This window comes from Bufo gargarizans, chromosome 8 (genome assembly GCF_014858855.1).
Source record: "Bufo gargarizans isolate SCDJY-AF-19 chromosome 8, ASM1485885v1, whole genome shotgun sequence".
Lineage (NCBI taxonomy): Eukaryota > Metazoa > Chordata > Amphibia > Anura > Bufonidae > Bufo > Bufo gargarizans.
In genome coordinates, this window is record NC_058087.1 from 144948695 (window position 1) to 145073699 (window position 125005).

At 44.8% G+C, this 125005-nt stretch overlaps 2 protein-coding genes across 3 annotated transcripts; one reads left to right on the plus strand and one right to left on the minus strand.

The window, feature by feature from the left end:
• Positions 1 to 479: 479 nt before the first annotated feature.
• PDXDC1 (pyridoxal dependent decarboxylase domain containing 1) lies at positions 480 to 68906 on the plus strand. The gene is made up of 23 exons (XM_044302793.1): positions 480 to 612; positions 24737 to 24810; positions 25665 to 25733; positions 34298 to 34378; positions 36488 to 36637; positions 37989 to 38178; positions 39715 to 39783; positions 41111 to 41189; positions 45380 to 45464; positions 49219 to 49267; positions 51151 to 51252; positions 52069 to 52194; positions 56349 to 56399; positions 57076 to 57139; positions 57602 to 57657; positions 57801 to 57906; positions 60615 to 60786; positions 61735 to 61853; positions 62585 to 62706; positions 64005 to 64097; positions 64187 to 64283; positions 65601 to 65702; positions 66626 to 68906. Exons 1-23 carry the CDS (start codon positions 586 to 588, stop codon positions 66850 to 66852), a joined length of 2310 nt encoding a protein of 769 aa, XP_044158728.1. The 5' UTR covers positions 480 to 585; the 3' UTR covers positions 66853 to 68906.
• A 7908-nt stretch (positions 68907 to 76814) lies between these two features.
• NTAN1 (N-terminal asparagine amidase) lies at positions 76815 to 101397 on the minus strand. Of its 2 annotated transcripts, none has more exons than XM_044303802.1 (10): positions 101268 to 101397; positions 99985 to 100087; positions 89990 to 90055; positions 87904 to 88009; positions 87617 to 87690; positions 85364 to 85417; positions 83386 to 83439; positions 83008 to 83102; positions 81339 to 81452; positions 76815 to 78443 (listed from the first exon to the last, which is right to left on the minus strand). In XM_044303802.1, the coding sequence occupies exons 1-10, from the start codon at positions 101346 to 101348 to the stop codon at positions 78273 to 78275; spliced, it is 918 nt and encodes a 305-aa protein (XP_044159737.1). In that variant the 5' UTR covers positions 101349 to 101397; the 3' UTR covers positions 76815 to 78272. The 2 variants fall into 2 exon arrangements, with proteins under 2 accessions (XP_044159737.1, XP_044159736.1); XM_044303801.1 differs by having other exon boundaries at positions 76817 to 78443; positions 83008 to 83105.
• Positions 101398 to 125005: the final 23608 nt, after the last annotated feature.

Consider the following 125005-nt stretch of genomic DNA (forward strand, 5'->3'; position numbering starts at 1 on the left):
AATGTATAGATAGAAAAATACACAGATATGAGAGAGAGAGAGAGATAGTTATGAGATAGATAGGAGAGAGAGATAGGAGATAGATAGATAGATAGACAGATAGAGAGATAGATAGTAGATATGTTTGATAGATAGATAGGTAGTAGATAATAGATAGATAGATAGATAGATAGATAGATAGATAGTAGATAAGAGATAGATAGATAGATAGATAGATAGGAGATAGATGTCGCCTCTCTCTCAGCACAGTTGTCACCAGCAATTCATCTGACAGAAGCCTCAGCCTCTGGACATTAAGCAGTTAAGTGACGTCCTCCACCCTGTCCCTGACGTTCTTGCTTTCAGGTGACAGCTGGAGTACGGCGGCTGACAGGGGCCACACTTCCTGCATTCGCCCGTCCTGCGTGCTCGTGTGCTCCCAGTAGTAGGCGCTGTGAACGCGCATTAGTGCTGCTTGGTAACGTCAGCGCTGCCAGCGTGGAGACCCAGGGCAGAGCGGAGCAGGAAAGGGAAGGCGGAAGTGCTGACAGGAGGACACTGCTCTGAGGAGGAATACAGCGACCTAGGCGGAGAGGAGAAGCCGACATGGAGAGACACGGAGCCTTCCCTCAGGTATGTGTATACATGTGTGTATGTGTGTGTGTACATGTACATGTGTGTGTGTGCGGCTGACACTGACAGACCCCGGTGGTCATTGCTGCCGAATCTGAAGCCATTTCTTAGTGTGTGGAATATTAGTGACGTGGGGATGAGTCAGGAGAATCCCCATTCCCTGTCTGACCCAGAGTTGTCAGCTTGATACCAGTCTGCAATCACAGACTACAGGCTGCCATAAAACAGCAGCCTGGATTCTGCTCAGGAGGCTGTGGGTTCTTCCATCTGTAAGGGGGCGTCTGACCACACTGGCCTCCTGGGGAGCTTGACACGTAAAGGGGGTGTCGGGTCAGAAAACCACGGCTGCTTCTATTCTAAGAACAGCGACACCACACAGTGGATTGGATTTATAAAAACTGATGTAAAGTAGAACTGGCTTAGTTTAGCCCATAGCAACCAATCAGATTCCTCCTTTTATTTTCCAAAGGAGATGTTAAAAATGAAAGGTGGAATCGGATTGGTTGCTATGGGCAACTAAGCCAGTTCTACTTTAGTCTATTTTCACACTAGCGTTTTGGTTTCCGTTTGTGAGATCCGTTCAGCGCTCTCACAAGCGGTCCAAAACGGATCAGTTTTGCCCTTAATGCATTCTGAATGGAAAAGGATCCGCTCAGAATGCATCAGTTCAGTCTCCATTCCGCTTTGGAGGTTGGACACCAAAACGCTGCTTGCAGCGTCCGTCCGTCTGACGAAACTGAGCCAAACAGGTCCGTCCTGACACACAATGAAAGTCAACAATTGGCACCAAACGCGAGTGTGAAAGTCGCCTAACACCAGTTTTGATAAATCTCCCCATAATCTTCAAATAAAAGTATTCCATGATGAAACAGAATCTGCCTCCATCCCCACACAGAACCGGGAGCACACAACTGATCAGGACAAAGCAGCAGCGTAAGAACCGGTAAACAGAACCCAAAAAGAGGGAATATGAGTCAGGAATAAAGCAATATAGACCACAGCTGCACCCAAGACCCCCAGCGCCGTTTCCTTCACCCCCCCCCCCCCCTACGGTGTCACTATTCTTAGCTTTTTTTGTTGTTGCATGTATACAACGCCATGTAGTATTGAGCCTTGCGTGTATAGGTATTCCAAGAACAGCGCCACACCTGTCCATAGGTTGTATGTGGTATTGCAGCCCAGTGCTCTTCACTGTAATGGAGCTTAGCTGCAATATTAGGCAGGACCCATGGACGGTGTGGCACTGTTTCTGGAAGAAAGCCTCCCTGCTTTTTGAACTACTGGACAACTCGTTTAAAGGGGTTGTCCAGGATTTGTGTAATGATTGTCTTATCCTAAGTCATCATTGTCAGTTCGGTGGGGGTCCGAGACCTGCCACCCCCTCTGATCAGCTGTTTGTAGAGGCCGTTGCTCTCCAGTTAGCTCTGCAGCTGCCTCACAGGTCACCAAGCACATGCTGTACATTGTACAGCGCCTGCGCTTGATATTTCGGCTCTGCCCCATTCACTTGAATAGGACCAAGCTGCGCCAACAGCACTCCAGACAAAAAAATAAATAAACAGGAGCCGTTGGCTCCCAAACGGAAAAATTTAGGGGCCAAATTGAAAAAAAAAAAAAATAATAATAATATATATATATATTTTTTTTTTTAAAAAGACTTGGAGAAGATGAGACGCAGGTCACAGTAATGAGCCAGCACTACATATTAGGGGTGTCACAATAACAAAATTTTGATTCCGTTTTGAAACCATAAAAAAGTATTGCGATACTTGATACCATTCGATACCACACAAAAAACACCATTCCACATTTTATGGAACGTCCGGCCCATAATAGAACAGTCCTATCCTATTTTTATTTTTGGGGGGACAAGGTGACACGGTTATTTTTTTTTTTTCTTTTACAATGTTTACCACATAGGAGATATTTTAATAGTTTAGACTTTTTGGACGTGGCGATATGTAATATGTTTATAAGTAAAATTGGGAAAGGGGGCGATTTATACTTAAAGGGGTTATCCCATCATAATGATCACTGTTAAATCTGTTAATGATTTGACAGTGATAATTTTTGTAAATATACTTGATTAACAAATTCCCACCGTTTAGGATAAAATTAATCCCCACTTACCTTATTGTTGTGACTCAGTCTCCCCTGGTTACGGCCACCGCTCTTCTCCAAATTCCCGATGGCTGCGCTTGCGCGGAAGACTCCTTCTTTTCTCCTGGCCGGTCCGCTCACTGTCCTGAACGCTCACGCTGCCACTCATGCGCGACGGTGACTTCTTCCCGGCCAGAATAGTACAGAGCTGCGAACGCGCACGCCGGCTCTGTACTATACTGGCCAGAAATAAGTCACCATGGTGGATGCGTGGCGGCGTGCGCGTTCAGTCCAGCGTGCGGCCCGGCCGGGAGAAGACTTCAATCAGGAGGAAGAGCGCCCCCAACCAGAATCCAGGAAGTGAACGGCGCGGTGGCAGCAGGTAAGTATAAAAAGTAAAAGTGGGATAACCCCTTTAATATTTTGGCGTTTGTTTTTTTATTTATTTATTTTTTTTTGCTTTTTTTTATTTATTTATTTATTTACTAACTGTTAGCCCCCTTGTGCAGCAATGTTTTTAATACTGGGATTGAAAGGGGGGGGGGGGGCGCACTGCGCCACTAATGATGTTAACTAATCCATTAATTCAAATACGGGAAGCGGGTACTGGCTGCAGAATCACATAGCCGGCACCCGACCTCTATAAGAGATGGCTGCGATCTGCGGCGGTTAATCACAGCTCCCTGTCATAGAGGTCGGGTGGCGGCTATGTGATTCTGCAGCCAGTACCCACTTCCCGTATTTGAATTAATGGGTTAACATCATTGGTGGCCCCTCCCCTCCTCTTCCCTTCTGTCTTTTCATTGGTGGCAGCGGCGGCACAGGGGGGAGGGAGAGACTGCTTCCTTCTCCCCTGTGCTGCTGAGCGAACGCCTGCGCTGTGGCAAGGAATAATTGGCTCCCATGCCCCGCAGCAATATTCAGCTACAGCGCGGCAGACCTGTCGCAAATGGCAACAAGGTTAAAAAGTCTTGTTGCCATCTGCGAATTTTAATGCGCATTGGGGACCATTTTGGTCGCCATCTGGAGCGCTGGCCTATGTCATGTGACCGATGAACATGACGTCACTGTCACGGTCCCTCAGGTGACTGATGTCAGGAAATCATGGAGACTGTTAGATTCCTCCACGCTCAGCCAAACAGCCTCCTTGATTTCTCTTGATTCAGTGTTGATAGGGTTAATGACCACTTCCCTTTTCTCATCTGTTGCTCAGTGGTCATCACTTCTACCCTTTATAGTCTCACCCCACCCTTCTGACTATGCGGTTGATAGCTTCATTTGGGTTTGGCTGAGCTGGTGAGAGATCCTCTCTGGTGTTCCTGCTCGTCTATACAGAAGTTAGGGTACTTTCACACTAGCGTTTTTCTTTTCCAGCATTGAGTTCCGTCCTAAAGGCTCAATACCAGAAAAAAACGGATCAGTTTTATCCCCATGCATTCTGAATGGAGAGCAATCTGTTCAGGATATCTTCAGTTCAGTCAAAATGACTGAACTGAAGACATCCTGATGCATCCTGAACAGATCAGGAAAAAGATAAAACCCCAGCATGCTGCAGTTTGATCCCAGGCCCAAAACACTGAACACTTGCCTGAATGCCGGCATTTTTTCCTGTAGGCATGTACTAGTGCCTGTCCTTTCGGTCTGCGCATGCGCAGACTTAAAAAAAAAATGTAAAAAAAATAAATGCCGGATCTGTCACCGGAAAGACAGATCTGGCATTTCAATGTATTTGTTATACGGATCGAATGCCATCAGTTTCCATACGTTTTGCCGGATCTGGCAGGCAGTTCCCGCAATGGAACTGCTTGCCGGATCACTCTGCTGCAAGTGTGAAAGTAGCCTTAAAGGGGTTCTGCAGTTTGTTTAAACTGATGATCTATCTTCTGGATACTACTGCTGGTAAGAGCTCTGGTCATATGAAGGGAGTCTGTTTTTGTTGGGGAAAGACGGGTCATTTCGTGAATATTTGTCCGTACATTCAGCATCAAGGTGTAAACAAAAACAAAAAAAACGCTTAATCCCCAAATTACTATTGGTGGTGTGGGTGGGGAGCAAGAAAATGTACTTTTGTCATTTACTGGTAGTACCCGATTTCTCCTGTCTGCTGAGGTGGCGCTAGAGTCCAAAACTGTGGAAGTTGAGGTATTTATCTACAGTGGGGCTGGGGTTAGCCTGATTGATGGACAGTTTGTTCGTATTCATGGGTTGACTACTAGTGCACTAGAGAGAAGCATTTCCGTCTTTGCAATTGATTCTGCACCTCTTACCCAAAAATGCAGGTGGTAAATTACATCCATTTAGGAGTGGGTGATTTTCATCAGAATCTGTCTTGTGTTATGTGTTTGGAGGGTCTGCCTGCTCCGATGGTTTTGGGCTTGCCATGGTTAAGCAAACATAACCCTACCATCGACTGGCAAGCAAGACAGATTCTCGATTGGAGTGTTTTTTGCATGGACAACTGTCTTAATGTCTAGTCAGCTGATCTATGTGAGTAATTTGGATGACATCTAGCGATGGGTGGGTGTTACCTGCAGTCTCTGGATTTTACTGGTTGAGCAGTATAGTGGGCGTATCTAATATGGTTATTTATATGCAGTGATTTTAATTGTTATACATGCTTGATAAAGGCTAGTCATAGCCGAAACGTCGCTGTTAATTTTATGCCTTGTCGTGAGGCGCTCGTTTGAATAAAGAGGATTTCGTGGATATGCTGCTGTGGCCTCCTACCTTTTCTAACTGTCTTAATGCGTCTTTCTCTGTGTTCTCCACTAAAGCTGTACCCTCGTTCATTTCCGAATTTTCTGATGTGTTTTCTGAGAGTGGTAACCAGGAGTTACCCCCGCATCGGGAGTATGATTGTCCCGTCAATCTTATTACTGGAGCTAAACTGCCCAAATCTCTGTTGTATAATCTTTCGGAGCCTGAAAGAAAGTCTATGTGAGAGTATATTACCAAGAGCTTGGCGAAGGGTCATATCAGACCATCCAAATCCCCAGTGGCTGCTGGGTTGTTCTTTGTATAAAAAATAAAAAAAAAGATGATACCCTTAGGCCTCTTTCACACGGGCGTCATGTTTTTTGCCCGGATAAGAGGCGGGTGCGTTGCGGGAAAATGCGCGATTTTTCTGCGCGAGTGCAAAACATTGTCATGCGTTTTGCACTTGCGTGAGAAAAATCGCGCATGTTTGGTACCCAGACCCGAACTTCTTCACAGAAGTTCGGGCTTGGGATTGATGTTCTGAAGATTGTATTATTTTCCCTTATAACATGGTTATAAGGGAAAATAATAGCATTCTGACTACAGAATGCTTTGTATAATAGTGCTGGAAGGGTTAAAAATAATAAAAAAGTTAACTCACCTTCTCCTCTTGTTCGCGCAGATGCCACTCTGTTCTTTAGCTGTGGACTGAATGACCTGAGGTGACGTCAGATCACATGCTCCAATCACATGGTCCATCACCATGGTGATGGAGCATGTGATCTGACGTCATCAAAGGTCCTTTAGCCCACAGATAAAGAACAGACCGGCATCTGCGCTAACAAGAGGAGAAGGTGAGTTAACTTTTTTATTATTTTTAACCCCTCCAGCACTATTATACAAAGCATTCTGTATTCAGAATGCTATTATTTTCCCTTATAACCATGTTATAAGGGAAAATAATACAGTGAATAGACTGTCACCTAGAACCCATGCGTGAAAATCGCACCGCATCCGCACTTGCTTGCGGATGCATGCGATTTTCACGCAACCCCATTCATTTCTATAGGGCCTGCGTTACGTGAAAAACGCACAAAGAGGAGCATGCTGCGATTTTCACGCAACGCACAAGTGATGCGTGAAAATCACCGCTCGTGTGCACAGTCTCATAGAAATGAATGGGTCAGGATTCAGTGCGGGTGCAATGCGTTCACCGCACGCATCGCACCCGCACGGAAAACTCGCCCGTGTGAAAGGGGCCTTAGACCATGTCTGGACTTCCGTGAGCTCAACCGTATTTCTGTCCGTTATCCTTACCCCCTTCCTTTGATTCCGGATTTAGTCAGATTGTCGGTGCCAAGATGTTCTCTAAATTGGGTCTGAGGGGACATATAATCTGGTAAGGGTCAGGGAGGCGGATGAATGGAAGACCACATTTAATACCACTGAGGGTCATTTTGAAAACCTGGTCATGCCCTTTGGGTTAAACAACGCTCCAGCGGTTTTTCAACACTTTATCAATGACATCTTTCATCATCTGATGGGGAGATTTCTTGTTGTATATCTGGATGACATACTAATTTATTCTCCAGACATGGAGACTCATAAGGATCACGTGAGACAGGTGTTACAGATCCTAAGAGAGAATAAATTGTATGCGAAGATGGAAAAATGTGTTTTTGCTGTTAAGGAAGTGCAATTTCTGGGTTAGCTGCTCTCACCCTCACGTTTTCGTATGGATCCCAAGAAAGTCTGTGGGGTGTTGTACTGGAATCGAAAATCTGAAAGCGATTATGCGTTTTTTGGGATTCACAAACTACTACCATAAATTAATCTTGAACTATTCAACTGTGGTTAAACCTTTAACAGACATGACTTGGGAGGGGGTCGATTTCTCTGTTTGCTCTGAGGCGGCATTACAAGCCTTTTCTGCTGTGAAGGAATATTTTACTTCAGCCCCTATTCTGGTGCAACCGGACGTGTCTCAGCCATTCATTGTAGAGGTTGACGCATCCGAGGTAGGGGTGGGAGCAGTTTTGTCGCAAGGTCCTTCACCTAGTAAATGGCGCCCATGTGCCTTTTTTCTCTAAAAAAAAACTTTCGACTGCTCAAAGAAATTATGATGTGGTGTCATTGGGAATTGCTGGCCATTGAGTTGGCTTTTGAAGAATGGCGACATTGGTTGGAAGGAGCCATTCATCCTATTACGTTAATTACTGATCACAAAAATCTGGCTTAGGCCTCTTTCACGCTACCGTGTGGCTATTTCAGTGTTTTGCGGTCTGTTTTTCACGGATCCGTTGTTCCGTTTTTTGTTTCTGTTGTGTTTCCGTTCCGTTTTTTCCATATGGCATATACAGTAATTACATATAAAAAATTGGGCTGGGCATAACATTTTCAATAGATGGTTCCGCAAAAACGGAACTGATACGGAAGGCATACGGATGCAGTTTTTTTCGTGGACCAATTGACTTGAATGGAGCCACGGAACGTGGTTTGCGGGCAATAATAGGACATGTTCTATCTTTCAACGGAACGGAAAAACGGAATGCATACGGAGTACATTCCGTTTTTTTGCGGAACCATTGAAATGAATGGTTCCGGTTACTGAACGCAAGAACCGTCCCGCAAAATGGAAAAAAAACGGTAGTGTGAAAGAGGCCTTACCTTGAGTCGGCTAAACCACTGAATCCAAGTCAGGCCAGATGGTCGCTGTTTTTCAACAGATTTAACTTCATTGTTACCTACCGCCCTGGGGTTAAGAACGTCAAGGCGGATGCTTTGTTGCGCAGCTTTTCCTGGGGGGATTCTAAAGATCCTAGCCTTATTTTGTCTGAAGGGGTAGTCATATCTGCCCTATATCCTGATCTTGAGGCTAAGGTGTTGGGAGGCCCAAGAGGATGCACCAGACTCTTCTTCTTCTTCAGGGAAATTGTTTGTTCCTTCAGACTTGCGTCATAAGTAGGGATCGACCGATTATCGGATTTGTCGATATTATCGGCCGATATTCAGGATTTTGACCGCTATCGGCATTTATTGTGCCGATATTCCGATAGCGTATGGGGAACACAGATCGCACTGCTGACAGCGCTCTGTGTTCCCCTTAGCAGCACAGAGGAGAAGGAGCAGTGTCTCCTCCCCCTGTGCTGCTGCTGCTGCCGCCAATGAAAGGACAGGGAACAAGAGGAGGGGAGGAGCTATGGCCACTGCGCCACCACTAAAGCTTAATCTCTCATTTATTCATATACAGGAGGCGGGAGCTGGCTGCGCAGAATCACATAGCCGTCTCCCGGCCTCTATGAGCGGTAGCTGCGATCTGCGGTAGTTAACTCCTCAGGTGCCGAGGATCGCAGCTACTGCTCATAGAGGTCGGGAGCCGGCTATGTGATCCTGCAGCTCCCGCCTCCTGTATATGAATAAATGAGAGATTAAGCTTCATTGGTGGCGCAGTGCGCCCCCCCAAGCCCCCCAGTATTAGACATTGGTGGCGATTGCGCCCCCCCAGTATTAAGCATTGGTGGCGCAAATAAAAAGCATTGATGGCGCAAATAAAAATAAAAACACCAAAATATTAAGTATAAATGAAAAAGAAAGATTTACAAAAAAAAAATACACATTAACAATAAACATTAATTTTCAGCAGATTTGTGGGAATTTTTTATTTATTTTTTCAAAAATGAAAATTCCCAGAATATCGGTATAAATTATCGGCTATCGGCCTGAAAGTTCACAAATTATCGGTATCGGCCCTAAAAAATCAATATCGGTCAATCCCTAGTCATAAGGTATTTGAGGAACATCACTGTACTGTCTTGGCTGGACACCCTGGGAGTAGATCCACTGTCGATCTCATCTCGCACAGATTTTGGTGGCCGGGGCTGCGTAAGTGTGTTAAGAACTATGTGTGAGCCTGTTGTACCTGTGCTCGTGCTAAGGTGACACATACACTGCCTTCTGGATCTCTTCTCCGTTACACATCCCGTCCAGACCTTAGACGCATTTGCCCATGGTCTTTATCACGGATTTACCGAATTCTTCTGAAAAAAACGTGATCCTGGTGGTAGTTGACCCGTTTAGCAAAATGGCGCATTTTATAGCATTGCATGATCTACCTAATGCCAAGACTCTTGCACAGGTGTTTGTCGATAACATTGTGAAACTACATGGCATTCCCTCTGATGTGTCTGATCGGGGGACTCGGCTTGTTTCCAGATTCTGGAAGGCTTAATGTACTCGACTGGGGGTACAATTGTCCTTTTTCTTCGGCTTTTCATCCTCAGTTAAACAGACAGACGGAGCACACCAATCAGAATCTGGAGACTTACTTGAGATGTTTTGTTTCGGAGAACCAGGAGCAGTGGTCTTCATTCTTGTCGTTAGCTGAGTTTGCCATTAATAACCATAGACAGGAGTACATTGATAAGTCACTGTTTTTTGGGGCATATGGATTCCAACCACAGTTTGGCACATTTTCTGGTTCTCAAACTTCCGGTATTCCTGAGAAGGAACGATTTTCCTCTTTTGTCTTCAATTTGGCGGAAAATTCAAAATAACCTGAAACAGATAGGCAACAGGTATAAGCGTGTGGCTGACAGGAGACGTATGAGTGGTCCGGACCTGAAAGTGGGTGATTCTGTGTGGCTGTCAGAATAAACATTAAAGGGAGTCCGTCACCTCCATATGGCCATATACAGTGCTTACATGGCTCTGTAGCACACCTACACAGGATTGTAACACGGTACCTTTGTGCTTTTCTTTAGACTTGCACCAGCAGGAAAAACGAAGTTTAATTCATATGCAAATGAGCACAAGTGCCCAGGGGCGGCATTCAGTGTGTAGGTGCCCAGGCTGCTCTGCCTTCTTCTCACTTTACTCCTCCCCAGCCTCTTCCTTTGCCCGCCCTCCAAGTCTCTTGCCTCATCGATAGGTCCGGACTTGAGGGCGGGCAAAGGAGGAGGCTGGGGGGGAGTAAAGTGAAAAGAAGGCAGAGCAGCCTGGGCACCTAACACTGAACGCCGCCCCTGGGCACTTGCGAGTGCTCATTTGCATATGAATTAAACTTCGTTTTTCCTGCTGGTGCAAGTCTAAAGACAAAGACAAAGGTACCGTTACAATCCTGTATAGGTGTGCTACAGAGCCATGTAAGCACTGTATATGGCCATATGGAGGTGACAGACTCCCTTTAAGCTTAAGGTACCTTCTTGGAAGTTAGGCCCAACATTTATTGGTCCATATAAGATCACTGCCATTGTTAACTATTAGCCTTCCGTCTTGAACTTCCTCAGGCTTTGAAAATTCATAATGTATTTTATAAGTCATTGTTGAAGAAATGTGTCAAACCTGTTGAGCCGTCCTCCTTGCCTCCCGCTCCTGTCATGGTGGACGGTAATTTAGAATTTCAAATCAGCAGGATTGTGAACTCCCGAGTTCTCCATAGATCCCTCCAGTATCTTGTCCACTGTAAGGGTTACGGACCAGAGGAGAGGATGTGGTTTCCATCGTCCGATCAGACTGATACCGATCAGATATTGATGACCTAACAAATTTTTTTACAAGAAAAGTAAAATTAAAGGGGTTCTCTGGCTATTTCACCTAAGCAGTAGTTTGCACTAACCTGCAGAAGAAAGATCTTTGACATAGTACAGGGTGGCATATAAAAAAGTAGCCCTTCTCCAGCAATAGTATGACGAGAAGAATGAGCAAGCGGATACGTTATTAGAATACTATCCAGACTCTGAAGACAACGTTTGTTGGTTTTGTTCCTGAGTACACTCACGATTTGCTTTTCCAGGGAGAACACCATCTTTTTGACACAATAGGCCACTTTTACCAAACTGAATAGTAAATCAGTCTTAGTTGCCCATAGCAACCAATTAGACCTCAGCTGTCCGTTCCTACAGGGCTCTGAAAAAATGAAAGCTGAGCTCTGATTGGTTGCTATGAGCAACTAAGACTGATTTACTATTAGGCAGGTTGACTGGGAGATATTGGAGGCGGGCTACTTTTTCGCGGGCCACCTTGTATATACTTGGTTCACTGTGGGGGGCATTAATATATACTTAGTTCACTGTGGGGGGCATTTATATATACTGAGGGCACTGTGGGGGGCTCATTATATATACTGGGGGCATATATATACACACTCTGGGGGCACTGTGGCGGTATTAATATATACTGAGGGAACTGTGGGGGGGCATTTATATATTCTGTGGGGACTGGGAGCCTAAAGAGGCCCTGGAAAAGAAATGAAAGAGGCCCCATGTTGTAGTTGAGTCCAAATTGACAGAAGGTGGGCAACATAAGTAGAAAGAGACAACAGAAGTAGGTGGGACCAGCAATACTGTAGTGCGATGCCATAGCGTAGCAGAAAATACAGCCCTATCATCAGGACGGTGATGCAGTTGAATTCAGGAGGGCACCTGAGGATGCTGGTCAGATGGATAAGTACCTGATGTACCTAGCATTATTAATGGTGAGAGCATCAGGGCGTCATGCACCTAGTCAGTGGTCGTGAGGAGGGCTTGGGTGTCCCCCTGGGCATCGCCCCGTGGGGAAATTTCCCTGTAGGGTGTATGGCCAGTCTGCCCCTGGTGGGGGGGCATATTATACATACTAAGGGAACTGTGGGGGGGCATATTATATATACTGAGGGAACTGTAAGGGCATATTATATATACTGAGGGAACTGTAAGGGGGGCATATTATATATACTGAGGGAACTGTAAGGGGGGCATATTATATAAACTCAGGGCACTGTGGGGGGCGTATTATATATACCCAGTGGTGCACCTAGCCTTTCTGCTGCCTGAGGCAAAAACTGAAATGGCTACCCCGCCCCATGCCAATTTCTTAACCTAACCCCTTTGCCACAATGAAAGCGCTCATTGCCCATGGCCCTTCTGATTCCCCTCTCTTGCCCCTTCCTGGTGCTGCCTGAGGCGATCGCCTCCCCTGGCCTCATTGGTGGTGCACCCCTGTATGTACTGAGGGAACTGTGGGGGGCATATTATATATACTAAGGGCACTGTGGGGGTTGGCTTAAAAAATAGTGAAGGGGATGCAGCATTACACCGATTTCTGGGACCCCCAACAAATCATAAAGTGATGGCATCTCCTATGGACATGTCATCGCTATAAGGATAGGAAAACCTCTAATCCAAATATCTGTGAACATTTACCCTGTAATTAGCTCCAGGACAGGGGTGAACCAGTACGGCCGGCCTAACGTCCCTGCACCTGCTGGTCTGGAAACGCCCAAGCTATTGATTGTAATGTTCAGTAATGCTAAACCTGCTCACCTCCCAGCTTCCCATTGTTTGATATAGTCGCCTTCTTCTTCTCTGTTCTACGTGGAGAGCGGTGACATTTCATGTGGAGTAATATGACCTGGTGTTGAAGATGAGCAGCCACAGGAGCTGTGCTGGATCCATTTTCAAGCCGATACTTGGAGAATCGTGATGGACCCTGTTGAGTTTACTGGGGTCTGTCAGGGTTCTGTTACTTGCAGTCAAAAATACTTCAGGGCCAGATAATTACTGGCTCACCTTTATGACAACCAAATGTCTATGTAGTCCAGCAAGCCACTAAGATAAGGAACAGTCTGCATGGCGGGGGATTTTTTATTTTTTTTTGGGGGGGGGGGTTGTCTAATTTCTATTTTTTTTGCCCGAAAAAGTAGCACTTGCCTTTTTAATCCTCCACCGATCCAGCACGCGTGTTACGGCACACATCCCTGTCTTGTAGTCAGAATTGTCAGGATCTCCATGTCCCCTCTGTATGCTGGATGATGTTGAACTGGGATGGGACATGTAAAAGGGGATATTAATTATAGATTTTTGGGTAATCTCAATAATTAATCATAAATAGGCGTGAGTTGTTTATTGATGACTCCGCCTATTTATACCTTAAATGGATTCTGTCACCTCTTTTTACCCTATAGAGATGCGGACATGCACGGCTAGTTTGCCGCTAGAATATCCGCATCTCTGTAGGGTAAAAAGAGGTGACAGAATCCATTTAAAAGAAACTAACTCTGTTGCACTTACACTTTTTCCCTGAACTACGTGCGTTCTACTACTACTGCAGCGGCGACTACTACAATAAATGTCTATACGCTGTACTTTGCATAATAAAAGGAATTTATTAAAACAATTACACATCTACAGTCTATTATTGCTATAATTATATATATATCAATGGACATATAAATATATATACTTATAATCGCACACAGTAATACATTAACAACACAATACTAACAGCACTATAATAATACGCCTAAATACTCTAGCACATAATACAATATAATTCACAATTCCACCCCAAACTCTACCTAAAAATACACTTAAACTCACACACACGTTATATCAGCAGCAGCCCACCCAACCTGGCTATGTACTGACCCTACGCATAAAGGGGTATTATGGCTTACGATTGCCAGGGCAGCTGAACGAAGCCAATAAGAATCGTTCATAGTTCGTACGGAAAGAGTTTTCTAGTATTGTTGACGTAGCCTTAGGGGAGGTCATTAACAGCAGATCGATGGGGGTCCGATTCCCAGCATCCCCCGCATATCAGCTGCTTTCAGCACTAGGCACTGGTACTACACCGCTTCATACACTGCAGTAACCAGTCCCGGCCACTACTCAGCTTGCCAAGCTGTGACTGGTTTCTGAAAACAGCTGATCGGCGGGGGTGCCGGGAGGTGGACCTCCCCCCTGACCTGATTATTGATTGCCTATCCTATCGATAAGTAAGTCCTACAAAACCCCTTCAAATATAATATACCCTGTGCATGCTACTTGCTGGCGTTGTACTTAAAGGGGTTCTGCAGCTCTTCCTCTGACCCCCGCCAATCAGATGCTCATGATTTATCCAGAAAATCTACACAAACAATTGACGTGCAGCGAATTTCAAAATAAGGTCAATTTCAACGTGGAAACTTTCCGCACCGCGTACATGACATTTTGAAAATCTAATTTTGCCGGGTACTGTAATACACTTCGGATTTTCAACGCGAAAGTCAGCACGGAAAATCCGTGTATAAGGGCTCATGCACACTGCCGTTGCCCTGCAAAGCCCGTATTGTGGCCCGCAAACAGCGGGTTCGCAATATACAAGCATCGGCTGTGTGTGCAATGCATCGCGGATGCAGAGTTGAATTGGTCTCTCCGCCTGCGCCAGCGGAACGGACAACGCACATGAGCCCTAATAGCCTCCTTCTAGTCCTTTCCTAATGTGCCAGTTCAGTCTGCCATGCTGACGGATCTCTTGTACGGACCTTCTGACAGATGATTGATCTGCTGCATACCGGACGATACTTGCCTCAGGTGTACTGCAGGAATGTGAGCCGCAGAGGTACAGCTGTGCCCGTGATGCCCGTCACTGCTGTGCAATGCTTCATGTACATATGGTAATTCTTTCCTTTAGCACTCATGCCAACATCAGTAACATAAGCGGGGAATACACCTTGGCAGTGAGACTACATTTTCACAGTTACACTTGGACAGCATCCAAGTGCCAGCCCCAGCATAGCGGGCATACCATTCCTCACCAGTCACACTGTTAGGCCCCTTTCACACGAGCAAGTACTTTTCCCGGCTGTAAACATTATCGGCACATTGTAGAGCCGAATAAAACAGATCGACCACTTCCTCTTCCTTCTTCAGACCGGCTATGCTCCCTGCTCTGCGGTTCCTATAATCTGCCTTTACCTGAATTATTCATCTTTTCCTCGTCTGTATGTAGGTCACTGCATTTTCCGCTTTTTACAATACCTATGCGGCAGTTTTGTGCAGAGGTATTGTAAGGATAAGCTTGTGGGTGTAGCAGAGCTGAGTGTGTACTTGGCAACCCATTGTGATGTGTGTCTTAGGCCTCATGACTGTATGTGTTTTACGGTCCACGAATAGTGGATCTGCAAAATTCGGATTTTTGCAGAACAGACGGTTGCGGAAAGCACACAGATCATCCACGTGCCTTTTGCATCTGTATGTCCGTTTACCACAGACCCGTTGAAGTCAGTTGGTCTGCAAAAAAAGATGGTAAGTTTAGTTGCACAGGATGGTAATAATCTGGGCACAATGTAGGCGCCTGCCCTGCCGCTCCCAAATGGTGAGGAAGTCATAAAAATCCCTGTGTAACAAACTAACAAAGTTGTGAAAAGGGATCTTGCGACTTTTTTGTGCCAAAAACTGGTGTAGTGATCTTTGTAAATGACCCCCCACTGTGTACATGAGTTAAGGAAAATCTCATTACCTTTGCAGGTACTATATTTTCTGCACATAATCTGTACTATGTGTACATACCCTTCACACAGGTCTATATTCACAAACAGAATTTCCTTACTGTTTTTGTGTGGATTTCTCTGAGTTTCTGCACCCAAATCTGCTAGTGTTATTTGCGGATTTATGCAGTTTTTCATTGCAAAGGGTGAAATGCACATGGATTCCTGGGAAAACCGCAGCATAGTACAATACCAGCAAAATGTATGAGACATTTTTTTCTGTGCACTACTTTTTTGCGGTGCAGAGGCACGGACAGAAAACCCACGAAAACGCTCTGTACTGCTTCCGATCTGTGCCTCCGTTCCGCACCACACCTCACCATATCTTCCAGATTGCGGACCCATTATCTGCGGATCCATGATATGGTGCACAGTATGGGCACAGACCTGCTATGGCCATGTGCATAAGGCCTTACTGCACAAGCACAGGGCAGAGGAGTTTGACTACAGCATCGTGCACCCTGCTGATCCATCCAGCATCAGTGGGGCTGGGGAAATGGCAGTCCAGCGCTCGGCTGTTTCTTAAAAGACTCGTCTGAAGGCAGTGTGAAGATTATATGTGCAAATACTACGCCTGGCTTTATAAATAGTGTGGTAAAGTGTATGGGAAAAGTCTTGGAAGGGGTGTATATCTCACCCAGATTCCTCAACTGGGTGAGGTAAGTAAAATCCAGAAAAGCTAAAGTGGTTTCAGATAGGTGTAGATTGCTGAGACAGGTTTATTTAAAAGTTCAAGGGCTGGATTTTATTTGGACTGGGAAGGTAGGTTTGGTAGTGGGACCTCCCCAGTCCAGGGCAGATTTTCCCCTAGCCTGAGGGATCCCCAGGTGTAGCCAGCTGGGATCGTTAGGGGAAAATAAAAACACATCCCAGGCTGTCAGTCTGGGAGACTTATGCCTGGAAGTCTAGGAAGCTGGCTGGCTGGCTGGCTTGCTGGCTAGAGACGCCGGAGTCTCTGTGTGTGACCTGCGCTCAATAGGTGAGCTAGAAACTAATCTGTATTAGTGAGAGCCCAGATGGGCAGGAGATTATTTTGTTTGGCTTTTTGTTTTGTGGTGCTGGAACTTCACCGTCACTAGTGAACTATAACTGGGTTTGCCTATAAACTTCTGGAGTGTCATAAAATAAAGCATCAATTTGGACTTTAATCCTGTTGCCTGCAATCGAATCTGTCACCGCCGCCCTGCTTGAGAGAGCAACCCCTTACAATAGCATTAGTCACAGGGCTCTGACAACGCCGGCAAGTGGTGCTGACCGGCACGTGGAAGTGTCTGATTACTGTGTCGGCACCTCCTGATGATGCTGCCTACATCTTCTGCATGTTTGGGTGCTACAGAGACAAAAATCCAAACAGTCGCTGCATCTCTCATTATATAATCTTGGAATTCTCCCACTTTCAGTGTGGATGGATAACCTAAAGAACTGTGGGGAAGCGTTAGTCCTATAGATATGAGGGAAGCGTTTTCCTACAGGTTCATGGGCGGTGGGGTGGGTTTGGACACTGAAGAGGTCAGTGTGGGTGCATTTCTGCTTGCGTATTACAGATGGAAGTCCTATCCTGACTCGCGGTCTGATCACCTAAACCAGGGATCAGCAACCTTCGGCACTCCGGCTGCTGTGAGACTACAACTCCTAGCATGCGCTCTTACTCATCTGTTGTACCTCCCTTAGGCTACTTTCAAACTAGCGTTCGGGTGTCCGCTTGTGAGCTCCGTTTGAAGGGGCTCACAAGGGGCCCCGAACGCATCCGTCCAGCACTAATGCATTCTGAGTGGACGCGGATCCGCTCAGAATGCATCAGTCTGGCAGCGTTCAGCCTCCGCTCCGCTCAGCAGGCGGACACCTGAACGCTGCTTGCAGCGTTCGGGTGTCCGCCTGGCCGTGCGGAGGCGTGCGGATCCATCCAGACTTACAATGTAAGTCAATGGGGACGGATCCGTTTGAAGATGACACAATATGGCTCAATCTTCAAACTGATCCGTCCCCCATTGACTTTACATTGAAAGTCTGGACGGATCCGTCTGAGGCTACTTTCACACTTAGAAATTTTTTAACAATATAATGCAGACGGATCCATACTGAACGGAGTCACCGTCTGCATTATATGAGCGGATCCGTCTGAGACCGATCCGCTCTGAACGCAAGTGTGAAAGTAGCCTAAGAAGTGAAAAGAGGATTCTGAGAGTAGTAGTTTCAGTGGCAGAGTGCTGGAGGTTGCTGATTCCTCTAAACTATCTGCCCCCTCAAGACGCACAATACTGTATTTACAGTCCTCTATGTGCTCCTCGCTCCTGATATTGATGATATGTCCTTAGGATAGGCTATCGATATCTGATCAGTGAGGGTCCGACACCCAGCATCACCACCAATCAGCTGTTCAGCGCTGGAACAAGCACTGTGAATGGAACAGGAAGCACAGCTCCCAGAGTGTAGTGGTCATGCTGGGTTACTGCAGTCTTTCTCCCATTCACTTCAATGGTAACTGAGCTGCAGTAACCCAGCACGGCCACTACACTTTGAATGGAGCTGTGCTTCCTGTTCCATTCAAGAGGTAGTTTCTGCATCGGAGGTTGCAAGGAACAGTTGATTGTGGGGGTTACGGGCGTCAGACCCTCACTGATCAGATATTGAGGGCCTATAATGAGGATAAGTCAAAAGTATCAGTAGCCTGGAAAACTCCTTTAATATCAGCTACTATATGAATTGTTTATTGGAGATCTGAGGTAATCTGAATCCACCTCCTGTCTTTTCAGAGGCTCAGGCTTTACACTGCAGCTCTTCTTGTTGCCTATCGGCTGTTGTGTGTAACCTCAGGTTCACCATTCAGTGCATTGTTTATAGCAGGCATGCTGAACCTGCGGCCCTCCAGCTGTTGTAAAACTACAACTCCCACAATGCCCTGCTATAGGCTTATAGCTGTAGGCTGTTCGGGCATGCTGGGAGTTGTAGTTTTGCAGCAGCGGGAGGGCCGCAGGTTGAGCATGCCTGGTTTATAGCCATGAGATTGTAGAAACCTGTTCTAGCAGTGGTAGCTTTCATGTAAGGCACAAAGCGGTGATTGCTGTACTGGGAGCACAGAGGGCAGAGTACATCACGATTACATGAGATCTTATCCCTTCCCTTAGCTCAGTGTCAAAGCAAGGCGATTAAAGGCTTCATAATATATTGGTATATACCGGTGCATAAAACCGTAATTGTCGGCGAATTCTGTAATATTCACGTGTGCGTATACTTCAGGTATTGTAGAATCAGATGGCGGATAAATGGCGACTACTTCCTAGATCCTCTGTTTACTGAGGGCGTACGGCTCCGCTAAGAAGAGAATATTGTTTGTTAGCCACCTCATAAGGATGTTATTTCCTTGTCCAGCTCCTTGTGAAAGACCGAATAGTGTCAAAGGGAAGGCCTTAAAGCAATAGGGAAAGATGTTTTCATGCCACGTTTTATTACTTCCAGCAGGGATCCAGACACTAGATCCCTTCCCAAAACGGATGTGAATATATATTTTTTTTAATTGAAACGTGATTTCACAAGAATCTCTGCAGAAAAAATGTAGCGTAGTACAGTACCAACAAAATGAATGGGATCACACAAATCTCATGCGCACTTAGCTTTTTTTCCATGCAGAAATTTACCTGGTGTGGGGATTTAGTGTTTTTTGTTTTGTTTGTGTGTGTGTGCAGGTTGCACCCTTTTCAATGCAAGGCGAGATCTGGGGAAAATCCACATCGGATCTGCCCCAAAAAACGCAATTAACACATGCAGTTTTTGGTGCGGAAATCCGGAGCGAGTTTTCTGCTTTGAAACCTGCACCCGTGTGCTGGTAGCCTATGGGTCAGTGAAAAACGCTGATGCAACACGGATGGCATCCGTGTTCTGTCAGTGATTTTTTTTTTACGGACTAGTGGAAGGAGATGCTCTGGAAATGAATTTATAGCCTAGCTGTGCACGTGGAATACAGATGAGACGCGGAGGGTGGAAAATGGACACAAAGATCCTTCACAGACATCGTCAAGGATAAACCACTGACCGTTTTGTCATGGACGTGGGAAAGAGGCCTTAAAGGGGTTGTCTCACTTCAGCAAATAGCATTTATCATGTATAGACCGTTAAAACAAGGCACTTACTAATGTATTGTGATTCTCCATATTGCCTCCTTTGCTGGCTGGATTCATTTTCCATCACATTATATACTCTGCATTTCCATGGTTACGACCACCCTGCAATCCAGCAGCAGTGGTTGTGCTTGCACAATATAGGAAAAAGCGCAAACCTATATGCGCTCCCACAGTCCCAGCCACCAGAAACGCCAGTGCTTTTTCCTATAGTGTGCAAGCACGGCCACCGCTGATGGATTGAAGGGTGGTCGTAACCATGGAAAAATGAATCCAGCCAGCAAAGGAGGCAATATGGATAATGACAATACCTTAGTAAGTGTCTTGTATTAACTTTCTCTACGTAATAAATGCTATTTGATGAAGTGACACAACCCCTTTAAGCTGTAAGCAATATTCTAATATAGGTCCACTGATATTGTGGTAAATTAGCTAAGCGCCACCTTTGGAATAGTGCGTCTAATCATTTCATGAGCGCGGGTATATCGCAGGTATAGTACAATCTAAAATAAAGGGAATGATTGCCTGGTGTGCGCATCAAGATGTCATTTGTCATGTGCTTCTGGGGTCAAACGTCTCCCCAACCACAAGAGAAAGCCCAACGTTACATCACTCGCCCTGTAGACACTGGACCCATTATATAGCAGTGATGATGTCACTTGCAGAGGTTGTGCTATATTTTTTCCGGAAGAGTAAAAATACTCCTCTTACCATTTTTGAGGAGTATTTTTAGGCGAGTAGGAGTACGAAATTTGCAGTGATAGAAATAACTAATACGTAGGCCTACATAATGTTAAGGGCTTCTCCACATCTGCATTGTACGGGGCTCTGTCGCAGATTCTGTCAGACTGGACAAAAAAGCCTTACATGCAGGACTTTTGTGTATGGAAAACGGATAGAATCCTGAACAGAAACGGAATGGACTCCATAATAGTCAATGCAGTTCTGGTTGGGTCAGTTATGTGTCCGATCCAGCACTTATTATTTATTATTTTCTTTGTTCTGCTCCATCTAACGGAGCAGAGCAACAGAAATAGTGGTGGTGTGAACGTGCCCTAAGAGGTGGGTATTTATGCCCAGGTATTACTTGTTACGGCAGTTCAATATAGTGGATCTTCCCCATACTTAATCACAAGTCAGACTGGTCAGTCATAAAAGGGACGGCTTCCCTGACAGAGTAGGCCGCAACAGCCCTATGGTTATAGGTGGCATACAGATGCATGTAGGTCCATGGGAGCTACAGGCAGGGTCCCATTAGCACTGGGACCCTGTCCTTGTCCAAACCAGTGGATCCTATGACATGTCACACCGGAGTGAAGCAGCGCTTCACTTCCAGCCTATGTACTTCAGAAAGGCCTGAGAGCCACAGCAGGGCACAGGCCTTCCTGCCATTGACTGCCTCGCACAAACCCCACATGTACAGAACAGGGCAACTTCAGAACACCCTCAGAGCATACACATACTGGAGGCTGCAGTGCCACAGCTCCTTCTGTGCCCATACACCATGGATGAATACACACACTGTAGAGATGACATCTGGTGCCCCCCTACCCACAGCGCCTCTCACCGCAAGAGAAGAGGAGCTAACTTACTGGGCTCATCCTGAGCAGCAGCTGGTATCAGAGGACGAACACTGCTCTAGTTTCTGCGCATGGTGCTCCAGGTGTTGTAGAGTGTGGGCAGGACTGGCTGCCCCGTGCAGATGGTGTGCACATATGGATAGATCGCGCGCTGCAGCTTTACAGCGGTGTGCCGAATGGTCGGCAGCCCGCTCAAAGCAACCAATAACAAAGCCCCTTGCTGTGAGGAGCTTTGCTCTTGGTTTTGTCAGGCACACTGCCCTGAGCTGCTGAATGTAGGGAAAAATCTAAGGCGTATTGGTACACCATAGACTTTTTTTCAAGGAGTAAAATGGTCTGAACAGGCGTCTATGATGCTTGTACAGGCGTTATGGCGACCTCTGTTCACTTGTGCACTGGTAAACAGTCCGTGTATCAGGTGTAATGTGGATATGAAGTTTTATTCTGCCATATTCTGTTCCAAATAGTGCCCAGGAAGCGGCGTTTCAGCGTGGCGTGCACTCTGTAGTGAACTGCTTCACAGCCCTGAGTGACTGCTGTAGCATCCAACCAGAATACATCTACAGCCGTCACTGTGAGCAGAGGGGAGGGGCAGTGAAGCAGCTCAACACAGAGAGCACTTTACAGTGAAGCTCCGCCTCCTGGGCACATGCTGGAGCAGAGTTTGGCAGAATAAAAGTTCATATTCACACTTGCTTAGTGCTGTCAGCAGTTTAGCATGGTCAAAACTTCTGACAGAGTCCCTTTAACATAGTGGATTCTGTGTAGAATGGGAGGCCCTGCCCTGCTGCCACCTATGGAAAGTGGCCAACCTGAAATTGGACACCCCTCTCTACTGCCATATACATTAATAGAAAATGGTAGTGGGTGAAATCCAAAGCTAAATCTGTGAATGGCTCTTCATATTAATGTAGAGTCTGATCCTTGCTTTAAAGGGGTTGTCCCATGAAAAATATTCTACAGTTTTTAAACCAGCACCTGGATCTGAATACTTTTTGTAATGGCATGTAATTAAAAATTTACTGTAACCACTGAGCTATTCAATAAAATGTATCTGTATAGCGCCACCTGCTGTTTTTTTTATTTTCATTTCTTTGTCCAGCTCGCTGAGATGGCCGCACATGCTCATTTTCATCTTTTAACTGCCCCCTGAGCTGTGATAGGGAGAGCTGAGACACGCCCCCTGAGCTGTGATAGGGAGAGCTGAGTCACGCCCACTTAGATACAGCAGAAAAGACACTCCCCTTGAGTTGCCAGCTTGGTATATATCTAGCAAAGCAAGGAATGGGGATATCTTTTTTCATGTACTATATAATGTTTGATTTTCATTTTTTACAGTAGTCATTGGAGAACCCCTTTAAGGCCCCTTCACACGGCCCGATGCGGAGGAACTACTAGGGAACTAAATGTTTTTGCTTGATGTGAATGGAGAGGAGAGCTACATTCACATGCAGCAATCGCCTCTTTATGGGTGAAAGCAGACACTACTGCGATCACTTGTCCTCCTACAGAGGCTACTCCTACTCGTGGGCAGTAGATCCCTTTTTAGGCCCCATTTACACATCCGCAATTTCGTTCCGCATTTTGTAGAACGGAATTGTCGACCCATTCATATCTATTGTGCGGCCCCGCTTCGGAAATGCGGACCAGCACTTCCAGGTCCGCGTTTCCGATCCCGAAAAAATAGAACATGTCCTATTCTTGTCCGCAATTACGGACAAGAATAGGCATATTCTATAGGTGCCGGCGATGTGCGGTCCACAAAATGTGGAACGCACATTGCCGGTGTCCGTGTTTTGGGCATCTGCAAAACACGTTACAGACGTGTGAATGGACCCTTACACAGAACAATCTGCTGCCCAGAAACAGTGAATTTGGATACCACATCAGCCATGCTTTCACCCCATGAACAGCCTTGCTCGTTCATCAGGCGATCAGAGGCACCTGTACACAAGGCAATTATCAGGAACGAGCTGTCCTACGGACATTCATTCCCGTTGATCTGTCCACGTAAAGGGGCTTATGCATATTGCAGACGAGCCTTGTGCTGATGCCTGTATATTCACGGTCATACAATGTCTCTTCGGCTCTATATGCATGGGGATATTCTTCCCTAGAAGCCTCTATGGACAAAACTACACACACAGTCCGGTGGGACATACCGCAGTTTTTTTGTCTGTTGGATGTTTAAAGAAGTCGATCGATGAAAATTGGACATGCAGAGTTACAGTAGAGTTTCATGGACCTCCTCGGCAGCCATGTTCATGAGTAAGCCCACACACGGGGGAACCTTTCTGCCTTGGATTTGATGTAAATCTGTAGCATACCCGTATGTTATATGCAGACTTCGCTGAGGATTGACAATACCAAACAGTGTATCAGCCATTAGTGTAATGGGTGCAGGAACGCCTGGGGGAAGCGGAGACATTATTAGTATATTACATAAGTGATGAGAACGGATGTGATGCTATCAGTGATATACGACTACGTATACATTTATTTACTTGTTTTATTACTCCTCATGGACTATGGTCCACGTGCCGTGTGTATTATTAGGGAAAGCCCATTTAGTTTATCATGTACCATACATCAGACTTTTCTGGGAGTGCTCGGGTTCTGTTCTCATAATTTCCTAACACTGGACATTGTCCCCTCTGTAAGTAGCCAATCTGCTAGAAAAATTCCTGGGAATTGAGTTAGAGCCCTTATATAATGCTGGATTCAGGAGCGGCGCGGGTGTTTGTACTATTTCTCATTGAAGAAACTCTACTGTATATGGAGACTTATTTTTCGTGCAATGCTTCATAGGAAAAAAGTTGGCAAATTAGCTCATACCAACTAAACATGAGAGGCCCATCTGTGGACAGCACAGCTTTGGGGGTTTTGCGGCAGTCGCGCACGTCCACTTTTGCTCCATTCAACTCTATGGGACTTCTGTATAGCCAAGTACCTTGCTTTCTCCGGAACTCCCATTGAGGGCCAGCACACTCCATTCATATGGGAAATGGGGGCCCCAGCTTGTCCTCTATCCTGTGGATTGGAGATAAGTATGTTTTGTGGGACCTTCATGATCCTTCAGGAATGGCAAATCCTAGAAAATTGCTATCAGCACCAAATCTTTTCTATTGATGTCTGTGCTGTATCCCAATGTACACAATATTTCATATGCTTCCTACCCGAAATACAAGACATGCTGAATATAAGATTCTCTAGATCTCCTGTATTTATTGTAATATTAAAATATATATATATATATATATATATATATATATATATATATATAATTTTTTATTTTTATTTTTTTTACAAATTATCTTTTATCACTATTATCTATTATCCTTTTGTAGATGGTGGACCCAACGTTGGCAGAAATGGGGAAAAATCTTAATGAAGCAATGAAGATGCTGGAAGATGGACAGAAGTGGGTATAAATATCAGTGTTTTAAGGGTGGCAGCTTATATGACCCCTGAACTTGAACTCTGGGGGCAGGGCAGTGGCGGCTGTCAATACCTGATGTCTGGACTTATTAGGGGCATCATATGGAGGCTACATGACAAGTGTCCTTAAACCGCCCTGCAGGGCAGTAGAGTTCTTGTGGAGCTGTGTACTATACACAATGTACAGTAGACAGATGGAAGAGGGGTTGTGGGGTGAGCACCTCCAGGGCGCAGGTAGTCACCAGGCTAGTCTAAAATTTGTGAGTCAGCTGAGCCCAGCCTTTCTGAAGTACTACTGAACTAGTATATCGTACCAGACTGAGGAATCCCTCAACCTGATCCACAGGTTTCTCTTACATGACTTGCAGTTTCCGGGACCTATTTAACGAACCAAATTTCTTTGAAGTTATTTAGGTCAGGTAACTATTATAACATGAATTACTTGGGAAGTGACATGTAAAGCTGGCCATATAAATTAGATGTATGTCGGCCAAACCCATTGGCTTGACTATCTAAAGTTTATGGGAGCCTCTTGAATCTCAATATCAGATGTCGGGGGAGAGAAGGTTCATGATTTTAGATCTTTTTGTTCTTCAAACATAAGTAAGAGGTGCCTGGCAGTGGCTCTGTTCTATTATATTAAGAACACATGGACACTGGGTCAAGCTGAGCAGAGTATGGGTGTGGGGGTCAGGAGGGAGAGCTATTAGCTGAATAAGCATTCCCCTGCATACGGCCAAGACTTTTTAGGATAAGGTGTAAGGGTCGACCACATTGTGAATACTCGCCCCCTTTCTTGCTACTGGCCTTTAATGCATTTTATCATGTTACAAATAGGTCAACAGAAGACGAGAGAGATGCCAAGAAATACACAAGGAAAGATATACCAGGACCACTTCAAGGAAGGTGGGTAGTGACGTGCTTTACTGGCAGTGTTGGGTACAGTAGTGTCCTATTACTGTATTTGTATTGTAGATAAGACTTTTAATTGGCATGAGTTTTCTCTCGTCGTCATCAAACGTTTCACGACTTCCGTGTCGCATTCTACATCTGTTTCCCCTCCTTCCCAACAGCTATGCTTCCAATACCAGGTGGGCCTCTTTCAGATTTGCTTGCAACTGAAAGATTTTGGGGATTTGCCCGGTTTCTGGCATGAACATGAGGTTTTGGTCAGACAAAAACTGGTGCATTTGCCCTTTTGTTTTCAGGCCAAAACCTGGTATCTAGCCAAGCTGGATTCGGTGAACTCCGGCAGCTGTTCCTCTGACAGATACCCTTACCGTAGGTGTGAAACTAGCCTAACCCTATATAGGGCTGGTTTCACAAAAATATTGTGGCATGCAAATATCGTGCTCTATAGACATTAATATGCTGTACAGTTGCTGATCTTGGCTGACTAGTAAAAGCCAGAGCCAGCATTTGAGATAACGCACAGCGTGGCCCATCAAGCCGTAACAGAAAACCAGCATTGTGCTGACAGCTCTTACCACCTTAATAAACATCGAACATCTGTCCTGCTTTATCCTTTTGACAGATGTTGAGTGACATATTGGACTGAGCTGCCAAGAAACAGTCGCATTGCTAGGATTGTTAGATGGCCGACGCTACTAAACGGTGGTGTTGCTGATGCTTGGTTTCTCTGATCACATAGCCAATGTACTTAAAGGGGTTATTACATGGATTCAGAGAGCTCCCATATTGGTTGCAAAGCTATGTTTATTTCAAGCTGGAAACTAAGGGTACATGCACACGTTCAGGATTCATGTGCGGAGAATCCGCACTGAAATCCGCAGGTGTTCGCAGGCAAATCTGTGCAGTCAATCCGCATTAATTGATGCGGATTTGGTGCGGATTTTTCACATGCGGATTTCAGTAAGTGAGTGAAGAAAATCCGGTCAGGAAAAATAAAATAAATTGACATGCTGCGGATTTTAAAATCCGCGCAGAAAAAATCTGCATCATGTGCTTCGAGAATTTAAAATTCTCATAGAATACAATGTACATGACCTACGGTGCGGATTTTCCGCACGCAATCCTGATCGTGTGCATGTAGCCTCAGGGGCGTGTGTCCTTTCTGCTGCAGCTCTCTTCCTATCACAGCACAGGGGGCATGTCCTTTACCGAGGGTGGGGAGTCCTTTCTGCTGCAGTTCTCTCCCAGTAAGGCTGAGTTCACACTTCAATTATTTGGTCAGTTATTTCAATCAGTTGTTGTGAGCTAAAACCGGGTGTGGGTCAAAAACACAGAATAAGTGAAAATCAAATCCTTACACCTGATCTCTGAGTAGGCTTCACTACTGGTTTTGGCTCACAATAACTGATGGAAATAACTGACCAAATAACTGAAGTGTGAACTCAGCCTCACTATATCACAACTTCGAAAAGTAGATACGGCTGGTGGCAGTTATAGGATAGCACTGAGCATGTGCGTCCACCCCTGTAGCTGAGCGTGCACGTTATTATACACATTAAACATGGGGGGGGGGGGCAAAGTTATAGCGAAGAGAGTATCTCAAAATTGGAGCCTTTTTGTAACAGAAAGTAAATTACAAAAAAAGAGTGTTTCCTGCTGCATAATATTAAAATGACATTTAATGGTGGCACAACCCGTTGGATCTGCAGTGATCAGATCTGTCTCACATGTCTATTGTGGTTGCACCTGCAGCGCTAGACTACTCCCTTTTGTAATCTGCATGTATATTGGTTGACATGTAAGGGAGAGAGCGAGCAGGGGAATCTTTTGACATGCCATCTATGTGACCTGATTGGGACTGTGTAATTAAAAGTGTCCACCATGCCTGAGTTAGATTTTTGCTGAAGGGACTCAGGGAGAGCCAAGTAGAAGATATTTTAGTAAAGCACATGCATATTCCTTTTTTATAAATAGTATCTTTCCAGAAAGTGGAATTTCCATCAACCATGCCAAGGCTTTACATAAATTCATAAGAATTGCACCCTACCAAAATATCTAATCATCAGGTTCTGGTAAGAGGTTGCTGCAAGCTGCTATGTAACCATAATCTCATGTGACTGTTCAGACCCAGAGGACGAGTAAAACCAGCAACAAAATGTTTACTTACAAAAAGCACAAGAAAAAGAAAGTAATTGGCTGTATAAGCAGCTCCATTTGTCACATTCAAATAAACTAGTAGATAAAATATTTCATACACTGAATGGTGTTTAACATGAAGGCTGTATTCTCCTTCTCAACCATGTTTTGCTCTTAAAGACCTAAAATAAAGCAACTTTCCAAATGATCTTACATTTCCTACCAGGTCTGTATGTCACCATGGTAACAGACTACAAACAGACCCTGTGTAGTCTATGCCTGCACTCATACTTATTAATCATATCTGTCCTATACATTTTAGCCTGATTTTTTTATAGTTTCAGGGATTGAAGACACAACAGAAAGGAGAGAGATGGGGATTGGGGCTTATGTTGCAGAGGGGAGGAAATACTCAAAATCTACAGGTGGTTTACAACCTCAAATGCTTTACATATCACATGACAGTTAGGGCTCATGCCCACATTTAGGCCGCAAACAGTGGATCCACAATATATACGGGACACTGGTGGTTTGCGTTCCACATGGTACGGAGCGGAGGCACCGAGCAGGAGCCTATGGAAGTACTACAGAGCGCTTCCGTGGTATTTTGGTCCGTGCCTCTGCACAGCGAAAAAGTAGAATATGTTATATTTTTTTGCGGTGCAGGCTGGATTTTGCAGATCATGGACTCATTCAAGTGAATGGGTCTGCAAACAGCGACACACGGTATTTGCGGTCCTCAGCCCGGGCATGGGGCGCACGTGTTCGTGTACATGAGCCCTTACTCTTTAGAAGGTAACATCCGAAATGTCATTACATGTTTCAGATGCTCTACACCCATATCTTTTAATATTTCTTAGATTTTTTTTTTTCTTTTCTTCATGCATCAAGATCATGCATTGCTGCACCATCTAATATGCACATCTGGTAAAGAGTTCATCATAATAATTATTATGCATGAATGAGTCCAGTAATACACGCTGCATATATTAAAAGTAACTGGTACTTTCGCTTTCACTTTGTGCTGGTCATCTAATAACACTTGTTTATAAACTACTGAGAAGTCATAAACACTTATTTAAGCCACATCCTTCCTTATCAGTAAGATAGGAACTGAGCTGTAATGCATGTTTATAATGTCAGAGAGTAGAGATAAGGAGCCTGTCACCTCTCCAACTGACGGAAAAGACAGAAAATCCACAGACTGCTACTACAGTATCTCTGCTATGTACACAAAGGTGTACATAGCCTTTAAATAAGTGTTTCTGACCTCTTAGTAATTTAGAGATGAGGGTTATTAGATGACAGGCACAAAAAGAAAGTAGGATGCAAACAGCTAGAAAAATGGTTAACCCTTTGTGACAGAGACCAATAAAAAAATAAATAAATTTTAGCTCAAAATAAGTACAATGCAATAAGAATTGACACCCAAAGGTGTACATAGCCGTTAAGTCTGCTGTGTTTTCTATTCCTGGAAGAACACATAACATAAATGAAGGGATGTTGCAAAAAATGTTTTTTATTTTTTTTTTTTTTTTTTTTTTATGCTGCACTAAAAAAGCAGCACAGCCACAACGTGTTGCAGCACGCTTAGGTGGTTTTGCCATTTATTGTTAAAAATATCTTACTATAAATAATACTTCCTAAAGAATACTAAACTAATTGATGTCTTGGTTCAACTAGTCTTCATACTTTCACCATGGTGTATAACATGCATTGGTAACACAAACTCTTCTTATTCGTTAGTATCCTAACGCTGGGAAGTAGGTGTTAAAAGGAATGTCATATTACACATAGCACTGCTGTCATCCTATTGTGTTCTTGGCATCAGAGCCCTGCGCCAACTAAAGCCGTGTCATTTCTAATGGATCAGTGGTTTCCTATTGTTTGAAATATAATAAGTCAATATCAAAAAGTTTATTTTTTCCTCCTGTGGGTCTGATCCTTGTGTAATGTCTACAGAAAATGCTGACTGGTTGACTGATTTATCATCTATTGGGTAGATGTTCTTTATTGCATACTTTTTTTAATTTTATTTTGTCTCGTATTTAAATTAAAACTTGAGAACTGCATTGAGAAATCCTCCCCATGTGTCCCAGGAGCTTAGCCATGTTCTGCCTCCTCCTTCTCACTGTCCTGTGTCTGTAAGACAACTGGCTGGAGCAGGAGCTTCTACCCTCTGCCTTGTCTGTACCCACTAGATTTGATCACCGGGTTATAATGACTATATAATGCTGAGAGCAGCCCAAACAATTCAATGTACTAAACACACCAATAATTAGCACCAAACACATGTGTATATAAACATGAAAGAGTCTTTATTTAACATGTATAAAAATATACTTTGTAAAAACCGCAGCAAGGAAGGGGGAAACCTTCAGTGAGGTCTGTAGTAAGACAAAGACATAATTAAGCCATACCCCTTAGGGTACTTTCACACTAGCGTTTTTGTTTTCCGGTATTGAGTTCCGTCCTAGAGGCTCAATACCGGAAAAAAACTGATCAGTTTTATCCTAATGCACTCTGCATGGAGAGCAAACCGTTCCATATGCATCAGTTCAGCTCTTACGTTTTTTGGCCGGAGAAGATACCGCAGCATGCTCCAGTTTTCTCTCCGGCCAAAAATCCTGAACACTTGCCGGAATGCCAGATCCGGAAAAACTGATCCGTTCTTTCCGTCGGCGCATGCGCAGACCATTAAATCTTTGGAAAATATAAATATACCGGATTCGTTTTTCCGGATGACAACCAGAAAGACTGATCCGGTATTGCAATGCATTTGTGAGACGGATCCGCATCCGGATCCGTCTCACAAATGCATCCGTTTGCGTCCAACTTGCCGGATCTGCCTGTCGGAATCCTCTGCCGTGAGTGTGAAGGTACCCTTAACCAACTACCAGTCAAAGATGGGAAATTAACCGTAGGTTCCTTCAGGATTTCTACTAGACTGTCTCATGATTGTGCAGGTAAGGCCTCATGCACACAACGCAAACTGCAGATCCGCAAAATATGGATGCCAGCTGTGTGCCATCCGGATATTTTTGCGTACCCACCGACACCAGTGGGTCCAAGGACCGAATTTTGTGGACTAGAATAGGATATGTACTGTACAGGTCAAACTCGAAAAATTAGAATATCGTGCAAAGTTCATTTATTTCAGGAATGCAACTTAAAAGATGAAGCTAACATACGAGATAGACTCAATACATGCAACGTGGGATATTTAAAGCTTACAGCTTATGAAACCCCAAAGTCACAATTTTGAGGTACCCTTTGCTCAGGGGGTATGGATTAATTAGCTGACTAGAGTGAGACGCTTTGAGCCTAGAATATTGAACCTTTTCACAAAATTCTAATTTTAAGCTGCATTAATGCAATTCCTTTTTTTTTGCATTACTGAGATAAATGGACTTTTGCACGATATTCTAATTTTTCGAGTTTCACCTGTATTTTGCTGAACAGACATATGGATGTTGGCAGGACATGGATGACATCCTTGTGCTGTCCACAAAACAGATCCAATGGTGTGCATGAGGCCTAATGCAGACTAACAAACTGTGACGGAAACTATAGGCAAATTTGGAATTCAGCAGTCTAGGAAAAGCTGAGTGACAACCTCCGCAGAGATGTAATGGAGGCCAGAGTTAGTGCATACATTCTGTACACAGTATAGCCACAAATATAGTATCAGGAAAACCATAAGTATATACGTATGTAGTTTGGTGCCCAGCCTATTTCCACATGCTAGCCAGATTCCAAAGCTGCTGAAGGGCAAATCTGCCCAATTATGCAGCGAAGTGTGGAATTATCGGTGCGTAACTAGGCAGATTAGCGTTTCATCTGTATGTACTATGGACTGGTACTTTGTATGTACAGCAGCGGGCACCCATTCTGCCACTGATGTACGTGAGAGACGTCTCTGATTAGTGTGGGTGGCAATCTCTTCTACAAGCAATGAAGATAGGGAACTCGGTATAATCATTCCCCTAACAACACCAGTTGTATGTAGAATTCCAGCGAGGGAATGCAGTGCATGTGCCTTTAGGTAATTTATGGAATGTACCTTGAGAAAGATGATAGAGCAGGGGTCAGCAACCTTCGGTACTCCAGCTGTTGTGAAACTACAATTCCCAGCATGCTCCATTCATTTCTGTGAGTTCTGAGAAGAGCAGAGGAAGTATGCATGCTGGGAGTTGTAGTTTCACAACAGCTGGAGTGCCGGAGGTTGCCTACCCCTGTGATAGAGGGCAAAAGAAAAATCCTCTCTCCAGCTCTGTGATGCATGTCTGACAAAAGACTGAGAGACACAGGATGGGAGCTCACAGAGGAGGAAGAGTTACAAGATGAATGACATAATGAAATTACAACCATAGATAACTTCATAAAACAAGTATAATAACAGCTACTAGATGGCAGCAAAGTATGTAAAGTATAGTAGATAACAAATATAACACTGAATACAAGTAATATGAATTCTAAATGAGAGCCATTAGCTGGGACCACACAGCACTGTTTTGTACTATTAGTAACTAGGACAGGGATCAGCAACCTCTGGCACACCAGCTATTCTGAAATTGCAACTCCCAGAATCCCCCTTTCACTTCTATGGAAGTTACTAGAACATTCCATTAAGACTGCATGCTGGGAGTTGTAGTGTCACGGCAGCTGGCGTGCCAAAGGTTGCTGATCCCTGAACTAGGAGATTCTTCCCAAGATGGCCACACTCACTGTGTAGACCAAAATTATGGAGCCCTAAACCCAGCCCTCTCCTAAACTTCATGGCTCACATGCACTAACATCAGAGGGTGGAGAGAGAGGGTGTAGAAGACATGACGGCAGCCTAATAGAAGAATGCACTGCATTTCTATATTTCATAGTCTGCAACTGTGAAGTCTGACGAAACAAGAAGACAAATGAGAATAAATGAAGACGGTATCAGCAGCATCTCACATCATCGACTTTTATTTGGACTTCAAAGCAACAATACACATGGCAACGTTTCGGCTGATACACAGCCTTTGTCAAGCCTGTTCACATTGTGTTACATACATATATTTATAGTAAAAACAAGTGCGCCACCCCCATCCAGATTATCCAATTGCAGGCAATGGTACAGACTAGCCAATGAGAACATAGCAATTGATGTTTTGCTCTACATTTGGTGCACAGCAATTACAGACGACATGTGATGATAGGTGTGACCTATAGGACGATTGGTGGGCACTCGGGTGAGACATGTAGGTAAATTAGGCTAAAGAGTGGCTATTCAAATACGCATTCTCATTGGTCAGCCGGTACCATTGTCTGCAATTGGATAATCTGGATGGGGGTGGCGCACTTGTTTTTACTATAAATATATGTATGTAACACAATGTGAATAGGTTTGACAAAGGGTGTGTATCAGCCGAAACGTTGCCATGTGTATTGTTGCTTTGAAGTCCAAATAAAAGTCGATGATGTGAGATGCTGCTGATACCGTCTGCATTTATCTATATACTCCGGCCGTTGGATCCAAGGCCATTGGTGAGGCTGTTGCATCTATTTGGATACATCAACAAGGACCGAGTGGTGCTGCTTCTACACTTTGTTTATTATTATCCTCAGGATAGGTCATCCACATCTGATCGGTGGGGGTCTGACTCCTGGTCACCCTGCCAATCTACAGCTGTGACACTCAGCTGCAATAGCAAGCACAGCCACTATACAATGTATAGCGCTGTCCTTGGTAAGCTGTGAGGAGGCCAGAGTACCACAGCCTCTTCAAACAGCAGATCAGGGGGCTGCCAAGAATCTGACCCTGAGGATAGGCCATTAGTATCAAAACCTCGGACAGTCTCTTATCCTTATAGTAATTAGAGCTCCATTCATTTGATACAGATAAGCCCCCATATGGTGTAAAATAAAAAAAAAATGCAATCTTTTTCTCTGGTCCAGTCCTCTTGCCACTGCATGTTTAGAAATTGTGGCATTGATTTGCAGGCATATGGCACGTACTTCTGCAGCCAGTCACTATCCTCATGCAGCGTCAGGAAGACTGGACCAGTAGCACAAAGCATGGTGCTGGAGAAAATGCTAAGGATAGCATAATTTTATTGTACACTATTGGGGAGCTTGTCTGAGATTTTTAATTATCTTGGACAACCCTTTTAAATGAGAAATATTGCTTCTAGAATCTGCCACTAGGGGGAGCCTGCTACATATGGTGTATACATTATCCTTTATCCCAGAACAAGTATTTACACAACCTGTAATATCAGAAGGTGGAGGGTTCTACCTTTGTGGACCCCCAGCGATTCAGAGAATGGGGTTCCCAAGTCCCCCCTCCAAATGGTGTGGTAGTATTTATGTTGGTCGCCCATTCCAATCACCCCTGACACCTCTAGTAAATAACATGTCCTAATTTTTTTTTAATCCGATTTCAGTGGTCAGAACATGGTGAGCATTCTCCAGCTGGTGCAGACCCTTATGAATGAAGATGAAGAAGAGGAGTCGCAATCAATCCGGTAAGCATCATCATTATATCAGAAATGAGAATTATATGATCAAAAACTTTGGTTTAGCGGCCATCTTGGTTCCATGTCTATAACAGATTATTCGAGGCGTTACAGTATATAAATAACCAATAATGATGATAATTGACAGATATCACTTGGGTACTGGTCAGGACTCTATTAATATAGGTTTGTCAATATTTTTTTTTATTTTTTATTATAGAAAACCTGGCTGTATTTTTTTTTTGCAGTAATATCTAGTTAAAGGGGTTTTGAAAGTTTTTTTATTTTTATTGATGACCTATCCTCGGGATAGCTCATCAATAACAGATCAGCGGGGATCCGACACCTGCCATTCAGTTGGTTGTAGAGAAGGCGCACACCGTGCCAGTGCAGCCTTCCCTCCATTGTTCACCTGCTTGCCGTTACAAGAAGCCGGCCCGGTCACTTCAGTGGAACGGCTCTTTAGCTTGGGTGTAATTACACCTGCTCACCGCTGCTGATGTGACAGCTAGCAGGTAAACAATGAAGAGAAGGCATCGCTGGCACGACGAGTGCTTTCTTTTCAACCAGCTGATACTGATGACTTATCCTGAGGATAGACTATCAATGAAAATAACATGGACAACCCCTTTAAGGCCTAATGCACACAACCATATCCATTTTGCAGTCTGCAAACCGCAGATCCACAAAATACGGATACCAGATGTGTGGATGCCGCAATTTTCTCACTCTCCTTATTAGAACTGCCTATTCTTGTCTGCAAAATGGACAAGAGTAGGACATGTTGTAGAATTTGCCACACGGATGCAGACAGCACATGGATTTGCTGACCCATAGAAATGAATTGCTTAGCGTACAGTCCTCAAAAAATGCAAATCGGACATGGGCCAAAACTATGGTCGTGTGCATTGTGCATGAGACCTAAAGGGAATCTGTCGCCATGAAAATGCAGTGCAGTCTGCAAGCAGAAGGTTATAGTGTAGGAGGAGATGAGCAGACTGATATATAGTTTTGTGACAAAAGAGTCCGTAAAACAGTTTTTACGCCTAGGAGTCATGTGGGTGGTGCCATACTTATTGACGGCTAACTGGGGAAGGCTGTCAGTCACTGTGTAGGACCGCCCACATGACTCCTAAGCATTAAAAGGCATGAAACTATATATCAATCTGCTCAGCAACTTCTGCTTGATTACATGCTGCCTGCATTTTAATGGTGACAGGTTTCCTTTAACGTGTTAGTATTACATGGCGGCTATTCAAATAATTAGTTGTCATCCTTGGATGGTGGGGGTCCTTCCAAACTTTTGTTTCAGCTCATAGAGGTGTTTTTTTGCCATAGTAAACAGTCAGACTTTGGGGAAGTGAAACGGGCAACGTGATTGGTTGCCATGGGCAACTGCCCCACGTTTCATTTACACTAGTTTTGATAAATCTCCCCCAAAATGTTTGACAAATACTGACGAACAGTGTGCACAGACATCACTTTATCTTCACCTAGGATTTAAAGGGGTATACATTTATTGTATGTCTACGGGACACATCTGGGACCGGCGCCTATCTCCAAAATGGGGGTCTTCGCACCCCCTTCCCGCCCGTTGAAGCAACCACTACTAATGGAGAGGTCATCATCATGACCAAGCTTGCTTCTGGAGATATATGCAGGTCCTGGAAATATGAGCATATCAATGTTGTATCCTGTTCTGTGGCTGCTCGTCTGATTCCAGCACACACAGTGCTCTTCTTTTAGCATGTTCTGCCACCCGGGTGTTCAGATGGCATAGAAGTGCTTTGTGATCCCATCCATTATTCGATTTACGTGTCAGATTTACAGGGCTTATCCGCCACTCTGGTCCTCGTGGGCTTGGAATAGGTCATATAGTAATGATATATTTGCTGAAGCTCAGAAATGTCAGTCATCAGGGCTGAGTCAGTGACTCCTCTCCCCATCTCTTATCGCCTCTGCTATTATTGTATCAGCCAGGTTATAAAAGGAATGTCGCGCTTCAGGTTGGGGCCTTTGACTCACTGGCTTTGCTAGCTTTATACGCATGATGTAGTTTATAAGCTTGTTAACTATTCAGCTTTTAATATATGTGCCTGTGATTTAATATTTTTTTAGTAGGATTCAGAATGTCGGGGAACAGGGTCACATGGCGCTGCTGGGACATAGTCTGGCAGCCTACATCTCCGTACTGGACAAAGACAGACTCCGAAAATTGACCACAAGGATTCTTTCTGACACTACTGTCTGGCTTTGTAGACTGTTCAGGTACTGTTATTATTTAGGTGATTTATCTACATGATTAGTCCACTGACATATTAGACCATAAGGGGTCATGTACATGACCTTATGTATTTTGAGGTCCGCAAAACACTGATCCGCAAAAAAAAACGGATGACATCTATATTGCATCCGTTTTTTTGCAGATCCATTGTAACAATGCCTGTTCTTGTTCGGAAAACAGACAAGAATAGGACTTCCAGACATATAGAAACAGAATGCACACTGAGTAATTTCCATTTTTTTTTCTTTTGAGGTGACTGGTTCCGCATATGGACCTGTAAAAAAGGAACGGAAATACGTGTGCATGAGCCCTAAGTAATGATTTGAGCCTGACACACTGCTGTGCCTTTTAGTCATACCCCACATTTAGGCTAAGTCTCTGTTCACACTAGTGTCATAGCTTCCGTTTCTAATGGATGGCTATTATGCATTAGTTTGAAAACATACCTGGGAATCCCAACAGACCCTTCCATTGACTTGACTTTAATGGGCTCATTTGGGGTTCCAGTACTTTTGACAGCAAGAATAGTGCTGCACACTGTGCTATTCTTGCCCTAACACAAGTGTGCACAGACTAACGCACACAAATGTATTTTTGTATTTTAATTCCGTGTCCGTTACGTTTTTTTTTGGGGGGGGGGGGGGGGGGGTTTGCGGACCGTATACAGAACCATTAATTTCAATCGGTCCGCAAAAAAAACAGAAGGTACTCCATGTGCATTCAGTTTCCGTATTTCCGTTCTGCTAAAAAATAGAACGTGTCCTATTATTGTCCGCATTACGGACAAGGATAGGACTGTTCTATTAGGGGCCAGCTGTTCTCTTCCACAAAATACAGAATGCAAACGGATATCATCAGTATTTTTTGCGGATCCGTTTTTTGCGGACCGCAAAATACATACGGGCATGTGCAAGAGGCCTAATATAGTTATTTGACTTGATATGTTGTATAACGCTAGAGCTCCATGATCGTGAGCAAATCCTGAGTTATTGTGACCTCAAAGGGGATGTCCAGCATTTCAAAAGTATGGCTGCTCTCTTCCCAAAACAGCAACACACCTGTTCTCAGGATGATTGTGGTATTACAGCTCAACCCCATTCAGTTCAATAGAGTAGAGCTACAGTACTGGGTACAACCCGCGGACAGGTGTGGCACTGTTTCTCAAAGAAGGCAGCCATGGTTTCCTACTACTGGACAACTCCTAAGGAATCCAGAATGTGCATACCAGTCGAGGGATGACATGAACACATACATACAAAAGAAGTCAGATTGCCTTCGGTTGGTGTAGATAATTCATGGATCAGGTTGGAGGTATCCGGTTATATTGTTTTACAGGTTTGAAAATGGTTCTGCTTATTATCATGAGGATGATCGGGAGGGGTTGCTGAAAGTGTGCAGACTCGTCATCCACTCCCGCTATGATGACTACACTACAGAGGGATTCAATGTTCTCTATAACAAGCAGCCTGTTATCTACACAAGTGGGGCTGCAAGACCTGGGCTCGGCCAGTACCTCTGTAACCAGGTAAGTGGATAAGGTCACAGATGCTTAAAAGGGTCTGTCTCACTTCAACAAATGGCATTTATCCTGTAGAGAAAGTTAATACAAGGCACTTACTAATGTATTGTGATTGTCCATATTGCCTCCTTTGCTGGCTGGATTCATTTTTCCATCACATTATATGCTGCTCGTTTCCATGGCTACAACCACCTTGTAATCCAGCAGCGGTGGCTGTGCTTGCACACTATAGGATAAAGTGCTGGACTATGTGTACTCCCCTTGGTCCCAGCCCCCTGAGAGGCTAGAGCTATTTGCTATATTGTACAATAACGACCACCACTGCTGCATTGCAGGGTGGTTGAAACCATGGAAACGAGCAGTGTATAATGTGATGGAAAAATGAATCCAGCCAGCAAAGGAAGCAATATGGACAATCACAATACATTAGTGCCTTGTATTAACTTTCTCTACATAATAAATGCCATTTTCTGAAGTGAGACAACCCCTTTAAGTTAGATTGCCCATCCTTATCTGCAACTGCATTCACTGTTATGTAGGATTTCAAGCTGAAATATCCCAACATCCATCACTCGTTCAGGGTTTCTACAAAGCTTACCTGAATATTTGGGGGAAAGGGGGGGGATCTAGGCTGTAGCGGGTCAACTCGGCAGCTAGTAATTGACTGCAGTGGTCACATGCCCCTGTGTCAAGAAGTCCTCTCTGCACCAGAAAGCAGTGGAGAATCAAACCGCGTCAGTATAAGAGGGTGGGGGATCCGTGATGGGAGTATTGCTTTAAAAAAAAAAAAAATTTGAACAGCGCGCCGATCGGGTATAAACATAGGTGGTGGTTTATTAAGACTGAGGTGTTTTAGACACCGGTCTTAATAACCCCTATAATCCAGCGGTGGATCCACCTGAATTATTAAGAGGTGCCGGCCTCTACATAACTTCAGCGTATCCATATCCAGTCTAAATGTAAGCCGGCTTACTTTACTGTCTTACATTGAGACCATTTTCTAAGCCTAAAACAGGTGTAGAAAATTGTAAATGGGACGGGCCTGCCAGCCCCCATCCCCTTCCCTGCTCACACCACGTCCGTTTTTTTTTTAGACCTGGCGTGAATGGGGAAAACCCATTCTGGTAGGAAATCTGCTCCCCCAGAATGCAGTGAAGTATAGGATGCTGGCGGTTGGCAACTACCTCCTATGTGTACATTGTCCTTGATGACAGCATCATTGTAGGTTGGGCTAAACTAAACCAGAGATCAGCAACTTTTGGCACTCAAACTACAACTCCCAGCATGCAGACTTGCTCAGCTATTCTTGTAACTCCTACAGAAGTGAAAGGAGGATTCTGGGAGTTGTAGTTTTAGAACTGCTGAAGTGCCGGAGGTTACTGATCCCTGACCTAAATACAAACCATGCGCAGCATGTGTAAAGGGCTTCATATGACCTGTGAACACCGGTTGCTATAAATTTGGCATATTGTAGATGACACTAAGTGTCGCATATAAACCACTGGTTATTCAGTCACTAATGTATTTCTTGTCATTTTGCAGCTCGGCCTTCCGTTGTCCTGCTTGCGTCGTGTGCCTTGTAATACAATGTTTGGTTCCCAGCATCAAATGGTAATCGGTTCTTCTCAATATCGTTGCGCTCTCTTTTGATTGTAGTCCATGATATGTTTGTTAATCCCTTAGGTACTTTAACCTAGAGCAAGGATCAGCAACCTCCGGCACTCCAGATGTTCTGAAACTGCCAGAATGCTCCATCCACAACAGGAGCGCACGGAGTCATTGGTTGTTATTGATAGCAACCAATGACGCCATGCGCTCCTGCTGTCAGCAGGATGCCATGCTGGGATACCACGGACCGCTAACGTCCGTGTTCCACGGCCATGTGCATTCAGCCTTAGAAGAACAGCCGAGAATGTTTGCATGCTGGGAGTTGCAGTTTTAGAGCAGCTGAAGTGCAGAAGGTTGCGGATTCCTGACCTAGAGAATGGCACAAGGGGAACCGGTAAGAACACCGGGGAACCGGTAAGATGGGTGAATGACTACTTTTTCCGAGATGCAGGAATATATATACGGTTCACTCCATCTTTGGGCTATTCAGAGTGATTTAGACAGGAGCCACCATTGGAACAGTGGCAGATACTTGTGTAATGTGTCAGGAAAGTGTCCTGCGACCTTACAGTGCGGGTTAAAGTCCACGATACAGGCTTGCAGCCCAAGATCCTGAACAGCTGACCAAACCAAGCATAATGGGCAAACTGGATATTGCGTAACCTTTGCCATGATCAAGCTGCAGTATTCCACTATGCTTGGCCTTATGTCCAGTCTCTACACGGCAGAGATTTTACCTCCAGAGATTTACCGTCCAACAACATAGTGGGAGATTTACCCTCTCCCTTTACACCTGAAAAGTGGTGTTAAAAAGTCACAGGTGCGACTTTTAAAAAAATTGTCACATCTCCCCTTTTTTTGCCTTCCTCACCATTTTTCTTAAAGGGAGTGTGACAGGGTTGCAGTGACAAATGTATTCTTCCTTTACGCCTGTTTTCTGGTGTAAATGAAGACTGAAATCTACGGCAACTCTGAGCTGTCGTAGATTTGTAGTTAGGCGCATAGATTGCAGGGGGATGTGCCCAATTTATGACTAGGCGTACGTCTCGTCATAAATTAGGACCATCGTCCTGCAGTGCAGGGGATATCAAGACCGGCTCAGAAAGCGACAGTCTTTATAAATCTCTCCCATAATGTCCAAGGGGTAAATAATTGAATTGCCTATGATACTGTAGATTTAGGTATAGTTTGAAGTATATCTGTTCATATGTAAGAGTTGGTGGCAGTTTGGATATTGCCGCAAATATATCAAGTAAGGAATGGTTGTAATGTCTTTATAGGACTGTATATGTATAGTATCATTGATTTTCTTTTATGTCCGTTATTCCAGGATGTGGCCGCACTGGATCGTCAGTTGAAAGAGGACAAAGAATCTGGAAAGCTACCTCTCCTATTGGTGGCTAATGCCGGTGTGTTGACTTCAGTCTTCGTCCACCTTTTGTAACGATGTTGTGTTACTTGCTAATATTCAGTAAATAGATGCTACTACTTTAACCACTACAGGACCGCCGTACGCAGGATTGCGTCCTGCCGGCGGCCCTGCTCTTCTGGGTGGACGCATATACGCGTCCTCCCGCGAGAGCCGAGATTTCCTGTGAACGCGCGCACACAGGAACGGAAGGTAAGCGAGTGGATCTCCAGCCTGCCAGCGGCGATCGCTCGCTGGCAGGCTGGAGATCCGAATTTTTTAACCCCTAACAGGTATATTAGACGCTGTTTTCATAACAGCGTCTAATATACCTCCTACCTGGTCCTCTGGTGGTCCCTTTTGTTAGGATCGACCACCAGAGGACTCAGGTAGGTCATTACAGTCGCACCAAACCCCCCCCTACAATACCCCCCCCCCCCCCGTCACTTATTAACCCCTTATAAACCCCTGATCACCCATGATCACCCCATATAAACTCCCTGATCACCCCCCTGTCATTGATCACCGCCCTGTCATTGATCACCCCCCTGTCAGGCTCCGTTCAGACGTCCGTATGATTTTTACGGATCCACGGATACATGGATCGGATCCGCAAAACGCATACGGACGTCTAAATGGAGCCTTACAGGGGGGTGATCAATGACAGGCGGGTGATCACCCATATACCCTCCCTGATCATCCGCCTGTCATTGATCACCCCCCTGTAAGGCTCCATTCAGACGTCCGCATGTGTTTTGTGGATCCGATCCATGTATCCATGGATCCGTAAAAATCATGCGGACGTCTGAATGGAGCCTTACAGGGGGGTGATCAATGACAGGCGGGTGATCACCCATATACACTCCCTGATCACCCCCCTGTCATTGATCACCCCCCTGTCATTGATCACCCCCCTGTAAGGCTCCATTCAGACGTCCGCATGATTTTTACGGATCCATGGATACATGGATCGGATCCGCAAAACACATGCGGACGTCTGAATGGAGCCTTACAGGGGGGTGATCAATGACAGGCGGGTGATCACCCATATACACTCCCTGATCACCCCCCTGTCATTGATCACCCCCCTGTAAGGCTCCATTCAGACGTCCGCATGATTTTTACGGATCCATGGATACATGGATCGGATCCGCAAAACACATGCGGACGTCTGAATGGAGCCTTACAGGGGGTGATCAATGACAGGCGGGTGATCACCCATATACACTCCCTGATCACCCCCCCTGTCATTGATCACCCCCCTGTAAGGCTCCATTCAGACGTCCGCATGTGTTTTGTGGATCCGATCCATGTATCCATGGATCCGTAAAAATCATGCGGATGTCTGAATGGAGCCTTACAGGGGGGGTGATCAGTGACAGGGGGGTGATCACCCTGATTACCCCCTGTCATTGATAACCCCCCTGTAAGGCTCCATTCAGACGTCCGCATGTGTTTTGTGGATCCGATCCATGTATCCATGGATCCGTAAAAATCATGCGGATGTCTGAATGGAGCCTTACAGGGGGGGTGATCAGTGACAGGGGGGTGATCACCCTGATTACCCCCTGTCATTGATAACCCCCCTGTAAGGCTCCATTCAGACGTCCGCATGTGTTTTGTGGATCCGATCCATGTATCCATGGATCCGTAAAAAATCATGCGGATGTCTGAATGGAGCCTTACAGGGGGGGTGATCAGTGACAGGGGGGTGATCACCCTGATCACCCCCTGTCATTGATAACCCCCCTGTAAGGCTCCATTCAGACGTCCGCATGTGTTTTGCGGATCCGATCCATGGATCCGTAAAAATTATACGGACGTCTGAATGGAGCCTTACCAGGGGGGTGATCAATGACAGGGGGGTGATCCGGGAGTCTATATGGGTGATTACCCCCCTGTCATTGATCACCCCCCTGTCATTGATCACCCCCCCCTGTAAGGCTCCATTCAGACATTTTTTTTGGCACAAGTTAGCGGAAATTTTTTGTTTGTTTTTGTTTTTTCTTACTAAGTCTCATATTCCACTAACTTGTGTCAAAAAATAAAATCTCCCATGAACTCACCATACCCCTCACGGAATCCAAATGCGTAAACATTTTTAGACATTTATATTTCAGACTTCTTCTCACGCTTTAGGGCCCCTAAAAAGCCAGGGCAGTATAAATACCCCACATGTGACCCCATTTCGGAAAGAAGACACCCCAAGGTATTCGCTGAGGGGCATATTGAGTCCATGAAAGATTGAAATTTTTGTCCTAAGTTAGCGGAAAGTGAGACTTTGTGAGAAAAAAACCCCAAAAATCAATTTCCGCTAACTTATGCAAAAAATAAAAAATTTCTAGGAACTCGCCAGGCCCCTCATTGAATACCTTGGGGTGTCTTCTTTCCAAAGTGGGGTCACATGTGGGGTATTTATACTGCCCTGGCTTTTTAGGGGCCCGAAAGTGTGAGAAGAAGTCTGGGATCCAAATGTCTAAAAATGCCCTCCTAAAAGGAATTTGGGCCCCTTTGCGCATCTAGGCTGCAAAAAAGTGTCACACATCTGGTATCGCCGTACTCAGGAGAAGTTGGGGAATGTGTTTTGGGGTGTCATTTTACATATACCCATGCTGGGTGAGAAAAATATCTTGGTCAAATGCCAACTTTGTATAAAAAAATGGGAAAAGTTGTCTTTTGCCAAGATATTTCTCTCATCCAGCATGGGTATATGTAAAATGGCACCCCAAAACCCATTCCCCAACTTCTCCTGAGTACGGCGATACCAGATGTGTCACACTTTTTTGCTGCCAAGGTGGGCAAAGGGGCACGTATTCCAAAGTGCACCTTTCGGATTTTGCAGGCCATTTTTTACACATTTTGATTGCAAGGTACTTCTCACACATTTGGGCCCCTAAATTGCCAGGGCAGTATAACTACGCCACAAGTGACCCCATTTTGGAAAGAAGACACCCCAAGGTATTCCGTGAGGGGCATGGCGAGTTCCTCGAATTTTTTTATTTTTTGTCGCAAGTTAGTGGAATATGAGACTTTGTAAGAAAAAAAATAAAATCATCATCATTTTCCGCTAACTTGTGACAAAAAATAAAAAGTTCTATGAACTCACTATGCCCATCAGCGAATACCTTAGGGTGTCTACTTTCCGAAATGGGGTCATTTGTGGGGTTTTTCTACTGTCTGGGCATTGTAGAACCTCAGGAAACATGACAGGTGCTCAGAAAGTCAGAGCTGCTTCAAAAAGCGGAAATTCACATTTTTGTACCATAGTTTGTAAATGCTATAACTTTTACCCAAACCATTTTTTTTTTTTGCCCAAACATTTTTTTTTTTTATCACAGACATGTAGAACAATAAATTTGGCGAAAAATTTATATATGGATGTCGTTTTTTTTGCAAAATTTTACAGCTGAAAGTGAAAAATTGCATTTTTTTGCAAAAAAATCGTTACATTTTGATTAATAACAAAAAAAGTAAAAATGTCAGCAGCAATAAAATACCACCAAATGAAAGCTCCATTAGTGAGAAGAAAAGGAGGTAAAATTCATTTGGGTGGTAAGTTGCATGACCGAGCGATAAACGGTTAAAGTAGTGTAGTGCCGAAGTGTAAAAAGTGCTCTGGTCATGAAGGGGGTTTCACCTAGTGGGGCTGAAGTGGTTAATTAGGTAGCAATATGGTTGTCAAATAATGTAATCATACCTGTAAAAATGTAAGCAAATCCGCAACTTATGCAAGTTAGGCAGCTTGGATCCCTGCAGTCCGTTTTTGTGGCAGTGGTAAAGCCTCACGCGGGGACCTGGGTATCACTCAATCTTGCAGACCTTTGTGAATGGAAGAAGTAGTCATGCAGCGAATGTGCCTATTCTGTGGAATGCAATGTGCATTAGGTTTTCTGCAGCGATGACTGGAGTGACATGACATTAGCGCATGGAGTATCTCTTAAAGGGGTTATACCGCATTAGAAGAATATGACTGCATTCTTCCTTAAACACAGACACACTCGTCTGTGGGTTGTCTGGTTGTGTACCCCAGCTGATTGAAGTGAATTTGGCTGAGCTGCAATACCACACACAGCCCATGGACTGGTGTGTTGCTGTATATGGACGAAAGTGGCCATGTTTTCCTAAAGCTGTGCAATCTATTTAATCTTGAAATGAGTGTATAATTTCTACAGTTTTTCATCCCTTTTATAGGAACCCCTGGCGCAGGACACACAGACAAACTGGCAAGACTAAAGGAGCTGTGTCATCAGTATAATATTTGGCTACACGTGGAAGGGTATGTCACGTCCCTATTCTTCTATTCCATTTTATCCAGTGCCACTGGCTGAAAATACTTGATAACCATTTTGCTGCAAATCTTATTTGCTTCTAGCAGGCATAGATTTAATTTCCTGTAGCTGTTTTTTCAGTTTTATTTTGATGTGTAGGGTCAATTATTTTTAAGTGATTTTTTTATATACTATACTAAGAAAATATGTGTCCTCTTAGGGCACTGAGTTCCGTCATAGGGGCTCAATACCGGAAAAGAACTTAGCAGTTTCATCCCCGTGCATTCTGAATGGAGTGAAATCCGTTCAGGATGCATCAGGATATCATCAGTTCAGTCACTGAACTGCGTTTTGGACGGAGGAAATACAGCAGCATGCTGTGGTATTATCTCCGTCCAACATTCCGGATCAGTTGCAGGAATGCCGGATCCGGCATTAAAAATACGGATGACAAACGGAAAGCCAGATCCGTTCTTGCAATGCATTTGTGAGATGGATCGGGATCCGTCTCAAAATGCTGTCCGTTTGCATGCAGATTGCCTGATCCGGCAGGCAGTTCCGGCGACTGAACTGCTTGCCGGATCACTCTACCGCGAGTGTGAAAGTAGCCTTAGCGACTCTCTAACTGAATATTGCTAAGGAGGATGTTTCTTTAGCATTTACTGTATGATGAGGATGGAAAAACTGCTAGATGCAGAGGAAGGATTCTCAGCATGCCTCTTCTGTCCTTGTCCTAGCCGATGCCTCTCTAAATAATAAAGAACCTATTTTACAAAGTATTTTACTACCTTTATTACTAAGAGTGCCTTCCTGTTTGATTGATTGGTTGCCAGCACTGATCGTTGGCAACCCGCTCCTCTCTGTCTTCCCAGCAGAACCTAACTAACCAGGGACGTGCTGGGAAGTCAGAGAGGAAAGGTCAGTAAGTGTACTGTATTCCTGTGACTAGCAATTTACTGCCAGCTCTGATTGCTGGCAGCCTCATTCCTCTCTATCTTTCCAGTGCCTCCTTGGTTAGTTAGCAAGGCACTGGAAAGACATGGAGGAGCAGGGCTGCCAGCAATTAGTGCTGACAGCAGATCAAATAGGCCCACACTCTTAGTAATAAAGCTAGTAAAATAGGTCCGATGTATGTAGAGAGGCAGGGAGAGGAGAGGCAGGCTGAGAATCTTACCTCTGCATCTTAGGCCCCTTTCACACGGGGGCGAGATTTAAGCGCGAGTGCAATGCGTGAAGGGAACGCATTGCACCCGCACTGAATCAAGACCCATTCATTTCTATGGGGCTGTGCAGATGAGCGTTGGTTTTCACGCATCACTTGTGCGTTGCATGAAAATCACAGCATGTTCTACAGTCTGCGTTTTTCACATAGAAGTAAATGGGGCTGCGTGAAAATCGCAAGCATCCGCAAGCAAGTCTGCGTTTTTCACATAGAAGTAAATGGGGCTGCGTGAAAATCGCAAGCATCCGCAAGCAAGTGCGGATGTGGTGCGATTTTCACGCATGGTTGCTAGGAGACTATCGGGATGGGGACCCGATCATTAGTATTTTCCCTTAGAACATGGTTATAAGGGAAAATAATAGCATTCTTATTACAGAATGCATAGTACAATAGGGCTGGAGGGGTTAAAGAAAAAAATTAAATAATTTAACTCACCTTAATCCACTTGCTCGCGCAGCCCGGCTTCTCTTCTGTCTTCTTCTTTGAGGAAAAGGACCTTTTGATGAAGTCACTTCGCTCATCACATGGTCCATCACATAATCCATCACCATGGTAAAAGATCATGTGATGAGCGGAGTGATGTCATCAAAGGTCCTATTCCTCAAAGAAGAAGACAGAAGAGAAGCCGGGCTGCGCGAGCAAGTGGATTAAGGTGAATTTAATTAGAGATGAGCGAACTTCTGTTTTAAGTTCGGCGTCTAAAGTTCGGGGGCGGGTTAGCGGAGAATCCCGATCTGGAACCGGATATGGATTCCGACTTCCGTTGTGGTCCGTGGTAGCGGAATCAATAATGGCCGATTATTGATTCCGCTACCACGGACCACAACGGAAGTCGGAATCCATATCCGGTTCCAGATCGGGATTCTCCGCTAACCCGCCCCCGAACTTTAGACGCCGAACTTAAAACAGAAGTTCGCTCATCTCTAAATTTAATGATTTTATTTTTTTCTTTAACCCCTCCAGCCCTATTGTACTATGCATTCTGTATCAAGAATGCTATTATTTTCCCTTATAACCATGTTATAAGAGAAAATAATACAGTCTACACAACACCGAACCCAAACCCGAACTTCTGTGAAGAAGTTCGGGTTTGGGTACCAAACATGCCGATTTTTTTCTCACGCACGTGCAAAACGCATTACAATTTTTGCACTCGCGCGGAAAAATCACGCATTTTCCCGCAACTTATCCGGACCTTATCCGGACACGCTCATCTGCAAGGGGCCTTTATAGTTAGTCTTCTTGAGTGTTCAGTACATGCTGAAGACAGATGCGCCTTAGCAATGTTCATTTAAAGTTTTGCCAAGGAGACAGTTTACAAGCTGTTTTTTAATAAAGTATATTGCAAAATCACATAAAGTCATTGTTCCTACAGGTAAGAAAACTTAGGTTAAGACACTAATCACTGCAGTAGACAACCAGTCCCTAATAGCATATGATGGAGACTGCACAGATGCAAAACCCCTGGGACCCACATCTATCTCTTGCAGCCTCAGTGATTAGAGGCCTAGTCGCCCTTTGGTTCTCTCCAATAAATTCGGAAAATAGTCGAGCATGCTTACTTAGCTAATTTCTAAACTCCCTACTTTCACACTAGTGTTTTAGTTTTAGCCCCTATGACGGATCTCAATATCGGAAAGAAACGCTTCAGTGAACAAAACGGAATGATCCAAAATTCATTCCGTTCCGTTTAGTTGCGTTCCCATACCGGAGAGAAAACCGCAACATGTTGTAGTTTTCTTTCCATCCTGGGATGCGTAGCAAGACTGATCCAGCATGACCCCCAAAGCAAGTCAATGGGGACGGATCCGTTTTCTCTGACACAATCTGACAAAATGGAAAACGGATCTGTCCTCCATTGACTTTCAGTGGAGTTCATGTCTGATCCGTCTTGGCAATGTTAAAGATAACACAACCGGATCCGTTCATAACGGATACAGACAGTTGTATTATCAGTAACAAAAGCGTTTTTGCTAAACCCTGCCGGATCCAGTAAAATCGCTTGTGTGAAAGTAGCTTAAGAAGTGAATGGAGAGAGCATGCACTGCAGCTACATGATAGGACTGCAGTTCTTGAGATAGGTGCAGGTCCTAGAGGTTCTATCAGACATGTACAGTATATCTTGTGGATATGCACTAAATGACCTGATGGGAATACCCCTTTAAGTACCTTAGGGGCAACAGGTAGCAGGCTTACCTTGCTAAAATGGAGATTACCCGACAGCACAAAACTTCCCTCAAAACAGAGTCACAGATAACAATATGATTGTAATCACTGATGTCCTACATCCCTTGGTGTCTAATTGGTAATGAGCTTTCCAGTGGTTTTCCTGATGCAGAAAGTGCAGAATAATAACAAGCAGACTATAGTGCAATGACTTCTTTCCTCCAGTTTTATATGGAAAAGCAAAATGTTCCTTGCAAGTGCAGAATCACTTGCTGCAAAAACCATGAAATATTTACTGTGTAAAGATTACAGTCTGGCTGCCAGAAAGCAATAAATATTTGATTGACCTAAAGCTATTTTCTTTTCCTTTACAGAGTAAACTTGGCGACCTTGGCATTAGGCTATGTCAGTGCGTCTGTGCTAGTAAGTTCTTCCAGCTCCGCAAATTTACAGTATAACATATGTAATAAAGAAGAGCAGACTGCTCAGTATATAAGACGTAAGTCTACTGCCTGTTAGGCGCTTGTACCGCCTGTGATTTTCCTGGGTACACAAGGAACATGTGGTCTGTGGTGAACGGTCAGGAGGTTGCAAACCTATTATAAGCATATTCAGGCAGTCTTCAGTTTCAGATGAAAATTACTAAGATGTACCTGTCAGCTCTAATAACAGGTCTGGTTCACTGAATACTGCAGTCCTCATGAAATAATAATACAGGAGCGTTTTTTCTTAAAACTTAGCATTGTGGCATTTTATTCCTCCTGGAAATGTACAAATAGAGCTGGGTGTTACTATTCCTCTGTACAGTCTGACACTGTATGTGCTGAGGGTGTCGGACTGTGTAGTGATACAACTTAGTGACCTGGGGAATTGTCGCACCCAGTTTATTCCCTCTGTTCCAGGGGGAATAACAGGCGAATGGCACAACCAGAATTTTACTAGAAGATGTTCCACGATTGTTATATCCTGGGGAATGCAGGTATTGGCAATGTAAGCAGAGAAGGTTGGAAGCCTTTGTGTCCCTAGGACACAGGACGGCAGGAATCAAGTGACTTGTCCATGAGACTGCTTCCTTGGGCTGTTCATGTCTTCTTAACCTCAGCACAGGAGCAGAACACAACTGGATTCACTCTGTATCCGCAGATACCAGTGATTCTGCTGCCTGTTTCTGTGCATCCGCTGAACATGTCCTATTACCTTTCAGGAACAGTGCAAGGAATTCCCCTTCAGAGAAAGTATGGGTGCCAGAGCTGTGTCTAATGATGCAGCATGTCAGCGCTTTGTGGGAGAAAGTAGCCCTTCATGGGCTGTGTGAGATTTGCCAGCTCTTTCAGGAGGCTGGGCCTGGGAGGTCTCATTTTTTTCAGGCACCGTCCTGGATGTTCTGGAAGAGTTGGCAAAAATGGTTAAACTGCCGATAGCATTGGGTAGGGTCTGGGGAGAGCAGTAGAAACATATCTTTCAACCCCTCTCATCTGCACTGGGTGGTCTTCTGGTTTGATGCTACAGCTGTCAATCAGAGTAGAAGGGAACTACTGTGAAGCAGCTCAACTCGGAGAGCCCTTCACACTAAAGCTCTGCCCCTAGTGCACTTAAGGAGCAGAATCTGGCAGAATAAAAGTTCATATTCACACTACTCCTGATAATAAAAGTTCCACAAAAGGTAAGTTTTGACTGCCCTTCCCAGCACCTACCCAGTGCTTTCAGCAGTTTACTTACTGACAGACTCCAGAATGTTGGCGCATTTATCATCTTAAAGGGCATCTGTCAGCAGATTTGTACCTATGACACTGGCTGACCTGTTACATGTGCACTTGGCAGCTGAAGACATCTGTGTTGTTCCCATGTTCATATGTGCCCGCATTGCTGAGAAAAATGATGTTTTACTATATGCAAATGAGCCACTGGGGCATTGCTGTTACTCCTAGAGGCTCTGCTCTCTCTGCAACTGCAGTGTCCTCTTCACTTTGACAGGGCCAGGCAGTGTAAAGTTCATCACAACTGGCCCTGTTAATCAAAGTGAAGAGGGCGCAGCAGTTGCAGAGAGAGCAGAGCCTCTAGGTGTAATGGTAACACCCCGTTGCTCCTACAGACTTGCATATATTAAAACATCACTTTTCTCAGCTATGCGGACACCTATATGAACATGAGACTAACACAGATGTCTTCAGCTGCCAAGATAACATGTACCAGGTCAGCCAGTGTCATATGTACAAAGGGTGCAATGTTATCACTATGTTAAATTACATTATCACTTACACAAAGATTTTATTAGTTAATTCTTATTTTTTATATTTGTGCACCAGGCTGCAACTAAGTGCGACAGTATGACATTGACCCTAGGACCATGGTTGGGCCTTCCAGCTGTCCCTGCTGTTACCCTGTACAGACATGAGGATCCTTCCCTGGTAAGATACTTATGGAATATTTAACAAACATTCTTTACAATGTCACAATTATTGTACACTTACCTTCTAGGTTACTTTTGAAGATCATGCAGAGAGCAGGGTTCAATGCATTTTCTGTCTAACTCTACTTTATACACTATGGGGCACATTTATTAAGACCAGCGTTTTGCACGCCAGTCTTAATAAGCCCCTGCGCTGGCGGTGGATCCGCTGAAGTAAAGTAGAGGCGCCAGTGATTCTAAATGTTTCCACCGCCGATTCTTTATGTAAGACAGCTTCCTTGCGGTCTTACATTTAGACCATTTTCTAAGCCTAAGCCGGGCATAGAAAATTATGAATGAGATGGGCCTCCCAGCCCGCCCCCTTCCCTGCCAATGCCACGTCTACAGTTTTCGACCTGGTGTGAGCGTGGAAGAAGTTGCAGATTCTGCCGCAACATGGCGTGTGACAAAATCTAATCTGCGCCAGATATAGACCACAAAAGTGGCGTATATTCGTAAAGGACCCCCTATATGTATGAACATCATTCATATCTGTTTTACTTTCTATAAAGTTAATTTCTCATACCATTTTTGACTCGTACACATGATTTGAGGTCATACATTATAGGCGGTAAACATTAAGAGGGAGATTTATCAAAACTGGTATAAAGGAAAACTGGCTTAGTTGATTAGCTGATTGGTTACTATGGAGAACTAAGACAGTTTTTCTTTACACCAGTTTTGATAAATCTCCCCCTATAAATGCTTTCAGTAAAAGTTGCCAGTTCTATTAGGACTAAAATATTTTTTATATTTCCTCGTGGTTTCTTATTAGTCCCTCGCTGCTGGACTCACAACAAGCCAGCCTGTGGAGAAGCTTCGGGCTCTGCCACTTTGGCTGTCTCTGCAGTATCTCGGCCACAATGGGATTGTTGAGCGGATAAAGCATGCATCTCAACTGGTATGTACATAGTGACTTCTCACATGCTTCATGGGTTTATAGTAATATTTATAAGTGTGATTTTCACGTGCAGTTTGATGCTGTTTTACAGTATACTGCTGTTTGTAGGCTACTTTCACACTAGCGTTTTAGTTTTCTGGTATTGAGATCCCTCATAGGGGCCCAATACCGGAAAAAAACGCTTCCGTTTTGTCCCCATTCATCGTCAATGGGGACAAAACTGAACTGAACAGAACGGAGCGCTCCAAAATGCATTCCGCTACGTTTAGTTGCGTTCCCATACCGGAGAGCAAACCGCAACATGTAGTTTGCTTTCCGTCCTGGGAGGCGGAGCAAGACTGATCCGGCATGACCCCCAATGCAAGTCAATGGGAATGGATCCGTTTTCTCTGCCACAATAGAAAACTGATCTGTCCCCCATTGACTTTCAACGGAGTTCATGACGGATCCGTCTTGGCTATGTTAAAGATAATACAACCGGGTCTGTTCATAACAGATGCAGACGGTTGTATTATCAGTAACGGAAGCGTTTTTGCTGAACCCTGCCAGATCCAGTAAAAACGCTAGTGTGAAAGTAGCCTTAGATAGGACACTATCTCTTATCTGTAGCTTTTTTGTCACATTCTGTTTAAAAGATAAGTTTGCACAGATGTTATACTTCCTATCTCCAGTTGCAGTTTCTTAGCCAAGCCTCCCGCTCAGTACCGAACACCGTAATCTAAAGGATACGTTCACACGACAGTGAAAAGAAACATCCATTAAATTTCATGGCCATTCTGCATCCATGTATGCATCCATTTTCTGGTCACTTGCCCATTTATAATGTTAAATGGCCGTTTGGCATACCTTTTAAAAAAATTAATGGATGACTCTTTTTGTGTTTATTTTTTGGGAATGTCCCAAGCCCAGTATATACCCTCAGTATATACCCACAGTGCCCCCAATAAAATAAGTCACCATATTGCCCTAAGTATCTATAATGGCCCCCCTGTAGTGCCATTAATTTCTATAATGCCCCCTATAGTGGCCCCAGTGTGTGTGTGTGTGTGTGTGTGTGTGTGTGTATGTATGTGTGTATATATCTATCATCCAGTATAAATATTGCCCCTAATAGTGCCCTCCATTCTGCTGGGTCAAAAAAAAAAAGTCACCTCTTCCACTTCTATTGGTTCTGTAAACTGCCATGTATGTGGCGACTGTTTTTCCCGTTCGTGTGAATGTAGCAGTAGCAGTAGCACAGCCTAGTATCGATAAAAGGCATATCCTGGTATCATATCGATACCGGAACAAAAGTGTTTATTGGGTATCGAAAATTCGATACCCGAAACAACCCTAGTTACCAGCTGGGGACAATTCAGATTGTTCAATGTCAGATGGTGCAGGGACACATTCCAACTGGTAGCACCTATCTGTACCTTTATCCATAAACTTCTAGCAGGAATAATGGAAGAATGGCATAGCACACAGAATGAAGTTAAAAATAAATGTTCCAGAATTGTAATTTCATTAAACAGAGCTGTCAGAAGTGGTGACAGGAGCTCTTTAACACAGTCGATACTTAAAGGGGTTTTCCAAGACTTTATGACCTTTAATCTGGATAGGTCATCAGTATCTGATCGGTGGGACCTGACCTACAGCTGATCAGCGGCTGTTTAAGGCTAAATGCACACGATCAGGATTGCGTGCGGAAAATCCGCACTGTAGGTCATGTACATTGTATTCTATGAGAATTTGAAATTCTCAGTGCACACCATGCAGATTTTTTCCGCACGGATTTTGACCTGCGGTGCGGATTTTAAAATCGGCAGCATGCCAATTTATTTTATTTTTCCTGACCGTATTTTCTTCATTCACTTAGTAAAATCCGCATGCAAATCTGCACCAATTGATGCGGATTGACCGCACAGATTTGCCTGCGAACACCTGCGGATTTCAGTGCGGATGCTCCGCACATGAATCCTGAACGTGTGCATGTACCCTAAGAAGGCACTGTGCAGCGGCCTTCTCAGGCTTTTCCTAGGCCAGTGATGACACGTTCATGTGTCACGTGGCCTAGGAGTAGGTCAGCCTAATAGAAGTAAATGGGGCAGAGCGCGATACCACTATTCAGTGTACTTGGTAAGCATGGATAAGGCCACGGATCTCAATGGAGCGCCAGTTCCTTCTCAAACAGCTGATCAGCGAGGGGCCCGGGTGTCAGATCACCACCGATCGGATACTGAGGACCTATCCTGAGGATAGATGATCAGTTAAAAAAATCTTGGAAAACCCTTTTAATGTTGGCTGCAGTTCTTTGAATACTAGTTGACAGTCCCATAGAGTTTTCAGGTACGTTCACTTCTTATCCCTGGATACGGTGATGTCACTAGAGTCTATGAAACCACAATTCTCGTGTAGAGGTCACTGTCTGAACTCCCTCCTTGTAGTTACTCACTTGTTTGTGTATGAAGAATGGCAATGGACTTTTATATTCAGCCATTATAGAGGGGGGGGCTTTGATTTCCCTTAACTTTGTAATATACAAAAAAGTTTTCTGTTGTAAACGTCATTCCAACATCTCCAGCATCATAGAGAAGCAGGTCGGCAAGGACTGCACTTCATACTAGAGGTATTATGCCAGTGAATATAAATAGATGCCAGCCTCAAGGTGCCCCTCGTCGAAGCTGTTCATTGCTTTGTGAATCAGTAGCTGGCACTACACTAACGGGGAAAAAAAACTACACAGGGTTTTCTTTTTACACACTGACTGTAAAGTCATTTACAGGCCATCAATATCTGATGAGCGGGGGCCTGACACCTCGCTGATTAGCTCTTGTAGAGTAGCTCCAGTGCCAGAACTACACAGCTCCATCCATTGTGTAGTGGACGGAGGTGGTAACTGCAGCGCTGCTTCTATTCATGTCAATGGGAACAGCACTGGAGCAACACAATGGGCATAGCTGTGCATTTCTGGGGCTGCAACTGCTCTAAAACTACTGATCAGTTAGGGTGCAGGGTGTTGGACCCCCGCTGATCAGATATTAATGGACTATAATAAGGATAGGGCATTAGTAGTAAAGGATCGGACAGCCCCTTAAAAGTGAAAATTCCAGTCTCTCCTTAGCCAGGGGTGTTGGGGGTCAGACTCCCACCATGTCATATTGATGGCCTAAGGATTGCCATTTTTTTTTTAATTTGACGTACGCTTTTAACACCTACTGAAGCGTCCAGCAAGTCCATTTCATTAGAGTAATAAAGTAATAGAATCCCGGACATATCTGAGCCTGCAAATTACAACCTTCCGAATTACTATTTGCATTCGTTACTGTTCTCACAATTTCTGATGTCCTTAAAACCTGGCATCAAGAGACCTCAACATAGAACCCTGCATAAAATCATTTCATCAAATGATAGCAGATGAGAATCAAGCTGTTTGATGGTCTCCATTGTCATTGTGTGACGGTAGCGTGACATCGGCCAGCACTGCACACGGACATGAACGTCGGTCTTCTCTTCTCATAGTGCTTTGGAGGCCGGATCTGGATTTGCTGAGAGGTCTGATTAATCTTCTGGTAGTACTTGGGTTGGACGGCACTCCTCTAGAGTCCTTTTTGTACGGTGCTCAGTGGTAATTTGAGACGATATATAGTAAAGGAGACCACGGCACTCGTTTTTCGTATATATGAAAAAATATTTTTATATTTTCATTATTTTCATTTCATGATATTTTTATCTTATTTCATCATTTCATCATTCATAATTTCATTGTTTGTTAGCATCCAGGAATGCATAGACTTGGCCAACGTTAAACGTTGGCCAAGTCTATGCATTCCTGGATGCTAACAAACAATGAAATTATGAATGATGAAATGATGAAATAAGATAAAAATATCATGAAATGATTAATCTTCTGGACATGTGAGCGGGCGCCATGTTACACATCGCTCCAGCGCTGTACATGTACTGCGCTGGTAGCGAAAGGGTTAAGGAGTTAAACACCAAATTATAGTTTATATAGTGATGTAAAAATAGGCTTTGGATCGGTGTGTTGTTGAGCATGTGGCTGATTTCTACATCTTGTTACGACCCTCAGCCTGGAGCTAAATGGAATCAACTGCAGTCTGAGAATCGGTCAGTTATATACAGAAATACTCACACGTTTCTTTCTTTAACAGAGTCAAAGACTGCTGGAAGACCTAAAGGATGTAACCTCCATCAAAACTTCGGTACAGTATTGTCACTGATTTCTCCCTAAACCTTCTGGTGCATAAGCATGCTTTCCATAACTTGCTCTGAAGAAGGCTAATAATGCCGAGGCGGCTTCACACCATAGTGGTCCACTGGGGGAAGACGGGATTGATTTTCATGTCTGCGCCCGCTTATTCCATATTTCAGATTAATTTCTTTGTTGTGTGCATGTAAACCTCTTATATGTGTAGAAGGGATTGCCTCATGAAGACCATCCCTGTCCATACGGACATCAAACAGGAGGCCCTACGTTTGGGACCCCACTCTGTAAGCCAGAACAGAGGGCTGCTGTTTACAAGTGGTCCTTATTCTGGTTGACTCGAGCAGTCCCTGTATTACAGCAGCAACCGTTGTGGCCCCCATGTAATGCCTCTCTCGCCGCCCCCCCCCCCCCCCCCCCCCCCCCCCAGCTGTTTGCCAGGGGTGCTGTGAGTGGTGTCTGCAATTTGAAAGGGATGAGACAACCCTTTTAAACATATTCATACTAATTCTGTATCTCCAGAACTGTCTACTCCCCTCCTGTATGTGCTTGAAGACATATTTTCTAGATCTGCCTCTGAGATTGTTTCCCTCCGTGTTTTACTTCTTTTCTCCACTCGTCTCCTCTGTTACTCTGAATATGTAAATCAGTATACATGATCCTTTTTATTTTAGGTTGAACCTGATGGAAACTCACCAGTAGTTGTATTTAAATTCTTTTATGATGGCTCTGGATCAGGTTTGTAACCCATGTTTCCTATTGCTAATCTTACCATAAATTGAAAAATGAGCACAGCAATGGCTTGTTGTGTTGGTTGTTGCTGGCACACTTATACGATTTTCCAAAACTGTAAAGCTTGTGTGGCAGGTATCACTGGGAACCCCACCATTCACTAGTGTGGAGGTAGGAGCGGCAGTAGTAGTGGATGCACTGGTGAGGAGACCCCCCCCCCCCCACACTTGTGATTATGTGGGTCTAATCCATCCTATAGAAATATACTATTTACCTAGCAACCCCAACAATTTGCACAAAATGCTTTGATACATGGGTCGCACTGTTTTTGCAGATATTTGATACCACTATGCTACATGTGATATGCTGGAAGCAAAAACAATTCCTGATTTTCTTATGTTCTTTTTGCCAGTTATATTTATGTGTATTATTGCTGACTGTAACCATAAAATGTTTTTGGCCTTGTAGGTTGCACTATAAACTTGAACACCATCGAGAGGGAGAGCGATGCAATGAATCAATGGGTAAGACACAGCTCTGTCTATTGTACTAATGCTAGGATCGGAGAGCACTATTTGTGCTATAGTATGTACTATACTGTATATTTGCTCTGTGTTGTATTTTTATTTTTGTGCTATGTGACAAGATTTCCTATGGTTCTCTTTAGCTCGGGGAACAACTGGCCGCCCTTATTCCATCTTGTGCTGTGGACACAGTGGAACTGGAAGATGAAGGAGTATGTGTACGCTTTAACCCAATGATGACCTCCGCAGGTTGGTTTTTCATGGTTTTATTAGATATCACTATGGTAGTCTGTTGTATCTGTGGGAAATTTATTTTCTAAAACATTTCACTGCATCAGGACATAACTGAGGAGTCTTTGGCGTTACAGACTAGGTTTTTTTTTTACCAACATTTTAGCGTTTTTGTATAGCTAGAATTTACAAAAAAGTTGATTCATTTTCTAAATACATTTCGTTATTTGTCTTGTACTGAACTACACTGTGTATTATAGTCCAGAGCTGTATTCACAGTTCTGCTGGTTGCTTTAGGAAACCGTTTACATGTTGTATGACTGACAGACACCCTGACGAGTAAGCGACGCTCTTCTAATGTGTTGTGAACAGTGATGGCCAGTTCGCCGTGTTCGCCCGCGAACACATGTGGGCTGCCATCTTAACTCACAAGTCCGGCGAGGCACAGGTAGCCCGCATGTGTTCGCCAGCGAACTGGCCATCACTGGTTGTGAATATGACACTGAACCATTTCCGTGTAGGCTTCAGGCAACACTGGGGGATTTCTAATATACTTTTGCATGCAGCTCTGGACCATCATACAAGCTGTAACTCTGGATACGCAATACAGTACATATCCACAAAGTTACTTTACTATATATGTGGGTAATTCTATATGGTAGCCATTAAATGGTGACCAAGCAATTTAAAGGGGTTCTCCAGGAGTTTTTTTTGTTTTGAACAATCATTTAATTTTTCCATTTTTGTTTTACGGACTGAAGCCATACTTATCACAGCGCCTAACCTAGTCCATGTACGTGATGAATATGTCACACACATATATATAATATATATTGTATTGCGTATTTCCAAACCACAGTGAAGGTTGTTGCTTAGTCTCTGTTCAGACTGTGCATCCACACTGTGTATATAATATACAGTATATCAAACTGTGCGTTTCCAAGTCACAATGATAATTGTTGCTTAGTCTCTATTCAGACTGTGCATCCTCTGTGTATGTGATATGTGTCGTACTGCATGCTTCCAAACCACCATAGTGACTGTTAAGTCCCAGTTCACACAGGGTATTGCAGTTGGATAATATCGCAAAAAATAAATACATTCCATAATATATTTCCTCTACAAACAGGTGGTGGTTTGGAAACATGCAGTAGGATACATATCACATAGGCTACATGCACACGACCGTTCAGTTTTTTGTGGTCTGCCAAAAAATGGAAGCCGCCCGTGTGCCTTCCCTAATTTGCGGAACAGAACCGGTGGCCCATTCTAGAAATGCCTATTCTTGTCCGCAAAACGGACAAAAATAGGACATGCTATTTTTTTGGGAACGGAGCGGAGCAAAGGATGCGGACAGGACACAGTGCTGTCCGCATCTTTTGCGGCCCCATTGTAGTGAATGGGTCCGCAGGATGCAGACCCGAAAAACGGTTGTGTGCATGAGGCCATACACAGAGCAGATGCATAGTCTGAACAGGGACGAAGCAACAATTATCCTTGTGACTTGGAAATGCACAATTTGATATATATAGATAGATAGATATAGAGATAGTGTGGATGCACAGTCTAAATAGAGATTAAGCAACAACCTTCATTGTGATTTGGATATGTAGCAACCTATATACTATACACATAGTGTGGATGTAGTCTGAAGAGAGACGAGGCAACAACTACCATTGTGGCTTGGGAGCACGTGGTACGATATTTTGTGGCTGCACAGTCTGAATAGAGACTAAGTAGTGACCGCAGTTTTTTGATGTGCGAGTGTTGGCCCCACAATACTTTTTAATTTAGTCTAGATTGGACTAGAATCATAAGATCAATGGGGGTTTATCTATTTGTTTATTCATATTTCTGTTACGTATCTGTTATGTTTCAGACGGGAAGATATCTGTTGTATATTTATTTAATAAACAATAAGGGGGTTTGGTGGAGTGCTGATACATTTCTGTATATTTCACTTTTTTGCTATGTTTTTCATAGTCAATAGACTCGTATAATCACTCAGTAGCTGGAAACCACTTCATTATCTACATAGTCATCATATTAACCCAAAACTAAATGTATTACGTGCTCTTCATGACTACAGTGTAAATTCCCTGCCTGTAACATGGCTTAGTCACTGCGCTCTCGGTATTGCTCATGGACAGTGCTGAATATCAGCTTGACCTTCTCAAGATGTTGTTCAAACATTTCCACGTGAGCATGCTGGCAGATCTACAAACCTCAGGTCACTATGACTTACTGAACATGAGAGCATTAATAATACTGATGAATATACTTGGCGTGAAGTGGCAAGTTCAGGAGCAGCCTGGTAATGAGTGGTAACTGCAGGGCAGTACCCACAGGTCATACCGAAAAATAGGTTGTGCCACGAAAAATATTTTAAATTTTTTAAACCAGCACCTGGATCTGAATAGTTTAGTAATTGCATGCAATAAAAAATGTAGGCTAGCCACTGAGATATTCAATAAAATGTATGTGTATAGCCCCACCTGCTGTTTGTTCTTTTCCTTATTTCTTGTCCGCCTCACTAAGGTGGTCGCACATGCTCAGTTTAAATCTTCAGCTGTCACCCATCTGTTAGAAGCTGTGGCAGTTACAGGGAGATCTCTGGATCCATGTGAGGTGCAGGGCTGGTTCTAGCTTTATTAGAAATAGATTGTCATGTACTATATGATTTCAGACTTTTCATTTTTTACATCAGTCATAACGCTTTTAAATAGTTCTAGGTACAACAGTTGAAGATGTTGATCAGCTGGTGGAATGTGTAAAGGTGAAAATCCCCATCATCCACAACACCCTGCAGCTGAAAGAAGAGTTCAGACTAGAGGTGGAAAGAATAGCTGGACTGACCTACGTGGTTGACTACAGCTGGGCTGGACTTGGTGTGCTAAGGTATTGAACATTGTTACCTGTTCTAGTGATCAGTGTGATCCCAGAAATTAGAAGTGTATCTTTAAAGGCTTGTTTGTATCAAATGAATAAAGCTTCAATAACTATAAAGATATAGTAAAGGGGGTGTGAAATATGAGACAAAATAGAATCAAAAGAAAGTAGGAAATGAAGCGCTTCTATCCAAAATATGTTAACTCCCCCGCAGACGCCCCACAGTTCACCAAGCACAGTGATGTACTTCGGATAGCGGCAGTGCTTGGCATCACAGCTCAGCTCCATTAACTTGAATGGGACTGAGCTGAGCTGTGACCAATATACGTGGTGTCACTGGCCTAGGGAGCGGCTGCGGTGTGGACTTTTCATGCAGCTGATTGGCAGGGGTTCCGGGAGTTTGTAGTTTGGAATGTAATATTATATTGCAGGTTATAGTTAGATTTCTGGAGAAGGGTCGTTGATCCAGGGAAGTTATTCTGACTGCCTGATTGGAGTCCGGAAGGAATTTTTCCCCAATATGAAGAAAATTGGCGTCTACACCTCCATGGAGGGTTTTGCCTTCCTCTGGATAAACATTGCAGGATAACCGGCTGAACTGGATGTTTTTACATCAGCCTTTCATGCTATATTGCCTATCCTATGAATAGGTGATAAATGTTATACGTGGACAGGAAGGGTCTATAAAGCATTCCTTTACCCTCCCTACTCTGCACCCAAGCAGAGCGCTGGTCGGTGCTTTGCCTGCATGCAGCACCATGCTCTCTTCCCTGCCTTTTCTTCATTCAGCAGCAATTAACCTTGTTGACAGACAACTGAGCATAATACCTCTGGAAAAAATGGAACTGTAACCCTTGCACTGTAGCAGTCCTAGTAGGCGGACTAGAGCCTTTTTCCCTTCTTTCTAGTCAGTGGATTGAAAATCGGCATCATTTTCGTTCTTTTTCCACTCCCAAGGTATGATCATGTAAGTGAGGAACTGGATGGCAGCAGACGAGAAGCAGAACTTGAAAAGATTAATGTGTCCCTGCTGAAGAAGCTCAATGAAGTGGAGTCCGATCTCGCCTTCTCTTCCGGTATTGATTATGTGTCTTAGTGCAGAAACCAGTGTGTTTGCCTTCCCAAAATAACACGCCATTAATTTTACTCATTAAGTTAACCTGGCGTTTTCCAGTCACTAAAACACTGCAATAAATCATTAAAGGGTCTGCTTTCAGGAAGGGACCGTTCCTTCTGAATAACTGCCTGCTCATCAGTGGAGAGCTGCATTTACAGTGGAGCGATCACCTCCACTGTTTGGGGGACGAGCAGTGGCTACTGCTATCACTCGTCCTCATACAGAGTCATTGTTTCTGGGCAGCAGATCGCTGTTCACACAGAAAAGTCGGCTACCCGAAAACTTATGATTTCATTTGCTGTGTGACGGATCATTTCACCCGATGATTGAGAATTTTGCTTGTTCATCGGGTGATCGGTGGCACATTTCCACAGGCAGATTATGGGGAACGAGAATTTGTAGTAACATTCATACCCAAAATTCTGCCTGACAATTGTGCAGTGTAAATCTGCCATTAGGTTAATAGCTGCAAGTATGCACTTTAACCCTTTGTGACCTATTCATTTCTCTGTATAGCTGAATATCTGGTCAAATGAATTCACTTATTTTTTTATAGACATACCACTAAGAATATTTTAAGAGTTTGTATTGATTGTAGGTCTACTCAGTACCATATTGCACTTATTACTGTAAATCCTGTATAACAGGCTCGTTGCTGGATTGTAAACTCATGTCTTCCTTTGGTTCTAGGTCCAGAGTTTGGAGCTGAGAAAAACTGTATTTATATTGGAATGGCGACAGAAGATGTGGATGTCTCTGAGCTGGTAGAGACCATTGCAGTCATGGGCCGAGAGATTGAAGAAAACTCAAAGGTATAAAATAATATTAAAGGGTTATCTGTAGGGATGAGCGCACCCAACGTTTTCGGGTTCGACGTTCATGGCTGGGGAGGAATTCCTTTATGGATTCTGATAGCACGGAATATAATGGAATTCTATGACAGAATGCAAAACGGAAGCCTTTAAGAGGCATTCTGTCTTGCATTCCGTCATAATAGAAGTCTATGGGCAGCATATAGGATCCGTCTGGTTTCCGTAATGCAGGACAGGACTTCGTTTTTCATCCTGCATGGGCTGAAAAACGTTTCCATTTTGCAGAGGAGTCCTCTCCTGCATAACGGAAATGGGATAGATCCGTTATGCGGCCCATAGACTTCTATTATGATGGAATGCCTCTTTAAAGGTTTCCGTTTTGCATTCCGTCATAGAATTCCATCGTATTGTGTGCTAACGAAATCCATGACTGAATTCCTCCACCACCCAAACCTGAAAACGACGGGTCTGCTCATCCCTAGTTATCTGCTTTGTACATATAAAAACAGCAGCAAATGCTCTGAAATAAAAAATGCTACAGCCCCTTTTCTTCTACACAGCGGGCTCCAGGGAACTGCAGCCAGCCTCATTCACTTGAGTGTTGCGCTAAAGTTCAGCGCTGCAGCCCCTTCATTCTCAGGATCAGTATAGGGTCCTGTGGATGGGAACCCATATCCTAGGATGGAAATATCCCTTTAAATGCTTCTCATGTTCTTATTTTCAGTAACCTGATGTTTTCCTTGACATTTACGCCCAAAGGGATATTAAAAATTCTAGTAATACAAAATTTGGCTGGCTCACAGTAATTTGCATCAACTTTTACTAATATATAAAATATATTTCACATTCACATAAAAACCTTTTATGAGGCAAAAATATACTCAATTGAATGTCAACTTTATATACTGTTCCTTTAAATGTGGAGCTCACGCATAAAAAATTAAAATATACAAAACAGCAGCTTCTATATAACTTGTTCGTTCTGGGCGTGTGATTAGTAGTATTACTTAGTATGTCATTCTATCAGCTTTATCGTACCCTCTCCTGTTGATATATTCGTAGTACGTTCTGTTATTTAGTTAGATTGTGTCCATATTGCGGGGTTAGTTGTTGTATTCGTTTGTGCTTAGCTTAAAATACAAGGGCCTATGTTTGTAGTGCGCTCCGTTATATGATTACATTGTGTCCATATTAAAAATTGTGCAGCTTCCTGCAAAATCTGTGCGCATTTTATTTTCAGGGTAACGAGAGCAGGGCCTTACATTTTCACTCGTGTTAATTGGCATTTATTTGTGCAGCTCCTTGAGAATATGACTGAAGTAGTCAGGAAAGGCATTCTGGAAGCCGAGGTACAGCTGCAGAGGGCCAATGAGGAACGCCTTTTGGAGGAGGTAAGATTAAGGTTGTTGTGTTGTACGGCCCTTGTCTACTACAGTATATGCGTTACACTAGTGACCTCTACTGTATGCTTTGTTTGCAGGGAGTCTTACGGCAGATCCCACTAGTTGGTTCCGTTCTTAACTGGCTTTCTCCTGTTCAAGCAACACCAAAGGGCAGAACATTCAATTTAACAGCAGGTAAGGCCACTTTCACACTGGCGTTTTGGATTTCCGTTTGTGGGATCCGTTTCAGGGCTCTCTCAAGCGGTTCAAAACGGATCAGTTTTGCCCTGATGCATTCTGAATGGATAAGGATCGGCTCAGAATGCATCAGTTTGCCTCCGTTCTGCCTCCATTCCGCTCTGGAGGCGGACACCAAAACGCTGCTTAAGATTATGAGGCATATCTCCTGGTATCTCATTGAAACCTCCCACCAATTTTCAGGACATTGCGGCAGTGGTTCTAATCTACACATACCGTAATACCCATAATACACAAAAATCTGGGGATTGCTCATAAGCAGCAGACTACAAACTGACCTTTATCACTTACAATCAGTGCTGAGAAGATAAGTGTCATTGGTTATAGTCTGTTGCAGGGAGCAAGTGACACGGGCATATTGATGATGGTGGCCCAATCTAGAGTCTCTGATTCCTCACTTTTCTCAGAAATGATATTTCTTTCAATTGCACTGTGGTGGGCAGGCATAATGTGACATGTCAGAGTCTAACTAAAACTAGTAAAACTCTTCTGATCTGAGTCCCATTGAGTAAATTCTGCTGGTTGTTAGATTGCATGTAAGGGACTGAGCCAAGGAAATTCCGAGCCCGATTGTAAGAAACACATTATAGGTGTGCTCTATTACAAGCTATTAAGGAGCAAGGGGCCCTGTGTAATCTATATCCACACCTGATTTAGATTTCCCTGGGTTGACCACAGACATTTTTGGTTTAGACTATCAGCCCTCATTACAGAGGTTTTCTGGGACCCATCTACTTTCCTTTATGAATCCTAACTTGCCTGGAGAAGAATTTTTCAACCATACTTTCCATCCCAAAGTTGCATTGATTGTCCGCTCTGGAACCCTCTCCACCAGGTTTCTGGTCTGATCCATGTCACTTCCACAACCCAGGATGGGAAAGGTGCTGAGGAGCCGGCCAGAAGCACCTGATCTGTGCTTCCACCAGTGAGAAAATTAGTTCTGGCCATGTCCACTGCACCCCCGTCATCTTGGGCTGTGAAAGTGACATGCCCACCTATAGACCAGACTACAATATTTTGACTGATGGACGTGATGTTGGCAGATGTAGGATTTCCAAAGAGAGACGTCACATGACTGGTCTCCACAGGCCAATCTATGCAACTTTGAGACAGTAAGTCTGGAAACTTTCTTCTGCGGGTAAGTTATGATTAATTAAGGTAGGTTGATGGGTGCCGCTGGATCAAACAAAAACCCTTTTAACACTGTAAAAAGGCATGAATTTAAGTCCTATGTCTTCTTGTCTTGTTCTTTAGGATCATTAGAATCAACAGAAATAACGTATGCGTCCAAGGCACAGGACACTGGACCAAGTCCTCCCCCGACGCCAAGCCTGGGACATGCAAAGAGACATCCAGGTACCACACAGAGCGTGTTTTAACTGATGTGCTGTCCTGTTATCAAATGCCTCCGTCTTCCCAACATATTGTTACTTGAATACTCCAGCGAGGGTCAAATAAAAAATAAGGCAACAAGCTTTGTGTAGTCCAGTGTGTCCACCATAGAAGCTCACAGAATTAAAGGGGTTGTCCCGTGAAACATATTGTTTATAGTTAAGTCCAGCCCAATATTATAAGCGGTTTCTATACAACAGCCTTTCTGTGTCCACCTTAGTCAATGTGCAGAAGTGGACACACATGCTCAGTTTTGCTTCTTTCTCTCGTCTCCTTCGTGTATGTGAGGGGTCCCAGGAGTGACTATTTCTGAAGCTGCAGTGTCTCCTCTGTTTCTCAGAGGTGCAATTACAGCAATGTAGTTTCACTCTATTATCATGTGTTGTATGTGTCCACCTTAGCACATTAACAGCGACGGACACAAAAAGACTGTTCAATAGAAACAGCAGGTGGCACTATATTAACATTATTCTTGGATAGAAGCATTGTATAGGGGATAGACTTTGGACTGAATTTAACAAAACCCCATGTGAATGGAGAGGCAAGTGATGGCATGTCACAGTGCGACACTATAGACTAGCATAATAAAATATATCATATGACATGAATACATAGGGTACGACACACGTAGTGTAGTTGTCCCCTATATGTCGCACAACATATTTTATAATGCTAGTCTATGGTGTTGCACTGCGACACAACAGTTGCACAAAAATCCATCTTGGATTGTTTTTTTTTGCAACGTGTTGCATGTCACAGTGCGACACCATAGACTAGCATTATAAAATGTCACACAACATTACTGCAACAAATAGTCGCACGAGAAATGTCGTTGTGTATCCCTAGCCTAAATCTTTTATTCTCAGCATGTTCTGTGACTTTGACAGGTCAAAAGTTGTTCAAAAGACTGTCCAGAAACTCTGATGCGATGAGTGAGACGAGTTCGATAAGTCACCTGGAAGAAGTGGAAAACCTTGAGGCTTCCCCGACGCCAGAACCACAGCCCGGCCAACCTACTGAACCCCTCGCCCCATCTGTGGAGTCTCACAGTGAGGAATCCCATGAGGCTGAAGCACTGGACACTAAGACAGTGGAGTCTGAGAGTCTAAGATAAAGGCGAGTGTTTTATGATTAACACTCGACCCGACATGAACTCTTTGTAGATGTAAGAGATTTCAAATGTGAACAGTGCCACGCAAGCGTACAGTAGCGATACTGTACTAGATTATTAACCTGTCTGCACAAATAATCAAAATTAAAACGAAAGCTTTTTTTTTCTCAGTAGGGAGAGGTCACAGTCATAAAACTACTATTTTTACCAATGGTAACTTGAGTTTACTGCACTTCTTGTAATTTCAAGAGTTTGATTTTCTAATCCAGCCTTTTATTTTATAATCTTTTTAGTCTTGGCGTTTATTTTTACTGTTTGTCTTCAAATGAAGCCCTCTGAATGTAAATGTCAGAAAAAGACATCTCACCCATAGATGTGTACATGACTAATTACATCTGAAATACCATCGACTTGTAATGACTCTAGTAGCGGCTCTGCACGTTACCGTCTGAGGTTTGCTATTTGCACAGTCAGTGTATTTTAATGAATGATTCAGCAGTTTGAACTCCTTCCTATGAGTTTTTCAGGATAACAGATGGACCCTTCCTAAAACCTATATCCAGTCAACAGCCTGGTTTCACAAAAATGAAAATTTAAAGGGGAAGTCCACTTTCAATGCTTAGGGCCCTTACGGTTAGGATTACACAGTTAGACTTTTTGTAGCAACACTAAAATTATTTTCATGTTCTAAAAGACGTACGTCCAATTAATTAAATAGGACCGCACTGTTTAGTCGGTTTACATTGTTAATGGTTGCATGGTACTGCGGGTGCTGTGCAGTCCTAAATAGTTAGTTGGAGCTCCTGTGGCTGCGACACAACCTAGGCAGGACTACGCTGCGTGGTCGTACCCTTAAAGAGGTTGTCTGAGCTTTTTAATATTGATTGGCGGAGGTCCAACACCCAGTACCCCTGTCGATCAGCTCCGCGCATTGCACACTTGCCGTCTTCCTGCCTGCTGCTGCTGTCCCATGGACTAACAGAAGCAGACAGGAAGACAGAAGGGAGACGGCACGCGCGCACTGTGCGCTCGGTCTCACTATACTGCAAATCGACAGGGGTCTGGATCTGATATTGATGGCCTATCCTGAGGATAAGTCAACAACCCCTTTAAGGGTCCCCCCCCATTAGCACAGAATTCCCTAACAGAGTAATTGTTAATAGAAAACCTATTTCTCATAGTAAAACCTCACCTAAATACAAAAAGGCAGCACTCCTATGTACATTACAGGGAATTTGTCACCGGCACTATGCTGCCCTCACTGAGGGCAGTGTAGTGACAGACCCGCTGATTTCAGAGGTCTGTCACTTCTGTTCTGGCAGTCGGTACTTTTATAGCTGGCATGCGCTGCAAGGGAAATGCGTCCAATGAGACTTCCTGCCCTCTCCCCCTCCAGACTATGATTGATAGGTTTCTTTCCTGTTGTACAACCTATCGCACTCCAGAGGCAGCGAGCCTCATTGGACTCATTCCTCACAGTGTTGGCACACGCTGAGGGGTCTGTCACTACACTATGCTGCCAGAATGTTTTTTTTCCCGTTCTTGAAATCCATAGAAGTGCTGCCAGCATGTGTTTTTGTTTTTTTTTGCATTGGGAATTCTTTGGCAGGGGCTACAGACCCCAAGTTTGCACGGTGACGTAGGTAAATTATCCTTCCACTTTGCATAAAGCTTGGGCTAGGTGACTACTTGCACGGCTCCTGCACAACATTTAGAGTTGTGCTATATGCACTTTCATAGGATGCTGAGTCAACTCATCAGAATGCAGCTTTCTTTTATTAAAGATAAAATAGGCCTCCGAAAGATCTGTTGTAGGCCCTAAATCTCACTTTCTACATATTCCCATCTTTTAGTCTTCATGCACACAGCCACTCAATAAAATGAGACTTTTTCATCCGCAATTGGACGTGCTCTATCATTTGCAGGACGCCTACACGGATCTGCAAAATCTACGGATGTATGAATGGGTCTATGATGGCGCACAGATGTGAAATACGGTAGTGTGCATGAAGCCTAATGTGTATGGCCAGCTTTAGTCTTATCCTGAATTGTGGCTGCTCGACTAGTTTCCTGGTAAGCTGTGTCCATTGATATGTCAACTATATACACAGCATACTCAAGGATCAAATTCCAAATATTCTATCATAAACTTTTGACACTCTAGGTGTCCGGTCCGACCCTAGGGCCATTTGAGGTCTGTGTGATGGCTGCATCTCCCAGACCGCGGCTTACTGGACCCAAACTCGTGCATCATAGTGATTTATGAGTACAGTACAGTAGACCTGCAGTCAGACAGGAACTCGCTACATCATCAATCACTATGGTGAGCTGCGGCCATCACATGCACAGTATATCCTGGACCTCACACAACTATCTGACGCCGGCCTAAGCGATAGATGAACTATTCTTCCTAACTGGACACCTCCTTACATGTTTTTCCTGTGTCATAGTTAATCGGCCAGTACTGTATGAGGGAAATGCACTATAAGGCATCATCCAGATGGCAGTATCCTGATTCATATTCTCCATAAGTATTTGTAAGCCAAAACACACACAGTGCTTGCAAATACTGGTGCAAAATCTGAACCAGAACATTGCCTTGTGAATGAGGCCCAAAACCTAGAATTGCCCGATTATAGGTCCCCGTCCAGACATTACACGCAGCATGCCAGTATGTGTACAGGCTCATGCTTGGAGTGAGCTGTCAGCTTTATCACAATCTATATGTAGAGACACATTTGTTGTAATGTAGAAAGCTGAGCACCCGGTAAGATACACACATGTGTAATGTGTATACATGTTCTCCAGGGCGTTCTGCCATATGCACATGTCTGTCACCAAACAGTTGTCATGTATTACACACTGGCAGATCAGGCGTCTTGATTTTTTTTTTTTCCTCGTGTCTTATTTGCACTTGATACATGAATTGGTTGTAATTGTTCTTGGAAGTAAAACCCTAAACTTTATAATAGGAACGTGCATGATCAGCAGTTTACACAGAGCAGGACAATGAAGGAGAAATGCATTCCCTTTGCCTGCCCCAGGGCACTGATCATAGTAGCCTGTATTCCTTTAATGCACCTGATCATGGCATCATTTGAGTCTAGCTGCCCATAATCCAGGTTGCCATAAACAGCACTTCAATGCTGCTAGTGCCATCTGCAAATCAGATAAATAAAGTGATTTTGGTCATTTATAGTTGTATTATTAGCAGGCTCCAAGGTGGAGCTTCACCTTTAATGGGGGTTGTCTGAGATCAGGAGAAAAATCTGATTTTCTTTCCAGAAATGGCACCACCTTTGTCCATGTCTGGTATTGCAGCTTAGCCTGATTCACTATAATGGGGCTAAGAGCTGATTCCCATGACCGTGGTCGGTCCGAAAAACGCGGCCTGTGTGTCACCCGCATCTCCCCTGACCCGAAGTGACTACAGAGTGGTTTATGATACAGTCAGTTTCTGTCTGATTACAGGGCTATTGTACAGTACTCATCATTATTGTACTGTACTTGTATGATGATGTGAGCACAGTGCAATAGCCCTGCGATCAGATAGGAAATGACAAATCACTATGATGTAGTCACTTCGGGTCAGTGGAGATGTGGCCGACGCACAGGCCGTGTTTCCTGGGCCGAACATGGTTGTGTGAATCAGTCCTAAGCCGTATTAGGGCTCTTTCGGTAGAGAGTGTACTGTACGGGAATCTGTATGATTCTGTAGCAGTAAGGTCATGCAGTGACACACAGCACTATAAATCAGTATAAAGCCTCATTCACACATCCGTGCTTAAATCCGTGAAAAGGTGGCCAGGGATGCCTCCGTGAAGGGTCCGTGTGTCATCTGTATTTCATGGACACTGCAGCTGAAAAATAATTTTCAAAGTATCTTTTCCTAATGATCTGTGAAACACAGGTGGCATCCGTAGTTTTCACGGACACACAGACTGTAACGGGCATGATGGATCCGTGAACACTGACAGAGGCGGACTGGGAACTTAAAGTGGCCCTGTTTTGTAGTATGGTCCAAATTGATGGAAGGCCGGACCAACAATACCATATTGTGGCACATTATACCAACCTAACAGAGCAAAATGCCACAGTCCATCACAAAATACATCTCCAAAAACTTTCACTGGGCATCGGCTCACTGGAAAATTTTCCTGTAAGGTCTATGGCCAATCCGCCCCTGAACACGGACAAAATAGAGCATGCTTCCGTGTTAAAAAAACTGATGTGTGAATACACATTAAAATTAATGGGTATCTGGAGAACATGTACAGCACACATACGTGAACACTGATAGGTGAATGATACTTAAAGGGAACCGGTCACCATGATTTTGCGCATAGAGCTGGGGACATGGGCTGCTAGATGGCCACTAGCACATCTGCAATACCCAGTCCCCATAGCTCTCTGCACTTTTATTGTGTTAAAAAACTGTTTTAATCGATATGCAAATGACCTGATATGTGTCCTGTAGCCGGAGATGAGTCAAGCGGAAAGGTGCCCAGCACTGCCCCGCGTCCTCCGAATCTCCTCCTTGCTGGCTGACGTCACAGAGCTGGAGCGCCGAAATCTCGCGATGCGCGAGCTAGCGCATGCGCAGTGTCAGCATCATGTTCATTCCCTGTACTGGCATCAGCACAGGGAACGAACTACGTATGCGCTAGCTCGCGCATCGCGAGATTTCGGCGCTCCAGCTCTGTGACGTCAGCCAGCAAGGAGGAGATTCGGAGGACGCGGGGCGGTGCTGGGCTCCTTTCTGCTGGACTCCTCTCCGGATACAGGACACATATGAGGTTCATTTGCATATGGATCAAAACGGTTTTTTAACACAATAAAAGCGCAGAGAGCTATGGGGACTGGGTATTGCAGATGTGCTGGCGGCCATCTAGCAGCCCATGTCCTCAGCTCTATGCGCAAAATCATGGTGACAGGTTTCCTTTAATGCTGTGTGCGCTCCTGAGAAACTAGCAGCTTTTGGAGCGCGATTCCTGGACATGACATACTGGTGTGAAAGATCCCTTATATACATATCACACTGTTCCTGGGGTGGAAAAAAATCTGCCACTTTTTATTTTATTTTTTTCTGATCTCATACAATCCTTTTGATCTTTCAAGAGAATTTGTTGCCTACTTTATACTGGCCTCTCTGAAAACAGCAGGTGCTGGTCAGCGACGTGTCATTTAGGTGGAAGTCTGCTGGACTTTTGGCTACATTTACATCTCATTAGATGCAGTATAGTGCAAGTGCTGTTTGCTTGGACTCCAATGTATTTTTCTGATGTTTCTTCCTTTGCAAAGGAAGAAGGCTGTCGCCTGGCAAGTGCCCGCAGCTTATGAATACGGAGGACTGAAAGTGCAGATAAGTTTAGCCAAGAGGCAGTAGATGGCGATCAGTATCGGATGTCGCCATCAGAGAAGGTGGCTTTAGGCTGCCGGCATACAATGAGGGTGATTGCACATGAGAATTATGTGGGTTTCTGCAACATATCCACACTAAAATCCATAATTTCTTATTATGGATTAAATGTGGTTTTGCCGCAGACCTCAGCCTTCATTCACAAAGGGTGAACTCCGCAGCTAAAACCACAAACAAAATTGACGTGTTGCGGGTCTGGAAATCCGCAAGTAAATTTCTGCATGAAAACAAGCTGCAAGGAGTACGTGAGATTTGTGTAATCTCATACCCTTTGCTGGTACTGTACTACACTGCGGTTTTTCCGCATGGGAATCCACAACATGTGCAGGTGGCCTTAAGTAGGTAACAAATTCCTTTAGTAGCAGCAACTACCTACATTCACACTCATATGATCCAGGGGTGTGAATGTTCTTAGTTGCTCTCACTACTATGTAGGTTCTTATATGTTAAGTCTTTGGCGATGCATTGGAAAGCTTTGCTGCCTCTAGACTTTCATGCTTTTTCCTTAGCATTAAGTGCTAATACGTCTTCCTCCTCTTGTTTATCTTATTGTCTACTGGTGCAATGAAGTCTATACTACATTTTCTTTTTTGGGAATAGGGAGGGATAAATTTCAGTCTGTAAAAAAAAAAATACTAATTTTTACTGTTTTTATAAATATATATTATATTTGATTGTGGACTGCGGTTTACCTTTGTTGGATTACAATTGTATATGCTTTAATGTTTGAATAAAGTGAAGATTTTCATCTGTGGGGTAACACAGAGAACTATTCCATGTCATAGTCTGATTCATTTTCTATACAGTTCATATATCCTTATCAGTTCAGTGATGTGATAACTCTCGTTACAAGGGCTCATCGCTGGCTGGCATATCATGTACAGTGGGATTGAGATGCTCCCATTTCTAACATTTACTATACATAATCACATACCGCAGCATCAGGGTAGGGGCCCCTTCACACACAAATCTGATGTGGTGTCATTTGTCCTCTTGAGTGGGTGCAATCCTGCAGTAACCACCTTTGTACACTTCACAAAATGGATGAAGCCGTAGTTCCAACACCTGCACCAAACACCGATCAGACATTGATGGCCTCCAAAAAAAAAAAAAGTAACACGCTATACAGCCAGCCTAATTAAGGGCTTGTCCACCTTCTGGCTATTGACCAATGTGTTTGTAAGATGTCTATAGGACACTAATATAGCCTTTGTTGAAACTCTGTGCCATTTTCTATATTTCATAAGATATGCCCCCTTACAAAGTCTTTTACGCTGTCCACAAAATGGCTGCTGCTGGATGGTCATGTGACCAGGCAAACCAGCTCTATGTAATGTCTCCTTTTAGGCCTAGGGCAACAAGGCAACTTACAGCCAGGAGACATTAAAGGCTATGTATACCTTTTGGAGTAATTTTTTTTTTTTTTTTATGATTGCATTTAATTTATTTTTGGCTAAAAATCATATTTTCAATTGGCCTTTATTCAAAATATTGAGCCATTCTCTCACAAAGGGTTAACTGTTTTTGTAACAGTTTGACTGGTAGTTTCACTTTCACTTTGTGCCAATTACCCTCATCTCTAAACTACTGAGAGCTCATAAACATTTTTTTAAGACACATTCTTATCAGTAGGATAAGGACTGAGCTATAATGAGTGTTTATAAGGTCAGAGATAAGGAGTCTGTCTACTCCTTAGATGACGGAAAAGACAAAAAAATCCACAGGCAGCTAGTAGAGCATATCGGCTCTGAACACAAAAAAGGATACTACATTGTTAAAAGATTTTTAGCTAAAAATGAGTATAATGCAATAATAAAGAAAAATTTCCCACAAAGGTGTACATAGCCTTTAAACTCCCATGCTAGTTGTATTTAATGACAGTGAATGTGATCACAAAGAAATCAAACAGGGCTTGATTACTGTCGATGGTCAGTTTGCAGCACCATGTGATAACCACGTTCACTATAATCTGCAATGCAGTTGTGCAAAATTGTGTACAAGTCTCCAAGTAGCTGTAGCTTAACAGTTCTTACATATTGTTATCTGGTCTGTGTGGTGTTTTCATGAATGGGATTTTAACAGATCACATTCTCTGGGTAGAGAAGGACTTTACCATAGCAAATGTCATTTAAGCTACTTTCACATATGCGTTAAAGCAGAGGAATAGCCTATTGAAGTTCATCACATCCAGCATAGCCTGATAGGGCCAGAGCACTGACAGACCCCATTAATAATAATGGGAACTGGCAGGGAGCCAAAAGGCTTCTGGCACGAGAGCTTGCACTAGTTTTTGTCCAGCCGGATCCCAGTATAGTCAATGGGCTCTGGTGGTGAAAGGCAGTATCTGGCTATATGCCCGATAAGGTGAACTCTGGCAGGCTATTCCTCTGCAGATAGCTTTAATGCATATGTGAAACTAGCCTAAAGGGCTGTCCATTTTCTTGATACTGATAACCTATCCTGAGGATAGGTCATCATTAGCATACTGATTGGGGGCCTACTCCTGAAGTCCACGAGGATCAGCTGTTTGAAGGAGCTGAGACTTTGTAGGGTAATTACAGCTTTTCATCCCAATCACTTGAGGATAGGGCATCAATATCCTGAAACCACACAACCCCTTAAAGCCATATGTATGGTATACTCTCTAGCTGTGATGGCTAACCTCCGGCACTCCAGATGTGGTAAAACTATGACTCCCAAGATGCACACTTGCTTGGCTGTTCTCAGAACTCCATAGAAAAGGATGGAGCATAGTTGGAGTCGTAGTTTCACCACAGCTGGAGTGCTGGAGGTTAGCCATCACAGCTCTATACCATAGCAGCTATAACAAGAAATTATGTAATTTAAGGTGGATTTAAACGGCCCAAAGTTCGTGCCACTTATCAGGAACAAACTTTCCTGATAATCTGCTTGTTAGAGGTGCCGCAGAAATGATCAGTGGTGGTGACACCTCAATCATCGTTCCTGGGCAGCAGATTGTGCTGTCTAAACAGCATTCTGCTGCCCAGGAGCAATGATTTTGTATGGGGACAAGTGACGGCAGTAGCAATTGCTCATCCTCATACTGTGGAGGAGATCGCTGCATGTAAGTGCATTACCACTTAATGAGCAGCCCATTATCGGGAAAGAATATCAAAAAGGAAGCAAGCAATCTGCTCCCCTGCCCGTGTAAATACACCTTAAAGTAATTCTCCGGGAATTAAGAAAATAAAAATACTTAAATGTTACTTTATTAGGATACTTTCACACTAGTGGCAAGAAACTCAGTCAGGCTGTTCCGGCGGGTGACCAGCATGTCTGATCCGTGCTGCCGCTAGTGCACGCGTGCCCCCACACTACCGCTTCGGCACCATTGACTATAATGGGGGTGGGCCAGAGTTCCGGTGGCAGCGCGGCAAACATGCCAAGAGGCGGCTGGAATAAAACTACAACATGTTGTACTTTTAATCCAGCCACCTCTCAGCATGTTTGCCGTGCTGCAGCCGGAACTCTGGCCCACCCCCATTATAGTCAATGGTGCCGGAGCGGTAGTCTGGGGGCACGCGTGCACTAGTGGTAGCACGGATCTGACAGGCTGTTCACCCGCCGGAACAGCCTAGCAGAGTTCCTTGCCGCTAGTGTGGAACTAGCCTCATAAGTATATTCTGAAATACTTTTCATTAGTTATAATGGCTTGTTTTGTTTGAGGAGCAATCATTAGAAACAAAATGCCCGCTGTCCTAGTAGTACACACAAAACCTGCCCTAATCACACAGCAGGACAAATTACTTCACAACACTGAGGTAAGAGCTGCCTCATCCTCCTCTCCTACTTGTTAAGGATTATGATCTTGAATACAGATTATAAAATCTTCATTCTTAATCTCGGTAGAAATGGAGTTCATGAGGAGATGTGGCTAATGAGCAGCTCTCTTGTCTGCAGTCTCCATTTCCACAGTCTGCCCTGTCCGTCCTCTTTGTACTTCATGTCTCCTCATGAACTCCATTCCTACAGAGATTCATCTGGAGATTTTATCAGCTGTATTTAGGATCATAATCTGTGACCAGTAGAGCAGAGAGGAGGATGAGGCAGCATTTTATCTCAGTGCTGTGAAGTAACTTGTCCTGCTGTGTGATTAGGACAGGTTCTGTGTGTACTAATAGGACGGCGGCCATTTTGTTTCTCCTAATGATTGCTGACCAGACAAAACAAGCCATTATAACTAATGAAAGGTATTTGGGAATATATTTGTAATATTTAGATATGCTTATTTTCTTAATTCCGGGAGAACCCCTTTAAAGAGGACCTTTCACCGCTCCTGACATGCCTGTTTTAATAACTTCATGCATTCCCTGTGTAATAATTCTGGAGCATCTATTCTTATGCCTCTATGTTGTGCCATTCCTTTATTATTTATACTAGAAGTTATGAAGGAACTGCTAGCAGTCTGCAGTAAGGGTACAGAGGGGTGGTAACAAGTTGGGGGGGGGGGGGGGCTGTCCCTGCACAGTCTAAAGATGGCAGCACTTCTTGGATAGAGTAAGTCTGGGCAGGTACACCCCCCCCCCCCCCCAACTGGTTGAGCGAATTTGTGTTTTCAAGTTCGGCATACAAGGTTTGGGTTGTCTAAGAATTCTGTTATGGATTCTGCTACCACGGACTATAAGTAAGACCACAGAACTTTGAATGCAGCTCTAGCGTATAATACAGGAACTATGGTAACTGAATGTATTTACACAGCTATTGAACTTCAGATTATACACTCATTGTAAAAAAATAACACCCATCCAGAAATTCCATGGCAGGGCATTTTTCATCAGGATAATGCTCGCACACACACCAAAGGTCTCCCAGCAATGTCTCTCACAGATTGCAACACTTTCTTGGCCGGTCTGGTCTGCAGATTTATCGCCAGTCAAGCATTTATGGAAGCAGTTGGGACGCCAGCTTTGGTAACCTACCAGTGTGCAGGATCTACAGGTCCAGCTACAACATCTGTGGGCAAATGTTCTGCAGGATACCATACAGAACCTGTATACGTCCATGTCCAACCATATCTCATTTTGTAGCCAGACCAGAGGTGGCCAACAGGGTCCTAAGAGCCTCCTTTCAATTATACAGTTTTCCAAATAAATGTATCCTTTCCCCATAAGATTGTGACCACTTCCATATATCATCATTACATTCATAAATAGAAAGTTTCATTCGATTCCAACAACCCCTGACCTATTGCATGTGCAGTTGGCAGCTGAAGGCATCTGTGTTGGTCCCATGTTCATATATGACCGCATTGCTGGAAAAAAATAAGTTTTAATATATGCAAATGAGCCTGTAGGAGCAATGGGGGTGTTGTCATTACACCTAGAGGCTCTGCTCTCTCTGCAACTGCTGCGCCCTCTGCACTTTGATTGCCAGGGCCAGGCAGTGTAAACGTCATAGCACCTGGTTCTGGCAAAGTGCAGGAGGCGCAGTAGTTGCAGAGAGAGCTGAGCCTCTAGTTGTAACTGCACCCCTCCCCCAGTTGCTCCTAGAGGCTCATTTCCATAAAATTAAACATCATTTTGCTCAGCAATGTGGATATATGAACATGGGACCAACACAGGTGACTTCAACAGGTCAGCCAGTTTAATAGGAACAAATCTGCTGACAGATGCTCTTTAAAATGAATATGTTTTGGACAGTCTTAAAATTGTATACCTCCACATTAATAAACAAGTTCTAGTAAGTTCTGCAAATCAAATGAAATATAAAAAGTATACAGTTATCAAGCCGTTTTGGTCATTTGTTTCTTTCTTGCACTGGAAATAATGAAATTGCATAGACATAAAAGACCATGGTCCATAGGGATCAGAAAGGAGCTACTGATACATAGGAAAGAAAGGGGTGGTAGAAGATTAGAAGGGTCTGCTTTTTCTTTCTTTCTGATCTGAGCTCCAATACCAAAGACAGCCCATGGAAAAGAATGGCACAGTTTCCAGAATGAAAAAAAAAAAAAAACCCTATCTCGAATCCTGTGAAACAGTTATCAGTTTTGGATCCTTTCCCATTGCCCATCTGCTTTTTTCTTATAGGAGCGGGGGGTTTTATTAGGAAATACAGATACTTGAGGATGTGGATTGTTCTTCAGATACTGGAGTGAAGATTTCATATGCTGGACAAAATAGGGAGGTTCTGCCTGTGGAGAAGTGGAAAAGCACTGCAAAAATAAGAGAAGAGTAGTGAGGAGTGTACAGCGCGTTCACGTAGAGTCTGCCTCGCTACAAGAAGTCACTGTAGTCATGGCAGACACAGATTGGGGCCCTGACATACTAGAACGCAGGGGAACCTCTACAAAAGACCACTCTCTTATCAAAGCCCTCTTCTTTGAGACACCATTTACTTAAATGGATGTATGAAAGAAGCCTTAGGGACCAGTATTATTTTTCCCCTGTGTATTAAATAACTTATTATTTAATTTTTAAGGTTACTTTCACACTTGCGTTGCTGGATTCCAGTGGGCAGTTCAGTCGCCAGAACTCGGCAATCTGTATGCAAACGGAAACCATTTGTAGACGGATTCGAATGCAGATCCGTCTCACAAATGCACGGATCCGTCTCTCCGGTGTCACCCGGAAAACCGGATCCGGTATTTTTATTTTTTTAGGGCTCTTTCACACTTGAGTTGTCCGGATCCGTCGTGTACTCCATTTGCCGGAATTACACGCCGGATCCGGAAAAACGCAAGTGAACTGAAAGCATTTGAAGACGGATCCGTCTTCAAAATGCGTTCAGTGTTACTATGGGAGCCAGGACGCTATTAAAGTCCTGGTTGCCATAGTAGGAGCGGGGAGTGGGGGAGCAGTATACTTACCGTCCTTTCGGCTCCCGGGGCGCTCCAGAATTACGTCAGAGCGCCCCATGTGATCACGTCATCCATGCGCGTGGGGCACCCTGACGTCACTCTGGAGCGCCCCGGGAGCCGCACGGATGGTAAGTATGCTGCTCCCCCGCTCCCCACTACACTTTACCATGGCTGCCAGGACTTTAGCGTCCCGGCAGCCATGGTAACCATTCAGAAAAAGCTAAACGTTGGATCCAGCAATGTGCCGAAACGACATTTAGCTTAAGGCCGGATCCGGATTAATGCCTTTCAATGGGCATTCATTCCGGATCCGGCCTTGCGGCAAGTCTTCAGGATTTTTGTCCGGAGCAAAAAGCGCAGCATGCTGCGGTATTTTCTACGGCCAAAAAACATTCCGGTCCTGAACTGAAGACATCCTGATGCATCCTGAACGGATTTCTCTCCATTCAGAATGCATGGGGATAATCCTGATCAGGATTCTTCCGGCATAGAGCCCCGACGACGGAACTCTATGCCGGAAGAAAAGAACGCAGGTGTGAAAGAGCCCTTACATTTTTAAAGGTCTGCGCATCAGTCAATGCTGCAATTTTAATAAACGAATACATTCTAATAGAAAAAAATGCCGGATCCGGCTTTCTGGCAAGTGTTCAGGATTTTTGGCCGGAGAGAAAAATGCAGCATGCTGTGGTTTTTTCTCCGTCCAAATACCGTAAAAGGACTGAACTGAAGAACTCCTGATGCATCATGAAAAGATTGCTCTCCATTCAGAATGCATTAGTATAAAACCGATCAGTTTTCCGGTATTGAGCCCCTAGGACGGAACTCAATACCGGAAAACTTTGACGCAAGTGTGAAAGTACCCTTAGGGGAAAGATAAAAACACCAATTGTATCATAACTTTCTGGGCTCTATAAATAATATGTGTCGTTACAAATATGATGATGCCAAATTACGGATACCAGTCGTGTGCATTTCGTATTTTGCGGAACAGAACGTCCAGCCCATAATACAACAGTCCTATCTTGTCCATAACACGGACAATAATAGGACAGAATCTATTTTTTGCGGAGTGTGGTCTAACGGAAACTGAATGCACACAGAGTAAATTTAGTTTTTTACGTGGATGCACTGAAGTGAATGAATCTGCAAACGGGAAAAAAACTTGTGCATGAGCCCTTACAGCATTATTTCCTTCACATTGGGGGATACTGCTGTTAGAAATGGGGTGGGGAGTGAAAGCAGCTGAAATGGTCATCACTCCCAACATGGTTTCTAACAGCTATATCACCCAATGTAATTCTGGTCTTATTTTAAAGTTTAGATTGTCAGTTTTCAAACAAGATTAGGCCCATATATCTAGCTGCTAGTGAGGCTATGATATGAGGGGTTAAAGCAGCCCTCCCCCTTGCTGCTCAGCTCTGCTTAGGCTGAACTGTTAAGCCTTTTTCGAAAAAATCCGAGCTGAGCTCAGGCAAAACATATAGGGTTGGTTCACACAAAGTTTTTTGGAGGAGGTTAAGGCAGATTTGCCTGCAGGTTTTTCAGCCAGAAGTGGTTCCAGCAAGAAAGTGAAGTCCTTCCTTTGTATTTTTGATACCTTTCCAATCCACAGCAGGAAAATCTGCCTCAAAACCTCCTCCAAAAACTCACCTTTGAGAATCCACCTTTAAGGGGTTAAATCAGATTACTACATTTATACCACATGTCAAAAGGATTCCCACCCTTTGCAATACATGGAGTGAAATCCATGGCAAAATATGCATGCAAGACATGCAGATTTTGAGATGGATTTTATGGCAAAATACAAAATAGATTTTCTTCCATCCCATTTTAACATACTCATTGAATTGGATCTGCCTTTACAGCTACCATTGAGTTAAATAGTAGTTGCATAAATTCTTGTACAGCTATTCATTTGTAGTAGCTATGTAAGAATTTCTGCAGCTATTAGTGAACTCAATGGGAACAGTTATACTTTATGCTGGGAGCTCCTTCTAATGGTAGCTACAGACAAACACCATGACGGGCAGCAGTCCAGAGTCAGGCCCATATTTTATGTTGTCTGTCTCTTGGTAAGTGCATCGCACATTTTACAAAATGTGGTTGTGGATAATGAACACATCACAAAACTTTCATGCACTTGGGTGGATCCTCCATTGCTGTATACTGCCCAAATCTCTACATCCAGCTCATAACCATGGTAGTTCCTTATTAAACTTAACGGTAATTGCACAAATACTGCGTACTCACGTCCAGTATCTGCTTGTCCTCCTGACTCAGCCAAAATTCAATGTTTGGGAAAGGTAGCCAGGAATATGGCCCAATGTTTAGCTGCTCCGTTTCTGCATCATAAACATTTACCATCTAAGAACAAGACACCGGCGTTACTTCTCCAGCTAAAATCTAGATAAAATATTATGTACAATTCTGCTGCTTTTTTGCAACCAGAAAGCAATGCATTGTGGGAACCAAGTTGACAGCAAAGCAGTATATCTGGAAAGTAGCACCTTTTTATGGACATTGAAATGACACTTTAGCAGAAACTCTGTACAGCGAGTTTGCTAGCCCTTTAATAATGCAAAAATCAACCAGCACCTCAAAACAATATGAAAAAAATAAGGAATTCTGGTGCATGGCTCCAATGTAAAAGCAAACAAGGACTACAAGTAGCAGCACACGCATTAGAAACATGAATGAATGAATGTAAACTTCATCACTGCTATACTTACTCAATGAAAATTAGAAGCTCTTTGCGCACGTTTTTGATCAAAACTTTTATTGTGCCCATCTACCAGTGACAAAGTGGCTTCTAAAGACGGGACCTACACTAACAGACTTGCCTTTCCTCGGCTTTTAGCCTATAAAATTTCAGGGCAATGTAGAATTCAGCTATAGAACACTCTGATTTGACTGAAATGATGTAGACCAGGCATGCTCAACCTGCGGCCCTCCAGCTGTTGCAAAACTACAACTCTCATAATTCCCGGACAGCCTACAGCAGGGCATGATGAGAGTTGTAGTTTTACAACAGCTGGAGGGCCGCAGGTTGAGCATCCCTGATGTAGACTAAAAGCCCTCTACGAGGGATGGTATATGTCCCATCTTTGGAAGCCACCTTGTCGCTGGTAGGTGGGCCCAACACAATTTTGATAAAAAATGTGCACAATGAGCTTCTAACTTCATATAGTAAGTAATGCAGTTTACATTTGTTCATATTTCCAGTGTTTGCACATGTCTTTGCGCATGGCCGTGTGCTGCAACTTCTAGTCGTCGTTTGCTTTTCTCCTTTAATGATGTCCATTTTCAATGATATTTTACAAAAAATGCTACAACAGTAAGGAACTCAGGCTACTTTCACACTAGCATTTATACTTTCTGTTATTGAGATACGTCATAGGATCTCAATACCGAAGAAAAACGCCTCCGTTTTGTCCCCATTCATTGTCAATGGGGACAGAACATAACTGAACAGAAAGGAATGCTCCAAAAAGCATTTTGTTCCGTTTGGTTGCGTTCCCATATCGGAGAGCAAACCGCAGCAAGCTGCGATTTTCTTTCCGTCATAGGATGCGGAGCAAGACAGATCCGTCATGATCCACAATGCAAGTCAATGGGGACGGAGCTGTTTAACTCTGACACAACAGAAAACGGATCCGTCCCCCATTGACTTACAATAGAACCGGATCAATTCATAACAGATGCAGATGGTTGTATTATCAACTGAACGCTTAAACGAAGCGTTTTTGCTGAACCCTGACGGATCAGGCAAAAACGCAAGTGTGAAAGTAGCTCTATCTGGATATATGGATTTATATTGATACTGCATCCAATTTGATTCAGTCTCCAAAATCTACAAGGCTCCTGTATACTAAGTTAAGCTACCAACACATTTAATAAGTAGATCACCAAGTACACTTACATGTCCTCCAGTCATAATGTATGCAGAGCGCAAATCCTCATCGGGCTGCCGGTCCTGAAATTTTGCTTTGAAAATTTCTCCCGTCTTAACATTTACTGCTGAATAGGAAATAACCAAAATGGGTTATAGCAGACAGCGGAAGAGATCAGAAGGCTGGCATGTGTACATAGATCTACTTTTACATGCGCAAATAGATATGTGTGTCACAGTGTATATATGTGTGTCTGAATGTATGCATGCGTGTGTCAGTGTGTGTTTTTGTATGTGTATACAGATCCATGTGTGGTCACATTTATGACTCTGGATTGCCTTCATTTTCACAGAATTCTGTATATACCACTGTGCATACAGGCATATGTTCAGGTGAATAGAACTTACCTATTCCATAAATAACTGGAAGGTGAATACCATTCTCTTTCTTGTCATTTATATCTGTGATAAATGGAAATATCACCTGAATACAATAAGATATCTTTTATACAGCCATATACTTCGAATATACTGTTAGGCTCTCTTCAGACGTCCGCACTTTGGGTCCAGATCCGTTCTGCAATTATGCGGAATGGGTGCGGACCCCTTCATTTTCAATGGGGACGGAAAAGATGCGGACAGCACACAGTGTGCTATCCGCTTCCTCATTTCCGGTCCGCAGCCCCGAACTTTCGGTCCGCAGCTGCGGACAAGAATAGGCATTTCTATTGGGGTGCCGGCCCGGTGTTTTGCGGATCCGCAAAACACTGCGGACGTGTGAATGGACCCTTAGAGTGGTTTGCATCCCCATTTATTAGAAATTGTAACTATAAAAATGTCTGACCTACTCCCATTGCATCATTAACGTGTACCTCGGACTAGAGCGGCAGCGATCAACTATTTTTGTAATTGAGTATTCTATCGATTAATCCAACGATTAAGAGTACTCTAATAACAAAAAACTAATTTAAAGAACATTTTTCTTTATAAAAACTCATCAGTGCCACCAGTGCCTCTCCTGTAGGGGCACCGCTCGTCTATCTTCTTCTCTTGCACTGTCGTCCTGACGTCACACAGCATCAGGTCATAGTGCCCCCCTATGTGCACAGGGTGTCAGGATCCTGTGCAGCCCGGGCCGGAGGGTGACCACAGAGCGGTGAGTAATAGCAAGCACTTCACATCCACTTTTAAATGCATATTTTGTTGCTACTATTGCACACAAAGTTTTATGAATCATTCCATAAGAAAAAGACTGTGGTGACAAGTGGTTGGCTCCAAATGAGAATCACTGGGGCCCATTACTTTGCCAAAGCCAGGGCCCACTGGGAGATCTGCTCCTCCAATCTGATCCTGCTCTAGCTTACCTACAGACAGTCATAGTGTTAAAGAGGACCTCTCCCCACTCCTGACATGCCCGTTTTAATAGCTTCATGCATTCCCCAAGTAATAACAATTCTGGAGCATCTATTTTTATGGCTCTATGTTGTGCTATTCCTTTATTATTTGCACTAGAAGTTATGAATAAATTGCTAGCAGTCTGCAGTAAGGGTACAGAGGTGGTAACCAGTTGGGGTGTGTCCCTTTACAGTCTGACTATCCAATCAGTTCTGCCATTTTCAGACTGTGCAGGTACCCCCCCCCCCCCCTCCAATTCATTCATAACTTTTAGTGCAAATAATAAAGGAATGGCACAACATACAGACATAAGAATAGATGCTCCAGAATTGTTAGTACGTGGGGAATGCATGAAGCTATTAAAACAGACATGTCAGGAGTGGTGAAAGGTCCTCTTTAAAATGATAAGTTTCTTACTGTCTGCAATCACCACTAGGGGGAACTAAAGAACCTAATACAGTTCAATGGCAGCTCTTATAGATCAGTCAACAATGTTCCTCCCAATGGAGATGGAAGCCAAAATTGTAAAGATATTCTTTAAAATGTATCAGATCTGAATTTTAGGCCTCGCCATCATCCCACTGAAGTCTACCCCTCTCCCTGGTTTCCACTAATCTGGCTCTTTCTCTTAACTATTCTAAATAAATGCGCCTGCATCAAGTGGCGCTCCAATATATATGTATGCTCCAATATATATGTATGCTCATGGGCGTAGCTATAGGGGGTGCAGAGGTAGCAGTCGCTACCGGGCCCAGGAGCCTAAGGGGGCCCAAAGACCATTGTGCCGCATAAGAAGACACACAACGCACTGAGGGAAGGGGGGCCCAAGCTGAACTCTTGCACCAGGGCCCCTGTTATGCTCCAGGTTGTTTTGTGCATTGGGCCATGAGGAAAGAGGCAGGAATGAGACCAGAACATTTATATATCTTGCTACATCCCCCAAAAGCAATCCGTTAAAATGTCAGATAGGCACCAATGTAAAGCCACGTACCTGTGACACAAAGTGTGACTAGATGTACATCCTCTGCTTGCTGATGAAACACTTCTACAAAACAGGATTTTACAATTTTAAGATAATTACAAAGAGGTTTTCCCACAATAGACATTTGTGTTATATTGATATGAAATTGACATAACTGAGGTCTGGTTACTAGAACCCCCACAATCTCGAGACTAGAGGTGCCCTGTCCTCTGTTCCCAGCAGAGAGGTGGCTGTGCAGAAGATATTGGGCAGATACTGTACATCAAGACCAGTGTTAGGATAGAGTCCATTGCTGTGCCAAATTTATTAAGAGGCACAGGCATTCCTTGGGCCAGAAATTCTAATCTAGCCACCTATAGCTGGTGTTGATTTGGACTATAATTAACGCCAGTTCTTGGCCTAAATGATATTCTATCTGTTGGCCTGTGGGAGACCCCGTCCACTTTTCTTGTCACTACTGAAAAGTTGCAAGATGCCATAATTTGCGTCTTTTTTGAGCCATGATAGTCCTAATAATTCTGTTTCTAGACCTCCTGTTCACTATAATGACTGCCACCCTTCCAGAAACGGGGCAGTAAGGTCATGCTTCCTCTTTCAGATTGTGGGGTCTCATAGATCAGATGGGTCACACAGGTGTAGTAGTATTGGTAGTACGACTTAAAAAGGGCGCTAGACCTGCAAATAGATAATAAAAGGAAACTAAACTCCTGACTTCTGTACGGCAAAAGTGCTGTAATTATCTCTTGTATGTAATTTTGTAGACTTTCAAGTAAAACCTACTTTTACATAATATACACTCCACTTTCAGAGACATTTTACCAAAAATATGCAGAAAAACCAAAATATTGCATTTCTGTGCTCCTGCACTCAATACTCCAATGCTTCTGAATTTGTACCAAAAATTTCCAAATCTGAGGCCTGGTGCACGAGCTTATCCCACATCTACACCGTGGAGTCATCATTCTGTCCACTTCCTATGTGCAGAGCTCATGAAGGAAGTCACATGTGGTGATCTGGCTTGATGACTATATACCGTGTGCGATAGGCTGTCTGCACACATATCCCTCGCTGCAAAAAGGGATGATTATTGGCCATGTGGAAACTGTGGAGCACCACGTGCCATTGATGTGAGGTGAACGTCAGCTACGAAGGTGCAAGAGGGTGGACTGACACGCTACAGTGGAGCAGCTAACCACCAAAATGAACCGGGGGCTACCAGACGTGTGTCTAAAACAACAATTCAGCTAACCTTACTGCGTATGGGCTCCGAAGCAGAAAGGTGGTCACTGCTCTTCTGCTAATGAAGTTGCATCAGCAGAAAAGGCTTAAATTTTCGTGGCAGTATCAGAATTGGACCTCTGCTGATTGGCAAAGGGTTGGCTTCTCTGATGAGTCACATTTTCTGCTTCATCGAAAGGACACCCTGCAACCATTGCTGGAAGAACACAAGCTGGTGGTGGCAGCGTTATGATCTGGGGAATGCTTTTGTGGCATTCTCTGGGCCACCCATCCATGTGGAAGGCAACAGAGTTGGGTATGAACGCATTCTTGCAGATCACATACACCCATACATGCTGATTGTCTGGGGTGGATGTATTCTTCCAGCAAGACAATGCGACATGTCACACAGCTAGAAATGTCCGACATCTGTTGGAAGAGAATGACCAAGACTTCCAAATACTACCCTGGCCCCCTAATTCCTCAGACTGGAACCCAACTAAGCACCTGTAGAACCCCCTCAATCATATAGTTCGCTCTATGGAGCCTCCCCCCGCGCACTGCAGTCAGCATGGCTCCAGACACCTGTGACAACCTACCAGGACCTTATTGAGTCTCTCCCAGCAGGTCTAGATGTTGTCAAAGCTGCATGCAGCACTTACTCTGGATATTAGCTGGTGGTCATAATAATGTGACTCGACTGTGTGTGAAGCATCTTCAGAGTTTTTTGGGTTGAACATACCTAAGGATCTACCCTTGTGTTAATCTATACTGATTACTGGAGAGTACAAAGACCTGGAGTTGCTCTTGAAGAAGACTGCTTTGGATTAGCTGTGCACCCAGATCCATTTTCATCTGTAATAGTGTATGTGTGTATGTTACTGCGCTGCCACTACCAGCACTGATGCACAATTGTATGCACACCAATTACACTGTACACTAAGGGTAGATAGGCTAAACGCGTACATAACTTGACATGCAGTGTGGATTTAAGATCTGCAGCATGTTACTGTCAGACATATTACTTACAATGTGAGAACTTACTAAGAAGCTGACGGGACAGTTTCAGTGACAATTGGCGCTGATCATTGAACCCTCCAACCATGTGCAGTTCTAGCCTGTCAATTACAAAGAAAAAAAACGTAAAAAATTTAGGTTCTATGGAGCATGGCAGGCAGTGTGCGCAAAGGCCCACGACATTGAGAAGCTATTCCCAACCTGTAGTTGTACAGCCGAAGCAAAACTACAACTCCCAACTTCGTTTCCATTTATAAGTAATTTACAATGGAGGGGGAATTTCCTACTTCACGTAGGCAAGAGTAATAACCCACCTTCCTTCAGTGGTCTTTGTTAGTGACTTTACAGCTTGGATAATGGCTGCCACCTCGTTTTCAGAGTCCGATCCATCGCAGTGTGCTAAACAGGTGGCCCCACTTCCTAAAAGCAAAAACAAACATGGTCAACGCATGCGCCATACAAAGAACATATGTGTGGTGGGTGGTAGGAAAAACCCTGAGTTTCGTGTTATTGGAAGGTACAGGTTCTCCTTGTGAAGATCAGGAAGCCTTACAGGCAATAGGTCATCAATACCTGATCAGTAGAGGTCCGACACGAGGCACCCCACAGATATACTGTTTACACAGGCTGTGGCACCCCATTGTAAGTCAGGACGGATCCGTTTGGCTCCGCATCGTCAGGCAAGCAGCGTTTTGGTGCCCGCCTTCAGGGTGGAATAGAGGCGGAACGGAGGCAAACTGATGCATTCTGAACGGATCCTTATCCATTCAGAATGCATTGGGGCTGAACTGATCCGTTTTGGTCCGCTTGTGAGAGCCCTGAAACAGATCTCACAAGTGGACCCAGAAACACCAGTGTGAAAGTAGCCTTAAAAAGGTTTTGCCACTATTAAAAGTTATTTTTAACAAAATTCAGCAGGAAAACTACTTTTGTAATTTAATTTTCTGTTATGAAAATGCTCCAGTTGTCAGATATTCTCTTTACTTCGTCATAATAGCTCCCCCTGGTGTTTAATCTATAGAGTAATGTGCAAGTCCAACTACTAAAGGTGGACACACGTGCTCAGTTCTATCCAACTGCCATCAGCTGTATCTACTGCTCAAAGCTGTGAAAGTTCCAGGGAGAGAGCGACATGCCTCTAGAAAAAGGACACACCCTGTGATAAAGGACAAGCCGCCTGAGCCGTCAGCTTGATATAAATCCAGCAGAGCAATGAATGGGGAGAGCTCTGGATCCATGTGAGGTACAGGGCTGGTTCTAGCTTTGTTAGAAAGAGATTGCCATGTACTATATGATGTCAGATTTTCATTGTTTTCATCCATATTGTTATAACCAATGCATGGATAGGCATAAGGCCATCCTTCATATAAGATAGGGCCAGGGGCTATCCATAGTATTCAGTATATTGGGCAGACTAGATGGGCCAAATGGTTCTTATCTGCCGACACATTCTATGTTTCTAAGTAACCCCTTTAGGTAAGACTGCAGGCCTAACTAGGGACTGTCTACATTAGCTCTGGGAGTGCTGCAATTAGTTCTTAGGACTCTGTTCACATCTGTGTTGGAGGCTCAGTTGCAGATTCAATCATATTTGATGGAAAAAAATATTTGAATTTTAAAGAAGAGAATGTCCATCACTGGAATAAAATCTTGAGCTCTATTGTAGGATTTATTAAAATTCCATCTCCACAGTACAAGGATAATTTATAGCCAACACGTTTTGATCAGAATTATCTTAGTCATGGCAAAAGAGAATTTACTTTCCCATTAAAACATCACACACCTCGTTGGCATCTACTGGGCGACACATCTGGCAGACTATTGTGGGTTTCGACTTAGGCTAGTTTCACACTAGCGTTCGGCTGTCCGCTCGTGAGCTCCGTTTGAAGGGGCTCACGAGCGGACCCGAACGCTTCCGTCCAGCCCTGATGCAGTCTGAATGGATGCGGATCCGCTCAGAATGCATCAGTCTGGCAGCGTTCAGCCTCAGCTCCGCTCAGCAGGCGGACACCTGAACGCTGCTTGCAGCGTTCGGGTGTCCGCCTGGCCGTGCGGAGGCGTGCGGATCCGTCCAGACTTACAATGTAAGTCAATGGGGACGGATCCGTTTGAAGATGACACAATATGGCTCAATCTTCAAGCGGATCCGTCCCCCATTGACTTTCAATGTAAAAGTCTGGACGGATTCGCTCAGGCTAATTTCACACTTAGCTTTTTTTTTGCAAATATAATGCAGACGGATCCGTTCTGAACGGAGCCTCCGTCTGCATTATTATGATCGGATCCGATCGAACGCTAGTGTGAAAGTAGCCTTAAATGGAATCTACAATGCAGATGTGAACAGAGCCTTACGTCTACAATATTTTGTCCAGGACTAACTTCCGGCTGCTCATTCTCTACCTGTGTGTCTAAGGACAATGATGTGACAAGTAGTTGCATCTTCTGACCCGAGAATGGAAATTGAACCTAAAAGAGAAGAGTCATATTAGATTCCCGCATCATTAACACAACTCAAAACATATGAATTCATCCTTTCTGAAGTACAGGCAGACATACAGGGGGGAAATATATAAGTGTATATAAAGGAGTTGTACTATAAAATTAGTTCTGCCTCAAGCCACCATTAGGGTGAGCACCTTACATATGGATTTATACAGCTAGCATTAAAGAGAATCAGTCACCTCCAAAAATCAATTTCAGTAAGCCTACCGCCATGTGGGGAAGGTGCCCTGAAACATAACCATACCTTCCTTGTGAAAATCTGGTCCTCTAATCCTGAGAAAAGCTTTTTTATTTTTATGGAAATAAGGTTTTTAGTGCACCTGGTGTATTCTGCGTCATCTCTTTAGGCTCTGAAATCTCAGGGACTGTCAATTAAACAAGCGGGAGAGGCGCTGCGCGGTGCGATTGTGCCCCGCCCCCAATGCACCGAAAACCTAAAAAATAACAATCTACCTCGCCTAGAAACCATCAGTAAAAACGCATTACATCCGGATGCCTTCTGTTTTTCATATAATTCCCATTCACTTCTATGGAGCCAGAGCTGCGATTCTTCCTGAACGTGGAGATGTTCAGTGATAAACGACGCTCATGCGCACAGACCCATTGAAATGAATGGGTCAGGATTCAGTCTGGATGATACGAGTTTGCTAAATGCATTGCAGAAAACTCGCTCCTTAGGGTGAAATACATACATGGAGAACTTAGGCATACAATACTAATTAGAGGAGACCCCCCTACCCGCAGAGCTGCCCTCACACCGGCATAAATCCCACTTTTGTACTGAAGATATGGCTAAAAATAAACATCAAAGCATCGCTTCCCTGTGAGCTCCGCCGCTGCTTTTCATGACAAATTCCCTTTAAAATGCTAATCCACCACAACGAGGACAAATCCGACGTCTGCGTCCTACAGTCTCCTTCGCCGTTTGCTTTTATCAAAGAAGAACTTTCAAAATGAGAATTTCAGCTATCAGGTCACCTTTACTAACTTACTGAGGCTAAGGTCTTTTAAATAATTTTTACGCCGGTGTTGCTGTCAGTAGATGTGCCTAGGCGTGCACCTTGTCGTAAATTAGGCACATCTTTGCTAGCCCGTGCTCCTGCCAGAAGATGAACCTTCACGTGAGCCATTAACTGATGGAATTCAGGAGGGACAGTCTGCAAATACAGATTTTTAGGGTGCATTCACACGACCGTATGTATTTTGTGGTGCGCAAAACGCAGACCCGCAAAAAATACGGATGACGTCTTTGTTGCAGCCGTATTTTTTTGCGGATCCATTCTAACAATGCCTATATTTGTCCGCAAAACAGACAAGAATAGGACATGTTCTATCTTTTTTGCAGGGCTATGGAACGGACATACGGAAGCAGACAGTACACGGCGTGCTGTCCCCATTTTTTGCGGACACATTTAAATGAATGGATCTGCATCCTATCCGCAAAAAAAAGCAGACTAACGTGGAACAGGGCCGTGAGCGGTCCGTGGTATCCTGGCCTGGCATCCTGCTGACAGCAGGAGCGCACAGCGTCATTGGTTGCGCTTCATGCCGTCGCTGCAACCAATGACGCGGTGCGCTCCTGCTCTCAGCAGGAATCCAGGCCGGGATACCACAGACCGCTCGCGGCCGTGTTCCACGGCCATGTGCATTCAGCCTAAAAATACGGTCATGTGAATGGGCCTTTAAACTCATGTATCACAAAAACTGCTGAAAATATTTAACAAAAACGAATTGAAATTTTTTTTTTTAGCTCAAAATGAGTGGAATAAAAAAAAAAAATCGATAAAAAAAAAAAAAAAAAAAAAGGGGGGGGTCCCGTAGGTGTCGATAGCCCTAATGTCCTGCCCAGTGTAAGAGCAGCATAAACGGTAACTCTTAGGCCTCTTTCACACGGGCGTCATATTTTTGGCCCGGATTAGAGGCGTGTGCGTTGCGGGAAAATGCGCAATTTTTCTGTGCGAGTGCAAAACATTGTCATGCGTTGCACTCGCGTGAGAAAAATCGCGCATGTTTGGTACCCAAACCCGAACTTCTTCACAGAAGTTCGGGCTTGGGATTGATGTTCTGAAGATTGTATTATTTTCCCTTATAACAAGGTTATAAGGGAAAATAATAGCATTCTGAATACAGAATGCATAGTAAAACAGCGCTAGAGGGGTTAAAAAAAAAATTTCAAAAATTTAACTCACCTTAGTCCACTTGATCACGAAGCTGGCATCTCCTTGTGTCTCCTCTGCGCTGAACAGAACCTGGGGTGAGCTGCTCCATTAAATACCGGTTAAGGACCTGCGATGACGTCACTCCGGTCATCACATGGTACGTCACATGATCTTTTACCATGGTGATTCACCATGGTAAAAGACCATGTGATGACCGGAGTGACGTCATCACAGGTCCTTAACCTCTATTTAATGCAGCAGCTCACCCCAGGTCCTGTTCAGCGCAGAGGAGACACAAGGAGATGCCGGGCTTCGCGATCAAGTGGACTAAGGTGAGTTAAATTATTTGTTGTTTTTTTTTAACCCCTCTACCGCTGTTTTACTATGCATTCTGTATTCAGAATGCTATTATTTTCCCTTATAACCATGTTATAAGGGAAAATAATAATGATCGGGGCTCCATCCCGATCGTCTCCTAGCAACCGTGCGTGCAAATCGCACCGCATCCGTACTTGCTTGCGGATGCCATCCGATTTTCACACACCCCATTCACTTCTATGGGGCCTGCGTCACGTCAAAATCGGACAATATAGAGCATGCTGCGATTTCCACTGAACGCACAAGTGATGCTTTAAAAACAACGCTCATGTGCACAGCCCCATAGAAATGAATGGGTCAGGATTTAGTGCGGGTGCCATACGTTCGCCGCACGGATCGCACCCGCACGGAAAACTCGCCCGTGTGAAAGGGGCCTTAGGCCCCTTTCACACGAGCCTGACGGATTGGCTCCGGATGCGTTCAGGGTGCGTTCAGTGAAACTGCGCGGGTGCAATGCGTTTTTCACGCGCGTGATAAAAAAACTGAAGGTTTACAAACAACATCTCTTAGCAACCATCAGTGAAAAACGCATCGCACCCGCACTTGCTTGCGGATGCAATGTGTTTTTCACGCAGCTCCATTAACTTCTATGGGGCCAGGGCTGCGTGAAAAACAACGCTCATGTACACAGACCTATTGAAATGAATGGGTCAGGATTCAGTGCGGGTGCAATGCGTTCACGTCACGCATTGCACCCGCGCGGAAAACTCGCTCGTGTGAAAGGGACCTTACAGGTCCATAATACTAATAGACAAAAAAAAAAGTACAAAAAATTAAATTATATACTGACATTTAGCAAGTAGGACCCCTCAGTGCAGTGACTGACAGGCTGCTATGTACAGTATGTGCATATACACTGCAAGGGTGTACCCTATTCACGAAACACACGACTGGACTCAAACTGTGCCCGGTGTACTCTTTCAGAGCAAAGAGTAGCTGAATGGCACATAATTTTTGTGCTGCCTTGGCTACTAGCTGTAAAAACCCAGGTGCACTTCGCTCCGCTTAGTGGTGGCTGCTAAGCGGCGTTAGTGTTTTTTTGAATTCAGGAAAAAAACTTCCAGGGGTGGGCAGAATGGCATGAAATAACAGAAGGACAAGTTAGTCACCTGATAAAACCCCCACTGCTCCAGGGATGCAACTCTGGTGCCCCCCACCAGTCTTGGATTACTACAGTGATGACTTGCCCATCAAACCATGTGACTTCTGCAGCCGATCACTGGCCTCAGCAGTGTATGCCTCGAGACCGCTGTGGTCAGCGGCTGGCTGCAGCAGTCATTTGGGTAGATGGGCACAGCCATTTTTACAGCCATTGCTGCAGCCCCCCCTCCCATTCTGCCAGACCTGCAAAAGGAAGATGACTTACCTGCTTCCTGGCACTGGTTCCACGCTCCTTCTCCTCTCTTACTGCGATGCTCCATTATTGGGCTCCCTCAATGTCAACATCCAGTTTGACATCGCTGCAGCCGGTCACTGGCCGCAGCAGTAACCAGCTACCCTTACATTATGACTAATGGTGATGTGAAACCGGATGCTGACATCAAGGGAGCCCAGCAGAGCACTGCAGGCCGGGAGGAGAAGGAGCGCGAGCCAGCACCAGGTTAGTCTTCTTCCCTTTGACTTTTCGGCCAATTCACCCACCTTCCCCATTCTTGCGCAACTTCTTGTGCGGCACTGGAACAATCAGGTGAATAATGTTATTTTCTATAATTTTTTTTCCCCTAAACCCCCATGCCAAATGTGAACACCACATAAGGTTAGCTAAAAGCAAAAAAATCTAAATGGTGTCACAAAGTAACCCCTATTCCAGAGAGCTGCCCCCAGTATGCCCGTCACTGTACGTCAGAAGCGCCAGCTCCCGGACAATAAGCCGGTCAGCTGTGCGGCCAGGATCTGCTCCACAGATAGAATGGCAGAGGATTAAGGTTACAGCTTGCAACAGGCGGAGGACTAAAAACAAACCAGTCCCTCTATTTTCTGCATGGAGAAACGTTATAGTGTAATGTAGACAGAGATCAGAGCCAGGCGATCGCTCCCACTGTCCCGACATGTAGTCTATGGACAACTGGCGGAAAGATTTACACAGTCAGGCCCCCATGGGAAAGGCGGGGGGAAAAAATCCCCAAAAAGCCGATAATTCCCTACTGAAACTGTAAAGGAATCCTGCCTATATCAGGCAGTTGTGCACATTCATCCCCATCTTACAGCTTACATTATACTGAAAAATGTGGTATTACTATATACAGTTGCAAGAAAAAGTATGTGAACCCTTTGGAATATATAGATTTCTGCACAAATTGGTCATAAAATGTGATCTGATCTTCATCTAAGTCACAACAATAGACAATCGCAGTCTGCTTAAACTAATAACACACAAAGAATTAAATGTTACCATGTTTTTATTGAACACACCATGTAAACATTAGCAGTGCAGGTGGGAAAAGTATGTGAACCCCTAGACTAATGACATCTCCAAGAGCTAATTGGAGTGAGGTGTCAGCCAACTGGAGTCCAATCAATGAGATGAGATTGGAGGTGTTGGTTACAGCTGCCCAGCCCTATAAAAAACACACACCAATTCTGGGTTTGCTTTTCTCAAGAAACATTGCCTGATGTGAATGATGCCTCGCACAAAAGAGCTCTCAGAAGACCTACGATTAAGAATTGTTGACTTGCATTAAGTTGGAAAGGGTTATAAAAGTATCTCCAAAAGCCTTGCTGTTCATCAGTCCACGGTAAGACAAATTGTCTATAAATGGAGAAAGTTCAGCACTGCTGCTACTCTCCCTAGGAGTGGCCGTCCTGTAAAGATGACTGCAAGAGCACAGCGCAGACTTCTCAATGAGGTGAAGAAGAATCCTAGAGTGTCAGCTAAAGACTTACAAAAGTCTCTGGCATATGCTAACATCCCTGTTAGCGAATCTACGATACGTAAAACACTAAACAAGAATGGATTTCATGGGAGGATACAACAGAGGAAGTCACTGCTGTCCAAACATTGCTGCATGTTTACAGTTTGCACAAGAGTACTTGGATGTTCCACAGCAGTACTGGCAAAATATTCTGTGGACAGATGAAACCAAAGTTGAGTTGTTTAGAAGAAACACACAACACTATGTGTGGCGAAAAAGAGGCACAGCACACCAACATCAAAACCTCATCCCAACTGTGAAGTATGGTGGTGGGGGCATCATGGTTTGGGGCTGCTTTGCTGCATCAGGGCCTGGATGGATTGCTACTGTATTATCGAAGGAAAAATGAATTCCCAAGTTTATCAAGACGTTTTGCAGGAGAACTTATGGCCAGTTCGCATTGGTCGCCCGCGAACATATGCGGGCTGCCATCTTTTTTCACAAGTCCGGTGAGGCACAGGTAAGCCCTTACCTGTCCTGTGCGAGAGACTGTCCGAAAACAAGTGCGGTCAGCGGGAGGAGGCAGTTCCAAGAACAGCCATCGGGGGCCTTCATCGGGCTGTTCTCGGAACTGCCTCCTCCCGCTGACCGCACTTGTTTTCAGACCGGCTCGCGGCACAGGTAAGGGCTTACCTGTGCCTCGCCGGACTTGTGAAAAAATATGGCAGTCTGCATATGTTCGCCGGCGAACAATGCAAACTGGCCATCACTGCTTAAGGCCATCTGTCCACCAGCTGAAGCTCAACAGAAGATGGGTGTTGCAACAGGACAACGACCCAAAGCATAGAAGTAAATCAACAACAGAATGGCTTAAACAGAAGAAAATACGCCTTCTGGAGTGGCCCAGTCAGAGTCCTGACCTCAACCCGATTGAGATGCTGTGGCAGGACCTCAAGAAAGCGATTCACACCAGACATCCCAAGAATATTGCTGAACTGAAACAGTTCTGTAAAGAGGAATGGTCAAGAATTACTCCTGACCGTTGTCCACGTCTGATCTGCAACTATAGGAAACGTTTGGTTGAAGTTATTGCTGCCAAAGGAGGTTCAACCAGTTATTAAATCCAAGGGTTCACATACTTTTTCCACCTGCACTGTGAATGTTTACATGGTGAGTTCAATAAAACATGGTAACATTTAATTCTTTGTGTGTAATTAGTTTAAGCAGACTGTGATTGTCTATTGTTGTGACTTAGATAAGGATCAGATCACATTTTATCACCAATTTGTGCAGAAATCCATATAATTCCAAAGGGTTCACAAACTTTTTCTTGCAACTGTACATTGTATATGTCAGTATAATGCAAAGAAACCCAGTATGGAATAGCGTTGTACATTATACCATTCTATACAGAGGTATCCAGTATGGGTATACATTTTTTTTTTAAACAATGGAAACCTAAGGGTGATGGATGCCACCGTATGGCAACAATCAGAGGCATACATTCAATGTACACGTCTCATGATGTGAGCAGTGCCTAAGGCAGAGTGATCCGTATGCCAACTGATGGCATTTGTAAGACTGATCAGGATCCCGATTAGTCTGAAAAATGCATTGAAATGCCGGATCTGTCTTTCTGGTGTCATCTGGCAAAACGGATCCGGCATTTATTTTTTTTAACCTTTTTTTCGGTCTTTCCGGTATTTTAAATGCCACATCTGGCACTAATATATTCCTATGGATAAAAATGCCGGATCCGGCATTCAGGTAAGTCTTCAGTTTTTTTGGCCGGAGATAAAACCGTAGCATGCTGCGGTTTTATCTTTTGCCTGATCAGTCAAAAAGACTGAACTGAAGACATCCTGAACGGATTGCTCTCCTTTCAGAATGCATGGGGATAAAACTGATCAGTTCTTTCCCGGTATTGACCCCCTAGGATGGAACTCAATGCCGGAAAAGAAAAACGCAAGTGTGAAAGTATCCTAAGATGTCAGTGCCCTTGTGGCTGTGCCTGGTACTGCAGCTGAGCCCATTCGATTGTCACTGTTTCAGCACTGCAGTACGGAGGGTGCGGCTGCCCCCAGGCTCTGCTTACTGGTGGGGGTCCCAGGGGTGGCACTCTCACCAAACACACAGTGATGACCTATCTAATGAGAATTAACCCTGCGTTACAGTACGTAGCAGGGCCGCGGTAGGAACGAATGGGGGCCGCAGCACAACTCACATGTTTGCTGCATCGGCAACATGCACGTTGAAAACAATACTGTGTGTTGCGGTTGCAGCAAACATGCAGGTCGCGCTCCTCTTTGGTCGGGCGTCGGCTGGTGCAGCCAAAATCGCAGTGTAAATGAACCCTAATGACTGATTTACATGTGATTTATCGAGCCGATTATTGGGTACGAGTGCCTATTCTGGATCATCACGCCTGGACCTGTCAATCAAAGTGCAGAGGATGCAACAGCTGCAGAGAGAGCTGAGCCTCTAGGTGTAATGGTAACGCCCCCGTGGCTCTTAGATGCTCATTTGCATATATTAAAACATCACATTTCTCAGCAATGCGGACACATATGAACATGGGACCAACACAGACGTCTTCAGCTGCCAAACGCACATGTAACAGGTCAGCCAGTGTCATAGGTACAAATCCGCTGACAGATGAGAATTAAGAACAGAAAAGCATCTAAATTCTAGTAAGATGTGCGAAACCTATCATACAGCCTGATGAATTTGGCCAATCTTATGACTGCCTGGTCTAAATTTATGCCTTCTAAATAATAGATAAGATTATTAAATGGGAGGGTGTTTAGTTTTTATTTTTTTTACACACCGAAGCGTTTCATGGTAAGACATACGGTAGTTCTCTGGAATCATTGACTGGTTCCCATTAAAGGGGTCCTCAAGGCCCCACATACTGATGAACCATCCTGCAGCCCCCAGCGTCAGAATTAGCACTTTGAACGCAGCCGAATGTACAGCTTCATTCAAAGTATAGTGGGCAATTCAACTCAAGTGAATGGGCGCCGAGCTGCAGTTACCCCGCGCGGCCACTATACTCTGAACGGCGCTGCGCTTTCATCTCCATTCAAAGTGTTATTAGTTGTGGAGCAGGAGCTGCAGGGAACGGCTGATAGCGGGAAAGTTGGGTGAGATATTTAAAGGGAACCTGTCACCGGGATTTTGTGTATAGAGCTGAGGACACGGATTGCTAGATGGCCGCTAGCACATCCGCAATACCCAGTCCCCATAGCTCTGTGTGCTTTTATTGTGTAAAAAACCTGATTTGATACATATGCAAATTAACCTGAGAGGAGTCCTGTATGTGAGATGAGTCAGGGACAGGACTCATCTCAGGGTAATTTGCATATGTATCAAATCAGGTTTTTTACACAATAAAAGCACACAGAGCTATGGGGACTGGGTATTGCGGATGTGCTAGCGGCCATCTAGCAGCCCATGTCCTCAGCTCTATACACAAAATCCCGGTGACAGGTTCCTTTTAAAGGGAGTCTGTCACCACATTTTAGCATGTTAGACCGTTAAAATAGGGTTATGTGATCCAGCCAGAACATAAAAATGGTACCTTTGTGGTAGAAAACGGACTTTTCAATTTGCAGAAAACGAACTTATAAGATTATCTTCTGAGCCCTCTCAAGTGCCCAGGGCGGTCTCTCAATCCTCGGAGCCCCAGGCAGCACCTCCTAAACGGCTGATAACCCCGCCCTCCGTGCGCCTCTGCCCGCCCGTTTACTCCCCTCCCCTGTCCCTTTCCACTGCAGCTGTGCGGTCCAAATCGTAGCGGGCGCATGCGCAATGCGATGCCCGCTCCTGGCAGGGCATCGCAATACCTATTGCGCATGCGCCCGCTACGATTTGTACCGCACAGCCGCAGTGGAAAGGGACAGGGGAGGGGAGTAAACGGGCGGGCAGAGGCGCACGGAGGGCGGGGTTATCAGCCGTTTAGGAGGTGCTGCCTGGGGCTCCGAGGATTGAGAGACCGCCCTGGGCACTTGAGAGGGCTCAGAAGATAATCTTATAAGTTCGTTTTCTGCAAATTGAAAAGTCAGTTTTCTACCACAAAGGTACCATTTTTATGTTCTGGCTGGATCACATAACCCTATTTTAACGGTCTAACATGCTAAAATGTGGTGACAGACTCCCTTTAAGTCATCAATATGTGGAGCCCAGAAAACCCCTTTAAAGGGCATCTGTCAGCAGATTTGTACCTATGACACTGGCTGACCTGTTACATGTGCTCTTGGCAGCTGAAGGCATCTGTGTTGGTCCCATGTTCCTATGTGCGCATTGCTGAGAAAAATGATATTTTATTATATGCAAATGAGTCTCTCGGAGCAACAGGGGTGTTGCTGTTACACCTAGATGCCTTTTAAGCAGTTGAAAGCATCTACCAAAACAGGATGAAGCAGAGGCAACACTCATTAACTGCACACGTATCACAAGCAGACAAGATGGGTATGGAGGTCCCGGTACAACGACTGATACGTACGGTCGTGTGGCGTGGTTGCTGCCAGTTCTCGTTGCTGCACATACAAAAACCCATGGGGCCCGACGATCTGGGTGGGTTGGCTTTTTAAGTTTCTTGCTCGTTCCTAAGGGTCATAAGTAAAAAAAAAACAAAAAAATTAATAAATAAAATTTTTACATGAGTAGTGGTGCAGTACACTGTCAAAGGCTATCCTTCGGCCCGACCCCTGCAAATCGGTAGGATGAAGGGGCTGAGTCCCATCCTCCTCGAGGCTCATGCACACAACCGTATGCATTTTCTGGTCCGCAAAACGCGGATCCACAAAAAATACATCCGTGTTGCATCTGGGTTTTTTTTTTGCCGATCCATTGTAACAATGCTTATACTTGTCTGCAAACCGGACAAAAATAGGTTATGTTCTATCTTTTTTGTGGGGCTACGGAGCGAGTCCAAATTTTTTGCGGACCCATTGAAATGAATGTGTCCTCATCCTATCCACAGTACACACTGCTTGTTTCCATGGTTACGGCCACCCTGCAATCCAGCAGCAGTGGTCGTGCTTACACACCACAGGAAAAGGCACCAGCCTCTCTGGCGGCCGGGACAGTTAGGGTGTGCATTTTCCTATAGTGTGCAATCACATGACTAGTGTTGAGCGAACTTCTGTTTTAAGTTCGGCGTCTAAAGTTCGGCTTCCAGTTAGCGGAGAATCCCGACATGGATTCTGAATACCGTTGTGGTCCGTGGTAGCGGAATCAATAATGGCTGATTATTGATTCCGCTACCACAGACCACAACGGAATTCGGAATCCATATCGGGATTCTCCGCTAACCGGAAGCCGAACTTTAGACGCCGAACTTAAAACAGAAGTTCACTCAACACTACACATGACCACTGTGGCTGGACTGCAGGGTGGTCGTAGCCATGGAAACGAGCAGTGTATAATGTGTTAGACAAATGAATCCAGCCAGCAAAGGAGGCAATATGGATAATAACAATACATCAGTAAGTGCCTTGTATGAACTTTCTCTACATGATAAATGCCATTTGCTGAAGTTACACAACCCTTTTACCTCCACCAAGTTAGGTAATGCAGGGGGCAAATTGGGCTGTGCTGTCTCTGCTATGAGTTCCAGCCTTGCACAGTCTCCCTGGTACCACAGGCTTTAAAACGTTGGAGAGAAGAAAAAATAACGCAGATGTGAATAGACCTGCATTCAGACAAATGCAACAATCTGCTCACAATAGAGAAAACCAGCGTCACCTACCAGCCCCTCCTCAGACACACACTGCGGCCTCTCACCTCAAGCTCAGGGCACGTCTGTAGTATCTGGGCGGCGGGCAGGCTGACGTCCAGCCTCCGGCTGTCAATGAGCAGAGGCATGACTGCAACACTCCTGCTGACTGCTGCCAAACTTCCTCTACAAAGGGGCTGTCAAGCTAATGCAGCCGCGATGTGCAACATGGGAGCTGTAGTCCGGTAGTGGGAGGAGACAAATAGAAAATACTAGAGGCAGAACTACAATTCCCGACGCCCCTATGCATCTCAGTCAAGCCTAGACAGCAGCGCTGTGCAGCATGGGAGCTGTAGTCCGCTGGTGGGAGAAGACAAATGGAGAGTACAGGAGACGGAACTACAGCTCCCGGCGTCCTGTGCACCTCTGTCAGGCGCTATGTTAAGTCAGGGAAACTGACAGCCAGGTTCAAACGGGTGTAATGACAGGACAGACTGGAGCTGGTGTTCACTATGAGCGTCCGTTAAGAAATTTTTAATAACATTTTTTAAGCAGGCTACTTCATTGTAAGGTCTATGTTGAAACCGGTATGAGCCTAGGGGGCGCTGTTTCTCCTTGTGGAGATGTTGGCCAGTTAGCCTAGTCTTATTGGCTGGGCAATGCCTCCTGGGGAAAAAAGGATGTAAATTAGCTGAAGTTGGAGCAAGCTGCTTCTTTACTGCCCCCTATGAGACTTGATGATCTATCCTCAGGATTATCCGTCCATATCTGATGGGAGTAGGACCGGCGTTCTGTCCAAAAAACAGGGCCGTAGATCATTTTTTTCCTGGGGGGGGGGGGGGTTCAGCTTTCTCAAATTATAAGACTTTATCTAGCAGACACACCTCCATCACCTCTCTGTGTGCCGCACTGCCCGCGCCGCTATTGCAGGCAGCGGCACGCCGCGGACGCCCGGGCCGTTCTCTGGCAGGTTAGGAGGACAGACACCCTATCCCCCCCCCCCCCCCCTTATCTACGCCCCTGCAAAAAACCTTACCCCTCGTGACATGGCAAAGATCTGCTGGAGGAGGGGGTGTGCGCCTTAGCGCAAGCATACTACCACAGGTAAGGTAAAATTACAGGGTGTGCTGCGGGAGAAGCAGCCACCAAATGCGCATGCGCGACCACCAACACAGCCTGACTCACGGACTCCACGCGTGCGCACTAAGGGGTAGGGAGTTCGGATGGTGGTTTGCTGTGCGAGCGACCCCTGGCCGATGGAGCGGACGCGCAGTGTAATCCCGACGTTTGTGGCTGACGGGAGTATATCGCGGCTTGCGCCCCCCCCCTCCTACCGCAGCTAAGGCTCTGTGCGCAGGCGCAGTGTCTCCCGAAGCCTAGATGTTGGTGGTCGCGCATGCGCATTTGGTGGCAGCTTCTCCCACAGTGCTCCCTGTAATTTTACCTTACCCCGTGATAGTGCGCTTGCGTTGAGGTGCACACCCCCTCCTCCAGCTGATATTCGTCATGTCTGGTGCGGTCGCGTCACCGGAAGTCACGAGGGGTAAGGGATTTTCACGGAGTAAGGTCTTTTGATAGAACACCGGCACCCGCCCCACTCCTCAGCTGTTTCAGAGTAGATCCATCCTTTATGTAGCGGACAGATCTGGTAACAGTTGTCACTGAAGCAGTTACCAGCTCCGCCCACCGCACAGTGTTTGGCGCTGTGGTGCACGTCTCCAATAAACCCCGCTGTTCTCATTTGTTGCAGAGGTTATCTATGTGGCAACACGAATGTGTGGACAAGAATAGGCATTTTGACAGTGGGGCCGAGGGAAGTGCAGGATCCACACGGCCGCTATCCGCATTTTGCGTATTGCAGACTGCAAAGCGGATATGGCTGTGTGAATGCAGTCTTGACTATTAACGTATTCGAGCCTTCCTCACCCCTGAGTCAACTAAAATGCTAGTGCATGCCCTCGTCATCTCCCACCTGGACTACTGCAACATCCTCCTTTGTGACCTCCCCTCCAATCTATCCTCAGCTCTGCTGCCCGCTTAATCCACCCCTTCACTTACTCCCATTACCCAGCAAATTCAGTTTAAAATACTTACAACTACATATAAGGCCGTCCACAACCTGTCCCTTCCTCACATCTCTGACCTGGTCTCTCGGTAAATCCCCACACGTAATCTCAGATCCTCACAGGACCTCCTCCTCTGTCCTCCTCCTCCTCTGTCCTCCACACAATCGACTACAAGATTTCTCACGTGCATCTCCCATAGTCTGGAGATCACTACCCCCACACATAAGGCTCTCCCCCAACATCCAAACCTACAAGAGTTACCTGAAAGCCCACCTCTTCAGGAAAGCCCACCACCTGCCATGAGCATGCTGCCACCACACAGCCACAAGAGCACCCTTTACCCTCACCTACTGTGTTCTTCCCTTCCCGTATAGATTGTAAGCTCTTGCCTGCAGGGTCCCCGACCCCTCTGTACCAGTCTGTTAATAGTTTCTTGTTTCTTTTATTTTTATATTTTTGTAACCCCCGGATGGATGTACAGCAGAAAAGAAGTATTAAAAAAAAAAAAAAAAAAAGAACACAGCCACCAATAGGGCACCAAATTCCAGATCGTCGGATAATGACAGGGAGCAGGGTGGATATTTAAAATCGTGAGACAAAAAATTAGTACACTAAAAGGGGTTGTCCGGGTTCAGAGCTGAACCCGGACATACCTCCATTTTCACCCAGGCAGCCCCCTCTGACTTGAGCACCGGAGCAGTTCATGCTCGGATGCTCTCCTTTGCCCTGCGCTAAATTGCACAGGGCAAAGTCATTTTCCAGAGTTCTGGTGACGATCTGGGCTCTCCATGGGGCTGCCAGGAAGCCCGGTGATGTCACTGGCACTGATGGGTGGGCTTTAGCGCTGCCCTAGCCAGTAAAACGGCTAGGGCAGCGCTAAAGCCCGCCCATCGGAGCCGGTGACGTCACCGAACACACTGCCAGGCGGAAGCTTCCGCCCGGCAGTGTGTTATGATAAACAAAAGAGCCCATGCCCTGCGCAATGTAGCATGAAATGCTCCGATACTAGCCTCAGGGGGGCTGCCTGGGTGAAAGTAAGGGTATGTCCGGGCTCTGAACCCAGACAACCCCTTGAAAGGTTCTGACCTGAATGCAAAACGAGTCCACAACTGCGATAAAATACAAATAAAAGACTGGTTAAAAACAAAGAAAAAATGGTTGTCTCACTTCACTGAGGAGGAGGTCTAAAGGATAAAGCTCAAGACACCCATAGACTCCCCCGCCAGGATCGCTTGTAGTATCTCATGAAAGACACGGCAGTACCACAGATGTTACTTCTGGTGGTTTCGTTTTATTGAATATCACAGGTGAGCTCAACGCATTTCGGGGGTTCACTTACATCCCCTTCTTCAGGAGCAGTCAAAATACACAGACAGTAATGGCATCATAAAAGACATATCTTGCCCATGGGGCTCTTTATGATGTTTGGAGTGCACGTAGTGGAGATGGAGGAAGTGACATCACTTCCGGTATCGGGAATAGGCATTCCAACGTGGAACACATATTAAAATCTCTTAATATTGTGGTAGTAATAATAATGGTGGCTGGCCTGGTCTTAACTATGAGTATCATTGATACTCCAATCTAATAAGGGTGTTGGGGGTCGGGGGGGGGGGGGGGGCAGGTTGGAGGGAATAGATGGTAGCTGTGGAGGAGCCATTTCTTTTCTGCATAATAATTGATAAGATTGGGGGATACACTCTAGGGGGGTGACTTGAAGGAGAGAGGGGTCGTTATCATGGCAAATGGAGAAATGTTTGGAAACACTATGTGTGAGGACTTTTCTTTTTATGTTCGAACAATGCTCGTTCATCCTCTCTCTGAAGGTTTGGGTGGTTCTACCTACATATCTCCCTGCAGGTTACATGGACATTGCAAGAGATCACATTACATGTTCCACAACTCATATCATGTTTAAGATTACTTTGGAGGAAGGAATACAGATTTCTTTTATATCACAGCATTTGCACCTCTTGATATTACATCCGTAAGCCCCTTTTCTTATGGGGTGATCTTGTCTTAGAGGGGGGTATTGGCCTTTTTTCTTTTTCATAATATTGGGGCAAGATGATGCTATGATGTTTTTTAAGGTCTGTGCGCTACGGTACGTGAAGATGGGAAAACGTGATAGTTTGCTTTTTAAAATGGGATCTTTTTGTAGTACTCCCCAGTGTTTAGTTAATATTCGTCTGATCGTCAGGTGTTTGGAGTTATATCTGGTTATCAGATCGAGTTGGGAACTGGTAGAGGTATCCCGTTGCGTTTGGTTGGGTGCTGTACGTTTTGATTTCAAGGCCTCTTTCTGATTTTCTGTGAGGACTCTTTTGGAGGATTCTCTTGTAAGTTTCTTAGGGTAGCCTTTCTCCTCAAAACGATGTTTGAGGGTCTCAAGCTGTAGTTTCATAGTGTGGTCCTCAAAGCAATTCCTTCTGATTCTCTTCATCTAAGGCCGCGGAACACGGCCGTGTGCATTCGGCCTAAAAGGAATGTTTTTTTTCCCATTTTTGATGGTGACACCTAGTATAATCCAAATAGCTATTGGCGTCAACCTTTTTTAAGTGAGTTTTGGTAATGATTTTATCAGATGTTGTGATGAGATGGATGTCGAGAAAAATGGCTTCAGTGTAGCTATATTCAAGGCTAAATTTTAGTCCCCAATCAGTAGTATTTAGTGTTTCCACTTTGTACACTTTGCTGTGTGGATTTTTTAATCTGTTTTTCCTCTGTGGATTTGACTCCTTTCAATGGAAGAGAGGGAAATCTGCAGAAAACCTACATTAAAAACATCACAGTCTGGATTTATGTGCATTTTCTGGTTCGGATCTGCACATGTTCTTGGAACACTCGTGTTTTTTCCACTTGGATTCCCCTGTGGAAACTCTGCAGCGTAGCACAGTACCAGCAAAGTGTATTAGTGCACAAATCTCATGTACGCTTTGCAGATTTGTTTTCTGTGCGGAAATTGACCCATACAAATTTCCAAAACCGCACCATGTAAATGATGTTTGCGGTTTTAGTTGCGGATCTCACCCTTTTCAAGGGAAGCGCGAGATCTGCGGCAAAACCAGATAGAAATTGCAGATTTTGGTGTAGATATGCACAGAAATCCGGACGCAGACCTGCACCCATGTACAGGTACCTTTAGTAAATGCATACAACAGTGTAGTTTATGCAGATTTTCTGCACAGACTTTTGTGTGGTTTTTGCCGCGTTTCCACACTAGAATCCACATGTGTTACTTGCAGATTTTGTTGCAAATTTGTCCCAGATCTCACTCTGCAGAGGGGGAATTCTGCGCTGACAATGGACATGCTGCAAATTTTAAAATCCACACACCGCAGGTCAATTTCTGCACCATGTACATCAGATCTTGAAAATCTTATCTACTTAGGCTACTTTCACACTCGCGTTTTGGCTTTCCGTTTTGTGAGATCCGTCATGAGCTCTCACAAGCGGTCCAAAACGGATCAGTTTCACTCTAATGCATTCTGAATGGAAAAGGATCCGCTCAGAATGCATCCGTTTGCCTCCGTTCAGTCACCATTCCACTCCGAAGGCGGACACCAAAACGCCACCTGCAGAGTTTTGCTGTCCGCCTGACGAAGCGGAGCCAAACGTCCTGGCACACAATGTAAGTTAATGGGGACGGATGCGTTTTCTCTGGCACAACAGAAAACGGATCATTCCCCCATTGACTTTCAATGGCGTTCAAGACGGATTTGTCATGGCTATAGAAGACATACTACAACCGGATCCGTTCACGATTGCATTTATTGTAACGGAAGCGTTTTTGCAGATCCATAGCGGATCCGCAAAAAACGCTAGTGTGAAAGTAGCCAGCTGGTACTCTATTATCTGTACAGAAAATCCAAGCACAACGCGCAAATACCCTTAGGGGCCGTTCAGTCAGGGTATTCTGACTTCACCAGAAGTTATCATGGAAACCATTTCCCTCTGTTTCCAAAGGTGGGCCACAATTTTCCGTCTATGTAACGGTGTAAGGGCTTGTTTTTAGCGGGACAAGTTATAGTTTATAATGGCGCCATTTTGGGGTACACAACTTTATGATTAACTTTTATTAACGCTTTTTGGGAGGGAGATGGGAAAAAACAGCAATACTGCCACTGAATTTTTACATTATAAATTTTGCGGCGTTCATTTTTCCGCACAATTACCATAATATCTTTATTCGCTGGGTCAGTACGATTACAGCGATACCAAATTTTTTATTAACGTTTTACTACTTTTGTCAAATAAAACCCCTTATTTTAAAAAGAAAATATTTTTGCATCACCGCTTCCCAAGACCCATAACTTTTTTATTTATCTTTTTATGGAGCTGTGTAAGGGCTTGAGTTTCGTGGGACGACTTGTAGTTTTCATTGGTATCTTTTTAGGGTAAATAACACTTTTTGAGCGATTGTTAGTAAGTTTTTTCAGTGGCGACTAAGAATGAATTAGCAATTCTGGCATTTTTTTTATTTTTATGGCGTTTATTGTAGGGGATAATTTACATGATATTTGTGTAGTGGTGCGGGTCATTGCAGATATGGCAATACCAAACATGGGGGAGATTTTATTTTTGCAATTTTTTTTATTGAAAAGCATATTTTCAATGGAAAAAATAAATAAAATTTTATTGGAATTTTTTTTTAATACAATTTATATATTTTTTTACCACAAGGGGACTATAACAGGCAATGTTTTGGTTGCTTCTAAAATACAATGCACTATCCCTATAGTGCATTGCACTTGAATGTCAGTGCTATAATGACATTGACCAGCAGGTTGCGTACAACATGCTGGAAAACACTCAAGGCTGGCTTAGGACCTACACCAGGTCCCAGCCTCTCTATAAACACATCGGCATCCCGCGTTCGCATTTGCGATCTCCTGCCAGTCCAGGCTTTTAGAGCAGAAGCGCGGCTCTCGTGAAAAGGCCCCTTAGTGACTGCCATAAAAAGGGGTACTGGTGGTCACTAAGGGGTTAATCCTTTACAGAAAGTAAAGAAAAAGGAATACTAGGCTGTTCAAAAAACAGTAGTGCCAAAATATTCCCTTACAAACTCAAAAATGTTATGTATGAACTGGAAAAAGATTTCACTTTACTTTGAATTACTAAATATTGAGTGGTATAACGATTGCATCAGAGAACGGTTTGACATCTGTGTTGCATGGAGTCAACCAACTTCTACCCTTCTGAACAGGTCTTCCAGTGCAGGACGATAGGACTACATTCCATGGTTCTTCAGAATTTTGGGGTTTTGCCTCAAACTGCTTTTTTCATGTCACCCCACAGGTTCTCTATGGATTTGGGTCAGAGGACTGGGCTGGCCATTCCGTTACCTCAGTCCCGTTTCTTTGTAACCAATATGTTGTCCGTTTACTGGTGTTTTGGGTCATTGTCATCTTGACCTGACACCCATTTCTTCGGCGTTGTACGCAACCTGCTGGTCAATGTCATTATAGCACTGACATTCAAGTGCAACACACTATAGGGATAGTGCATTGTATTTTAGAAGCAACCAAAACATTGCCTGTTGAAGTCCCCTTGTGGATAAAAAAAAGTAAATAAAAATGTATTAAAAAAATTCCAATAAAAAATAGGCCCAGCACCATGGGTATGAGAAATATACCTATATCATGATTTCTACACCACCATGCTTTACTATCTTCACAGTGTAGCGTCGCTTTAATTCAGCGCTCGGGGGTCGTCTGACATACTTTCTGCATCCACTAGACCTCCGGCACTCCAGCTGTGGTAAAACTACGACTCCCAAGATGTACACTTGCTTGGCTGTTCTCAGAACTCCACAGAAATAAAATGGAGCATGCTAGGAGTCGTAGTTTCACCACAGCTGGAGTGCCAGAGGTTAGCCATCACTGCAATAGACACAAATAGAAGAATTTTGCTTTCATCAGTCCACAAAATGTTGCGCCATTCCTTTGTGGGCCAGTCAATGTGTTCCTTAGCAAATTTTAACCTATTCAGGACATGTCTTTCTTTCAATAATGGGACTTAACAGGGAGTTCTTGCTGTTACCTTGACTTCACTCTAATTGTAGCAGTACTCACTGGTAACTTCAGATCTTCTCTGGAGGAGATGATTGGCTGAGCCTTTGCCATTTTGTCTCTTCTTCGATCTGTTCCAACAGTAGTTTCCTGCTTTCTTCATCTTTTGGTTGCCACTTCAAGGCATTTGAGAACATTTTATCTGAGCAACCTATAGTTTGCTGCACTTCTCTATATATTTTCCCTCTCCAATTGACTTTTTAGTCAAAGTACATTCTTCATCCGAACAATGTCTAGAATGACCCATTTTCCCCAGTATTTCAGAAGGAAATGCACTGTAATGAACATGTGCAACATTGGTCACCCTAAATAAGGGCCAAAATGAACACCTGTTTTTCCATTATTTTGAGCATGACCCTTTTTTTTTTTTAATTGATTATCTTTATTAATTAATATATCAAAACATTACAAATAGAAAAAAGGATACAATTCCCCCCCAACCCCAATTCCCTAAAACCCTCCCCTCCCCCCCTACCTGTGGTGCGTCAAAATAAAACCTTTATAAATAAAGAAATTAAACACAACTAATCAAGTCCTCCAGCCACCCCATATCTTAATCCACTTCTCCTCAGCTTCCCTCTGTTTATACATAATTTTCTCAATTTTTTACCTTAACAATTAGATTTATCCATGTAATTATATCTGGAGTATATCGAGCAAACCAGGTCCGACTGACCAACACTCTGGCCAACATCAGTATCCTACTCAGCAGGATCTTTTGATACTTGTGATTATTTAGTTTGGAAAGATCATTAAGCACGAATACTTGTAGTTCAAAAGGGATTCGTATTTTTAGGTTATACATAATACAATTATTTATAGTATTCCAATAGTTTATAAGTTCTGGACAAGTCCATATCATATGAAGAAAATCTGCTCCTACAGTGTCGCATTTAGGGCAGTTAGATGTGTCTCTTAATCCACATTTATTCATCCATAAAGGAGTAATATATAATCTATGGCAAATATAAAATTGTATTAAAACATGGTTGAAGTTCTGGGATAGTGAGACTAGGTTCCCAAAAATATTCTCCCACCCTTCTATTTGTAAATTCGGACAATCCACCTCCCACGCTTTTTGTCCTGGTGACTGTGTATCACTAAACCGTGCCTTAAGTAGTAACTTATATATATTTGAAATTTTTATTCTAGACAGTGTACCCCCTACCCAATCATTCAAAAAAGATGAATTATCTATATCCAACACCAGTTTATCATCCAAACTGGATAGTACTGAGCGCAGTTGGAAATACCTAAACCATGAAAGATTTTCTATATTATGTGTCATCTCTATAAATGGTTTAATTTCTCTATCTTTAACTACCTGTGAAATATACAGAATTTTATTCTTCTGCCAAAATGTGTCAGCTGCAATATCATCTAGCCTTTGTAAATACAGATTATGCCAGAGAGGCGTAAATGTAAGTGAACCCTTAACCTTCAACCATGTCCTAGTTGTAGCCCACACTTTCAGGAGTAATTTTATAGTCTCTCTGTAGCCTTGCTCATAACTCTTCAATAGGCCAGATTCCAACAAGGTAAAAATATTATTGTGGGCGTGGCTAGTTACCATCTTCCCCAGCAATGCGCTATTCTCTGATTCATAACACATCAATAACTGGGCTGCAATAAAGTACCCTTTAAAGTAAGGGAGATTTAAGCCCCCGCACTCCACTGATTTATACAAATATTCCAGCTTTATTCGAACTCGCTTTCTTCCCCATATTAAATCATTAATTATTCTTTCCATGAGTTTAAAATGTTTATCTTGTATCCAAATAGGTGTATTCCTGAGCACATAAAGAAATTGTGGTAGTATCACCATTTTAACTAGTGAAACTCGGTCAGCTCTGGATCAAATTAAGTTGTACAAAATTTTCAACCCGGGGTGATATAGTCAAACCCAAGTATTGAAAAGTGTCAACAATGTCTAACTGTGTCACAAGAACCTCTTTCTGTGGCAGGGGGTCTATTGGCATCAAACTGGTCTTAGCCCAGTTTATAAGAAGACCAGACACCTCACCAAATGCTTTAACCATTTGAATAATCCTAGGAAGAGTAATTTCCGTGTGGTCTATAAAAAAAAGAACATCATCCGCATATAAGGAGATACGGTCTTGTGATCCTAGCGTACCAAATCCTTTAACCTGATCATCCTGCCTGATAGCCATCGCAAGGGGTTCGATATAAATGTCGAATAACAAGGGGGATAATGGACAGCCCTGCCGCGTGCCTCTATTTAAATCAATACTACTACTCAGGATTCCATTAAGACTCAATTTTGCCCTTGGAGATCTATACAATAACTTAAGAGTACGTATAAATTTTTCCCCAAAGCCCATCCTTGCCAGAACCTTCCAGAGGAAGCGCCACTCCACCCTGTCAAAGGCCTTAGAGGCATCCAATGACAGGATGGAGCGAGCGGTCCCCCCAGGGGCCTGAATATTAGAAAAGAGCCGATGTAAATTATGATGTATGCCCTTATTTTGAATAAAGCCACTCTGATCCGGATGGACAATAGAGGAAATGACCCTAGAAAGCCTTGTAGCCAGGACCCTCGCAAGAAGCTTTACATCTGCATTAAGCAGTGAGATTGGTCTATAAGATTCTAGATCTAAAGGGTCCTTGCCTTTTTTTAGAATTAATATTATTACAGCTTCCATCATTGAATCTGGCAACTTCCCATCCTCCATTGATTCAGAAAAGACCTCCAACAGTCTCGGGAGAATACAATCCCTATATTTACTATAGAATTCATATGGGAGCCCATCTGAACCAGGAGTGGAATTGGCTGAGCATAATTTAAGAGCTCCCTCAAGTTCCTGAATTGAGACCTCTAGTTCAAGTGCTTTCTTTTGCGTCTCAGTAATAGTTGGAAAGATGATCCTGTCAAGATAGAAATCTATCTCATCATCTGTGATCTTGGATTCAGCTTTATACAGATCAAGGAAATAGTCAACAAAGGCCTTCTCTACCGGACCCTGTCTAGTGACCATCCTACCATCAATCAATCGAACCTTATCTATATATTTTTTGGATTGTTGGCTTGAAATTACTCTGGACAAAAATTTACCAGGTCGCCCTGACTCCGTAAAGTATTTTTGCCCTTTAAAAAAAAGGCTCTGTTGGGCCTTGTCCAATAAAAAATTAGAATATATTTGTGTGGCTCTTTGCATATTTTCCCTATTCTCCTCCGTCTTATTCATATAAAAGGATTCTGTCGCCAGTGCTACACGTTCTTCTAGATTTTTCTGTTTTTTCCCGTACTCCTTTCTAAGGTTCGCGATGTTACTAACCATCAATCCCCTCATATACGCCTTAAAAGTATCCCATACCACTTGAAGTTTTGCTGAGCCATAGTTATTATCCCAGAATCGGCCAATTTCATTTTGAGTTATTTCATGTGTCTTTATAACTGATAGCCAATAAGGATTTAGTCTAAAAGGAGGTTTTGGTGTGTATTTTTCCTGAGATAAGCAGAGTTCAAGTAGTAACAGAGAGTGGTCCGATATTGACCTCGTTTCATATTTCATTCGCTTTACCAGTTTCACATGTTTACTACTTATCAGTGCAAGATCTATTCTAGACATCGATTTACCTGCTTTACTAAAACATGAAAAAGCCCTTTTCCCCTGTCCTAGGTATTCCCAAGCATCTTCAAAACCAGCCTCCAGACAAAACCGTGCCAGGGGAGACCCCTGAACCGGACTATCACTCCTGACACTCATAGAGACCCTATCACGTAGAGGATCAATGACACAGTTGAAATCACCAATAATCAGTGTTGGACACTCTGGCCATTTATCCATAAATAATACCAAAGAATTAAGGACCGAAAAGGAAAATGGCGGTGGAATATAGACAAAGGCCAAAATACATATCTTCCCCCTTAACCTACAATATAAAAAAATAAATCTCCCCTGTTGGTCGACAGAGGATGCCTCACAGACAAAATCAATAAGTCTATGTATCAAGACAGTAACACCTCTCGAGTAATTGGAAAAAGTAGAGTGATACGTGTGCGCAGCCCATCCCCTGTCGACCACCCTAGAGGTCTCCTCAGTGAGGTGGGTCTCTAGCAGGCATACTATTGCTGGTAAGTGGACCTGAGTCAAGTCAAAAACCGCTTGTCTTTTTCCTCTATCCCCCAAACCACGTATATTCCAGGCAATAATTCTAGTCAGCATTATCAACAGCGGTTAAATGGGAAAAGAGGAAAGAGAGGAAAAAAAAAAAAAAAAGGAGATTTTTGTATAACTTACCAGTTAAATCTCTTTCTCGCTCTTCCTTGGGGGACACAGACCTTGGGTATAGCTCAGCTCCCTAGGAGGCGTGACACTAAGTAAAACTGTTAAGCCCCTCCTCCATCAGCTATACCCTCAGCCTGGAGATAGAGGCTACCAGTTGCGTGTCCAAGTAGTGAAAGGAAAACAACCAATAACAGGAACAACCAACCAGCAACCCAACGGGGCGCCAAACCATAACCCTGTAACCAAACACAGAAGGGTGGGTGCTGTGTCCCCCAAGGAAGAGCGAGAAAGAGATTTAACTGGTAAGTTATACAAAAATCTCCTTTTCTCGCCCATTTTCCTTGGGGGACACAGACCTTGGGACGTTCAAGAGCAGTCCAAGAAGGGAGGGACCACAAACCCAAGGCGGAACACCACCAGAGCATCAGGAAACCGCTGTCTGCAAAACCAGGCGGCCCAAAGCAGCATCCGCTGATGCATGCGTATGCACTCTATAGAACTTTGTGAAAGTGTGCAGAGAGGACCAAGTGGCTGCCTTGCACAACTGTTCAGCCGAGGCCCGATGCCTCTGCGCCCAGGAAGCACCGACTGCTCTGGTGGAATGAGCAGTGATGCCGAAAGGCGGAGCTCTGCCCTGGGCTCGATAAGCCTCAGACACCGCCAGTTTAATGAAACGGGCAATAGCCACCTTGGAGACTGCCAAACCCTTGCGCGAACCCTCCGGAACCAAAAACAGGGAGTCCGTGCGCGGAAAGGATCCGGTGACCTCCAAGTAAATCCTCAACGCCCTGACCACATCCAGACGGTGCAGTTCCCGTTCTCTGGGGTGGAAAGGAGAGGGACAGAGCGACGGAAGGACGATGTCCTCATTGATGTGAAAGGCGGAAACCACCTTTGGCAGGAAGGTCGGGACAGGCCGAAGCACAACCTTATCCTGGTGGAAGACCAGGAAAGGGTCGGAGCAAGAAAGAGCCGCTAACTCCGACACCCGTCGGAGAGACGTGATGGCCACAAGAAAGATGACCTTGCAGGACAGAAGACGAAGGGAGACTTCCCGTAAAGGCTCGAAGGGGGCGGATTGGAGCGCCGAGAGCACCACATTCAGGTCCCAGGAAGGAACTGGAGGGCGGTACGGCGGAACAGAGTGAGCCACCCCTTGTAAGAAGGTCTTAATGGGCCCTAGAGGGGCCAGGGGACGCTGGAGAAGAATAGACAGCGCCGAAATCTGTCCCTTCAGAGAACTGAGGCTCAGCCCCAGGTCCAGACCCGACTGGAGGAAGGACAGGAGTGTGGGAAGGGAGAATCGGAGAGGAGGGATGCTCCGGGACTCACAGAACCCCAGATAGGACCTCCAAACCCGATAGTAGATCCTAGAGGATACAGGCTTACGAGCACGGATCATGGTGCGGATTACGTCCGCGGAGAAACCCCGTCGCGTTAAGACGGCGGTCTCAATAGCCACGCTGTCAAACGTAGCGAGCCTAAATGCTCGTGGAAGATCGGTCCCTGAGAGAGAAGGTCTTCCCTGGAGGGCAGTGGCCACGGTGCGTCTGCCAACAGCAACATTAGGTCGGCGTACCAAGACCGGCGGGGCCAATCCGGGGCGATTAAAATCGCGGGAACGCCCTCTGCCGCGATCCTCCGAAGAACCCGTGGCAGGAGGGGAAAAGGAGGAAAGACGTACAGAAGGGAGAATTCGCGCCACGGAAGGACGAGCGCGTCGGCGCCGTATGCCTTCGGGTCCCGTGCCCTGGCCAGGTATAGGGGGACCTTGTGGTTGAATTTGGAAGCCATGAGGTCCACGTCGGGGCGACCCCAGCGAAGACAAAGGGCTTCGAACACCTCTGGGTGCAGGGACCATTCTCCCGGGTCGATGGTGGACCGGCTGAGGAAATCCGCCGCCCAGTTGTCCACCCCCGGGATGTAAATCGCAGATAAGGCCGGCACGTGCGTCTCCGCCCAGAGGAGAATGAGGGACACCTCTTGCATCGCTGCGAGTGCCTCCCTGATGGTTTATGTATGCCACAGCCGTGGCATTGTCCGATTGGATCCGAACAGGGTGGCCCTTCAGTAGATGGGTCCAGTGTCTGAGGGACAGAAAAATCGCCCTCAGTTCCAGAATATTGATTGGAAGTCTGGACTCCGATAGAGACCAAACGCCCTGGACGGACCGGGGAGGGAAAACCCCCCCCCACCCCCGTAAGCTGGCATCGGTGGTAATCACCAGCCAGTTCAGTGGGAGGAAGGACTTCCCCCTTAGAGGGATATGCAACCACCAGCTGAGGGAAGCCCGAGCCAGGGGAGGCAGAAGAAAGGTCCTGTCCAGACTCCCCGGTGATTTGTCCCAGGCCGACAGAATTGCCCTCTGAAAGGTGCGGGATCGGAATTGTGCGAACGGCACCGCTTCGAAACAGGCAACCATCTTTCCCAACAACCGCATGCTGGATCTGAGGGAAGGGCGGCGATGACGGAGGAGACTGTGAACCGACCCGCGAAGGGCCAGACGCTTGTCCGACGGGAGGCGGACCTCCGCCAACTCTGTATCCAGGAGCATCCCCAGGAAGATCAGCCGTCTGGAGGGGATAAGGGAAGACTTGGGGTGGTTGATAACCCAACCGAAACGCGTCAGGGTCTCCAGGGTGAGGTCCACACTGCCGGATGCCTGAGAGAAGGAGGGTGCCTTGACCAGGATGTCGTCCAAGTATGGGAGAAGAAAAACACTTCTTGAACGTAGAAGGGCCAAGACAGGGGCCAGGACCTTGGTGAACACCCGAGGAGCCGTCGCCAGACCAAGGGAAGGGCGACGAATTGGAAGTGATCGTCCCCCACCGCGAAGCGGTGATGACATGGAGCAACCGGAACGTGGAGGTATGCATCCTGAATGTCGATCGAAACCATGAAATCCCCTCTTTCCAGGGAGGCCACTGCGGACCTGAGAGACTCCATCCGGAATCTCTGTAGTCGGAGAAAACGGTTCAGGCGTTTTAGGTCCAAGATCGGTCGCACTGAGCCTTCCTTCTTGGGAACCACAAAGAGGTTCGAGTAGAACCCCCTGAACCTTTCCGTCGGAGGCACGGGGGCGACGACACCCTTGTCCATTAGAGAGCGAATAGCCGCGAAGAAGGCGGCCGCTCGTACGGGATCCCGCGGAGGACGGGATCGGAAGAAACGGTCTGGCGGAATGGACGCAAATTCGATCTTGTATCCGCAAGATACAATCTCGAGCGCCCATGCGTCTGAGATGTGGGCCCGCCATACGTTCCTGAACAGGAGAAGGCGGCCCCCCACCCGGGTGGGTGGGGGCGCACCTTCAGGCAGAGGGCTGCTGGCCTGTGGGAGCCCGTGCAGGCTGGGACTTGCGCCAGGTAGGTTGCGTCCGAAAAAATGGCTTCTTGCGCCTATCTTGGACTGGGCCAGAGGAAGAAGAACTGACCGCGGGTCTAGACCCGGTGGTCTTGCGAAAGGACCGAAACCGGGACGAACCAGCGCGACCACGGGGGGCGCCCTTTGGCCTGGACTGGGGGAGGAGAGTACTCTTCCCACCCGTGGCCTCTGATATAAGTTCGTCCAGACGGGTCCCGAACAGGCGGGAACCCGTAAATGGTAGGCCGGCCAAAGAGCGTTTGGAAGCGGCGTCCGCCGCCCAAACCTTCAGCCAGAGTTCCCTCCTGACAGAAACTGCCAGGGCAGAGGAACGGGCAATGAGGGCACCCGCATCAAGGGAGGCCTCACAGACGAATTTTCCGGCCTGAACAATTAGTTGGGCTAAGGAGCGGAGGTCCTGAACAGGGACGTCCGACCCTAACTCCCGTTCCAGTTGCAAACCCCATTCAGAGACCGCTTTACCAACCCAGGCGGAGGCAAAGACCGGTCTAAGGGCCGAACCAGAGGCAGTAAATATGGCCTTGGAGAGGGATTCCGTACGACGGTCCTCAACAGACTGGAGGGAAGATCCGTCCTGTACCGGAATAGTAGTGCTTTTGGACAGGCGAGCCACGGGAGGATCAACCTTAGGCGGGGATGTCCACGTGGTCACAGAATCCGCTGGAAAGGGATAGCAAATGTCCAGCTTTTTGGGTGTAATAAAGCGGACGTTAGGCCGGGTCCAAGCCTTGGATACCACAGAAGAAAAATCAGCGTGTATGGGAAAAACCTTGGAGGCCTGTCTGGGGCGGAGAAAGGACACGCCGGCCTGTTCGGAGCTGGGGGGGGGGTCATCGTGTATCTGAAAGGTATCACGGATGCTAGCGATAAGATGCCCCACCGCGGACGCCAATTTGGACGGAAGCTCTGAGTCCATGTCCACGTCCGAATCCGCCAGTTCTCCCTCAGAAAGCGTATCCCTTTGAGAGGATAGACTCGACTCAGCTCGCACGCATGGCGGAGAGAGCGAAGCATCTGGAGAAGATGTGCGCTCAACCCTTGAACGTTTCTGAGTATGCCGGGCCCTGGAAGATTCGCTGGGAGGCAGGGAACCAGTGGGGGCGGCAGAAACGGTAGTCCCAGCGGGTGCGACAGGGATTGTGGCAGCCTGCGGGAGAGGCGGTCTATCCACGAGACGGCCCACTACGTGTGTAAGGCTTTCCACTGCCTGAGACAGAGACCTAGCCCAGTCAGGGGGTTCAGAGGCACCGGGGGTCGCAGCGGGAAGCGGGCCCTGCATCGGGGCCTGACATGCAAGGCAATGCGGCTCAGATTGTCCACGCGGAAAAAGTTCCTTACAGGCGGTACAGGCATGGTACCAGGGTTTGGGGGCACCCGTGGGATCTGACATGCTGAAAGGTGGTTGTACTCTAATACAGAGACCACAAAGGGTTATAGCAGCTATGGCCAGGAGGGTTAGGAGAGGGTTAACTGTCCTACCAGTGCCTCAGAAGAACGTCAGGAGTAGAGATGGAGCAGATCAGCAGCAGCAGATAGCGCAGCAACAGCAGTGAGCCAGCAGATAGCGCCCACAGAAGCCGAGCGATGTACACAGGAGTTTAGAGACCCTCTGCCACCAAGTCCCCTGTTTCGCCGAGAAACAAGCTCCACCGCGATCTGCCCATGTCGGGCATAAGCCCCGCCCCCCGATCGGAACGGAGCGGGCGGCGGCGGGAAGGGAGAGAGGGAGAGAGAATGCCGGGCTGAAGAAAGCAGCGTGGGGGGAACGGCGTGGAGGAAGGCGGCCCCCCTGCTGAGGATAACCTGAGGGGAGCTGGGGAGGGTCTGCTTGAGCGCTCAGAATAAGCTCCCACGGGTGCCCCCCTTACCCAGAGGGGTAAGTGCTGCAAATAGGGACGGGGTATGGGCTGGAATAGCCATCTCACCGAACGACGTCTTCACCCTCAGTTCCTTCCAGCAGGGTCGCCCCTTCAGCCACTGGCACCGCAGTGGCAGGAAGCTGGTAGAGGGGCTTGGCGTGCGGGCGACCCCCTAGCTGGCGGGATGTAGGGGAGCCATTGCTGCCCAGATCCTCCTATTGCTTCTGTGGGGGAGGCAGCAGTGCAGATAAATTGGCACTGGCGCAGCTCAACCCCGGGAGAGCAGAGAGGTCCATGCGTCTCTGGTATCCCTAGGAAAAAGTAAAATAACAAAATTAGAAAAATAAAATATCAAGGAGAAAACAGCCCTGCAGTAGCAGGGAGTGTCTTGCCTCCTTGGACACTAAGCTAAAACTGGTAGCCTCTATCTCCAGGCTGAGGGTATAGCTGATGGAGGAGGGGCTTAACAGTTTTACTTAGTGTCACGCCTCCTAGGGAGCTGAGCTATACCCAAGGTCTGTGTCCCCCAAGGAAAATGGGCGAGAAAAACATATTTTGACGCACCACAGCCCAACCCCAACCCCCCACCCCCCGTACAGGTAATCCACCACGTATTGTAGTAGATTTCTCTCCTATGACCATCCCTCCCGCACTCCCCCCACTCGGCCACCCCCATTAGGAAGCGAAGAAAAAGAAATTTAGGGGTATAAGCCCCTTATAACAATTATTATTCCCGCCACATCATAAAACAATTAAATCATAGATTATTTCGATCAAGCCAATCCGCGGCTTCTTCCGAGGTGTCAAAAAAAAGAGTTTTATCATTGAAAATAATCCGCAATTTTGCTGGGAATATAAAAGAATATTTAATATCCCTTTCTCTTAGCCTCTTTTTGACAGTCATAAATGTGCGTCTCTTTTCTTGTATATCTTTTGAGAAATCTGGAAAAAAGGCCAATCTGTTCCCATTATATACAACCGGTGAGCATTCCCTCGCCCTTCTCAAAAGGATATCTTTGTCCCCTGTGGTCAATAACTTAACAAGAAATGTCCGTGGTTGTCTCCCTGGAGTTGGTTTACCCCCTGGGACCCGATGAGCTCTTTCTATCATAAAAAAAGGGGAAAACGAATCTTTCCCAAAATTCTCAAAAATTAACTTCTGTATGAATTGGGTTGAGTTCTTCTCTTCCGCACCCTCTGGAATCCCTATTATTCTCACGTTGTATCTTCGTGACCTATCCTCAAGGTCCGCCACCTTTTTCTTCAGAAGGGTATACTCTAATTTAAATGTGGAGACTTCGGTATTTATTTTTTTAGATTCATTCTGTATCAGGGCAACGGAGCTCTCGAGATTGTTAACTCTGTCTCGCATTTTTGACAAATCGTCTTTTATTAGTCCCACATCAACTTGGATAAACCCAAGTTGGGTTGTAACAGCCTGTATTAAATCCCCATTTTGTTTGACCGCTAGCAGTATTTCTTCTAACGGAGAGGAGTTGTCGTTAGGGATAACTTCCCCAATTATACCGTCTTCCTCTTTGGGGTATCTAAAGGCTTTTTGTGGTTCTAACTCAGTCATCTCTGAGTCGTCATTTTTTTTTGTGACAAGTTCCTTTTGTCCGCCCCTTGTATTAACCCTCGGAGACCTCAGAAACTGGTCTATTTTTGTTGTTTCAACAGTTTTGGACCCCAGTTTCTGACTTGAGAGGTCAGCCGAGCGCCTACTAGCTTTTGGAGCCATACCCTGTTCCTGTACTCTTTTTTTTATTTTTTCCGCCTCTTTCTCTCCTTTTATATTTGTATCTCTTCTTATTGTTTTTTTTTTTTCTCTTTTCTTCTTCCTCTCCCTTCTTCTTTGTTCTCCTTTTCTTTTCCTTTTTTTTATATTTATTTTTTCCTCCCTTTTTTTTTTTTTTCTTCTTTCTCCCTCTCCCTCCTTCCCTCCCTTTTTTTCCCTCTTCTTTATGCTCTTTCTCCCCTTTCCTTTTCTTTTTCCTCTTTTTTTCCACTTTCCGCTTTATACTTTATAGTTTGCTCCTTTTATGTTTGTAGCCACCTCACTTTTTTCAAATGTGTTTTAGGATGGTAGAAGTAGTTTTTTTATTAGTAGGTATCATCCAAGGGAAAGGACATCTAGGGGAAAAAAGAAAAAAAAAAGGAGCAATCTCACCGGTTTTCAACCTTCCCCTACCAGCCGAGGGTTGGAAGTCCTGAGGGGCACCAGCAGCAAAAAATGAAGAAACCACAGTCTCCAACAGCCTGTCAAAGTAAAGTTTGTACGGTTGATCCCAGCAGTGCAAAGGAAGAGGGGAGAATGGCGAACAAAATCTAGAGGCACAATGAGGGGTTCAGATATATCAAGGAGATCATACAAGCCCCCTGAAGAATCCTTCAGCAGCCCGTCAATCTTCACACAGGATTAGTCACAATCACAGGGAGGTTAGGTTGAATCATACAAGCCCCCTACAGAATCCTCCAGCAACTCGTCAAACTCCACACAGGATTAATCACAATCACAGGGAGGTTAGTCACAACGGCAACAAGGAGGAGGGGGAACAAATCGGTGAAAAATGAAGCCACGAGGAAGAGGTCAGATACATGTCGGACGATCAACAGAGGTCCCAAATAGATTTCATCAGCCCGTCCTGCGGTCCATCAGCCGGGAGAAACACAGCAGGGTTACTCACAGTGACACAAGGAGGGAGAAGGGAGGATCGACAGCAGTCCCGAATGAATTTCATCAACCCGTCCTGCGGTCCATCAGCCGGGAGAAACACAACAAGGCTACTCACAGTGACACAGGGAGGAGAAGGGAGGATCGGCAGAGGCTGAAGACGAACTCCACTCACAGAACTAACCACAGCGGCACGGAGAGGAGGAGAGAGGATCGGCAGAAGCTAAGGACAGACTCCACGTCCAAGTTCAGTAGTCGGGGCAGCGACACATGCCCCGCGATCATGAGGAGGACGCGGGCGAAGATCACCACGAGGACGCCAGGAGATTCAAGGCAGCAGGACAGCCGAGCCGCGGGGAGGCGGAGAGCGTGACGTACACTGTCTACGTCATCACATGTGCATGACCCTTTCAATTCATGATTCTGTTACTCAGAATGAGCGGCATGCATGTCCTAAGTGATGGGTCTGGTTTTTGTCTATTACTCTACTGCACTTACAAGTACCTATAAATTATTTGTTATGTACAAAGATCACATCCACCAAAAGCAGTGATTACCGTAATCAGGGTAATTATGTAAGACTGCTATTTTTTTTTAACACTACTTTATCTATGCACAGACATCCTATAGGATTAGCAGTACTCAAACATCTACAGTTGCGGACAAAAGTTTTGAGACCGACATATTAAAAAGTTTAAAAAAAATAATAATTACCTACTCTTTAGCATTTGTCTCCTAATTTTTGTAATGGGAATCTGCACCACAAAAATAATTAGCATGGCAATTGTTGCTGCATGGAAAGCACAGCAAGTGGCCAAACTCAGACACTAGCCCCATTGAACGGGGTTAAATCCACGTGTCCACGACATGTAAAGATGCAAATTGATGGCCAGCCTGTGATTTCTGCAGCAGATATTTCAGATGGAAGGATCCGCTATGTGAACATGCCCCTACAGTACAGATATCAGAACTGTCTCTTGTAACGAGCCATGCACCCGTGTGTCCACCACATGACCAGAGGAGATTTATACACGCTTGAAGCAAACAATGAAAGTTTATACTCTACGACAGCAAGCAGAGATCTTGAAAACTGTGAGGAATTGATACCAAAACTATGCAATAACTAACATGTGTCTGCTAAACGGATTTCCCCTTTAAAAGGAAAATGTGTTCATCTGCCATGCTCTGCAGAAATAAGACCACGTTTCAATTAAAGAAATAGGAAGATAAAATGTATGAGAATCTTTTATTAGAGCGGATGTGCAAATTAATTCAATTCAATAAAACAATTCATAAAACTGCATTCAGCACAAGTTCTCAAACAGTAAACACTGCAAGAAATCAGCCATTAAAAAGTGTCCCTGTACTTAAATAAAATAAAAAAAAGTTTTGATATGTAATAGCGAGATATCAAAAGGTACTGATCGGTGGGGGTCCGAGTACTGAGACCCCCACCAATAGCTAAAACGAGGAGAGAGAGGGAAAAAAAAAAAAGAAGAGCAAAAAATGGACCGGAGACAGGTTCACAGACTTTCTGTTGAGCCCATCTTCAGCAGTGGGGAAGAGCGCACTATGCGAGTGCTTCTCTCTCCTCGTTCTAGCCATCGGTGGGGGTCTCCAACACTTGGACCACAACTCGATCCAAACCTTTGATCTTACTAGGACAAACCAATATTTTTTATTTATTTTTTTTAAGTGCAGGGATAATCAATAAAGAGTGCAGTAGTAACAAAATCATAAAAATGACATATCCAGGTTCCTTCACTGAAGACACTGACGTCGACATTGTTTGTACAAAATAGGGAGTGGTAAACTTTAATGAACACATATATAACCTGCACTCACATTGATGGAGGAAGGACTTCATTAACTATTGAAGACCTATCCTTAATAATAAATCAGCGGGGGTCCCACCACCAACACGCCCGCCGATCAGCTGTATCGGACGCTGTAACCAGACACGGCCAGTGCATGGAGCTGTGGGTTTCGATGCCTGTTTCTGGCACCACGGCTCCTGATCGGTGTGGGTGCCGGGAGCTGGATCTCCACTGGTCTGATCTTTACGATATATCCTAAGGAATAAATAGTTACCGTATTTATCGGCGTATAACACGCACTTTTTCCCCCTGAAAATAGGGGGCAAATGATGTATGCGTGTTATACGCCGATTAGGGCTGAAACGTGTCCTCCGGAGGCCAGAGAGGCAGGACTGAGCCGGCCGGCACAGCGGAGGGAGGAGGGAGTCCCTCCCTCCCCACTGTGAGCGGCTGCCGCTGAAGACCAACGAGGACAGAGTAGGAGGAGGAGGGGAGGGACTGTGGCCACTGCGCCACCAATGAATGTGCCGGCCATATCCCACAGTTCCGATCGGAGTCCCAGCAGTGTAATGCTGGGGCTCCGATCGCTTACCATGGCAGCCAGGAGTCACGCTACTGAAGTCCTGGCTGCCATGGTATGTTAGTGAGCAGAGAGCAGCGCATTATACTCACGTGCGCTGTGGCCGCCGGTCGCTCCTTCTTCTGTCTGTGCGGCGGATTGCTAATGCTTACAGCATTAGCAATGCGCCGCACAGACCTATGAGAAGGAGCGACCGCCGGCCACAGCGCACGTGAGTATAATGCGCTGCTCTCTGCTCACTAACATACCATGGCAGCCAGGGCTTCAGTAGCGTGACTCCTGGCTGCCATGGTAAGCGATTGGAGCCCCAGCATTACACTGCTGGGGCTCCGATAGGAACTGACACTGCCACCAATGATGGGGGGGAGGAGGGGGACCCTGTGGCCACTGCCACCAATGATTAATACTGGGGAGGGAGGGGGGGGGGTTTGCGTTACCAGAGGGGGCAGATCAGAGGCTTTATTTGAAATTTAATTTTTTTTCCTGAAATTTCCCTCTAAAATGAAGGTGCGTGTTATACGCCCGTGCGTGTTATACGCCGATAAATACGGTAAGTCCCAGAAAACCCCCTTAATACGGTGCTTACAACAAACACAGTCTGAATGCAATTACAGCAGAAAACTGATGAAATTACCCATTGGGCGGTAATAAATACCGCCAACTGAAGGGGTACTCTTATCTTGTAAAATGAAGACACACTGATACAATATGCAATCACTTTATGATCGGTGGAAGTCAGACCTCTGGGACCCCAACAATGACAAGGCCAGAGCGCAGATTTAGTTCTGCACCCCTTTCCCAACTAAATGATCACTGTGGTCCCTTCATTCTCAGGATCAGTGGGGATCCCAAATGTCAGGCCCCAACTGATCATAAAGTGATGGCATACCCTAGCGATAACAAAACATTTTACAGTGGGGTGGTTCACCTTCAGGGGCCTTTTGGCCAGACCCCCCCCGATCTGCCAGACCTGTGGAGGGAACCTGCTCCTCACCGCTGGGTTCCTGCTCCTTTCACCCCCCCGCATCCAAACTCCAGTCGTTAACTTCCTGTTTGACGGGGGTCACGTGACTGCTGTAATGACATGTCCCCCATGCAACACGTG

Bases quoted from the DNA above. Each gene is read 5' to 3' on its own strand.
- PDXDC1 (XM_044302793.1), top strand. From the start codon at position 586: ATGGAGAGACACGGAGCCTTCCCTCAG. The intron at 613-24,736 runs GTATGTGTATAC...ATCCTTTTGTAG, and splicing joins GACACGGAGCCTTCCCTCAG to ATGGTGGACCCAACGTTGGC. The intron at 57,658-57,800 runs GTAAGACACAGC...GGTTCTCTTTAG, and splicing joins GCGATGCAATGAATCAATGG to CTCGGGGAACAACTGGCCGC.
- NTAN1 (XM_044303801.1), bottom strand. From the start codon at position 101,348: ATGCCTCTGCTCATTGACAGCCGGAGGCTGGACGTCAGCCTGCCCGCC. The intron at 100,088-101,267 runs GTGAGAGGCCGC...TATGACCCTTAG, and splicing joins AGACGTGCCCTGAGCTTGAG to GAACGAGCAAGAAACTTAAA. The intron at 83,106-83,385 runs GTAAGTTCTATT...TTTCCTATTCAG, and splicing joins TCCAGTTATTTATGGAATAG to CAGTAAATGTTAAGACGGGA.